The sequence below is a fragment of the Lithobates pipiens genome, unplaced genomic scaffold (genome assembly GCF_037356315.1).
Source record: "Lithobates pipiens isolate NorthernLeopardFrog02 unplaced genomic scaffold, aLitPip1_a1.2 Scaffold_10, whole genome shotgun sequence".
Classification (NCBI taxonomy): Eukaryota; Metazoa; Chordata; class Amphibia; order Anura; family Ranidae; genus Lithobates; species Lithobates pipiens.
In genome coordinates, this window is record NW_027507686.1 from 69267210 (window position 1) to 69411388 (window position 144179).

The 144179-nt window shown below is 44.0% G+C and overlaps 3 protein-coding genes across 4 annotated transcripts; 1 reads left to right on the plus strand and 2 right to left on the minus strand.

The window, feature by feature from the left end:
* Positions 1 to 13019: 13019 nt before the first annotated feature.
* On the minus strand, positions 13020 to 35568 carry HNRNPUL2 (heterogeneous nuclear ribonucleoprotein U like 2). Its single transcript, XM_077455815.1, has 14 exons — positions 34892 to 35568; positions 27393 to 27531; positions 23269 to 23339; positions 20364 to 20503; positions 19742 to 19832; positions 19530 to 19642; positions 17924 to 18187; positions 17459 to 17581; positions 16680 to 16808; positions 16319 to 16487; positions 16049 to 16237; positions 15636 to 15745; positions 15173 to 15253; positions 13020 to 13517 (listed from the first exon to the last, which is right to left on the minus strand). Exons 1-14 carry the CDS (start codon positions 35322 to 35324, stop codon positions 13458 to 13460), a joined length of 2112 nt encoding a protein of 703 aa, XP_077311941.1. The 5' UTR covers positions 35325 to 35568; the 3' UTR covers positions 13020 to 13457.
* Positions 35569 to 36035: 467 nt separating this feature from the next.
* Positions 36036 to 66477, plus strand: TTC9C (tetratricopeptide repeat domain 9C). 2 transcript variants are annotated; one of them, XM_077455817.1, is made up of 4 exons: positions 36036 to 36192; positions 61740 to 61986; positions 62069 to 62251; positions 65668 to 66477. In XM_077455817.1, exons 1-4 carry the CDS (start codon positions 36181 to 36183, stop codon positions 65763 to 65765), a joined length of 540 nt encoding a protein of 179 aa, XP_077311943.1. In that variant the 5' UTR covers positions 36036 to 36180; the 3' UTR covers positions 65766 to 66477. The 2 variants fall into 2 exon arrangements, with proteins under 2 accessions (XP_077311943.1, XP_077311942.1); XM_077455816.1 differs by having other exon boundaries at positions 36055 to 36228.
* A 54483-nt stretch (positions 66478 to 120960) lies between these two features.
* LOC143932280 (uncharacterized) lies at positions 120961 to 131001 on the minus strand. Its single transcript, XM_077455818.1, has 4 exons — positions 130194 to 131001; positions 124816 to 124954; positions 121798 to 121998; positions 120961 to 121667 (listed from the first exon to the last, which is right to left on the minus strand). The coding sequence occupies exons 1-4, from the start codon at positions 130782 to 130784 to the stop codon at positions 121114 to 121116; spliced, it is 1485 nt and encodes a 494-aa protein (XP_077311944.1). The 5' UTR covers positions 130785 to 131001; the 3' UTR covers positions 120961 to 121113.
* Positions 131002 to 144179: the final 13178 nt, after the last annotated feature.

Here is a 144179-nt window from a genome sequence, read left to right on the forward strand (position 1 = left end):
GCCTAAATAGGTGGTTGATATCCACCAACCTCTAAAAAGGGGAAATCCTTTCTGACAGTATCCTGGTGGTAGGAGTCCCTTGGACTCTGCCATTATGGCCAGACCTTCTTGCACAAGGTCTGGTATTCCATCCTACCTTACGGGCGCTAAATTTAACAGTTTGGCTATTGAAACCCACATTCTAAAGGACTGTGGGTTATTCCCCTTCAGTAGTGTCTTCTTTGGTTAATGCCAGGAAGCCAGCTTCCAAAATCATTTACTACAGAGTCTGGAAGGCATATGTTTCTTGGTGTGTATCCAGGGGTTGGCACCCCAGGAAGTATGTCATAGGTAGGATCCTTGATTTCCTGCAAATGGGTTTAGAAATGAAACTGGCCTTGAGTACGATTAAGGGCCAGATCTCGGCCTTGTCAGTGTTTTTTCAATGGCCTCTTGCTTCTCACTCACTGGTACATAGTTTTATTCAGGGGGTAACAGGGATTAATCCCCCTATCAAGGCACGTTTAAATCCTTGGAATTTAAATTTGGTCTTATTGGCTTTACAGAATCAGCCTTTTGAGCCTCTATGAGAAATTCCCATTTTTTGACAAGAAAAATAATCTTTTTGGTTGCCATTTCTTCTGCTAGAAGAGTATCGGAACTAGCGGCTCTATCTTGTAAAGAGCCATATTTGATCATGCATAAAGATAAGGTGGTCTTGCGTCCTCATCCTGAATTCCTACCAAAAGTGGTGACAGGTTTTCATTTGAACCAGGATATTATTCTACCTTCTTCCCAGAGCCTCAATCTAGGGAAGAGAGGGCACTACATTCCCTTGATGTAGTAAGACCGCTCAGGTTCGCAAAACAGAGGTTTTGTTGTACTGCCAGAAGGTCCACAAAGGGGACAGGCAGCATCAAAATCTACTATTTCCAAATGGATTAGTCAAGTAATTGTTCAAGCTTATGGTTTAAGGAAGAAAATGCCTCCTTTTCATGGTAAAGCACACTCAACCAGGGCAGTTAGTGCCTCTTGGGCGGTGTATCATTAGGCCTCTATGGCTCAGATCTGTAAGGCTGCAACTTTGTCTTCAGTTCATACATTTACCAGATTTTATTAAAATCGATGTTAAAGGTCATGAGGATATTGCCTTTGGGCGTAGTGTACTGCAGGCTGCAGTATGAGTCCTCTAGCCTCTTTTGCCCTACTTCTTTTGTTGTGTCTCCCTCCCTTCAGTTGCCATTGCTATGTGACATCCCACATAGTAACTACTATGGCTCAGTGTCCCTTAATGTATGAAAAGAAAACAGGATTTTTAAAACAGCTTACCTGTAAAAATCTTTTTTTTTTTTATGTACATCAGGGGACAGAGAGGTCCCTCCCTTCTTGGTATACACTTGTATTGCTTGGCTACAAAACTGAGGTACTCCCATTAGTGGGAGGGGTTATATAGGGAGTGCACTTCTGGTCTTAGGGCATGCCAGTGTCCATCACCTAAAGGTGGCATATTAACCCACATAGTAACTACTATGGCTCTGTGTCCCCTTATGTACATCAAAGAAAAGGATTTTACAGGTAAGCCATTTTAAAAATTCTGATATATATATATATATATATATATATATATTTTTTTTTTTTTAAATACACTGCAGCTAACTGAAGCACCTGCCTGAATTATATTAGAAACAGTACTACAGGAATGGACTGCAGTCAGATCTAGCTAAACTGGATACAGTAGAGATTATATATTAGAGGCCGGACGATATTTGGCGTTTTTTAATTAATCGGCATAGGCCGATTGTGCTGTTAAAAAAAGCCGATGATATATTCAGCTTGACTTGCAAATGACTTCAGTAATAGAAGTCAGTGCAAGTTGCCTGGAGACTTGAGTGAAGCGACTTGTCTCCTCTCTGGGCAGTCTGCCAAGAAAAGATACAATGTTTACACTTGAATGAATCAACTCAGTGTGTAGAGTTCTCAGTTTAACCATTTAAAGACTAAATCTTTTTTGACACTTGATGCTTACAAATAAAAATCCTGTATTTTCTGCTAGAAATTCACTTAGAACCCCCAAAACTTATATATATTTTTTAGCAGAGATCCTAGGGAATAAAATAGCGGTTGTTGCAATATTTTATGTCACACGGTATTTGCGCAGCGGTCTTTCAAACTCAATTTTTTTGGGAAAAAATACACAGATTAAAAAAAAAAAAAAAAAAAAACACAGTAAAGTTAGCCCATTTTTTTTTCATCCAAAAGTTTTGATTACCTGTTTTTGTGTATATATGTATATGTGTGTGTATATATATATATATATATATATATATATATATATATATATATATATATTATATTATATTATATTTTTCATTCTAAATTATACATACAAGTGAACTGTTTGGATGTTTGTTTTGTTTAATAAATGTAAGAAATTTTCTGTATCACTTAAAGTGGAAATAAACTCCCCTATAATTTTCAGCCAAGGAAGCTGCCATCTTTGCCTCTGTTTAATCTTCAACTGCTATGGTGCTGCACATGTGATTCGTTATGACACCAGCCATTGGATGGTTTGATAGTTTGGCTGAGAGCACAGCCAATGTGCAGTTGGCATTCCCGGGATGCCTTTTTTTTTAACTGTTTAAATCGATTGGGTTTACTTCCACTTTAAGGCTGCTTTCACACTGGAGCGAGCAGGCGTTGACGGTAAAACGCTGCCAGTTTTAGCGGTGCTTTACCGTCATTTTAGCAGGGCACTTATAATCCAGCTAGCGGCCCAGGAAGGGGTTAAATGTGCCTGTGAAGCGCCGTTGCCAAATCGCATTGCAGGTGCTTCAGCAGCGGTGCCCATTCATTTCAATGGGCAGGAGTGGTGGAGGAGCGGTATACACCACTCGAAAGATGCTGCTTGCAGGACTCTTTTTTTTAACGTCCTGCCAGCGCATCGCCTCAGTGTGACAGCACTCGGGGGTTCCACACAGACTGCAGGGGAGCCGTTTTGCAGGCACTTTACAGGCGCTATTTTAAAGCGCCTGAAAAACGCCCCAGTGGGAAAGGTGTCTAACTTAGATTTTATGAGATGAAGGGGAAAAAATAAATAATCGGCCTAACATATCGGCCCAAAAAAAAAAAAAATCGGCATCATATATCGGCCGTGGCAATTTCTAAATATCGGTATCGACATCAGCCAGAGAAAAACCCATATCGGTCGACCTCTATTATATATATATATACACACACACACAAACACACACACACACACACACACAGTGCCTTGCGAAAGTATTCGGGCCCCCTTGAACTTTTCAACCTTTTGCCACATTTCAGGCTTCAAACATAAAGATATAAAATTTAAATTTTTTGTGAAGAATCACCAAGTGGGACACAATTGTGAAGTGGAACGAAATCTATTGGATTTTTGAAACTTTTTTAACTAATAAAAAAATTAAAAGTGGGGCGTGCAAAATTATTCGGCCCCCTTGCGTTAATACTTTGTAGAGCCACCTTTTGCTGTGTTTACAGCTGCAAGTCGCTTAGGGTATGTCTCTATCAGTTTTGCACATTGAGAGACTGAAATTCTTGCCCATTCTTCCTTGCAAAACAGCTCGAGCTCAGTGAGGTTGGATGGAGAGCGTTTGTGAACAGCAGTTTTCAGCTCTTTCCACAGATTCTTGATTGGATTCAGGTCTGGACTTTGACTTGGCCATTCTAACACCTGGATACGTTTATTTGTGAACCAGTCCTTTGTAGATTTTGCTGTATGTTTGGGATCATTGTCTTGTGTTGGAAGATAAATCTCTGTCCCAGTTTCAGGTCTTTTGCAGACTCCAACAGGTTTTCATCCAGAATGGTCCTGTATTTGGCTGCATCCATCTTCCCCTCAATTTTAACCATCTTCCCTGTCCCTGCTGAAGAAAAGCAGGCCCAAACCATGATGCTGCCACCACCATGTTTGACAGTGGGGATGGTGTGTTGAGGGTGATGAGCTGTGTTGCTTTTACTCCAAACATATCGTTTTGCATTGTGGGCAAAAAGTTCGATTTTGGTTTCATCTGACCAGAGCCCCTTCTTCCACATGTTTGGTGTGTCTCTCAGGTGGCTTGTGGCAAACTTTAGACGAGACTTTTTATGGATATCTTTGAGAAATGGCTTTCTTCTTGCCACTCTTCCATAAAGGCCAGATTTGTGCAGTGTACGACTGATTGTTATCCTATGGACAGAGTCTCCCACCTCAGCTGTAGTTCTCTGCAGTTCATCCAGAGTGATCATGGGCCTCTTGGCTGCATCTCTGATCAGTCTTCTCCTTGTCTGAGCTGAAAGTTTAGAGGGATGGCCAGGTCTTGGTAGATTTGCAGTGGTCTGATACTCCTTCCATCAGAAAATGATCGCTTGCACAGTGCTCCTTGGGATGTTTAAAGCTTGGGAAATTTTTGTATCCAAATCCAGCTTTAAATTTCTCCACAACAGTATTACGGACCTGCCTGGTGTGTTCCTTGGTCTTCATGATGCTATCTGCGCTTTCAACAGAACCCTGAGACTATCACAGAGCAGGTGCATTTATACAGAGACTTGATTACACACAGGTGGATTCTATTTATCACCATCAGTCATTTAGGACAACATTGGATCATTCAGAGATCCTCGCTGAACTTCTGGAGTGAGTTTGCTGCACTGAAAGTAAAGGGGCCGAATAATTTTGCATGCACCACTTTTCAGTTTTTTATTTGCTAAAAAGTTTAAAATATCCAATAGATTTCGTTCCACTTCACAATTGTGTCCCACTTGTTGGTGATTCTTCACAAAAAATAAAAAATGTATATCTTTATGTTTGAAGCCTGAAATGTGGCAAAAGGTTGAAAAGTTCAAGGGGGCCAAATACTTTCCCAAGGCACTGTATATATATATACACGAGTGTGAGTGTGTGTGTGTGTATGCAGCTAACTGAATCACCCGCCTGAAGTATATTAGAAAGAGTACACTAGGAACAGACTGCAGTGAGCTCTAACTAAACTGGATACAGTATATATGCACACACACAAGCCTGGAGAGATAGATATATAAAATAAATACACTGCTGCTAACTGAATCGCCTGCCTGCTCAATCTAAATGAAACTACACCCTCTCTGTCAATGCCAGCAACACTACACAGGACCCGACACGCAGGCGGCCTTATATAGTGTGGGGCGTAGACTTAACCTCCTGAGCAATTATGGCTCTCTTTGCTGACAGCACTGTGATTGGCAAAAGCAAGCGGGTCATAGTGCATGCTTGACCAATCGTCAGACAGCAATGCACTGCGATGTCACAGTGCATTATGCGCTGCTCGAATTTGGTGCTACCGCCCCATAATGCTCGTCCTTCAACAAACGATTGAATAGCCAATGTTCGGGTCAGGCATGAGTTTAGACTAACATAAAGCTCATCCCTATTGTTAACCATAGTTTGTGTTGCAGATACTGCATACTATCTGTTTATCCCGACATTTGCTTTCGAGTACCTGTCACCATCATAGGGGTGATTTACATTCCCTGTGATAATAAAAATAAAAGCACCCCTGTCCCCCCCCCCCCCCCGTGCTGACGCCCAAAGGTGGCCGCATGCATCGGTCTCATGTAAACAATTGCCCCATGCATGTGAGCCATCAGCGTGAACATCAGATCAAGGGCAGTAATTCTACCAGTAGATCTCCTCTGTAAATCTCAAGTGGTAACCTGTAAAGGCTTTTAAATATGTACGTAGTTTGTCCCTGCTGCACAGGCAGGCGGAATGTCAAAGCATATCATGTTTAGTATCTATGTACTCGGCTTAAGATCATCTTTTATTACCAAACAATTGGGCAATACATTGTGTTCGTATGCATTAAACTAAAAAGTGTGTGCTGTAAATTGCCTCCAGCATTGCTCCAGTTTCTGCTTACTGGAGGCTGCCATTCTGCTGAAGACCAGAGTCCCTGAACAGCAGTAAACCATAAAAAGGAAATAAACCCATCAATGTAACAGTTTAAAAAATAAGTTACCTTCCTGCAATTGCCGCTACATTTGCTTTTGCCCTCAACCAAACCGTCAAACGGCTGGTGTCATAACTGATCACATATGCAGAAGCATGACAGATGAAGATCAAACAGAAGCAGCATCCTTGTCTGTAAAAGACGGAGGGTTTCATTTTGCTTTTAGGCTGTCAGCAGATCGACCTCTACAAACTCAGCAGAGCCTAAAACTGGGCGCAACTAAGCATGTGTAGAGCAAGGAGAGACAATGTAGTACTGGATTTTACACAGTATAGGCACTTTAATGTTTTACAAAGCTATACCTGCTAAAGGGACCAGCCTGAAGTGATCTAGCAAGACTTAAATTTTCTTACTACTGTTCCACTTTAACTACCACGCTATAGCCAAATGACAGCTACAGCACAGCTTGATAACTCTGGGAGGGCATACATTGACATCCTCATAGAATCTTGCTCCTGCGTGCCCCCAGAAACATCCGTGACTGCCAGTAAATGGTTGCTGACAGCGGCCGTTCACCACATGATCATCAAATGCCAGAGCAATCACTTGTAAACAAACCAGTGAAACATTCGGTTCCTCTGCCCTCTCTGTACCAATCAGATGTTGCTGTGGGCTGAATGTGTAGTGTCCACTCCAGCCATTCATCCATCCTCAGCCACCCCCATTCATGCCACTACAGCGCCTCACAAAAGTGTAATAGGTAGTCAAATTAGATTTGACATTAATGCCCCTAGAACATCTGATGGCGCTCTCTGCATGTTGGGCCTCTCTGTGGCCAGGCTATCTAAAAAGTCTCACATGTGGGATCATACTTGGGGGGAGTAGGAGAATCTATTATGGGGTGTAATTTTTGGTATTTACATGTTAGAAATAGTGTGTTAACAAAAAGCTTTTAATTCTATTTACATATTTTACAGAAATGTAATAAAAAATAAAAAAAAGGGACATGTTTAAAAGACTCACTATGCCTCAGATTATATGTTGGGTTGTTTTCTTTCCAAAATGGGGTAATTTTTTGGCCATTTCCATTGACCTGGTGCTCCAGGGCCTTCAAAAGTGTAAAAGGTAGTCAAGAAATTATATGTGTAATTTATGCTCCAAGAACCCCTGATGGTGCTCCCTTCATGTTGGGTCTCTGTATGTGGCCACGCTGTGTAAAAGTCTCACATGTGGCATCACCACACGCAGGAGTAGTAGAATGTGTTTTGGGGTGTAATTTGTGCTGTGTGTGAGAAATAACCGGCCAATAGAAATGAAAAAAAAAATCTTGGGTTTGCAAAGAATTGTGGGGGGAAAAAAAAATACTTTTCTTTCACTCGTTTCCCTCACTATCTTCACACCCACGTCCATCCCCTCCATCCCCCTTTTTTTGTTGCCTATCCTTTTCCTTTCTTCCCCCTTTCCCTAGGGGTTAACTCCAGTTCTGCCTTACAGCGCGTTGCTTGTTTCACTTCATTGGCACATCCATTTTTCCAATCACATCGTTCTACCCCTGGTGATGGAGATAAATCTCACACCCGGTGTCTCCCAAGAAAAGTTTTATGACAAATTTAAACTATGATTTAATATAAATATCTCCATATAGATCTCGGCTTGTGTCAGGTTCAATGCCTCTCCCAGGCGCCGGGGGAGACTCCCCCTGGTTACCTGAGCTGTCTCGGGGGCACGGGTGTTCGGGTAAGTCCTTGTGAAGTGTTTTTTGCATTTTGTAACTTCATACTCTTCCCCATTGTATCTTTTTGATCATATATTACCTTTTATTATATACCCAACTGTGATTTCTATATATATATTCCTAGACATATGCATTTCCTGAGGAAGCTGAAAATGTTCACCATTTGTACTGTCAAATGTTTTTATACTAAAATAAAATTGATATAATTTTTTACGTCCGTTTTTTTTCAATGTTTTATACCCTGTAAATCGTACCGTAATAGTCCCCTCGCTCTTTTTTCTTGGTTGACATTTCTGGCTGGGGACCAGATCTTTTCAACAATTTATTTCATACTTATTTGGGATGAAGGTGCATGTTGTAACGTTTCAATTGTAATCTAATATTATGTTGTGAGGCCACCCATAATTTCTATAGAATCAATAGGTGGATAACACACCTGGTACTTAGTGTGGGTATCTATTCACAAACAGTGATGAGGCTTCGGCCCGTCCTCTTCGTGCCTTGATCTCCACACACCATTAAGTCCTGAGCATGTCCTGTCTTCCCTATTCTGGCATAAATAAGGAAGGGCCTCCCCTCTCCCTCTCGCATTTATTCTCTTCTCCTTTATGGCAATACTTGTGACACTATTGTGTCTTGATATTCCCCTATAGTTTGTAATTGTTGTACGCCATTGTTTATTTATGCCTCTATACTATTATTGTACTGTTACAGGTTCTTGCCCCTCCACCTGGCCCCCCTGTGGACTTGGGTCGTGGATTTCTCTTCCGGCGATTGGTGGGGTTCCTGGGGGTTGGGTGGGGCACCATGGTTTCTGGTGCTCCGCTCCCCCTTTCCCCTTGCATGTGTCCTGGCTGACATGGATTAGCTGTGGGATGCAAGCACAGACGTGCGCACGACTTTCCTGCGCAACCCGGACCTGGTGCTGCACAGGCCTGCATGAGACGGTATCGCTCATGGCGGGTGCTGGGCGCATAGTGTGGGGGGGCGCATGCGCGCTGGCTGTCGGGCACGTGCTGTAGAACCCGTGACGCTGTGCGCCGGCGACGCGGTGCTGGGGTCAATCAGCGGGGTTGAGAGGCATTTATGGCAGTGTTCCACCGCCATCCTGGCACGCCGAGCTGATCCGGAGAACCCCAGGGGTCACACTGCGAGCGGTGAGTGAACATGCTCCAGATAGGGAGTTACACTGATATATTACAAATGTTTGTACATTGATGCATTACCATGCTCATGTCTACACAGATGATTATTTATACCCCAAGTGCCCTAAATGTTCTGGATGTTCCTCCACCTCGCATACTGATCCCATTCGGGAGGATGCGTTCTTTATCCATCCTTGGATGGACAGCCTCATATCCTTCTCCGGGTCTTAAAGAAAGCAAACTATCTAACCCATTGGTAACTTCATTAAATTATCTTTATTCTTTGTCCTTGGCACCCAGGCTTCACAAAAATCTTACCAATCACTAATTGCCTTCACTATCATCCTTGGGTATCTCTTTTGGAAACTTGACTTTTTCCATTTAACCCTGTGCACTGTCACATCATAGCGAGCAATACACTTTTTGTATAGTTAAATTAACTTCACATATATTTCTTGACATATATAATTCATATATGTGTTTGGGTCTTATTTTCCAATTTGTTTTCATTTCCCACTATTAGCATTGAATCCTCACATTTCTTACTTGTGGGATACTTTTTTCACTCGTTTGCCTCACTATCTTCACTACCACGTCCGTCCCCTCCATCCCCCTTTTTTTTGCCTATCCTTTTCCTTTCTTCCCCCTTTCCCTAGGGGTTCACTTCAGTTCTGCCTTACAGTGCATTGCTTGTTTCACTTCATTGGCACACCCATTTTTCCAATCACATCGTTCTACCCCTGGTGATGGAGATAAATCTCACGCCCGGGTGTCACCCAAGAAAAGTTTTATGACAAATTTAACCTATGATTTAATATAATTATCTCCATATAGATCTCGGCTTGTGTCAGGTTCTATGCCTCTCCCAGTCGCCGGGGGAGACTCCCCTGGTTACCTGAGCCGTCTCGGGGGCACGGGTGTTCGGGTAAGTCCTTGTGAAGTGTTTTTTTTCCCCATTTTGTAACTTCATACTCTTCCCCATTGTATCTTTTTGATCATATATTACCTTTTATTATATACCCAACTGTGATATATATATATATATATATATATTCCTAGACATATGTATTTCCTGAGGAGCTGAAAAGCGAAACTAGTCGAAATACGTCATTCTTTACACCAATTGTGGATCATTTGTACTGTCAAATGTTTTTATACTAAAATAAATTGATATAATTTTTTACGTCCGTTTTTTTCAATGTTTTATACCCTGTAAATCGTACCGTAATAGTCCCCCTGCTCTTTCCTTGGTTGACATTTCTGGCTGGGGACCAGATCTTTTCAACAATTTATTTCATACTTGGGGGAGTAGGAGAGACTATTATGGGGTGTAATTTTTGGTATTTACATGTTAGAAATAGTGTGTTAACAAAAAGCTTTTAATTCTATTTACATTTTTTTTTTTTTTTTTTTTTATTAAATTTCTGTAAAATAAGGGACATGTTTAAAAGACTCACTATGCCTCAGATTATATGTTGGGTTGTTTTCGTTCCAAAATGGGGTAATTTTTTGGCAATCTCCATTGACCTGGTGCTCCAGGGCCTTCAAAAGTGTAAAAGGTAGTCAAGAAATGATGTGTAATTTATGCTCCAAGAACCCCTGATGGTGCTCCCTTCATGTTGGGTCTCTGTATGTGGCCACGCTGTGTAAAAGTCTCACATGTGGCATCACCACACGCAGGAGTAGTAGAATGTGTTTTGGGGTGTAATTTGTGCTGTGTGTGAGAAATAACCGGCCAATAGAAATGAAAAAAAAAAAATCTTGAGTTTGCAAAGAATTGTGGGGGGAAAAAAAAAAAATTACAACTTCAAAATACTCACGACTCTAAATACCTTGGAATGTCTAGTTTCCAAAAGGGGCATTTGTACTTTCCTGGCTTGTTAGTGTCTCAAGAAACTAGATAGGCTGTCAGTACATCAGGTGTGATCAATTTTCAGAGTTTGGAACAATAGCTTGTGGACTCCAACTTTCACAAAGACCAAATAAAAATAACCCAAAGTGGTGTAGATTACCAAAAATATTTAGCCGTATAAATTTTGGCCAAAGTTTAAGAAAAATTACCAATTAGCAAAATGTTACAGAAACTAAGAAAAATGCATTTGTTTTTACAGAATTTTTGGTCTTATACCGCAAAAGAATAAAAAACCCAGAGGTGAATACCAAAAGAAAGCTCTATTTGTATGAAAAAAATAAAATTCATATTAGGTACAGTGTTGCATGACTAATTGTCATTCAAAATATAAGCACCAAAAGCTGAAAATTGGTCTGTTAGGAAGGGAGTTTAAAGAGGAAGTAAACCCTAATGGGTCTACTTCCTTTGTCTCCCTGCAAAGGTAAAGCATTACATAGTAGCCCATTATGTCACTTACCTGACACATGAGCCAGTGATGTCACCGCTGTCCCCTGTAGCACGGAGCGTCCACCTTCTTCCAGGTTTCGCTGCTCCGGCCACTCAGCACCGGAGCAGCGATGACGTCACTCCCGCGCATGGGAGCTGCCACTAATGGCATATCGCTCATGCTCAGTTTTTTTTATATAAAGAAGCTATGGAATCTGCAAAATGCACCTTTTATTCACCTTGCAGAATTGTTTAGGCAGTGTAAATTTCTGGATACAGTATAGTAAATTGGGTATTTGTACATTGCAGTGCGTTATGCACCCCAAGACAGCCATAGCCACACCTGGCCTTTCAGGAACTAAGCATATATTAAAAATGAATGGCACCCCTATGCACCAGCAAATTCATAGCATGAACCAAGTAATCCATAAAGCAGCCCAAAGTATAAACCCAAGCTGAGCATCAAATTTTCATTCCTGTATGCCCTCTATTACAGTCTCATTCCAACAATTTATCACCAGTGTGAAGGGGATTTTCCAAACAAACATCTCCTAGATTGTAAGCTCCGACGAATAGGGCCCTCCGATTCCTCCTGTATTGAATTATGTCTGCCCCAACATTGTAGTGCTGCGCAAACTGTTGGCGCTATATAAATCCTGTATTAAAATATTTAATGCCAACATTAAGCCTGGGAAAAAATAAAATAAAAACCACCAATACTTTATTGAAGGCATTTATTAAAGGTTTACTGGTAAAGTGGTCCATGTTTTGGTCACACAAATGCATTACACATTAATGTTGGACTTGATCATATTTGTTAAAAAGGAAAACTACAATAGCTGCCAGTTCCAACCCATCATTTTAAACACTAGTTTCCAACCAGTGATGTGGCTCATCGGGAATGAATACCAACTGGGAAAAGTTTACAAATGAATGCCGGATCTGCATAATTGCTGTAGTTTAGAAACTCAAGTATTCATTCCAGATGACCTACATGACTGGCTTTAAAATGGCCTTTTCAAATGAACTGAAATGGCAGCCTGTGAAGGTCATGCACTACATCCTTTAACACCTTCCCGTACTAGTTTAATGCCATTCTAAGCCACTGCCACAAAATATCAAAAGCAAAGTCCTTCAAAATCACCCATCTAAGTTGTTGGTCCGTGCAAAGTTTGTAAGCAGAAAGAAAAAAAAAAAAAAAAAAAAAAAAAAAAAAAAAAAGGGAAAGACCATGGCAACGGCACAAACAGCTTGGCTGATATAACCCCTAATATTTGGATAACGAACACAACCTAATTTTTCTTGCATGTTTTATTGGTGACCAACTCATTTGTGGCTAGGGCAATAAGAATTAGAAGAAGAAGTTTCTCCCCAATTGTTTATCAGATTTATACGATTAGCATCAACATGGCAGCAGCAAAATGGAAACAGGTGTAAACTTTACTGCTCATTCATTTATTTTGTTTTGATCCAGTCTGCATTATATACTAATTTTTGACATGGGAGAATCCCTCCAAATAAAAAACAAAAAACAAACACACATTTGGAACACTTACTCTTCCAGTCATTTACATACAATCAAGATTAAATAGCCAAACAAAATAAGCAAATAAAAAAACATCCCCATGTTTAGGTTTACTTTCTGCTTTTCAGAACCACCCACTAATTGTTTTCTGAATTTTAGTTCCTCCTCAAAAATGTACCTATGGTTCCTACATAGTGGAGGCAACCATAATGTGGACTAATTCAATAACAGTATATCACAGTAATGTCTCCAAGTCCTAGTCCAATAACAGACTGCATTTACTAATGTACTGGTTATGCCCATAGAACAGCCACCTCCAATATGTGTCAATTAAACACAAAAACACTGGAGAGAAATTACATCACACAAGTTTTATTTCTTAAAAATGTTTTCTTCTCTTGGCATAAAAATTAAACAGGTTACAGGCTTATGATGAGACTGAAGTAAAAATCACTGCGTAATACTCCTAGCTAGGCAGGAGAATGCAGGGCAGGACGGAGCCCCCATTCATACAGGTGTCTGTCCCATAACGCTCTTGAAGAAAAAAAAAATGGACAGTCCACCTCAGCCAGAGGGAGGACAAGACTGGACAGAGTTGTGAACCTGTGCAGGCTCCAAGATCAACAAACACAAAAAAGTTGAAAGGAGATCAAGTCTCTGACCTTTTACATGCTCTGCAGTTTCTCCTCCACAAAATTGTTTTTTTTTCTTTTTTTGGATGTAGAAAAGAAATATACAAACCAAGCCCCCCCCCCACCCCGAGCTGCCTTCCCCTGTGTGATGACTTCATTCACCGGTATCCACGGTACCCATAGTAATCCCAGTATGGTGCTCTGTCATAGTTCTGCCACTGTGGAAATGGGGGGGGGAATATAAGAGAAAGTTGGTTATTTGAGGACAAGACAGCAATACATTTACCAAAACTTTTTTTTTTTTTTTACTATGCAACACTGCACGTCAAATCAATTCATAAATCCAAAAGTCAAGACAGCCAAGGCTACATGCATTTCAGATTTTACATGCAAAAAAAGTCAAGACTGCTCTGTCCCCTCCTATCCCTATACGTTTTGTCATAGTGATGTTATCAGGGAGTCCACAAGTGAGCTTTACGATTTGAAATTTGAGGGAAGGTGGTGGCATGATACTGGCATGATACTGTTGTGCCGTTACTCTGGCACCTAACGCAGGTACAATTTAGGTTAATAAAAGTTTATGGGTTACACTGAGGGCTTTTTTGAATGGCCTTGGTTTGAAGTGGGATTGTGTGTCACCTGCATCAGATTATACACTTGTAGCAGCCACCTCAGACCCCAGATTGTTTTGCTCCTTTATTGGCCCTTGTATTAAGGGAAGCCTATACCCATCAGGGACTGCTGGTGGCAGTCCTGTGGGCCTCTGGATTAATATTTCTCCTTGGAACTTTAAACTCAACACTGGTCAGAGATGGTGTGCGAGGATCACGCGTGAACGCGAATTGGACTTGTTTATTGATTGCATTTTTTTTTTTTTTTAAATCCATCACAGATAGGTGTACATGGATCACAAGCGAGTATGAATTTATGTCCTTTAGGTTTATTATCTGGTTGTGCATATTGATCACACTGCTTTACATCACTTTCTATCAATTGAGCTTAGAAGTGTGATTTTGAATTCCAGTAAAATCCTTTACTGTACTAATTACACATTGCCCCTTTGGTTATAATTCTAAAATGAATTTGTGGTTTGTATGTATAATTTTCAGAGTGATCAATTAAGGCGGCAGATGGTCCTGAAACGCTCCTACTTATTACCCAGCAATGCTACAAAAGCTAGAGGAAACCTCCCAGTTGATCTAAACATCTTGGAGCCAGCCTATAAAACCTTAAAGTGGCTGTAAACCCCTGACATATACCCAGTGATGTTTTATTTGTGTACCACCTGAGGCCAATCACAAATCCTCCTACACAAGTTGTACCCGTTTATTAGCAGCAGTCTTTCCCTGCCTTTAAAAGGGGAACAATTTATACATAATCTCTCAAAAGTAGGGGGGTGGAGGGCCAAAGTTATAGTATAGAGAAGAGATCTGATTGGAGGGAAGAGATACACCCTCCTTTACACAGTAACAGAGCTGAGGCTGTCAGTCAAAGGCTGTGCCATAATTTCTCTTGGTATCAGGAAAACTCCTCAGAAGTGACATGTTGATAGAGGAACAAAGCAGTGGACAGAAATGAACGCTTTTAAGTACACACTATAGAGGGATATACTTTGTTCATATTCATGCCTGAGGTTTAAAACCACTTTAAAGCCAAGCTTGGCTGGCTTGGGAGGCAGTTTTTCCAACCAACCACTAGAACCAAAATTACAAGATGGGTACTAAATATTGGAGTAATCTACAGTGTCTAACCAAAAAATAAATTATTGCTGCTCATTTAAAACCTACCATAGTGCAAATTTATGACATGCAATTGTGAACAACATTTTTCATTGGGATTTTAACAGTCGCAGAAAATCTGTTCCAAAACTTACCCCTCTATTTTGCTGCCTGAAGTTTGCTTGTCCATAGTATCTTTGTGGCTCAGCATAACGATCATAGAAATCCTGGTAACCCTATATTGTAAAATCAGATAATTTAGCAAGAGATGCATGGTGTTGAAGCAACTGCCCCTTTGTCAACAAGCCCTTCCATAAAGTCCATTTTTATAAAAAAAAAAAAAAAAAAAAAAAAAAAAAAAAAAAAAAAGAAGATGCAGGGGGTGCATTTATTGTCTGTAAAGCATTGCACCTGTGATTAGTAGATCACAGCTGCAATGTCAGGCTCCTGCAGACCGAGTAACTGCATGCCTGTACCTCAGAGGCTGCTCATTTAGTAACCGGTTACATCCTGGATACACATTTAACATGTTACGAAGGATGAGCTTATCCTTTAAATCTATTCTATGTGTAACTGACCCAACATGTAGAAATAAAAATTATAAATTTAGTTCCTCACCCCTCTTTGGGTTCCACCCCAGTACTGACGTGGCTGCTGATGATAGGGCTGTGGCCTTGAGTGCTGCATGTACATACGGCTACTGAAGTTCCTCTGTTGTTGGAAGTTACCTAAGAGGGGAAAGAGCATTAAGACATACAAAGACGGCTTTCAGATTGACATTTGGGAAAGTGGTTTGTTACAATACAGCCCAACAGAAGGCTGTCTAAGCATGCTGGCATAGTACAAGTGATCTATGTAGCATTTTGGCAACCAATTTCTTAGGACAAAATGCCAAGATATATTCTGTGTTCATTAAATGAACCCCCCCCCCCCCCCCCCCCCAATTGTCAGGGGTAGGTCTGAAAGTATTGGTCAGTAGGTACTGACCAATAGCAGCATAAGTGTGAAAGAATAAAGCTGGTTTTGCTTACGGTTACCGCCGCGTCCCCTATCTGAACGTGTGCGCTTTGGCATACGGTTTCGTCTCTTTTCATTGGTGGGAAGCTGCTTCCGTGCCTCCTTTTTCTCCTTCTGTACCAGAGCGTCTGCCTCTTCCTGGCCCAGCTCAGCATACAGAACATCATCTAGAAAATCACCCTTTGCAGGGAGAACGAAGTTGGCTGAATAAGACAAGACATGCCAATTAGAGTGGAAATTGGTAGTGGACCAATATTAGTGTTTCAACAAGCAAGATTAACAACCTCTCATTTCCAGGAGTACATATTCAGGGACAATCTCCCCTTCCTTCTCTTTGCGCGTTTCCAACCTTTTCTTCCAATCTTCATCACTGAGGACGAGTACCACAGCTTTACGTTGAAACCCTTTAAAACAGTGCATTTTCCTGCGCTGTGCAGAGCTGTACACAGTGCACTGTGAAGAGGGCAGAGAAAATTTATTTTTTTGTCAATATACAATAAAAAAAAAAATATTATATATATATATATATATATATATATATATATATATATATATATATATATATATATATATATATACATATATATATATACTCAATTGAGTCAAGTAGATCATTTGTATCACCAAACACTTCACTCTTCTCACCTGATCAATAATGTAATTTCTCTTCCTGCGGGCAGCCAGTGGCACCAGCCTGATCAAACACTGAGTTGCTACCTGGACAAGATGGTCCTTAGCTTTCTCATCTTCCTCAGGGGCATCTGGTCCTGCTGTCTGCATAGAGAAAAGGACAAAGGGAAAAAAAAAGTTAAGATCCAGTCACATAAGAACCTGGAACTACAAAGAATACAGTTGCCCAATACAGAAAGCATATTACTAGACGCCAGCATATGCAAAAGCACAATTATTCCGCCATTTGGCCTTGTACACTGCCGCAACACACCAAGCCCACATACATAAAGAACAAGTTCAATAGTATGTTTATGCTGCAGTGTCACCAACACCACGGGTCAGAATATACCCCAGTATCCTGTTGGAATTATAACAGAAAGGAGACAGTGCCTAGCTGTAAAGTTGTTTCCATGCTTACTGGAAATCTATTTGATAAAAAAAAGCACAAGTTCAGAGCAGCAATCTGTATAGGCATGTTTTCTAGCAATATGCACCTTGGTTTTACCAGTAGCAATAATATTCCTAGGAAATTCCCCCAAAAAACTTCACATTTGAATGTCTAAATATTCATGGTTAATGTCAAGAGTGAAAAAAATAAATAAAAAACAAACACCACACACACACACACCACCCTAGTTGTGAAAAACACAGGGGATATTAAACCACATCAGCTGCTTGCATTTCTGCTGAAAGAAAAAAAATAAATGATAATGCTAGAATTAAACCAGATTTTCTTCTTTCATGGTGCTCACCTTCAGTTGTGGCAACAGAGCATCTGTACAAAGATGCTGGAATTGTTTGTCTGGGTTCTCCTTAATGTGTTTTTGAGCCCATGTACTTTTTCCAGTTCCTGGGAGGCCAACCATAAGAAACACCTTAAATGAATAAAAAAAAAAAAAAAAAAAAAAAAAAAAAGTATTTAATAGGATTATAGCAATCAGATTAGTTTGTAGCATTTTTATTGCATTCTTACTTATTGGCGCTTCCCTCTGAAAGTAAACTAGGCGTCTACAAGACTAGGACTTTGCAAGCCTACACCAAGGTCTTGTCAAAACTCTAGGTCGCCAATAACCTCCTGTTGATCACACCGAGGAGAGGTTCGACGATTCATGGATACCATACAAAGTATATTTCTTCAAATGAACCCATCCAAAGCAACCTCAGCTGATTAATTTTATCTACAAACAGAAGCCTAGTCCTACAAACATCCTGCTTACCTCACACTCCTCATTGGTTTTTGGTGGTGATGGTGCCCTTGTACGATCCTCATCTGCAAACTCTTTCAGGAATGTAAAGTTCTCAGGTGGAGCATGCCAGGGCTCCTCTCTCTGTCCAAAGTTCACCTGGAAAGCACAGCCTTTGCACAAAATATGGGGCAGCAGTGCCTGCTCTCCCAGTGTACTTTGCTCTATAACAAATGCCTGCCCAAATTCAGAGCCATTTTTAGAGAAAGATATTTCCACTGAGTCACCATCAAGGTTCTGTAGAAAGAAAACCACTTATGACAATGAAAAACAAAAAAAAAAAAAACACTTCAAATATGCTTTGCAGTAAAAACATACAAGACAAACACTTCAGTCTTCCTTTTTTTGTCATTTCTGATACAAACTACTGCAAACAGGCTAGAGTTGCACTGTTCCAGAACCAAGGTCCATTCTGTAGCTTAGAAGCTGGTAGTGGGTTAAATGTGCCACAGGCAGCGTACGCAGACACAAATTTGTTAGGAAAAAGGCTATCCATAGATAAAATGGTTTTACACGCATTAGTCCAAATTTAGCCATGCAAGATAAAGGGAAAACCTTTAGTTTGAATAAAGTATCCCGAGAGAAAAAAAGTTTTGGATAAAGTGAGGCAATATTTAATCCTCTGGTTTTTCTTGAGGCATTCCTCAAACCCACAGGCAGATGTTTAAACCTTCCTACTCTAGCCAAAAATTAAGTTTGGGTTATACACACGTAACGTTTTTGCTGTCAAAGTCTTGAGTCATGGCTCTAAAAGTTAAAAGCTCTCTGCAAAGAACCATCCTGGGCTGTAGAGCTTTGCCGATCACTTTTACAGGACCTCCCAACATTGCTCTGGTAGCAAGAGTTAAATATGTAGTTTCCAATCTGGCCAACAGATAAAAGCTGTAATCTCCTGCTCAGATTCAGCTACTTCAGCCAGCACCTGTGTTGAAAAGGTGTCCACCGCTGAAGAATGTAGGCTACACAATAACCCACCTTTTAAAAAATGGTGCCTCTTCATTGCTCTGAAATTCCAGGTATATTTTTTTTTTACCCATTTCACTGCAGTCACATGACTGCAATGCCCAATCTTTTCTCTGCAGCCAGTTGTGAAGAGTCTCCTGGCCAACACCACCTTTAGAGCTATGGATGCCAGGATGAGGCCGCTGCTCTTTGTGATTAGGAGAGGTGGCTCGGAGGGCAAACAGTTTAGCAGCATCGTCAGCCTTCCAACATGACACAGACCAACAAAAAGCTTTGCCGTCATGCGACAGTAGAGAAATACAAGCATTTAGTAGCACACGCATAGGAGTAACAGGGAATTGGGGAGTTAAAGATTTAACAAGCGAGTGTTTGTGTAGGCTTTCCTTCTACTTTAAGAAAACTTGAATTAGTCAATTCACAGCAGTGCGTCACCCCTTACGTTGTCTAAAAACAAAGATTTTTATTTGCAAAGCAAGCTGCACTGCAAAGTTGTTTTTTAGCTCACCCATGGTGCTTTGGCAATCATTCATCTTGTACCATTTGTAGGACAGATTAAGATGGCCAATAGCATACAACTGAACACCACAAAGCAAAATATAAAGAAGCTAGAACTTACAGCAAGGCAGCCAACCACATCATTTTCACCAAAGGATTCCCCGTAAGATTCAAAGTGTGCACTGGTAACCTTCAAACCTCGGCTGTCATAAGCAAAGGACAAGTCATCTTCACCTGATAAACAAAACAGTGAGAAGAGTTAAACAAAAAAATATTGCAGGTATGCAAGAAATGTGTAATTTAAATAAAAATGCATATGGAAGATGTTATTACCCAGCTGTGGAGCGGACTGATATACAGACCAACCGACACGGAGCAGAGGAACCTCTGTACAGCCTTCTTTCACAGGCAGATTTTCCGTTACCTATACATTAGGTGGAATAAAGAAAAAACAAATGAGTGCAATGACAAGACATGCAGCGAGTGCTGCCAAGAGCATAGACAGAATGAAGACACAAACATACAAAAAAACAAACACACCACACACACTGGCTGGCACAGGGGTCAACATGACAAGTAATGCTCTGCATTATGCCCCCAGAAACTACAAGTGGCAATTATACAGGGGGACGCCATAAATCATTTCAATTTATAACTGACTTGAGCTCCGCTTTATTACAGCCTATAATAGGCAAAATAAACCAGGTATTCTTTTGCCAATGCCTTGCTCCATATTACTGTCCAATATCAGACTTTATGCTGAACAAGTTTATAGTAAAATAAATGGCATATCTTACTATGCAGTCCCTTATCACTCCTGTCCAATTTAAGAATTCAAAAAGCGCTATTCAAAGCACCACTGTATTGCAACAGTTACACCAAAATACCTTCATATTCTCATCTGCTATAGGAAGAAGAAAAACATAGTACTTAGAAATTTGACTGAAAAACGCACCTTGACTTCATAGTAAACTTTGCCCTCAGTTATCCCATGAGTGGCTCGAGAGCCTGACCACAAAGATGGGAACTTCTCAGAAAAGAGAGGTCTTCCTCCAAAGCGGTCCTTATCCATCTTAAACTGCAGATCACAGCTGGCTGTAAGAATACATGGGCATCAGAAAATTAAACTTACATGAACAAGCAACAAAGAATAGAGTGCATAAGCAAGAATCTAGGCAAAACTCACATTTAAACATGAATGCTTTTTAACCTAACATGCCACCTTGGATTTAATCTAAACACCCTCAAAAGATTGCACATACTGCACCTGACCAGTCCTTAGACGAGGCATTTGTTTCATCTTTCAAGCTCCTCCCCATCTGTCACCTGGCAATCCTAAAAATAACTCCTTTCCTGTTCCTGGGTGGCTACATTCACTCCTCCCCTGTATCTATGAAGAGTGTCATGGTTGCCACCCAGGCTAAACTTCACATATACCAGCCTTTGTACATCTCCATTACAGGGGAGCAGGGAGATTAGTAGTTCAGTTTGTCAGAAGAGATAGTTTCTGCATTTCTGGCAGACCAGGTATGTACGTAAATTCAATTTTTTTTTTCTAAGAAAATAAGGGAAAGGAACCACCCCCCCCCCCCCCCCCAAAAAAAACCCCACACACCCGAGGACAGGTAATCTCCACTATATATATATCTATCAGGGGTGCCCAACCTTTTGAAGAGCGAGGGCCACAATAAGTGGAGCGGGTGGAAGACCGATCTGTGTCCGCTCTGTATATGCAGAGTGGACATGGACAACCCACTCTAATCTGTGGACCCCCCTATCTGATCCAATCAGATGGAAGGGGATCCCCTTTTGTTTTGTTTTTTTGTAGATCAGATTGGAGGTAGGTGGCAAATGGACACAAGTCCGTCCATAGAGGTGAATGGAGGGTCCACGTGGGCTGAACCGATCATGTGAAAGGAGCCCAAGGCTGCTTTCACACTGATGTGCGGCAGTTTTCCTGCACTGCGGGTGCAGTACAATGCACCTGTGGCTTTCCTGCAGGTTAGCTGAACTTTCCTATCAATGTCTTATATCCTGCACGTGTGATGCACTTTCTGAAGGCGCACCAAACCCGCAGATAACATATGTCTATGACTCACTGCAGGTAACCTGAAGGTGCAATGCACTGCACCTGTGGATCAGTTTGAAAGCAGCCCAGTAACCACTGCAGAACAGATATGCTCATATATACACAGCTTTTAGTAATAAAAATAACTTTAACAGTCTTCCATTCAGGTATCGCTGACTGTTGCTGTCCCAGGCAGAATGCATTTGGTATCACTCTGCTTTGGACAGGAGCCGGCGCTATACAAGCCGCATCAGCAAATGCGGCTCTGCTCCCTCTGCAGCCGCTTGCTTCCTCTACCGCTGGCTTAATTTAAAACACTGATGATCTGGGATGGTGGGTCCGTAACCCATTATCAGAGCTTGAGAACCTGCTATCCCAAAGCAGGTCACGGGCCACATCAGAAGGCTCCACGGGCCACTGGTTGGGCACCCCTGGTGTATATTGAATATAACAAAAATGATATGCATAACCTGCAATATATTAAAATGTTTGTTCCTGGGTTATTTATTCATGAAATTAAAAACAAATAAAGGCCATTTGGATATGCCATTATGCCAACAATTTGTTAACATAAAAATGAACATAAGAGCTCTCATTGGTAAATGCCCATTTTATATGAAAATCTAAAATAAAATCATGTACACGTCTAAAAATGTGAACAGATTTCCTCTTAAAGAAAAAAAAAAAAAATAAATAAAAAAAAAAAAAAAAAGTATATAATCTTAAGCAATTGGGCATATTGTGTCCCTCAAACTTGTCTCTCTACGGGATAACATTGTCACTTGGGCTATTAGTAAGAGAAAATCTCAAAATTAAGACATTTAAAGTGGTTGTAAACCCTTACAAATCACTTGGACCTACAGGTAAGCCTTAATCTAGACTTGCCTGTAAGTCAAAGAAATATCTCCTAAACCTACATGGGTTTAGGAGATATTTACTAAAAGTCACCACTGTCTACAGCACATGTGCTGTAGACAGCGGCGTGCAGGCGCACTATCGCCGTTAGCAGCATGCCGCTGCTAAACAGCAATATGCCGTTAGTGACGGCTCCCGTGCGCATGCGTGGGAGTAACATCATCGTTGCTCCGGCGCTGTGAGTAGCCGGAGCAGCGATAACCGGAAGACGACGGACACTCCGTACTACAGGGGACAGCGGTGACATCGCTGGCTCCTGTGTCAGGTAAGTGACACATAACGGGCTAATATGCGATGCATAGTAGCCCATTATGGTTTACCTTTGCAGGGAGACAAAGTAAACCCATCAGGGTTTACTTCCTCTTTAAACGATTGTAAACCCAGTGGGGAAAAAAATAAATAAAAACAAGACTATCCTCAGGTGATGCACATTGATGAGACAAAACCGCCTACACAAATATCATTACAAAGTGCTGAATTTATATGCTTGTCTGATCGTTCAGAAAAAAAATAAAGGCTCAGAAAGCTGAAGTTACACAATGCACAGATCAGCGAGGAGAGGTCTGAGAGCTGACTGGCGAGAGTGAAGGAACCCCCTCCACACAGCCCACAAGAACAGAGCTCAGGCTGTTAATCAACTGGAGGTCCTCCCTGTCACCTTTTTTCTTCTTGGTGTCAGGAAAACTTGTCAGAAGTGATTAATGCTGATAGCAATGGAACAAAGCAGCAGACATAAAATGACACTTGCCATTTTTAATTGACACAAGTACACAGTTGGAGGTATACGCTTTGTTCAGATGTCATGTAAGGTTTAAAACCACTTTAAAAATAAAAGGAAATTAAGTTAGAGTGGGACAATATAGATACAATGACTTACATGCATCAAGACACAGCACGCTGTCTTCAACTTCATCAAATGCCTCTACAGTAGGCGCAGGAGACTTGGAACTAGCAAAGTAAATGAATGATAAGTTAACCCCCTTTCACCAATCCAGGCACATTTTTATCAGAATACATAATAGAACTTCAGCTATAAGTCTTATGACCTATCAATGACATGGAACAGAAGGGTTTAGAAATAAATTTCCATATGAAGACTGAGTAGGCAGTATTCATATGGACATAACCGGTAATATTGCATTTGTACCATTTTAAAATGCAGGTTTCCCATACGTTGCAAAAATAAATTAAATTGTTGAGACACCAAGTGCCAAACCAAAAGAACAAAATACACATTGGCAGGGAAATAGATTCCACTCTACTACAACTTGAAACAAAATGGATATATAATTTAGACGCCATGCAATATCCTGGATTAAGTGAATATTACTTTTAAACACTTTCTGTAGTTTGTCCTGCACATATCCAGGCTTAACCCAGCTTAAGTATCCGCCATGCCTGCCGTAAGCCTACTGGGTATCCTGAGTGGGGGGATAGGGATGGGTGACACTTTTTTTCTTTTTTCTTGGGACCAACTGTCTTGTATGTTCATTAATAAGTTTGTATTGTACTTGTTTAATATTGTTTATCATTACCCATTTACTTTCTTCTATTTGGTATTTACATATTTTGGATTTTGTGGAATTTAATTCTGGTTTTGGTCATTATTCCTTATTTTTCTTTTCTGTGTTTTTTTTATAACTTTATACATTATATACCTTTTAATTGAGTACTGCCTGACTTTTCCTTTGGCAATTTGTTACAGTGAGTAATTATCTGGTAACACCTCTATGAACCGTTATATTGTTCTTGGTGTTTTTGCTGCCCCTGACTTCTCTCCCCGTGTCCCGTTCGGTGATCGGCTCCCTTCGGGTGGACCAGCTCGGTGCTTTGCCTTCTGGTGTCTGTATGGACGCCCCAAGCGCTGTATTGTGGAAACAGTGCCCATTACAGCATCTTTTGTGCATTATGCCCGTCTCGTGTTGACTTCACCCCTCCCCCGCCATCTCTATTCCGGAGTAATCCATCTCATTTACCTAGCACTGTCATCGCTAACACTTTGTAGGAGATTGTAGGCATAGGAGTCTGAGCAGGCTGCCGTACAGAGTGTTTAGTCCGCTCTGACGGCATTTGCGTTCTGCGCCTGCGCATGGCGACACTGATGTCGCCTACGGCTGACGTCCACGTCTTAACGCCGATATGAGTGGGGGGTATATAAGACCCTCCAGCCAACGGCTGGTTGCTGGCTCTCTGGGGACGCCGCCTTCCATGGAACACGAGCATAAGGTTAGTTACTAGGTATAGGCTGATATTGATCCACAACTTCTCATCCTTCCCTGTCTTTGGCTTATTATACATTAGGATTATATACATTTTTCCTCTTCGTATCAACAGGGGCCTTACTATTAAGCATCTTACTTACTATATAGCCTATGTTCAGGCTGGGCTCTTATGTTGGATACAAACCTTTGCCTCTGGCTGGTGGACACCTATAGAACTCCATATTAGGGTTCAAGTGAGCTTATCTATGGATTTTTTATTTTTGCTATCCTTATTTGGCCCCCTGTCTTATGGGTCTGTCTTTTGGGTCTCCCTGCATCATTGTGTGCATTTAGGTTGCCTGACAGTGTGTTACCTTTCATCCTAAATCCTTCGAAATATTCTTGGCGGTTTTTGATATGTAGTCCCTCTACATTAATTCTGCATTTGGCATGCATAAGGTATACATTTTTCCTGCATACGTATATTTAATTTCTTTGCTATTAATTGTGTTGATCGGTCTCCCCTCTACCCCCTACAGTCACCATTGGTGATGCAAAGGGCTGGATGTCCCCTTTTCCTCCCCTTGAGAGCACTTCATCAGTTGTGGGGTTGTGGATGAGCCAGGGGTATGTATGGAACCATGAACAATTATTTTTTTCTATCAAACTTAAATTTCATTCTTCTGTTTAGTTTCTAATAGTGATTACTAATACATTTAATTGCCTTGGCTAAGGTAACAGGTGGTGTTCACTTAATCATATTGTAAAGAATAATTGTTTGTTCATTTGTTATCTATAGCTATTGCTAGTCTCTGTGGGTCAAAAGAATGGTACCCTGAAGAAGCCATGATAATGGTGAAACATGTTGGGACTCTTGACCAGCGAAATAAATCGACTATATCACATTGAGCAGGGGATTATTTTATCTATTGTACCGTGTTGTGTAATGTATTACTTTTGAGAATACATAATTCTATGAATAATTTTTTCAAATAAAGAATTATGTTTATTTTTTATGTCTTGTACTGCATCTAACTGCCTTCAATCTTGGTATGTCATATTCTATTAATACTAGGCACTGCAATAATCCCCTCCTCCACACATTGCACAATGTGTTTGATAGCCTTGCTTATAGATATAATTTGTAGCTATATACAGTTATGTAAATGGGTGCAGCAACAATTGTGTATATATATCCATCTTCTATTTAGGAATTCTACACAAAAAGTTACGCATTAAAATTGCTGCTCCTGATTCCAGGCTCTCAAATCCTCTTATTGGAGGTGACAATTAAAGCTGAGCAGTCAAACCACATCAGAATCGCACTGGAGGGGGTCTGAAAGGAAGGCTTTGCCTGCTCTAAGGAGGTATTTTTTAGATAAAAAAAAAGTGTGTATATATGTATGTGAGAGAGATACACACTCAAGTAGAGGTCGACCGATATATCGGCCGGCCGATATATCGGCCGATATTTGCCGTTTTTTAAATAATCGGCATCGGCCGATTGTTCTGATAAAAAGCCGATTCTACAGCGGGACTTTGGAAATGACTTCTGTAAGAAGTCAGTGTGAGTTGCCTGAGTCGTCATAGCAACACTTTCCTCCTCTCTGGGCAGACTGCCAAGAAAAGAACTAAATGATACAATGTTTACACTTGAATGAATGAAGTCATCTCTGTGTAGAAGTTCTCAGTTTAACCATTTAAAGACTAAATCTTTTCTGACACTTGTTGCTTACAAGTAAAAATCCTGTATTTTCTGCCAGAAAATCACTTAGACCCCCCAAAAATTATATATATTTTTTTAGCAGAGATCCTAGGGAATAAAATAACGGTTGTTGCAATATTTTATGTCACACGGCATTTGCACAGAGGTCTTTCAAATGCATTTTTTTGGGAAAAAAAATACACCATTTAAAATATAAAAATAAAATAAAAACAGTAAAGTTAGCCCATTTTTTTTTTTTTGTCCAAAAGTTTTGACTACCCGTTTTTATTTAATATATATATATATATATATATATATATATATATATATATATATATATATATATATATATATATATATATATATATATATTTATTTTTTTTTAATCTAGATCATACATACAACTAAACTGATTGGAGGTTTGTTTTGTTTAATAAATGTTTAAGTGTAAGAAATTTTCTGTATCACTTATGAAGACTGCTTTCACACTGGAGCGGGCAGGCGTTGATGGTAAAACGCAAGTTTTAGCGGCTCTTTACCATCATTTTAGCGGTGCCATTTGGCTGCTAGTGGGGCACATATAACCCAGCTAGTGGCCAAGGAAGAGGTTAAATGCGCCCATGAAGCACCGCTGCCAAATCGCATTGCATGCGCTTCGGCAGTGGTGCCCATTCATATCAATGGGCAGGAGTGGTGGAGGAGCGGTATACACCACTCCAAACGTGCTGCTTGCAGGACTTTTTTTTTTAAGATCCTGCCAGCGCATCGCCTCCGTGTGAAAGCACTCTGTCTTTCACACAGACTGCAGGGGAGCCATTTTGCAGGCACTTTACAGGCGCTATTTTTAGCCCAAAAGCGCCTTAAAAAATGCCCCAGTGGGAAAGGTGTGTTAGATCAAGGGGGATTAAAAATAAATAAGTAAAATAAAATCGGCCTAACATATCGGCCCAAAAAAAATCGGCATCATATATCGGCTATCGGCCGCCATGATTTCTAAATATCGGCATCGGCCAGAGAAAAACCCACATCGGTCGACCTCTACACTCAAGTGGTCCAAGATAAACTGTACCAATAAATCATAAGGTAAAACCTTACCGGCTATAATAACCCTCCTCCTTGTATTCATGAAATGTGCGTCCACGTTGTTCTTCCTCGCGTACTCTTTTAACACCCTTGCGTCCAGCTCCTGAATTTTTTGTATCCGATTTCTTGTCCTTCTTATCACCTTCGGCAGCTGCAAAATACAGAAGAGTAAATATTTATAACAAGAACATGCTTTGCAAAAAATAAAAAATAAATAAAAAAAGCACGATGGGAGTTTATGAATTTGTCAGAAAAATTTGGTAGCAAAAATCTACAAGCGAGCATTAACAAATGAATGTCCCAGTTATGGGCCAGCACAAAAAAAAAAAAAACAAGCATATCAGATGAGAATTGCATATAAAGACCAAAATGACAATGTTTTCATGAAGATTTACACACTTTCCGAATAAGATTCAACTAAAAGGTGTGGCTTTTGGGTGAAAGTTGTGTGAATCATGGTTAAAACATTAATAGTCCCACAAATCCGCTGTACAAGATTATAATCTGCTGAACTGTTTTAAGAACTATAAGGCCGAGACAACTAATAGATTATGAAAATGGTTGAAAACTATTTTCAGAAATCGATTAAGCGACCAGCCGATTAGTTGGCCTGCATACAGACTGCATTAATGGTTTACTTATCAGGAAATACAGTGCAGCACACATCCAGCTCAGTATATCTTCCACACATCAGTAAGTGCCTGAGAACTTGTGAATGTGTGAGGAGCAATGCCACATGGGACATGTAGTCCTGGCCAGGAAAGGGGTCGTTCTAAAGGCAGAAGTTCTCTTTACCTTGCTATAGGGACACTATATACGGTACTATACTTTGCAGCTTGCCATTGGGGCACTCTGAAGGCAGGAGGAGCCAGAAGCATTGGGGGGACCCAAGAAGAGGAGACTCAGGGCTGCTCTGTACAAAACCATTACACAGCAGGTATGACTTTTTTTAATTAAAACAATCACTTTAAAGACTGCAGGGAAGATCAGCATCTGAACCCAGAGAAGGTGGAGGCTGATAGACTGGAGGTAATATAAAAGGCATTACAATTACATTTAAAGTAACTTACCAGTACTGTGCCTTATATTTCACAAAGCATGCTGCTGCTACTAATTGTCTTAGACCTGGTTCACACCTATGCATTTGGTGCTTTTTGCAGAAAAGTACTACAGTCCATTTAAAGCGGGAGTGCGCTGGGAGTTCCGCCGTTTTTTTTTTAAAGCCAGCAGCTACAAATACTGCAGCTGCTGACTTTTAAAATAGTGACACTTACCCGCCCAGCGCGCCCGCGATGTCGGCACCCGAAGCCGATCTCTCAATCGTCTCTCGGGTGCTGCCTCCGCCATCTTGGTTATGGGAATCAGGAAGTGGAGCCTTTCGGCTTCATTTCCCGGTTCCCTACTGCACATGCGAGAGTCGCGCTGCGCAATAAGGATGGTCTCCGCTGTCTCTGGGATCCATGTGTTTCCCAGCAGGCAGCGGGGGACTTTCGTAAAGGGGCGTAGATTCCGCGGAAAGGGACGTACCTTCTGCAGAATCTACGCCGGAAGTGGGTGCAGATACCTGTACTGTACAGGTACCTGCATCCCCCTCCCCCCTGAAAGGTGCCAATTGTGGCGCCGGAGGGGGGGGGGTTGATTCCAATGAGCGGAAGGTCCACTTTAACATGGTTTCCAATGGGACACATTCTCACTTTTTACAGATGCTGTGTATTTGGAAAGGGCCTAGGACTTTTGTGAACGCAAAACCATGCTTTTTTGCATCAATAGACTTCAATTGAGAAATTGCAAAAAAGCATGTAGTGCGTTTACAGCAATTTGTTTTTTAATCTACCCAACAACAAATTGGCCCAAAAATAAAAAGCAAAAAATGCATCAATTAATACCATAAATCAGCCAAGTAAAAGATTATGGAAATAATGGTTAGTTGCAGCCCTAAAAACTACACAGGCAATGAAATGAATCAAGGAATATAATATATACACACACACACAGTTTGGGGGCTCTAAGCAATTTTCTAGCAAAAAATAAAAATAAATGATTTTAACTTGAAAACAACAAATGTCAGAAAAAAGTTTAGTGTTTAAGTGGTTAAACTTTTTCACTTACACACAATGTCTATTCCATTGACATATCGTTATAATGTTTATACTTAAAGTGGTTCTGCACCTTTAAAAAGAATATATTAAAAGCCAGCAGCTACAAATATTGCAGCTGCTGACTTAATAAATTGACACTTACCTGTCCTAGGGTCCAGCGATGTCGGCGGCAGATGACGAGCAATCGCTCGTCTCTCTGCTGCCCCCGCCGCCATCCTGTCAGGGAATCGGGAAGTGAAGCATTGCGGCTTCACTGCCCGGTTCCCTACTGCGCATGCGCAAGTCGCGCTGCGTGTCTATGGTGGTCCCCGCTGTGTCCTGGGAACTGTGCGTTTCCCAGAACACAACCGGGGGGGGGGGGGGGGGGGCCAATCTGCAGCGGTCTTGTCCCGGAAGTGGGTGCGGATACCTGGACTATCCAGGTAACTGCACCCCCCCTCCCCCATGAAAGGTGCCGATTGTGGGGGGGGGGGGGGGGGGGGGGGTCAGATCTTCAACTTCAGGGTGGAGTATATAAAGAATCTTATTTTATGATAAAGAATGTTTTGATTTTCTGCCCAGTTTTCCCCTTCCTCTCTTTTGATGGCAGTGGCTTCAGAAGAGCAATTCTTTGCAAGATCACGATAACGATTCTTGATGATTAATTGTGCAGCTCTAATAATATATATATATATATAAAATTTGAAGAAGGGTACATACCCTGAAAGCTTGTACTGAAATATTGTATGTTAGTGCAAATGAAAACACAGACGGCGCTCAATTGGTCTCTTTAGAAGCATCAAAAGATCCCTCTACAGGCTAATGGTTTGCATTCCTTTTTAAACTGCAGGGCTCCTTTACGATACAGTTCCACACATTCAGGAGAAGCCATCTACTGACCACTTTAGGTCTGGCGGTTTGCATCGTAGCATCTGGCAGACAAAAGGTAACCTCTCAACCTTTACCTCCCATGGCCTAATCTACAGACAGATTAACTGACATCCAATAGGGTGGCACATATACATTTTCAAAGGTAAGCCTGTCCATTTACAATAAACTTGGATATTCTGAATCTTTAATAAGCTTAAATCACAGGCTGTCATTGCTGTGCTCACCGTCTGCAAAGTACTAGTTGCTCAACTCCTGTCCATCAAAAGGTTTCCAAACATTCAAAATCACTGACCTGGTACAAGTATTGCACCCTCACTGGCTACAAGCTTTTTTGGTCTGTGCATATTAAACCTGGAGACAGTCAGGCAACCAATATTTTTAAAGTCAGCAATGGGAATCAAAGTATGTAGTGTACTACATGAAGTGCATGTCGAGCGGGGGGGGGGGGGGGGGGGGCGTTTAGTGTTATTTATTTTTGGATACTGTATAGATGGGAGATATGTAAAAGGCCCGGACAGCAGCAGAAATATGACCAAAGTTTCAATATTTTCCTACTCTTTACAAAACGAAAAAAGCTTTTGTCCTGACATTTTAGGAAACATTGGGGCTAGTTTACCAAGTCTTGCCATACACAGTTCGAATGTACCAAGCCAATTGAGGCAACTTAGTACAACCAGCCTGCCATATTCTCTTGTGATCAATAGCAGCTGCTAACTATAACCACTGTCTTCTCCCAGTGGGGATGGCTTCCTCCGCCAGGAGAGATCCCCACATTACAGTCTGTTTGTGGGAGAATCAAGCAAATCTTTCCTGCAACCCATAGAAATGTGCTCTGTGTATGGTTAGACTAACATTGCAGAGTGCAAAATCTGCTGCAGCTCTGGAGAGAAACCAATCAGCTTCTGGGTTCTATTGTCAAAAACGTATTTGAACAAACTGAAGTTAGAAGCGGTTTGGCTACCATGCACAGCTGCACCAGATTTTGCACTCAAGTTTTAGTAAATCAATCCCATTGTATTGCACACAATACAAAAAGGACAACAAGAGCCCTTTCACACCGAGCAATGGGCAGCATTAGCAGTAAAGTGCCTCTAGTGTTAAGGTTTTATCCATTCAGCCGCTAGTGGGTCGCTTTTAACCCCCACTAGCGGCCAAAGGGTTAAATGTGTGACGAATCTTTGGCAGTGGTGGCCATTCATTCTAAAGGTGGTGTACACACTGCTCCTCCGCTGTCCCAAAGATGCTGCTTTCAGGACTTTTTTCACCCCAGTGTAAAAGCGCTTGGGCTTTCGCATTGGGGTGGCAGGGGCGTTTTTCAGGTGCTATTTTTAGCCGATTTCGTGTAAATCTAGAGATGGATAGATATATATATATCTATCTCTATCTACACACACAGTGGCAGGGTGGCCACTCTGCCAGATCACATACCTAGTATGTGATCTGACACTTCCCAGTCTGGGGTGCGTGTGCCCCCAGCGACCTGATCACACAGTGGGAGCCCAGCAGTGGGTACTGCGGACTTGGTGTCTGCCGCAACCTGCAGATTAGACAGTACACAGGCAGAATGGAAATCTGCATATTTAAACCAGGCAGACTTGCCAGAAGGGAAGGCATTGATCCTGTGTTCCTTGCAAAGCATGAACATGGATCCATGCCTTCCCCTGGTCAAAGCACCTCCTCCGCTGTGAGAAAGCGCAGGCTAGGCGCAGTTAACACCTTGATCACCCCTGATGTTGGTCCCTTCTCTGCCAGTACACTTTTTTTTAGCACTGATCCCCAAAATGTATCAGACACTTTTCACACTATGGCGCGGGTCATCGGTAAAGCGGCACTATTGTTTAGTGTCGCTTTAGCGGTGCTATTCAGCCACTAGTGGCCGAGAAGGGTTAAAAAATAAAAATAAAAGCAAATCGCTGTTACAGCAGGGCTATGCCGGCGTAGCTACCCCATTGATTTCAGTGGGCAGGAGCGATGTATACACAGCTCCAAAGATGCTGCTAGCAGGACTTTGAGCATCCTGCCAGTGAGAGTTCTCAGGGCTTTCACATTGGAGAGACAGCAGCGGCTGTTTCAGGGCGCTTTGCGGGTGCCATTTTTAGTGCCTGCAAAGCGCCCCAGTGTGAAAGGGGTCTTAGGTGTCCGATTTGACTGGTACAATAGCGAAGTCCCGCTTTAAGTCGCTGATCACCGCTACTAAAAAACAAGACGCTATAACTTTTGTGCAAAACAATCAATATACGCTTTACCAAAAATATGTTGCAGAATACACATTGCCCTAAATTGATGAAGAAATTTGTTTTATAGCAGAAAGAAAAAAAAAAAAATAGTCAGTCTTTGTTTATAGCGCAAAAAACATAGAAACCTTGTAAAGAAAAGCTATTTTGGAGGGGGGGGGCCATTTCTGTTGGTATTTGATCACCTCTGCGGTTAAAAAAAAAAAAAAAAACACAGTTTGCTATAAAATTGTAAAGTAGTAAGTTTTTTCAGTCATTGATGGGTACTTATGGGTGGCACTGATGGATGGCATTGATGGGCATTGGGGATGGGCACTGATTGGTGGTCCAGATTGGTGACAATCCCTGGGGATTCTGGGTAGGCATCCAGGGGGGGCTGCACTGATATTAAGCCCCCCCTCCCGTCAGGAGAGCAGATCGGCTCTCCTCTACTTGCGTCTGTCAGACACAAGTGACGAAAAGCCGACCAAAAGCTCTTCCCGTTTACATTGTGATCAGCTGTGATTGGACACAGACGATCATGTGGTAAAGAGCCTCCGTCAGACTTTAACAAGATCGGTGGAACGGTGTGTCACACCACCAATCGCCATGATGCACGTGAGAGCGGACGTTCTGTAGGGGCATCATATGACGTCCACCCAGAACAAGAGCTGCACAGCCTGTCCTTTGATGGCCGGAAAGCCATTAAACGGTACTGTATGGCAAAAAAATAGCCGGGTCATGAAAGGGGATAAATCTTCCGGAGGTGAAGTGGTTAAGGGCCGGTTCACATGCTTGCACATGAAATCGCATAGGAACACACTGTGTTCCTGTTTGATTCACATGTGGCTCTGCAGTGCAAAAATCGCACTGCACCAAAAGTAGTGCATGCACTACTTTTTAAAACACACTGCAACCAGATCACATGGTACAAAAGTACCATTGCATTCGGGGGTGTTAACTTTGTTCCGACACTGGCTGCAGAACGCAAATGAAGTGCACTTTGCATGAGGTGTGAATTGCACAGGAACGCACAGCATGTTCCAGTGTGTATCACGTGCATGCATAGTGTGAACTGGCCCTAAGCGAATTTTAGCCCATTCAAAATCTATGCCCACCAATTAAATTCCCAGAACACCAAGAACCCATCAATCTGAAGAGCCAAGCGTGCGGAGTATAGAAGTCCAACACTGTACTTCTGCTCATCAGTGGAATATGGCCGTAAGATAATAAATATCAGGTCCAAGTACTAAGGATTTTCACACCTCAATATAACTAAAGGCTACATTACCACATCACTAGCAGTCATCATCAAGAATGAAAGCGAAAGGAAATCTTGTACTACTGGTTTCTGACAACTGTCTAGAGGGGGATTTCCATCATATTGGAAAGAAGTTTACTGCCGTGTGTGTGTGTGGCAGACTGTGGCCAATGGGGGGGGGGGAAGAAAAATATCCAGAATCAGTGCCCCATCATAGGATTTAATAACACCCCTTTGTTGATATGAATAATATTGCCAGCATTATGCAGTAAGCAACCAATGACCTGAGAAAACCCTGCACCACTGACAGATCAGACTACAGGTTCCACTTCATCCTTTCAAACCCAAACATATGAATTACACGGGTTCTGAGGCTAATTTAATGCAGATAAGTCACCAGGTTTAATGATCACCTCAATCAACCTCAGACTCTGTGTAATGTGTGTTTGGGTTTGAATGGATGAGGCGGCATCCCTAGACCACACCGGTGAAGCCCACCCCAAACAAATGCTGGGGGGGGGGGGAAGAATCACTGGAGATCGATGATCACAACAATGTGATTGAGCTCCTCTGATCAGGTGGGGGAGGGGGAAGATGGTACACAGGTTTCCATGACTACAGCCTATGTGACCCATCAGAATGCTGATTGGAAGGGCTGTGCCTACACCTCCTACTCATAGATCCATGATGAGAAAAGAGAAGTTTAAGATTCTGCGAGCATTAAGATGCCCCCTCCCCCTTCACACAACCAGACCCCAATTTTTATCGTACATGAAGGAATGGTGGCCGATCAGACAAAGACAAATCAGAGCCGGAGAATCGGAGGCAGTGCTGATTGGATCATCGCCAACTCCCCGCATAAACAATGGCGGTGGTCCTTCCCCATCCATCTGCGCCATGTATAAGAGGCCTTGTCGGCCCCGGTGGCCGGTGCCATGTCGGCTCCCCGGTGATGCCCCCATCCATCCTATAGGCGGACTGTTTGTATGGCGACAAAATGGCGGCCTCCATTGTGTACAGACCACAATGCTCTCCCCCGGCCCCTCCCCCATCCTCCGGTACACTCACCGCCAGCTGCCGCCTTCTCTCCGTCCTTGTTCTCTGCCGATGCAGCCCCATTCACCGACTCCCCGGCTTCAGCCGCCTCCTCCATCTCTTCCTCCTCGTCCTCCTCGGTGGCAACACAGCCCGATTCCCCGGGGGGCTCCTGATCGGCGGCCTCCTCGTCTTCTTCCTCCTCTACAGCCTCCGCGGCCTGGTCGTCTTCGTCCTCCCCCTCGCCTAGCTCCAAGGCCCGCTCCTCCTCCTCTTCCTCCGTTAATCCCGGGTTGATGGTGGTCGCCGCCTTCTCCTCGTCACCCCCGCCGAGCAGCTCGGAGTCGAGCGCCTCTTGCAGCCTGTCGCTGAGCTCTGCTTTCAGGCCTCGGCAGTCTAGTCCCCGGCGCTGTAGCTCAGCTCGCAGCTCGGTCACTTTCATCTTCCGCGGGTCTAGGCCGCTCATGTTGCCGCTGATTACAGATAAAGACACAGGGCGGATGTTCGTCTGAGCGCACCGGAAGTGGACGAGGGAAACGCCCCGGAAGTTCAGCTGGCAATGGGAGTAGTAGGGGCGGAAGCTGACCTCAAACCGCTGGAAATGGCGCTAGGCCTCTTGTGGCTCAGCTCCCCTGTAGCGCCCCCTTCGCTCAGAGCCCAACTGGATAAGGGCCCCACTGTGTGTTGGTAACGTTCTGCAATGGGGGCAATAATTCATACCCACAGCAACAATAGACACCCGCCGAGCGCAAGACACGCCCGCCGACGTCATTTTTCCTGATTGGTCGGGGAGAAGACTGTCTGTTCAAATATCAAACTCGGATTGGCCAGGAGGCAACTGGGCGTTCATTGGTAGCTCTATGTCAGCTGACGGGCTCCCGCCTTTTTTCTCATTGCTTGCTTGTCGGAGAATAGGCGATGATGCCGTGCTCTGTGATTGGCCGCTGGCCTTGTGTGGTATCTTCCAACTAAGCTGATGTGCTCGGCTCTCCCTTATAATATTTACCGGTTCTAATGTTATTTAGTGTACAATGTACTGGAGGTTGTATGTTAAAAACAAAAACGTTGTTTCGTAATGCCCCTTCATATACGTTTTAGCAGGCTTGGCTCTTCTGTATACAAAAGAGGCCGCTGTGCAGTCGTTTGTGACTGACAGAGGAAAGGACGGCATTAGGCCGGAAGTGTGCAGTCCCGTTCGTGAAGAGGCGACATCGCCATATGTAATCTGGAGCTTTCATCTCTTTGCCCGGTGTAAATAAAGTTATTGAAAGTTTGGGTCACGTGACGTGCTGGTGGAGGCAGCATGGATCACTGACACCGAGATGGCTGAGCAGGTTTGTGGCTGGAAGAGGACTGAGGGTTCCTGTGTGGTGAGCACCTCCCATATTATCATCACTGGCCTCTCTGTGTGCCTGTATACAGCAGGCCAGTTCTGTGTGCTGCATACACATACAATGCTACGTTTCCATTCTATAGCAACCTGCCAGGGCTGTCATTGTGAGAATCCAGGCTCCCTGTGATAGGCAGTCATGTGATCAGTGCCAAGGCACTCCAATCATAAAAAGGTGACACGTTCCTCCTAGGAGCCAATCAGACTTTCAGTTTCTGGAGACCTTAAAGTTGAACTTTACACAGAAATTTAAAGAGGAGCTCCAGGCTGCTTCGGCGAATATTAAAAGCTAGTAACTAGAAATCCTGTAGCTGCTGACTTTTAATATTAGGGCACTTACCTGTCCAGGGATCCCACAATGTCCTCACCCAAGCTGTTTATTCAATTGGCTATTAGGTGCTGGCGCCACCATCTTCACTATGGAAAACCGATTTCCTACTCGCATGCGCAAAGTGTGCTGTGGTTTCTGAATGGGCCACAGTCTTCTGGTACCTGTGATGTTAAATACCGTTATGGAAGCAGATAGCTGCCTTAAAGAGGAAGTAAACCCTGATGAGTTTACTTCCTCTCTCATTCCCTGTAAAGGCAAAGCATAATGGACTACTATGCATCGCATAGTAGTCCATTATGTGTCACTTACCTGACACAGGAGCCAGCGAAGTCACTGCTGTCCCCTGTAGTTCCGAGCGTCCATCTTCTTGGTGGGTCTCGCTGCTCCGGCGCTGTGATTCGCCGGAGCAGCGGTGACGTCACTCCCGCGCATGCGCACAGGAGCTGAGACTCGCGGCATTGCCGTCATCGTCGATGCCCCGCTCAGTGCACCTGCGCGCCGCTGTCTACGGCGCATGCGCTGTAGATAGCAGTGCCCGTCTTCGGCCAAATATCTCCTAAACCGTATAAGTTTGGGAGATATTTCTTGGACCTACAGGTAAGCCTTAATCTAGGCTTACCTGTAGGTCAAAGTGGTTTGTAAGGGTTTACAACCACTTTAACACCAGTATTTTTATTCTCAGCGGGCGGACCGGAGTAACTTCATACGTCACTTCCAATAACAACCTTAAAGGGACCTTTTTTTTTTTTTTTTGCTTTTAAGTGTAAATGTGAGATCTTTTTGACCAAAGATCTCACATTAAAGAGGTCCTGTCATGCTTTTACATTCCTTGTAATAGGAATAAAAGTGATCCAATTTTTTTTTTTTTTTTTTAAAGGGACAGTGTAAAAATAAAAAGTTAAATAAGGAAAAACATTTTTTTCTTTTAAAGCTCCCCGTCCCTCCGAGCTCGCGCACAGAAGCGAACGCATACTTAAGTCACGCCCACATGTAAGCTGTGTTCAAACCACACATGCAAGGTATTATTATACAGGATTTATATAGCACCAACAGTTTGCGCAGCGCTTTACAACATGAGGGCAGACGAGCAGGGCCCTCTAGAGCACAACGAGCAGGGCCCTCTAGTGTATTGATTTGTATTGTAAGTGTACTCACTTACAATACAAATCAATACACTAGAGGGCCCTGCTCGTTAGAGCTTACAATTTAGAAGATATCACCGTGATCGTTCGAGCGAGAGCAATAATTCTAGCCCAAGACTTCCGTAATGCACAATTGGTAACCTGTAAACATATACGCCGCCCTATGGAGATTTTTTTTAGGTGCCAAAGTTTGTCTCCATTCCACAAGCAGTCACAATTTTGAAGCGTGATATGTTGGGTATCAATTTACTCGGCGTAAAATTATCTTTCAGAATATAGAAAAAATTGGGCTAACTACTGTTTTCTTATTTTTTATTTACAAAAATTGTGTTTGTAAGATTGCTGCACGAGTACGGTGTGATATAAAGTACTGCAACAATCTCCATTTTATTCTCTAGGGTGTCTGGGGGAAAAAAAAATGTTTGGGGTTCTAAGTAATTTTCTAGCAAAAAAAAATGATTTTAACTTGCAAACAAGAAGTGTGAAAAATAGGCTCGGTCCTTAAGAGGTTAAAGGAGAATTATACAAAAAAATTTGTTAAAACCCATACTTTTTTTTTTTTTTTTTTTTTTTTTTTTTACCACCACTATTCCTTTATACTGGCTCTTGAATACACTGGGAAACTGTTTTTGAAACCGTTAACTTGATGGCTTTAGTTCCACATTATGATTTACTGTTGTTCAGGGGCTCTGGGTTTCAGCAAAATGACAGCCTCCAGCAAGAAGAAACAGGAACAATGCTGGAGGCAATTTATAGCACATACTAATTTTGGTAGCATAATTATTAATTTGAAGTAAACCCTCCTGTCATTTTCAGCCAAGGAAGCTGCCATCTTGGCCTCTGTTCTAATCTTCAACTGCCATGAGACTGCAAATGTGATCAGCTATGGTACCAACCATTGGATGGTTTGACAGTTTGAGAGCACAGCCAATGTGACAGTTACATTCCTGTACCTGCCTGAATGTAACTGTTTTTCCAAACTGTTAAATCTATGTGTTTACTTGTGGAATGTATGTTCCTCACTAAAGAACATTCTTTTTTTATATCAAGTTGTCATGGCAAAAGTTCTGCTTTAAATTGGATCTTCACCCTGGGAACAAAAAACTACCTGCAAATGCTGTAGACACATACCTGTGACGTGACCCAGTATTTAGTGTTTTGGATAGCGCAGAGATTGAATAATACATCTTCCCTATTTTTTTTTTTTTTGCTGTCCGTGCCCCTGTTAGGGAGATTCACCCTCTGTTTGTTCTGTTTACCATTATCACTCCTGAAATTTTTGTCACCTGAACAGGAACAAAGGGAAAATATTCCAAATGTCGACACTAGTTCTGGTGATGGATTTCCTCTCACTTCCTGATTTATCTATGTGACAGGAAGTGAAGAGAAATCTCTGCAATGGGACACAAATGGGGAAAAAAAAAGGTTATAACCCTCCATTTATGCAAGGTATACACAATAGGTTTTTTTCGTGTAACTCAGCAGGCTGAATGGAAAAAAAACTTACAGATCACCGTTCTAACATAAGCAATATGATTGTGGAAATTGGGACTTTAAACTAAGCCATGACCTGGTAAGGTCATATGCCTCCATCCCTGTCAATATAAGGAGGAAAAAGTAAGAGGGTGGGACTTTAAATGAAGTACATGGTAGCACTTGAATACAGTGGTGGGTATAGAATTATTTAATATTCCATAAACACATATTTACATATGTTAACCTTAACCGCTTCCCAACCGGCACACGGCGATGTACGTCGACAGAATGGTACGGACAGGCAAATTGGCGTACAGGTACGTCCATTTGAAATTGCCGCATGCCGGTTGGGACCCCCGTGAGTCCGGTCGCGGGTCCTGCAGACTCGATCGCCACATGGATACCCGCAATCGTCGAACGGGGAGATGCGGAAGTAAACAGCATCTCCCTGTTCTGCCTAGCATCAAGTGACACTGATCTCTGTACCCTGTGATGGGAGCAGAGATCAGTGTTCACTAACACACAGCCACGCCCCCCACAGTTAGTAACACGCCCCTAGGACACACTTAACCCCTACACTGCCACCCCCTGGTTAACCCCTTCACTGCCAGTGTCAATTACACAGGAATCAGTGCATTTGTATAGCAGTGATTACTGTATAAATGACAATGGTCCCAAAAATGTGTCAGAAATGTCTGATGTGTCCACCATAATGTCGCCATTACTAGTAAAAAATTTTTTTTTTATAAAAATGCCATAAAACTATCCTCTATTTTGTAAACACTATAAATTTTGTGCAAACCAATCAACCGCTTATTGCGATTTATTTATTTATTTTACCAAAAATATGTAGAAGAATACGTATCGGCCTAAACTGAGGAAAGAAATATTTTTTATATAATTTTTGGGGGATATTTATTATCTTTTTTTGTTTATAGCGCAAAAAATAAAAACCACAGGGGTGATCAAATACCACCAACAGAAAGCTCTATTTGTGGGAAAAAAAGGACGTCAATTTTGTTTGGGAGCCATGTTGCACAACCGCGCAATTTTCAGTTAAAGTGTCAAATTGCCGAATCGCAAAAAGTGCTCTGTTCTTAAGCCAGCAAAATGGTCCGGTCTGAAAGTGGATATACATAGGAATGCACACTTGCGTATTATCGATTTCTAAAACAGTGGAAACTGATAAAATTATAAAAATTAATTAATCGCATGATATGGTTTACGGATTCCACCAAAATTCATGATTGGATATACGTATATTGTACAATAGCCCCTGCATGGTCTATGATCTTTCTAATCCCTATCACAATATATAAAAGTACAAGTGTATTTGCACAGTAGTCTGATAAATAATCATATGGTACATGGCATCTGGTAGCTTGACGCATTTCGTGCCTTTAAGCCGCTCTTCAGGAGCAAGCATGTGTATCTAAAATGGAAAATATGTTGTCTAGGTAAGCAAACTTGTATCAATAAAGGGGAGGATAGATCAAAAACTCCCCCCCCCCCCCCCCCCAAAGATCACTTACAAGTATATGTGCATTTGATGGCTCAATGTCAGGGACCATGGGCCACTTGAGGGCATCAGTATCTGGCGCTGAGGAAGCATGGTTAGCGCCGGCAACCATCATAGGCAACAACCTGGGAGGATCTGGGCACACAGAGCATGCCTGGTGTGAACGTGAGAGGTATTGGTAATCAGTAAATGAACCAAGTAACCTGGTGTGAGAACTATGTGAGTAGTTAAGTGATTGTTAGTCAAAACTAAATGATGGAGGTAATGTGTGCAGAAATAAAAACTAGTGATAATGTGACTAGACGGGTGGAGGAGGAAAAGCATGGTGAGAGGTTTCCACCAGGACACTTGAAATCAGAAGAGAATGGGGGAGAGGGGTGACTAGAAAGTTCAAATAGTTACCTGGTGCTTAAAGAGGGGGAGAGACAGATGTTACCAAAATGAGACATGGAATCAGCTGTACAAGAGAGCCCTGAGTGATCCATTCCAGCCACAGCGTTAGCCCATATATGTGCACTGCCACAGACCAACCCCCAACGTCACGCACAAAAGCAGAATGAGGGGAAGGTGCCATCACAACCTCAGTCTATTACTCGTGGAGATGGGAAACCCCGCCAGCGAAGCAGCGCCACAAGGACACTGTACGTCCGGCGCGTAGGACGTGACGTCGATGTGCAGTGATGGTGCGTCCTTCCCCCTGAGTGTAATGGAGGTGAAGGAGGGAAGAATACCCACAGTGCACATCGCAACTCCCGAACTGAATGAGATCTGGATGACACCACAAACCAATATGCAAGAGTAAATCACCAGAATTGGATTGAATGCTAGATATCAGTTAGTGGGAACTAATAAAGGTAAGCTGGGGAAAGCTATCATAAGATCGCTATTTCTAGGTGCAGGTTTGGTTATGGAGAATAGGATCAATTAAAAGCGAAACGCGTCGAGCTACCAGATGCCGCGTCCCATATGATTACATGTTTATCAGACTACTGTGCCAATACACATACCGTTTATATATTGTGGCAGGGATTAGAAAGATCATAGAACATGCAGGGGCTATCGTAAAATATATGTATAGCCAATCGTGAAATTTGGTGGAATCCTTAAACCTTATCATGTGATTAATTATTTTAGTCATGTTATTATCATTTACCACTGTTTTAGAAATCGACAATATATGCAAGTGTGCATTTCTAAGTATACGGTTATTAACGTATGTAAATATGTGTTTATGGAATATTAAATAATTCTATACCCCCCACTGTACTCGATTGCTACCACAAGCTTCATTTAAAGTCCCAGCTTCTTGCTTTTTCCTCCTAACACAAGCAATATTATTGCGGTGATCTCCCCCCACTGTGTTGTTGTTCTGACAGAGGAACTGCCCCCACTCCGCCAGAACACTGATCAGTGCTGGTTGTACACATGGGTTGACATTTGGCCGGGTTCTTCTGAACCAACCGTTTCTGGCCAATTTTTGACCTGTGTGTACTAGAGCTGCGCGATTCTTGCTAAAATGAGAATCACAATTTTTTTTGCTTAGAAGATAGGTCATTATTCTCTCACGATTCTCGCGGCGTAACATCATCTTTCACATTAAAACAAAAAAAAATGGGCTAACTTTTACTGTTTTTTTATTCATTGAAGTGAATTTTTGACATAAAATATTGCAGCAATTGCCATTTTATCCCCCAGGATCTCTGCTAATATATATATAATGTTTGGGGGTTCCAAGTAATTTTCTAGCAAAAAATATTGATTTTAACTTAAGAAAGAAGCATCAGAAAAAGATCTAGACTTTAAGAGTCCATTCACACAGGGGCAACATGACTTCCAATGAGACTTTGGGAGGCAACTTGGACACGACTTGAGTATGAATCACAGCACAACTTGAGGCAACTTCCAGGACAGGGGACTTTGCCAGTGGCCAATCACATAATAATCAGCTCTGTGGGAGGGAGGGGTTTGCCTAGAAAACTATTTTTGCTTCAGTTAAGACGGGGGATCCGACTTGGAGGCAACTTCCATTGAAATCAATGAGTACACGTTGTCTAGAAGTCGGATTGAAGTAGTACAGGAACCTTTTCTGAAGTCAGAGCGGCTTCAGTAGTGTAACATTAAGACGTCTCTCATTCACTTACCGTATTTATCGGCGTATAACACGCATCCCAAGTTTAGGAGGGAATTTTGTGGAAAAAACTTTTAGGAGGGAAATTTAAGGAAAAAAAACTTACATTTAAATGCCCATCAATGCAGTCTTATTAGTGTCCATCTGAAGCCTCGTCAGCGTCATTTGCAGCCTTGTCATGCAGCCTGTCCTCATTGCAGCCTTGTCATGCAGCCTGCCCTCATTGCAGCCTTGTCATGCAGCCTGCCCTCATTGCAGCCTTGTCATGCAGCCTGCCCTCATTGCAGCCTGTCCTCATTGCAGCCTTGTCATGCAGCTTGTCCGTCTTAGTGCATTGTCTGCTTATGTTTTTAAAAATGGCGCCGCCGAGATGTCCCGTGTATCTCGGCGGCACCCGGAAGTTCTTGGCGGCTTTCGGCCGCTCTCTGACCTTCTCGGCGGCTTTCGGCCGCTCTCGGACCTTCTCGGCGGCTTTCGGCCGCTCTCGGACCTTCTCGGCGGCTTTCGGCCGCTCTCTGACCTTCTCGGCGGCTTTCGGCCGCTCTCGGACCTTCTCGGCGGCTTTCGGCCGCTCTCGGAACTTCTCGGCGGCTTTCGGCCGCTCTCGGAACTTCTTGGCGGCTTTTGGGTGCTCTCGGAAGTTCCGAGAGCGGCCGAAAGCCGCCAAGAAGTTCCGAGAGCGGCCGAAAGCCGCCAAGAAGTTCCGAGAGCGGCCGAAAGCCGCCGAGAAGGTCCGAGAGCGGCCAAAAGCCGCCCAGAGCCCAAAAAAATGTGCGGAAATCGCGGAGTATCGGTGTATAACACGCACCCGCGTTTTTTCCCTGATTTTAAGGGGAAAAAAGTGCGTGTTATACACCGATAAATACGGTACATTGATTTTATCATGTTGCTCGACTTGAGGCAACTTGGGATGACTTAAAGTCGCATCCAAAGTTGCCCCTGTGTGAATGGACTTAGTGGTTAAACTTCCTGCATTTGCATTGAAAATTTGGCAATCTGCCTGGATTTATTTACACAGAAGTTCTATCCCTTTTGATCTAAGCCCCCGTTCACACAGGGGCGACGTGACTTGCAGCGCGTCTCACAGACGCGACCTGCACACGATTTCAGCGGCGACTTGCAAAATGACTTCTGTATAGAAGTCAATGCAAGTCGCCTGAAGTCGCCCCGAAAATACTACAGGAACCTTTTTCTAAGTCGGAGCGACTTGAGTCGCTCCTATTAGAACGGTTCCGTAGTACAGAACGGAGCGCGACTTGTCAGGCGGCTAAGTCGCCTGACAAGTCGCGGTAGTGTGAACCGGCACTAAGAAGGAAGCTTAGTTACAATGTTGCAAGTTCAAAAAACTTGGCAGACTGCCCTGATGTTTTCTTTTGACAGCTGAGTGAGCAGATAGTTTCTCCACTTGTTTATATGAAAGAATCAGCAACCTGTGCAGGAGAGATCGTCGGAGGGGGTGAATCAAGAACACAATTTTTTTAACAATTAATTGTGCAGCTCTAGTGTGTACCCAGCTTTACTCTATTGAAAATTGAAAAAAAGTTATTCAGATAATAGATGACAGCCACCTTGGATCATGTTGATCCATTGTTTATGGGATGCACACAACATTCCTAAAAGATCACTCTTGCAAACTTAAGTTCTTGGGAGGTTAGAAAATGTTGCCTTATTTTCTGCAACCCATGCAAAGTGTGTTGGTTGCCCATGCCCTCCCTTACATTACACTAAATAGTTCTTAAGTGACTAGGCTGGTCCTGTTTATTTTGTGACTGTTGTCTGCACATCTCAGACTGTTTTCCAGTGTCTATGGGTAGCTTTAGTTAATGGGTATTAAACCCAAAAACAAAAATGTAGTATATTGAAACTTGCCAATCCATAATGCTAAGTCCAGGACGTTCACAAAACACATTGCTCTTTAGCACCCCCACACACTGGCACCATGTGTGTTTGTCATTTAAAAAAAAGGAAAGGAAATACTTTCTCTGCATTTTTGCACGTAAGGCAGGCCATTGAAGTTCTGCCTAACCCGCAGAACGCAGGTCACACAAGTGTGAACCTAGCCTGAATGTGGTTCAGACAGTTACCCCACTTGCAATTCTGTCCAGGGGGTGCTAAACCCACGCAGTTGAGATATTTTACTGCCCACCTGAACAGACAGCAGCCACTTAAGGCTGTACACACATCACAGAAAAATTTAAACCGCTTGTCAAATACAACCCATGCAGGTCTATGGGGACAACTGTGTGCAATGTGATTCTGGTGCAGCATTTACAGGGGAAAAATTAGGCAGGTGAGGAGGTGACATATCCCCTCCTCACCACCTGTCATACGCCTCTGAAAAGCAAATCTATCTCCGATCACTTTTAAGAGGGGTGGAAAAGGCTGACGCACATGTGAACAAGCCTTTAGGATGTCTCAATTCTGGATGCAGGAGTAACTGAGACACCTTTGGACAGCAGAACTGTCGATCTGGGGAGAGGGTAGTATTGGAGGTATTGGCAGATTTAGAAGGACTTGGCTAACAAATTAAAGCTGAACTCCAGGTGAAAATTACCTATTCAAGCAACACTCCACCCAAAGGCCCCTTTCACACATGCGGACCCGTTGTTTCATCAGTTCAGTTACGTTTTTTTCAAAGAAAAAACACTTTCTTTTGTTTTTTTTTTTGTTTTTTATTTATTACTATATGATGGGGGAAAAAAAGGCCCCAAAATTAAAGAAAAAAAAATCTATTTGTCTTATTTCGCTTTTAAAACTTAGCAGATAAATATGCTAGGACAAAACAAAACCTCAGAAATGACTCCTTTTTCGAAAAGTAGTCCCCCCTTCCAAGGTGATCTGATTTTCTCTTTTTCTTTTTGCCACACTTTTTTGGTAGTTAAGAAACCTGTTGGTATTGAGGGGGTTAAAATATATACCTTGTTAATATTGCACTAGTTCAATACAGGGCACAATAACCCCCTTCCTTCCCAGGCCAGCTTTTAGTGCTGTTGCACTTTGAATGACAATTGTGTGGTCATGCAATGCTGTACCTAAATTACATTTATATATTTTTTTTGAGACCGTACTTTCGGATTTAGTTTAAATGAATAAAAAATGACTGAAAATTTTAAACATTATTTGTTAAATTTTGTAAAGAAGTATTTTTTCTCCTTCACTGATGTGCACTGATGAGGCTGCATTGATGGACACTGATATGTTGCAATGATATGTAACTGATATGCATTGATATGTCCCCTATAACTGGAAAGCCATTTATCAGCTTTCTTTTCCTGAGACATTGAGAGTGCTGAGGAAAGGAAGCTGATAACCGGCATTTGTTACATGGGATCAATCGCATGCTAAAGAGCTTACGTCATTGGCTCTTTACACTGATCTGTGATGCTCTGTGTCTGGGGGACACAGATCACCACGCTTTGTGGCATGCACGAGTGGCCCATTCTGAAGGACTTTGTTAAAGTGTCATTCAATCCACAGCCACCCTTTCCCATGTATGTTAAATTTACACAGCAGTATAAGCAAATGTAATAACAACGGATTAAAAAAAAAAGTTTTCAAATACCTTAATGCTGGTCAGTGGTCACATGACTTTTATTTACTTGCTACACACCACATGGCACGAACCGTGGGAGGAGCCAGCAGTATTCATCTCACCTATCCTGCAGACACGACTGCAGGACGTTTTTTCTTTATACTCCCGTGGCTATGCAGCACAGATTGACAATGTTGCAGTCATATGGTCTAATTGGGGGAGGGGAATCCCAAATTTTGAGCTGTTCTCAGAAAAGTAATAGAGGGGAAATCTTCCAATGGAGACACTAGTTCTGGTGATTTAGGGGGTCCCAAGGGTTTCCGTTTATTTAAAGGGATTTCCTCCCACTTTGTTTGGCTATGGGACTGGAAGTAAAGGTAAATCTCTCCAATCGGAAACAGATGGCACCAAAAAAAAAAATCTGACGGGTTATAAGCTTCCCTTACTGTATCCAAAATGAAAAAAAAGTTATGCCTATATTTCTTCATTAATAATGGATAACTGTTTAAGCCATTATTTTTATCTAAAATACCAACTGTATTAAAATAAGTTAACTGATATTATGAATGGTTGAGTAGAAGTGGGAAGGGAGGGGGAGTTAATGCTACTCATGCAGCTGGAGCCACCCACAATTGACGAAAAGAGTCACGTGAGGCGGCCTCAAGAGGATGAATAAGGAAATCAATGGCTTACCAAAAGATAAATGGCAAAGCATGTGCATTGAGAGTGGCAACGCAGTGGCCAGAGGTTCAGCTGCAATGGTGTTACCACTGACAATGGGGCAGTGTATGGAAACAGCAGGATCTACCAGGTATTTATTAAAAAAAAAAAAAAAAACACAGATGAATGATGGAGGCATATGCACAAAAGTAAAGAACCTCTTTTTAATGCCATATAAACTAAGAATTTTGGGGGGTTTAGTGACACTTTAAATGTACAGATTAACCAATGTTATGGGTGGAACATGTAACATGTTACAGAAGGTGAACTTATCCCTTAACCCTTTCATAGCCAGAGACGTTTTTTTCACACACGTTTAAAAAAATCATTTTGAGCCTGAAGATGACATAAAACCCCCAAACATATATTTTCTGAACGCAGACACCCTAGAGAATAAAATAGTTGTAGATCCGATTTTTTTATTTTTTTTATTTTACATGATATTACCACAAAGGTTGTAAACAAAAGATCATTAAAAGTTAATTTTAGGGGGCAAAAAACACAATAAATTAACCAATTTTTTGGTAAAATATACAAGCCGAGGTTGCACCAAGTAAATGGATATCCAACATGTCAAACCTTAAAGGGATTGTAAAGTTAAAACATTTTTTTTTTTTTTTTTAAATAACAAACATGTTATACTTACCTCCACTGTGCAGCTCGTTTTGCACAGAGTGGCCCCGAACCTGCTCTTCTGGGGTCCCTTGGCGGCTGTCTCGGCTTCCTCCCGCAGGTGCTTCTCACGTTCATGCAAGCTCCCTCGCATGGTGAGAAGCATCTGCGGGCGCGCTCCCGTGATACAGCCGGCGGCTATAGCCGCTCGCTGTATCACACGGCCCCGCCCCCAGACGCTCCGCGTCAGTGGATGTGATTGACAGCAGCGCGAGCCAATGGCGGCGCTGCATTCCATCCATCCACTCCAGCCAATCAGCGGCCAGGCTGAACGGTGGAAAGGACGTCGGGGGACTAGCGCGGGACTTTCGAGGGGTGAGGCAAGTAAAACGGGGGGACTGGGGGCGCAGGCACTGTCAGAGGTTTTTTTGTCATAGAATGCATTAAGGTGAAAAAACATTTACCTTTACAACCCCTTTAAAGAGGGAGTCCCGCAAATGTATTATTTTTTTTTTAAAAAAGTCAGCAGCTACAAATGCTGCAGCTGCTGACTTTTAAAATAAGGACACTCACCTGTCTCAGGGTCCATCAATGTCGGCACCCGAGGCCGAACCGTCCTTCGGTCCTCGAATGCTGCTGTAGCCATTTTCGGTATGGGAATCAGGAAATGCAGCTTCACTTCCCCGTTCCCTACTGCGCATGCGCGAGTCGGGCAGCGCAATGAGAATGGTCCATGCTGTCTCTGGGACCCGTGTGTGTCCCAGCAGACAGCACGCCGGGACAGGAAGAGGCGTAGACTCCCGTGGGAGTCTATCCCAGGAAGTGGGTGCAAATACCTGTCTTAGACGGTTATCTGCACCCCCCTCCCCCCTGAAAGGTGCCAAATGTGACTCCGGAGGGGGGGCGGGTTCCAAAAGCGGAGGTTACATTTTTGTGTGAACCTCCGCTTTAACCTGTTGTACGTGATTCTGCAACCCCAGGACTGGGGCACGCATGTGTGCGGTCCCCCTGTGACCCGCCGATTGTTTGGGAGACAGGCAGAACGGCGATCTGGGACAAGGGAAGGCAGCGATCTTGTGTTTCTGCTAAGTAGAATGATGGATCTCTGCCTTCCCACATTACAAGCACCCCCCACACAATTGCCAAGCACTCCCTAGGAACACATTTAACCCTTTGATCTCCCCTGTTGTTAACCCCTTCCCTGCCAGTGTCATTAGTACAGTGACGGTGCATTTTTTTTTTTTTTAGCATTGATCACTGTATAATTGTCACTGGTCCCCAAAAAAGTGTCAGGTGTCCTATTTGTCCACCACAATATCGCAGTTCAGCTATAAGTCACTGATCGCCGCCATTACAACTAAAAATATATAGATAAAAATTCCAAAAATATATCCCATAGTTGTAGATGCTATAACTTTTGCACAAACCAATCAATATACACTTATTGGGATTTTTTTTAACAAAAATATGGAGCAGAATACATATTGGGCTAAATTGATGAAGATTTTTTTTTTTTTTTTTTAATTGGGTATATTTTATAGTAGAAAGTAAAAAATATTTGTTTTTTCCCTGAAAATGTCTGGGTTTTTTTGTTTTGTGGGAAAAAATGGCGTAAATTATTTGGGAACATATCGTATGATCCACAATAGTCAGTTAAAACTAACACAGTGCCAGATTGCAAAAAATGGCCTGGCTATGAAGGGGGGGGGGGGTAAACCTTCCAGAGATGAAGTGGTTAAACATGTATCCTATATTTTCCATAGGCGACACTTTAAAAGCCCCCTATGGGTCATCAATTTAGCATTAAGAAGGAGGTCTGGTGCTAGAATTATTGTTCTTATTCCAGCATCCGCAGCTAAATGTAACATGTATTGCAATAGATGTTTTCAGGCGTAGGCACCCTGCCACAAGCGTTTACATTTGTACGTGCATATAGGTGGGGGCTCCTACATTTTATTTTTTTTTATTTTTTTGGGGTTTCTGTTCTTGGGTGTAACTTACATTTGACACATGATGACACTTAACCTCTTGCCGGCCAGCCGCCGCAGTTATACTGCGGTAGGGTGGCTCGGCTGCGACGGGCTTGTACACTGTGATTTGTGGGCATGAGGGCACTCCCATTGGCCAATAGGGGGCGATGAGAGGGTCCAGTGGACTCAATGTCTGCCGGCTAACCGCGATCGTTCCCACAGTGACTGAACGGGGATCTGCCTGTGTAAACAAGGCAAATCCTCAGTTCTGACAGGGGAGATCACACAGATCCTGTCTTTCTGCTATGCAGGAAGACAGATCTGTGTGTTGTCCCAGTGATCCCTTCCCCCTTACAGTTAGAACACACAGTGAGGGAACACAGTTAACCCCTTCCCTGCCAATGTCATTAGTACAATAACTGCATATTTATTTTCTTGCATCAGGGGACACAGAGCCTTAGGTCAGATTGGGATCCTTTCAGTTTCTCCCTCTCTCTTCCCCTGTTGGTGAAGGTGGATAACCCTTGGAACTTTGTACCTCAATGGATTTTTCCTTTTTTTTTTTTATTAATTTTATTATCTCAATGGACTTTTTTTAATTATTTATTTTATTTAATTTTTTTATATATCCATTTACTTTGATTCCTATCACTTATTATCAAGTTTTTTATATGTACACATGTATTTTGTGTTTATGAATTTTTGAACGTTCACTATTTATTTGCACCATATGTTACTTGATTTGTGATCTCTTCATATTTAGCGCAACTTATTTTTCATTATTTTACACTATAAAGATATTTGATGGTTTTGTTTGCAAATTTTTATTTTGTACTTGTTTTAGCGCTGTACTTGTTTTAGCGCTGTATTAACTTGTTTTTTAACCATATGTTGTATCATTAAAAACACCACACTACAGTCTGCACAACACACTCCCCTTCTGGGTTTACACTCACCAGAGGGTTGTATGTATCAGGCAGGGATTGATAAACCACAAATCTCCTCAGCAACAAGGACGGTATCCCAGCATATCCACTGGTTCAACAGCAATCAACATGTGGCCTGGAAGATGACCAAAAAAAGAACTCCTAGAATTCCTATATATACATAAAATAGTAAAATTCATCATAATAATAGCAGTTCCAATTTATAAAGTTTGTGCTATCAAATGCAATATGCAAAAACAATATATTGCAAAATCCATAAAGTGCATGCAAGTGCCTAAAAATCATATCTTAAAAACTTGTATATATACATGTAAAAAACAAATTCATCATGATAATAACAATTCCAATTCATAAAATCAGTGCTGTCATGCAAAATCAATATGTTGAACAATTTCATTTTAGGGGGCACAAAAATGCAATAAATTACCCAATTGTTTGGTAAAATATAAAAGCCAAAGTTGGACCAAGTAAATAGATATCCAACATATCAAACATTAAAGGGGTTGTAAAGGTAAATGTTTTTTCACCTTAATGCATTCTATGCATTAAGGTGAAAAAACATCTGACACCGCCTGCGCCCCCAGCCCCCCCGTCCCCCTGTTTTACTTGCCTCACCCCCCGAAAGTCCCGCGCTCATCCCCCGACGTCCTTTCCACCGTTCAGCCTGGCCCCTGATTGGCTGGAGTGGATGGATGGAATGCAGCGCAGCCGCTGTCAATCACATCCACTGACGCGGGGCCGTGTGATACAGCGAGCGGCTGTATCACGGGAGCGCGCCCGCAGATGCTTCTCACCATGCGAGGGAGCTCGCATGAAGGTGAGAAGTACCTGCGGGAGATACCCGCCGAGGGACCCCAGAAGAGCAGGTTCGGGCCACTCTGTGCAAAACGAGCTGCACAGTGGAGGTAAGTATAACATGTTTGTTTTGTTTTATTTTGTTTTTTTTATTCACTTTACAATCCCTTTAAACATGTCTGTACCCTATGTTTTCCATAAGCGACGCTTTAAAATAAAAACCCTATAAGTCATCAGTTTAGTGTTACGAAGGGAGTCTGGTGCTAGAATTTATTGTTTTCATTCCATCTGCCTTTTTGCCAATAATGGTGCCAAAAATGCACGCAATTTTGCCACGATTTTACTGCGCTTATGGTTTATTTCTCATAGGTCACGTAACACAAAAACTGCATAAAAAAAAAAACGGGTACGTTATTGATGTGTTCTTGTTACGTTTTCAATGCTTTTTTAACGGGGAGGTTTTTTTTTATTTATTTATTTAGTTTTTTTTTCTGACCAAAAATGCAGCAAGCAAGATTTTTACAAACCACAATAGAAGCGCAACAGACTAGTGTCAAGATATGCATAGAATTTTAAGAGATGCATTTTGCTAGAGTTTTTCTTGCACTAAAGGTGCAGATAATGGCCGAAAAATACATTCATATTAATTTAAAGTCATGATATTAATTAATACATTTCAGCCAAGTACATCCAGAATTTTCATTTTCATCACCAAAATTTCCATTTGGTGCACCTCTAAAAGGATGGTTATATTAGATACTGGTGCTCCACATGGGCACTTCCTATTTTGCTTGTGCGCCAGATGACCACCCAACTGTGCCCCACTCATAGGCATAAAGATCAGCCTCTTACCAGATGCTAAGACCTTATTACAGGGTCAAACCTTGCCTCAGTGAGAACACTCCTCACTTTGAGTATTGAACACGGCTCCCATCAGAAAGATTCATGTCTCCTTTGCCCCAGTGATGACGTTGAAACGTACATCGGGAAGAGGTTGTAGTGGTAACATCAGCATGCTCGCCGGGGCCGCTGGACGATTTTACACACTAAGTACCTGTTTATTTACTGTGCTTTGTGAGTATATGTCCTTTTAATAAAAAGTGTTGTTTTTGGACTTTGCGCAATGAGTATTCCTCTTTTCATACATATCCTGCTCTATGTGGTTCTAATATGTTTGCAGAGGGGGTCCAGAGATCCATACTAAGGGGTCAAACTGCCATATAAGTTTTTCTGATAGGGGCCGTGTTCTATACTCAAAGTGAGGGATAGAACATCTGAGAACCACTGAGGCAAGGCTAGACCCTGTAATAACCCTTTCATGACTAAGCCTATTTTTGGCATTTGGTGTTTACAAGTTAAAATCCATATTTTTTGCTAGAAAATTACTTGGAACCCCCGAATATTATATATATTTTTTTAGCAGAGACTCTAGAGAATAAAACGGCGATTGTTGCAATATTTTATGTCACATGGCATTTGCGCAGTGGTGTTTTAAACGCAACTTTTTGGGAAAAGGGATACTTTCATGAATTTAAAAAAAACAAAACCGTAAAATTAGCCCAATTATTTTTGCATAATGTGAAAGATAATGGTACGCCGAGTAAATGGATACCAAACATGTCACACTTTTATAATTGCACGCACTCGTGGAATGACGACAAAGTATGGTACCTAAAAATCTCAATAGGCGACGCTTTAATTTTTTTTTTTTTACGGTTGCCATGTTATAGAGGAGGTCTAGCGCTAGAATTGTTGCTCTCGCTCTGACGATCGCGGCGATACCTCACTTGTGATTTGAACACCGTTTACATATGCGGGCGCGACTTCCGTATGCATTTTCTTTACTTTGCGAGCTTGCGGGGATGGCGGGCGCTTTAAAAACAAAATATTTTTTTATTTATTTTAAAACGAATAAATTGTTTTAAAAAAAATTTTTTATCACTTTTATTGCTGTTACAAGGAATGTAAACATCCCTTGTGACAGTAATAAGTGGTGACGGGTAAAAGACCCCCGATCCCTCCTTTTACACTTCAAAGTATTCAGATCGACGAAAACGGCGATTCTGAATACTGTATATTTTTTTAAACCGGCGCCATTGGCAGCCGAGTAAATGGGAAGTGAGGTCATGACGTCGCTTCCGTGTTTACTATTAGGAGACTGGAACGAAGCCGATTACGGCTTCGTTCCAGTTCCTCCCCAGCAGCTGGAGGCATCGGATCGTGAATCGGGAGCACCGGTAACAGCGGCGGGAGGGGGGACGTCCCCTCCCGCTCCTCCGGCATAACAGCCGAGCGGCTTTTAGCCGCTTCGGTTGTTATGGCTGGATAGCCAATCGCCCGCTGTAAAAAATGGTACCAGGATGATGCCTGCAGGTGTGGGCACCATCCCGGTATACCCCCGGAAGCCGAGTACGCACATCTGCGTACGTTCAGCGGGAAGGGGTTAAGGTCTTGCCATCTGATAAGAGACTGATCTTTATGCTTATTAGTGGAGCACAGTTGGGTGGTCATCTGGAGCAGAAGAAAAATAGGAATTGCACATGTGGAGAAGCATTACCTAATATCACCATCCTATTTGGGACTTTTTTTTTTTACATTACTTATGGATTTTGTATTTGTTCAGCCCATTGGTTTTGCATGACTGCACGGATTTTATGAATTGGAATCGTTCTTTATTATTATGATAAATTTGCATTTTTGGCACCTAATTGTGAAGTGTAAGGAAAATGATAAATGGTTTTCAATTTTTTTTACAAATAAATATCTGAAAAGTGTGGCATGTATTTGTATTCAGCCCCCTTTACTCTGATACCCCTAACTAAAATCTAGTGGAACAAATTTCCTTCAGAAGTCACCTAATTAGTAAATAGAGTCAACCTGTGTGTAATTTAATTGCAGTATAAATACAGCTGTTCTGTGAAGCCCTCAGAGGTTTGTTACAGAACCTTAAGGAACAAACAGCGTCATAAAGCCAAGGAACACACCAGACAGGTCAGGCATAACGTTTTGGAGAAGTTTAAAGCACGGTTATGTTATAGAAAAAAAAATATCCCAAGCTTTGAATATTTCACAGAGCACTGTTCAATCTATCATATGAAATTGGAAAGTATAGCACAACTGCAAACCTACCAAGACGTGACCATCCACCTAAACTGACAGGCCAGGCATGGAGAGCATTAATCAGGGAAGCAACCAAGAGGCCCATGGTAACTCTGGAGGAGCTGCAGAGATCCACAGGTCAGGGGGGAGAATCTGTCCACAGGACAACTATTAGTCGTACACTCCACAAATCTGGCCTTTATGGAAGAGTGGCAAGAAGAAAGCCATTGTTGAAAGAAAGCCATAAGAAGTCTCATTTGCAGTTCGCGAGAAGCCATGTGGGGGACACAGGAAACTTGGAAGAAGGTGCTCTGGTCAGATGAGACCAAAATTTAACTTTTTGGGCGAAAAGGAAACGCTATGTGTAGCCGAAAACTAACACTGCATATCATCATACAGGGCAATCTTAGAAGAAAACCTGTTAGTCTGCAAAAAACTTGAGACTGGGGCGGAGGTTCACCTTCCAGTAGGACAACAACCCTAAACATACAGCTAGAGCTACAATGGAATGGTTTAGATCAAAGCATATTCATGTGTTAGAATGGCCCAGGCAAAGTCCAGACCTAAAACCAATTGAGATTCTGTGGCAAGACTTAAAAATTGCTGTTCACAGACGCTCTCCATCCAATCTGACAGAGCTGAGCTATTTTGCAAAGAAGAATGGACAAAAATGTCACTCTCTAGATGTGCAAAGCTGGTAGAGATATCCCCAAGAAGACTTGCAGCTGTGATTGCAGTGAAAGCTGATTCTACAAAGTATTGACTCGGGGGCTGAATACAAATGCATGCCACACTTTTCACATATTTATTTGTGAAAAATTTTGAAAACCATTTATAATTTTCCTACCACTTCACAATTATGTGCCACTTTGTGTTGGTCCATCACATAAAATCCCAATAAAATGCATTTACGTTTCTCATTGTAACAAAAAAAAAATGGGAAAATTTTCAAGGGGTATCAATATTTTATCAAGGCACTGTATATGAGTTGTTAATATATGGTTTTTAGGCACTTGCATGCACTTTATGGATTTTTTATTTTTCCAATATATTTTTTTTGCATGATAGCACGGACTTTGTATAAATATGTATTAGAGCTGTACGATTCTGGCTAAAATGAGAATATATATCATTTTTTTTTTTTCACAGTTCTCGCAGTGTAACATCATCATTCACAAAAAATTTGTACTAACTTTACCATTTCGTTCTATTTATTTATTTTTTATTCATTAAAGTGTATTTTTTCCAAAAAACTTGAGTTTGAAAGACCGCTGCACAGATATAGTGTGACATAAAATATTGCAACAACCACCATTTTATGCTCTAGGGCCTCTGCTAAAATATATATATATATATATATATATATATATATATATATATATATTCTATATAATATAATATAATGTTTGGGGCCTCTAAGTAATTTTCTAGCAAAAAATACAGATTTTTAACTTGTAAGCAACAAGTGTCCAGAAAAAGGTTTAGTCTTTAAGTGGTTAAACTGCCCTCATTTACAGACAGAAGTTTCTAAAAACTAGATGTTTCAATGTTTCTGTTTATCTCCACCCTATCCGATGTTGGCAGGCTGTCTGTGTCTCTGCTTGGTTTGAGAAAAGCGCACTCTGCATTGAATCTGGGAAATGCTTTTTTAAGATCGGAAGGGGGGTAGAATCGTGATCTTGATTTTTTTAATGATCGTGCAGCTCTAGAGTGTGTGGGTGTGTGTTTTTATTTATATATATATATATATATATATATATATATATATATATATATATATATATATATATATATATATATATATGTGTTGTTAATATATAGTTTTTAGGCACTTATATGTATATATTGAACACTGTCACATTTTTTAGGTCATTTATTTATTATTATTATTATTATTAAAAAAAATGTTTACCTAAATTTTTGTTTTTGTTTTTTCCATCATATAGGGGACAAAAAGTCCCCTATGTGGTGTGTTTTTTTTTTTTTTTTTTTTTTTTTTTGTGACAGGTTCTCTTTATTAACCACTTAAGCCCCGAACCAATTGTCAGCCTAAGGACCAGAGTTCTTTTTACAATTTCGCACTGCACTGCTTTAACTGGTAATTGCGCGGTCATGCAATGTTGTACCCAAACAAAATTTGTGTCCTTTTCTTCCCACAAATAGAGCTTTCTTTTGATGGTATTTGATTGCCTCTGCGATTTAAATTTTTTACGATATAAAAGGAAAAAGACTGAAAATTTTGAAAAAGAAAGATATTTTCTACTTTTTGTTATAAGAAAAATCGAATAAACTCAATTTTAGTCATACATTTAGGCCAAAATGTATTCAGCCACATGTCTTAAGTAAAAAAAATGTCAATAAGGGTATATTGGTTTGCGCAAAAGTTATAGCGTCTACAAACTAAATTTTCTGGAATTTACACAGCTTTTAATTTATGACTGCCTATCTCATTTCTTGAGGTGCTAAAATGGCAGGGCAGTACAAACCCCCCCCAAATGACCCCATTTTGGAAAGTAGACACCCCAAGGAAATTGCTGAGGGGCATGTTGAACCCATTGAATATTTTTTTTTTTTGTCCCAAGAGATTGAATAATGACAAAAAAAAAAAAAAAGTTTACAATAAGTTGTCACTAAATGATATATTGCTCACACATGCCATAGTATGTGGAATTGCACCCCCAAAATATATTCTGCTGCTTCTCCTGAGTACGGGGATATCACATGTGGGGGACTTTTTGGGAGTCTAGCCGTGTACGGCACCCCGAAAAACAATCACTGCCTTCAGGATTTCTAAGGGTGCAAATTTTTGATTTCACTCCTCACTACCTATCACAGTTTCGAAGGCCATAAAATGCGAAAATAGCACAAAACCCCCCCAAATGACCCCATTTTGGAAAGTAGACACCCCAAGTTATTTACTGAGAGGCATGTTGAGTCCATGGAATATTTTATATTTTGTCACATGTTGCGGGAATATTACAAATCTTTTTTTTTTTTTTTTCCACAAAGTTGTCACTAAATGATATATTGCTCACACATGCTATGGGCATAAGTGAAATTACACCCCAAAATAAATTCTGCTGCTTCTCCTGAGTATGGGGATACTACATGTGGGGGACTTTTTGGGAGCCTAGCCGCGTACGGGACCCAGAAAACCAAGCACTGCCTTCAGGATTTAAATATAAAAGGCTACCAAAAAAACTGTTAGCGATCGCAGGGATCAGGCCTGACTCTGCGAACGCTGCAGTTATGTGTTTAGTGTTTTGTAAGTGACAGTGATCGATCGATACTGCACTTGGGTGGGCTGGGCAGAGAGGGGCAAAACGCAGGTGCTAGCAGGTATCTGGGCTGATCCCGCTAACAATGCATTTTTTTGGAACCCTAAACTGCTGGGGACACTAGTATAGATCTGATCAGATCAGATATTGATCTGTTCAGATACTATACCACTACGGGAGGTGTATGCTTTGCGCATGGGTGTTAGCGGTACTGGCACTAACCTAGCGCTGCCTGGGGCAATGCAGACCCTATCTGACCCTAAAACCTAATTGATATCACCCGCCGGGTGATCAGGGGGTTAAACCTTTATTGGGTAATAAATGGTGGGTGCCCTGATGCTATAAAAAGCAAACTAACTAACCAGAGTCACCCGTAACACTTATACGGTGATCACTGGTGAAAGGGTTAACTAGGGGCAATCAGGGGGTTAAAACCTTTATTAGGTAGTATATGGGGGTCCCTAAAGCTATATAAAAACCTGACGGGGAACCTAAATAACTAACTGGCTAACCAGCATCACCAGTGACACTTATACGGTGATCGCTGGTGAAAGGGTTAACTCTAGGGGCAATCGGGGGGTTAAAACCTTTATTGGGTAGTATATGGAGGTACCTAATGCTATAAAAACCTGGCGGTGAACCTAAAAAATAACTAGCTACCTAGCGGCACCAGTGGCACTAATGCAGCGATCAGAAAAACGATTGCTTAGTGACACTGGCAAAAGGGGGTGAAAGGGTTAACTCTAGGGGCAATCAGGGGGTTAAACCTTTATTGGGGGGGATAGGGGGCTACCCTGGACCTAACACTAACTGCCCTGACACTTTTTACAGTCACAACTGACACTAAATGCAGTGATCAGTAAATAAATGATCACTGCAATCAGTGATACTGTGACTGGGCGGGGGGGGGATCGGGGGGTGATAGTGTACCTATGTGTACCTACATGTCAGTGTAGTGTTGGTGCACACTTACTATGTCTTCTCTCCTCGCAGTCCAGTCAAAAATACCGCCCAGAAGAGAGTGACATCACTTCCTCCTGCCTATGTTTACACTACACAGGCAGGGGAAGCTTCTCATTCGCCAGGAGCGATCGAGAGGGGATGGCCAGAAACCAACGGCCATCCCCTCATCCCGGATCGCTCCTGCAGCGAAACGGACTGCCGCAGCCAGCGGGAGGGGGTCCGATCGGACCCCCCACCCGCTGGAAGGCAGGCACGTACGGGTACGTGATTGTGCCTGTTCGTGCCATTCTGCCGACGTATAATTACATGTGGCGGTCCTTAAGTGGTTAATGAGACATCTGGGGTCTAAAAGCATGATGGACAGGGAAATTGTCAATGGGAAGTGATGTCGTGTGTGTAATGTATAGATGTGCGGGACGAGGGAAGTGAGGGGTTAATATACAGGTCAGATCAGAGATGAAATGGGGCTGACCTATACTGTAGAGGGGTGAATGACATTAGAGGGGTGGGTTTTATTACCCTTTGTCACAGTTAATTCATTGCGCTGCTGCTGAGGAGACGAGGGGGTTTCCTTTTCTCCTGTACATAGATCGGCTTTCTGATCTCCAGCCAGTAAGTGAGGCATGGCTATACCAACCTTTGTTTACATTTGGTCACAGCGATCATGGGGTACACAGTCACTCTCACTGGCTCTGTACCTTAGGACTATGCATGCAAAAGAAAAAAAATACATCCTAACAAGTTTTTAAAGGTCATCCGCCTCCACATACCAATGTACTCATCAGGTACATATAAATTTGACAATTGCGCTAAATATATTAGATGTGGCTACGCACACTGAAGTGAGAGCAATAATTCTAGAGCCATCATTTGTTTGCTCTAAAAATTGATGAGATGTAAATGCTTTTAAAGTGTTGCCTATGGACCGTTTTTAGTACCATAGTTTTTGCTGTTTCATGGATACATACAATTTTGAAGCTTGGTATAACTCCTATCTATTTACTCGATACAACCTTATTTTATAACCTGTTTTAGATTTCATGAACAGTAGCGCAATTATTTTGTGAGATGCAAAAAATTGCCAATTCCTCATTTTATTCTATAGAGTCTTTGCTTTCAGGCCTAAAATGTGCAATAATGTGTGCAAATAAGAGGGAAAATATTTTCAGCAGTGAAAGGGTTAAAGGTTTCAAGAAAGCTTGCCGAAAGCTCTGCAAATGCATTTCTAAAAGCTTGCTGTACACCAGGGATATGCAATTAGCGTAACTCCAGCTGTTGCAAAACTACAAGTCCCATCATGTCTCTGCATCTGGGTATCATGCTTGTGGCTCAGTCTTGCTATGCCTCATGGGAGTTGTAGTTCTGAAACAGCTGGAGGTCCACTAATTGCATATCCCCTGCTGTACACACTGCTCTTATACAAGACTAAGGCCCTGTACACACGGTCGGAGATTCTGCCAACCAAATCCGTCGGATTTTGTCCGTCAGATTTAGTCTGACGGATTGTGTCCGAAACTGTTGCATACACACGGTCGGACTAAGTTGTCGAAAAATCCGATCTTTCAGAACGTGATGACGTAATTTCGTTACGATGGGACTAGATTCAGGCTAGTAGTCAATAGCTTTGATGTAGGAATTTGATCTGAGCATGCGTGGCACTTGGTCCGATCAAAATCCTCTACTCATGATCGGATTACGTCCGACCAGCCCAGTTGGTCGGGAAATATTTCCAACATGTTGGAAAATTGGGTCGGACGGAGATTCGGACGGAATCAGTCCGATGCATACCACGCACAGTCGGATTATCTGACGACACGGTCCGATAAGACGCATTCCGACGGATTCTCCGACCGTGTGTACGCAGCTTAAGCCTGAGTGAACAAGGCTTTTTAGAGATCTAGTTATACTGGCCAATGTGCAGGAATGGAGGCGCTTTAAAGAGGGAATGAACGAAAATATTGGGTCTGAGGGAGCTGCACACCCCGATTTATAAGGTTTAAAGAAAAAATGTTTTTTTTTAGCTTTAATTTGACAGACACAGAAATTCCATAAAAATTTTGATTTTATTAACAAAGAATGATGAGATAGTTTCATAGTTAGTAAGGTTGAATAAAGACACCAGTCCATCCAGTTCAATCTGAGTGAGTGTCTACAATTGTCCCTATCCCTGTACACTCACATTGGTCGCTACCCTCAAGGAGTCCATGATCCAAGGTCCCCATTCATATACTAGGGCCAATTTTGGACAGAAGCCAATTAACCTACCTGCATGTCATTGGAGTGTGGGAGGAAACCGGAGTACCCACGCAGGCACAGGGAGAACAGTGAGAGTGCTAACCACTACACCACTGTGCCGCCCAGATTATTGTACATCATAGAAATATGAAAATTGGTCAAAATATGAGCTCTGGTACTCTCAAGCAAGACAAATATTGATGTAGGAATACAATATTCATTAACATGATTGATCTATACTTATATTGAATTTTATACAATCCGTTCCCATATTCATAATTTTTGGAAAACCATTTGGTGTATGGAAATACCCCAATGCATTTCAACCCAGGAACAATATATGGTCTTCTTCAGGGGTTTCTTTTATTTCTGTTGATACAGCAAATGGATAATTTTAACATTTAAACATTCAATAAAGTATCTACCAAAAAACAACAACTATTTGGCCGATATTTACCCTTTCCATCAAATCAATGCATTGGAACCAGAGACTTTCTTTAAAAACCATCAATCCGTCTCAAAGGTGATCCCAGAATCCGCTGCGTAGTCATCCACATCCAAACAATGGCCAGAAGCCCACAAGGCCTACAAGTGGAATGGAGGAGCTTTGCCACATTGGCAGGCATATCTGGAATCACAAGGGTCATTAGCAGTGTTTTTCTCAATTTATCTTGTTTATTGCAATTAACTTAGTATTAAATATATACTGAAGATTAACCCTTTTTTTCCCACTCCTTTGTGTAGGATGGAGACATTGAGCAGCGGCTTCAGTTGGCAGTCTCTTTTAAGACTCAGGGCAATATTTGCTATTCTGAGCATCGTTGGCGAGAAGCTATGAGTCTGTATCATCGTGCTCTTTTGCAGCTCCGCAGCATAGACCCTAATTTGATTAGCCCCCTGGCTGGACTGGGCCCTGCTTCTGTCAGCCTCACACCACAGCAGCTGGAAACTCTACAATCCCTTCAGGCAGACTGTTATAATAATTTAGCAGGTACAATGTTAAATGTATGTCTACAGCTGTGTGAAATCTAAAGTTTCTTTCATCATTAAAGCACCTCTTTTTTGTGTTTTAGCATGTCTCCTTCAGACTCCGCACCCGCGCTATGAGCGTATATATGAGTGCAGTTTGCAGGTTCTTAAACTGCAGCCTCATAATGTTAAGGCAATGTACCGTGCTGGAGTGTCCTGCTATCATCTTTGTGACTATTCTAAAGCTCACAGCTATCTGACACAAGCTGCCTGTAAGCAGCCTAAAGGTGAGTATTACATAGAAGTGTAATTTTACTGTATCATTTCTGAGTGCTAGTTAAAGTGAAACTCCAGCCAAAATGTTTTGTTTTTTTGTTTTTTCTTTCTCGGTTAAGTTAAAGTGCAGAACCTTTTTCAGGTGTTTACTGCTATCTGAATCTCAATTATAAAAATTCCCCTCACTTTGTCATTGTAACAATGGTTTCACCAGACAATAAGGGGTTTATTTACTAAAGCTAGGAAGGGCAAAATTAGTCACAATTTTGCATATAAACCAATCGGCTTCCAGGTTTTATTACCAAAGCTGCAGCTGCTGGCTTTTATTAATGGGACACTTAGCTGTCCTGGAGTCCAGCGATGACGGCCCCGCAGCTGATGTTTCCATCAGCTATCGGGTGCTGCCGCCGCCATTACGGGTAGGGGTACCGAGCAGTGTAGCTTTGTGACTTCATGCTGGGACTGCACATGCGTGAGGTCCCGCTCCTCTCTCCTACTGGCCCGGCGACAGGGGGAGGAGGAGGGAGCCCCGCGTTGATGTCACGGGGCCGTGGCCCAAACTCCCGGAAGTGGGAACAGGATACCAGTCAAAGACAGGTATCCTGCTGAGTGGCTGTTGAGCTGCATTCTGAACACAGAAGGTCGGCCCCTCAGCACTGGCACCATTGATTAACCACTTGACCTCCAGGAGATTTACCCGCCTTCCTCGCCAGGCCATTTTTTGAGATATGTCCTTTTTTTCCCACAAATAGAGCTTTCTTTTGATGGTATTTGATCACCTCTGTCTGTTTATTTTTTGCGCTATAAACAAAAAAAAGACTAAAAATTTTGAAAAATAAAAAAACTATAATTTTTTACTTTCTGTTATAAAACATATTCAATAAAACAATTGCAAAAATGTACATGTCTTCATCAATTTAGACCAATATATTTTCTTCTACATAATTTTGGTTAAAAAAAATCCCAATAAGTGTATATTGATTGGTTTGTGCACATTTTTTTTATAGTGTCTACAAACTATGGGATATTTTTATTTATTACTATTAATGGCGGCTCTCAGGGACTTTTAGCGGGACTGCGATATTGTGGTTGACGGTCAGAGACTAAGTGACACTTTTGACACCTTTTGGAGACCAGTGACACTAATACAGTGATCAGTGCTAAAAATATGCACTCTCAATGTACTGAGACTGGCTGAGAAGAGGTTAACATCAGGGGCGATCAAAGGGTTAACTGTGTGCCTAGCCAGTGTGAGAGGTGCTTTTACTAGGGGAAGGCATAGATCCATGGTTCTGATTTGCAGGAACACAGGATCCATGCCTTCTATACTGACAGGGAATCTGCCTAGTTTACATAGGCAGAGCCCCGTTCTGCTTCTGTGCTGCATGATTTGCAGGTCCTGACTGGACATCCAGTACTCATAGATCAGCTCCTGCTGTGTATAATCATAGCACGAGAGGACACCAGCGGCACGCGTGCATGCCCCAACCCGGAGGTGTTGGATCACGTATTAGGTACATGATCCGGCGGAGAAGTGCTGCCTATTTAAGTTATACAGTCAGCAAGTGGTTAAGAGAATGTTTTGCATTTTATCAATGAATGCAAAACATTCTCTGATTAGACAAGGTAGAGAGTGTGATGTCACTGCACGGCCTCATCCAGTCAGAGAAAGCTTTGCATTCATTGGTAAAATGCAAAGCAGTCTCTGAAAGGCTCCTGTGCTTATAGCCCAACTTCCTGTTCATAATGCAGCAGGGAAGCCAGCCGATACAAGATCTAGAAATAAGTGAAGATCACAGGAGTAGCGGTGTATACTACAGTGATTTCCAGGTTCTATAGGGTATGGCAAATGCATAGTTACATTGGTCCACACTGTATGAAAATCCACACTCTTTAGAAAAAAAAGAATATGCTTCTAGCCCCTGCAGCTTTGGTCTCACATGATCACTTGTCCAGCCTCATCTGCTTTTCAGAAAGAAACCCTTTTTTTGCAGAGCTTAATAGCCCAAGCAGTAGAGACTCAACCTCTTCACTTCCACTCCTTCTATTTCAAGTCACTAGTGTCGGACATTTTAAAAAGAATGTTTGTTTTATTATTGGCTATGACCCACTTAGACAATTTTGCTAATTTTCTCTTATGGTAACCACATAGGTAGTGAAAGAAAAGCTAACCAATGGCTACAGAAACAGCAATTAAAATACCAACAAAAGATTCCAACCCTTATTCACCCTGTCCAAAATTTAAGTAGCAGTAAACCCATAAGATCTTGTGAAATTAAAATGATATGTCATTTTTAATTGTAATTAAATTAGCATTTTTTTTTTTTTTAAATAATGGATAATCCTGCAATAAAGGATCTTGTTCTGGCAATTTCTTTTATGGGATAAAAACACTCTGTACTTGTCCCCCAATATCACTTCTGCATCATCATCATCATCGTCATCACCCTGTCACATACTGTATGCTTCTACCGTAGTGTAAACCGTAAGCGTCTGTGGCAACACTCCTTGCACAGGCATGTTAATGTAGTTGCAGCCATTAAGAGTTCCGTTCTGAGCCATGACATGTAGCTGATTCTAAAACAGGGTAGATATTAAAGCGGAGGTCCACCCTAAAGTGGACCTTCCGCTCATTGGGATCCTCCCCCCCTCCGGCACCACAATTGGCACCTTTCAGGGGGGAGGGGGGTGCAGATACCTGTACAGTACAGGTATCTGCACCCACTTCCGGCGTAGATTCTGCAGAAGGTACGCCCCTTTCCGAAAGTCCCCCGCTGCCTGCTGGGAAACACACGGATCCCAGAGACAGCGGGGACCATCCTTATTGCGCAGCGCGACTCGCGCATGCACAGTAGGGAACCGGGAAATGAAGCCGAAAGGCTCCACTTCCTGATTCCCATACCCAAGATGGAGGCGGCAGCACCCGAGAGACGATCGAGAGATCGGCTTCGGGTGCCGACATCGCGGGCGTGCTGGACGGGTAAGTGTCACTATTTTAAAAGTCAGCAGCTGCAGTATTTGTAGCTGCTGGCTTTTAAAAAAAAAAAACGGCGGAACTCCCGTCGGACTCCCGCTTTAAGTGGCTGGTGAAGACTACTAAACTAAGAGGTCCATTTTAAAACACTGTAGCATGGTCTTACTGCAGCTATACTGCTGTGTGTGTGTGTGTATGTATGTATATTGTATGTGTGTGTGTATATATGTGTGTGTATATATATTAATGTGTGTGTGTCTATATATAAGAGAGATATATTATGGTGTGTATGTATGTATATATATTATATAATATATATATATATATATATATATGAATTTGCTTTTCATATGATTTGGATAATTGATCTGAATTTACTAAATTTATTGTGTAAGTTAAATATTCTTAAACTGGTGTCTTTTTTTTTTTTTTTTTTCTTATTTATATATCCAGATGCAAACATCAGACAATATATACAACTGACAGATGCTGCCCTTAGTGCTTCCAGAGAAAAAGAAAAGCAAAAATACCAAGGAATGTTTGACAAATAATCTTTACTACAGGGCTAATGGATTATTTCTCCTAAAACAAAATGCATATATTTCATGTCAGCAGTCTCTATGTACAAAATGTATATTCTCCTTCTGCAGCTTACTTGTTTGCACAGTTTTGTAGTATATTCAAATGATCTGCAGTTCACGGTTCTACTCTTTGATCCTATTTTGCTTCAAAGTAACTTGTGACGGGGGTCAGTCATTCTATGACATGTTATGTTATGACATGAGAATGTATTGTGGAGTAATAGCCGTTGTTTAGCTAACTTGGTAAAACCTTAACATTCAGAACAGGAAGAACATTACATCCCCAGTAAGCGAGACCATTTTATTGTATTGTGGAACCTGCTGCCTATATGTAATATGAGGGGAGGGTAAACGTACAGGAGATATGTGCTAAGTAAAATATAGCAAATTGGTGCTTTACTACATCAAAATGAATGGATTATAGCCTTTGGATCAAACGCCTAACACATAAGGAAAAGTTCCAATTAATTTTTCTGAAATATTTCAGAGGCCTGTATGTTTGAGAGTCATGAATTTTCAAAATCTCAGCTAGCATTTATGAACCACATTATTTTTTTTCTCTGTATCTAAAAAAAATGTTCAGCCATGTTTGCTAATTGAATTATTCTCTGTTGCCTGTGTCGTGTAAATGAAAAGATGGAATAGAAAAGGACTTCTAAAAAGTAAAAGTTTTTGTAATCGATTTTTCTTCTGCAGAGGGCTTTATGATTATTTTGCTGACATGAATGAAAATGTTTGTCCTCAACACATATGTTTGGGAATACGTTCTCTTTTCCCTATGCATCTATCTACATTCTTTTGATCTTTTTTTACATTTTTTTTTCCCACTTTCTTGTCATTACACAAGGAAAAAGGATCCTATGTTGCATATACAAGATTTTATTATGGGAAATTTTTGTATTGACTTTTTCAAATAAACAATATCAAAATAATTCCACACTTTTTCATTCAAATCTTTCACTATTAGATGAAGCTCCTATACTGCGGATCTCTCCGCTGATTCCCGCTGAGCAGTTGGATGACAGGTCCATGTCTGCTCTGCTATGCATAGTGGACGTGGACACAGCCTGCTCTCCTCTATGAGGAGGTTGGATGGAAACAGACTGCATGTCCGTTTCCATTCGATTGTCATCTGATCCTCCAAACAGATGGCAAACGTATCCCCATCTGTCTGTTTTTAGCACATCGGATCAGACACATGTCTGCTGCTCCCATAGAGAACAATGGGTGGTCTGTGTTTCAGGCCGACCCGATTGGTCCACTTGTGTATAAGGGGCCACTGTGATCTATTTAGGGGACTGCACTGTAAAGGGGCACTCTAATGTTTACAGCTCAGTCCCCTTTATATTACAGAGCCCCTAGCATTCACAGCCCTCTCCATCACACTGCTCCACAGTCACCCCCCCCCCCCCCATTTCCTCTCTAATATCACAGTTTTCTATTCTAATTTCTGCCTCCCCTGCACAAAACTCCTACCAACGCTGTGATCAGTCTGTGTGTCCTCTCCCAACTCCCCACCCGCCCGACAATGTCATCCTCAGGGCAGGGGGTGGGAAGAGCTCTCCATTCCAAGTTGCAGCTCCTCCTGCCCCCTGCCCTACTGATTGGATGACCTTGTGTGCAAGGTGGGCGGAGGAGTCGGGAGGGGACACACGAGCATGGTCGCACAACAGGAGGTGAACCACGGTCTGTGATAGCATTGGGCGGACTGAGGTCGCCGCTCATCTGCTGTGTGGCTTGGTCAGCAAAGGCCACGGACCAGGTTGGGGACCCCTGATATGGAAAGAATAATGTGAGTTTTTTTTATTTTTTTTTTATTTTAACTTAACGCATTCTCTGCATTAAAGTGATTGTAAAGGTTCGTTGTTTTTTTTTTTTTTTTATTAACAAACATGTCATACTTACCTACTCTTTGCAAGGATTTTGCACAGAGCAGCCCCAATCCTCCTCTTCTGGGGTGCCCCGGTGGAGCTCCTGGCTTCTCCTCTTCATTGGGTGACCCCCACCGAGAGAGCCGCTTTCCCTGGTTGCACCCATGTGGGCGCGCTTATGAGTCCCGCTGCTGCATTCATTTACACAGACAGCAGGACTCAGCCCTGACCCCTGCTCCCGTGTCACTGGATTCGATTGATAGCAGCGGGAGCCAATGGCTCTCGCTTGTATCAATCGATCCTATGAGGAAGGAGACGGAGGCTGGAGTTGCTGGGCTTGTGCTCATCGCTGGAACGGATGGGTTCAGGTAAGAAAAAGGGGGGCTCTGGGGGGGTAGCTGCAGCACAGAAGTTTTTTTTTACCTTAATGCATTAAGGTGAAAAACCTTGAGGCTTTACAACCCCTTTTAAGGTAAAAAAAAATAAAAAAAAAATTGATCTGCGGCTGCAACTAGGATTTCTGTAGCTATCCATCTTTTTAACTTTTCATGCCATAAATGGTGGAAACACATTGATGACATATTGGTTATTTGGAATACCAGTGATGATTAATTCACAGATTTATGACTTCCATTTTTTATATAAAATTGAATTCTTATTAATTACCAAGTGAGGTTGTTGCTTACAGGCACAAATGCGAGTAGTATCTACAGCAGTGATTCTCAAACAGGGTTCCGTTAGAACCCTAGGGTTCCTACCGGAGGTTGCTAGGGGTTCCTTCAGCATTGGACAATTTCTGCCTCTCAGATAAGTTCCCACTCACACCATTGATCTTTTTAGCTATCTGTAAGGGGGTAATTCTTCCCAATGACCAAAAGTGTAAGGACCATTCTTCCCACTGACCATCACACTAATGTATCATGAGTTGTAGATTTCTAATTTTTAGCAGGGGTTCTCCCGAAACCAGATAACTATTTCAAGGGTTCCTCTGAGTTGAAAAAGTTGAGAAAGGCTGATCTACAGTGTTTGTGTAATGATAAAGTTCCCTAATGGGTATTTAAAAGTATAACTCCAAATCCATTCTCGGTCCTAAAATACAAAATAAACAAAACCATTAATTGAAGAGGCAACACATGGGGAATTCAATAAATCCCACTGACACTTTTCTGGCACTATGGCCCCTTAAAATGGCCTGTGCAAGATTCAGAAGTCCCTGACGCCTGTTTTGGTACCTTTTTTAGTTCTTAGATAATGAAACTGAAGGTACAGTGCCTTACGAAAGTATTCGGCCCCCTTGAACTTTTCAACCTTTTGCCACATTTCAGGCTTCAAACATAAAGATATACAATTTAAATTTTTTGTGAAGAATCACCAACAAGTGGGACACAATTGTGAAGTGGAACGAAATCTATTGGATATTTTAAACTTTATTAGCAAATAAAAAGCGTGCGAAATTATTTGGCCCCTTTACTTTCAGTGCAGCAAACTCACTCCAGAAGTTCAGCGAGGATCTCTGAATGATCCAATGTTGTCCTAAATGACTGATGGTGATAAATAGAATCCACCTGTGTGTAATCAAGTCTCTGTATAAATGCACCTGCTCTGTGATAGTCTCAGGGTTCTGTTGAAAGCGCAGAGAGCATCATGAAGACCAAGGAACACACCAGGCAGGTCCGTAATACTGTTGTGGAGAAGTTTAAAGCTGGATTTGGATACAAAAAGATTTCCCAAGCTTTAAACATCCCAAGGAGCACTGTGCAAGCGATCATTTTGAAATGGAAGGAGTATCAGACCACTGCAAATCTACCAAGACCTGGCCGTCCCTCTAAACTTTCAGCTCAGACAAGGAGAAGACTGATCAGAGATGCAGCCAAGAGGCCCATGATCACTCTGGATGAACTGCAGAGAACTACAGCTGAGGTGGGAAAGTCTGTCCATAGGACAACAATCAGTCGTACACTGCACAAATCTGGCCTTTATGGAAGAGTGGCAAGAAGAAAGCCATTTCTCAAAGATATCCATAAAAAGTCTCGTCTAAAGTTTGCAACAAGCCACCTGGGAGACACACCAAACATGTGGAAGAAGGTGCTCTGGTCAGATGAAACCAAAATCAAACTTTTTGCCCACAATGCAAAACTATATGTTTGGCATAAAAGCAACACAGCTCATCACTCTCAACACACCATCCCCACTGTCAAACATGGTGGTGGCAGCATCATGGTTTGAGCCTGCTTTTCTTCAGCAGGGACAGGGAAGATGGTTAAAATTGAGGGGAAGATGGATGCAGCCAAATACAGGACCATTCTGGATGAAAACCTGTTGGAGTCTGCAAAAGAACTGAAACTGGGACGGAGATTTATCTTCCAACAAGACAATGATCCCAAACATACAGCAAAATCTACAAAGGAATGGTTCACAAATAAACGTATCCAGGTGTTAGAATGGCCATGTCAAAGTCCAGACCTGAATCCAATCGAGAATCTGTGGAAAGAGCTGAGAACTGCTGTTCACAAACGCTCTCCATCCAACCTCACTGAGCTCGAGCTGTTTTGCAAGGAAGAATGGGCAAGAATTTCAGTCTCTCGATGTGCAAAACTGATAGAGACATACCCCAAGGGACTTGCAGCTGTAATCGCAGCAAAAGGTGGCTCTACAAAGTATTAACGCAAGGGGGCCGAATAATTTTGCACGCCCCACTTTTCATTTTTTTATTAGTTAAAAAAGTTTCAAAAATCCAATAGATTTCGTTCCACTTCACAATTGTGTCCCACTTGTTGGTGATTCTTCACAAAAAATAAAATTTTTACATCTTTATGTTTGAAGCCTGAAATGTGGCAAAAGGTTGAAAAGTTCAAGGGGGCCGAATACTTTCGCAAGGCACTGTAATAAAGAAAGTAATAAGGGTGTACTTCCACGCTACCATTTAGACCCCTTTCACACTGAGGCAGTTTTCAGGCTTTATAGTGCTAGATAAAGCCTCTAAAAAGCACTTGAAAACTGCCTCCCATTCTTTGCAATGAGTGCTTTCACACACGGGCGGTGCGCTATAAATAACGCTCTCAATATGCCCCTGCTCATTGAAATGAATGGGCAGCGCTTCCAAAGCACCACAAAACTGGACTTTTTTTCCTTTTTTTTTTTAAGGTCACGGTGTATTGTGACCGTAAAAAATCCGCCACGCTGGTGTCCAAAAAGCACTGCTGAAACGCCGCTAAAGCATCGGTCATTAAAGGGGTCTTGAGCTGGATACAGTTCTACGAATTGGTGGTTAAACAAGGAGCCACAAGTAATCAATATTTTCAGCATTCTTAACTACTGTCCTTACTGTATTGTGAAAAAAAGGACTAAACACAAAACTCCAGCTCAATAACATTGTTTTAATTTGCATAAGTACAGAACACAAACAAAAATACTGACTGCACAATACAATGATGTACAGTGCGTCGTTTGGGTGGGGAGAGCTGGTCGTAAGTTTGAGCAGGTGGTTAAACAGGTAAGTCGTTCAACGAGGAATATCTGATTTCCTAAAACATGTGGTGCAAGTGCCTGCCTGATTGCATACAAATGGAAAGTGATTAGGTGTGACCTCATATTATATGGTTTTGAAAAATCTAAAGAAAATTGTATGTGTGTGTGTGTGTATATATGTATATGTATGTATGTGTGTATATATATATATATATATATATATATATATATATATATATATAATATTATCCTCCTGCATCCTCTGTTCATTAGGGACTCTCTAAGTGTTCCTCCCATTATTCCGCTTTGTATGGGGGATAGGTTAGTTTAAGGTACATACAAATTAAGCGGAATACTGGGAGAAACACTTAGAGGGTCCCTAGTGAACAGAGGAGACAGGAGGATCTACATTTGTGGAGGATAATTTATGCTGAGATATAAGTACATTGAAGGTGAGAGTTCTGTGAGCACAGCGGTGGCAGTAATTTGCACAAGGCACACATGTTATTTTGCACAAAGGTGACGGGAAGAAGAAAAGAGACACACAAGACTTTTTATTTTAACTGCAATTATTAGTTACACTATAGTGAATATATGGAATTGTATTGTACATTATATTACCAAAAGTATTGGGACACCTGCCTTAATTAACTTTAATGGCACCCCAGTCTTATTCCGTAGGGTTCAATCTTGAGTTGGCCCACCCTTTGCAGCTACAACAGCTTCAACTCTTCTGGGAAGGCTGTCCATAAGGTTTAGGAATGTGTCTATGGGAACGTTTGACAATTCTTCCAGAAGCGCATTGGTGAGGTCAGGCACTGATGTGGACAAGAAGGCCTGGCTTGTAGTCTCCGTTTTGAATTCACCCCAAAGGTGTTCTATTTGGTTAAGGTTAGGACTCTGTGCAGGCCAGTCAAGTTCCTCCACCCCTAACTCACTCAATCATGTCTTTATGGACCTTGCTTTTTGCACTGGTCCAAATCATTATGGTGCAGGATTGTGTCTCTTATATTCACCAACTGACACAGCTCCTCCCTTAGCCATTGGGTTGTTAAGCCACATTTAGGAGAAGACTAGGCATAGCATGTTATGAAAAACACAGAACTTTTAGTTCCACCCAAGGGGCAGTCCCTTAGGTAACAACCCCCCAGCCTGCCATGCAGCACTCAGTTTTATTTTGCCTAGTGAAGGAGAAGGACCTAGGAACCCTGCAGGCCCATCGGTCCACGTTTTTTCAGCAAAAGCTTTGCTTTTTGCACAAAATTAAAGATCCTGTGATCTGCTATCAACAGCCGGCTGGGAGACAGGCTGGATACCCTTATCCTTGTAGTCTCCCCAGCCTGGCCAGCGAGCGTGTGCAGACCAGAGCTACGTGCTGGGTCAGCCACGACACACCTCAGCTCCAGAGGTGGTCGTGAGCTTTAATGCTCCGGGGCACACATATGACCGGGCTACTGATGTCTGCGTCACAGTGTGCCGTGGCCAGCAGCCACCCCGTACTAATCGCAGAGTGGGTCTGTGATGGAATGTGTCCCAGTTCTGTAGGACGGGAAAGTACAGCTCTCCCTGCCTTGGTGGGGCTGAGCGGCTGGGCATTCTCTGGGAGGTCGATTTGGGGGTCCCTCACCTCCCTCTCTTCTCTCCCTGTCCCTATCTTCCTTCCCCCCCCTCCTTGTGGGGGATGCTTCATGTGGCTGCTGAGCGGTGTGTGTGTCATGTGCAGGGGCTCTCCAGGGGGGGGCTCTCACCTGGGGGGGCTGCTCTGGCTGGCTGTGCCCTGATGTGTGTTTTTCTCTCCCTGGGGTTGTCTGTTGAGGCTGTGTCTGTGTTCCCTGCAGCACTGTTCACCGCCATTATCTGTCACTGTCCCTCACGGGTTTCAGTGTTCAGCGGCCATCTTAGGTAAGGGCAAGGAGCAGCATGCAGCTATTTTCCCTGTGCTTTTGTCCTTTATAGTGGACGCCTGGCGGCCATTTTCTTGAAGCCTGAGCACATTTTTGGTCAGTCTCTAGGAGCTGCATGCTTTCCTGTAGTCTGGACACTCGCCGGCCATATTCTTTGAGCCTGAGCACATTGTAGATCAGTTTCAGCGCCATAAGCAACAGCTCTGGATGACACAGTGTGATTTCCTAGGCACCTGGGAGCTGACAAGGAACACATGCACTACTTGCTGGACAGCGCAGAACCATTCAGGGTGGTGAGCCCCTCAGCCAGCAGCAGTTAGGAGGGTGGGACCATCACTGTCCTAAGTCCCCAGCAGGTGGCAGACAGGGTAGGGTCAGCATGGCTTCAGAAACTGGTGTTTCTTCCCCCAAAATCCAGGCAATTGCAACCGGTTCGCCTGCAAAATGTGCAGTGCCCCTGGACGCTTTGTCGGTGGTCCTCAGTTCGTTCGTTGCCAAGATGGAGGTGGTGCGTGGGCACATAGGTGCTAAAAAGCGGCCTCTGCCTCCCCCCTGTCCTCTGGGGAGAGCTCTGATGCAGACTCTGCTCTGTCGTTTCAGATGACGCTGACCAGGACCGTTTGAAAAGTGAGGATGAGTCCCCGTCCGAGTCCGTGCGCGACAAAGCGCTTGTTGGAGCACTTACAACAGCTGTGTGTGATACCCTGAAGATTCAGGAGCCAGCAGATCCCTCTGCTGATGTAGCGGTCCCTTTTGGGTCCCGTAAGCCAGCCCATTCATCTAAGGTGTTCCCGTATCTGACCTATTATGACAAGTTCATTTACAAGGAATGGGGTCGACCACAGCGGACCTTTTTGGTCCCCAAATACATGGCGGTGTGTAACCCTTTTGAGGAGAGCCTTCTCAAAAAGTTGTCGGCCCCTCCGGTTGTGGACCCCCCAGTATCCAGGTTAAACAAAGTAACCATGATCCCGATAGAGGGGACTCCTGCATTTAAGGATCCCATGGAAAGGAAGGCCAAGGCAGTGGCTTGTTCCTTGTTTACTGTTGTGGGGTCAGCCATGCGACCAGTACTGGCATCCGCACTTGTGTCTCATACACTAACTGAGTGGGCAAAACTGTTGCACCGTGAATTGCGAGGTGCAACAGGCTTCTCCTGTCTGCGTGGAACTAGCAGACCAACTAGTGCAAGGCCTTAAGTACATTTGTGACGTGGCCCTGGATACCCTCCCTCTGTTATCCAGGTCCCTTCAGTGTCAGCAGTGGTGCTGAGGTGCCTGATTTGGTTAAAATGCTGGTCTGCTGACCAGGCATCCAAAAAAGCCCTGACGGATCTTCCCTTCCTTGGCGACCGGCTCTTTGGAGCCTCTTTGGATGACATTATTAAAAATGCCACAGGTGGTAAGAGTACTCTACTCCCACAGGCCAGGAAGGCTAAGGTGCCACGCCGTAGGCAAGGGCCCTCATTTTCCTCTCACAAACGGCTTTTTTGTCCACCCAGGGCTTTGACCAAACGTCCCCAGGCCGACAGGACGGCCACTGAAGGACAAAAGCGTCCCTGGAACCGCAAGCCTGCGAACAAAAGTGCTACCGCATGAAGCTTTGCCCCCACAACATGGGTGGGGGGTCGCCTTCCGGAGGAGGGCCTCTCGGCTGTCTGACCAGTGGGTCTGCGATCTGATTTCCTCCGGCTACAAGATTCCTCTCTTGGGTGCAAAACATATTCCCCCCCCCCAGCATACTCGTACTTCCGGCTCACGGGAGGCCCTCTTGGGGGCTTTAAGGGACCTGCTGAATCGTGGGGTGATAATACCTGTTCCAGAATTGGAACGTTTCCAGGGGTTCTACTCAAACCTATTTGTAGTCCCCAAGAAGGAAGGGGTACGTCCAATCTTGGATCTAAAAGGCCTCAATTACTTTGTAAAAGTACAGAGGTTCAGAATGGAATCAGTTCGCTCAGTAGTCGCTGCACTCCATCAAGGGGACTCCCTGGCATCCTTAGACATCCAGGATGCGTGCCTGCACATACCCATATGCCTCTGGCATCATAAGATTCTGTGATTTGCAGTCGGGGGCATCAGCCCCCCGAGTCTTTACCAAGGTGATGGCTCCTGTTTTGGCGTTGCTACTGCAACATGGGATCGAGATCGTGGGATACCTAGACGATCTCCTCCTGAGAGCATCTTCTGCCACAGAGTTAGAGGAGGATGTGGCGATCACTATGCAGACCCTGCAGGAATTTGGGTGGCTGTTGAACCTAAAAAAGTTGGTGATCATACCGTCTCAGCGTTTAGAGTACCCAGGCTTGCTGCTGGACTCCATGGAAGCGAGAGCGTTTCTCCCTACAGACAAACTGCAGACTCTCAGAGCCGTGGTAAAACTGCTGATGAACCGCAAGTGGTCGTCGCTACGCTTCTGCATGTGAGTCCTGGGACTCATGGTGGCCTCCGAGGCAGTACCGTATGCCCAGTTCCACACCAGAGTCCTGCAGAAGGAGATTTTGACAAAATGGGACAAATCTCCGTTGTCCCTGGATCGGCAGATTCAGGTGAGCCAGTTAGTCAGGGATTCCCTGCTCTGGTGGCTGAGGTCCCCGGCACTTCGGTCAGGGAAGTCGTTCCTACCTCTGAAATGGACAGTGATCACAACGGACGCCAGCCTAACCGGGATGAATGGGAGTTCAGTCGACCCAGGACCTCTGGTCGGCGGGGGAGTCCAAATTGCCGATCAGTCTGCTCAAACTGAGAGCAATCAGGCTATGCCCCTCCACTTGGTCGATAAGACTTTGAGGGCGTTCGATCAGGATCCAGTCAGACAACACCACGGCTGTGGCATAAGTCAATGACCAAGTAGGAACAAGAAGCTCGGCCGCTCACCTAGTTCGGTGGGCAGAGCGACATGTACCGGCCCTGTCGGCCATTTACATCCTGGGAGTGGAGAACTGGCAGGTGGACTATCTAAGTTGCCAGATGCTGGACCCAGGAGAATGGGCGTTGCATCCGAAGGTGTTCAGGCTACTGTGCCTGCGGTGGGGCACACCAGATGTGGATCTTCTGGCCTCCCGTCTCAATCGGAAGGTGCCAAGATTCGTGTCCAGGACAAGAGATCCATGGGCAGACGTGTCAGACGCGCTGGTGGATCCGTGGGATCAGTACCAGCTGATCTCTGCCTTTCCTCCGCTGAAGCTGTTACCACGTCTACTCCGCAGAGTGGAGGCCGAGGGAATTCCAGTAATTCTGATTGCCCCAGATTGGCCCCAGCGACCTTGGTACGCAGACCAGGTGCGCCTGGTGGCAGACGCCCCCCTGGCGACTGTCGTTAGGAGAAGACCTTCTGTCTCAAGGTCCGATTCTCCACCCTGCTTTACCATTGCTGGTTTTAACGGCATGGCTATTGAGAGCCAGGTGTTGAGGAACCGGGGTCTTTCGGACTCAGTGATCCCAACTATGCTGATAGTATGGAAATCTTCTTCTCGGAAGATATATCATCGTATCTGGAAGGTCTACATCTCCATGTGTGAGGAGAAAGCATAACATCCGCGCTCCTTTTCTATATCCAGGATTCTGCTGTTTCTACAGCAAGGAGTAGAACACAAATTGGCTTTGAGCACCATTAAAGGACAAATTTCAGCTTTGGCTCTCTTTTTTCCGCAACCCCTGGCATCTCACTCTCTAGTGAGCACTTTTGTTCAAGGGGTCCGACATGTAGTTCCTCTGGTGTGTCCACCGTTACCCCTGTGGGATCTTAATCTGGTGTTGTTGGTGCTGCAAAAACCGCCATTTGAAAATATCAGAGAGATCCCTCTGTTGACTCTTTCCCAGAAAGTGGTCTTTCTAGTGGCCATCACATTGGCCAGGAGGGTTTCGGACCTGGCGGCCTTGTCCTGCAAGTCACCCTATCTGGACGTGGTTCGGGCTCTGAGTGTGTATTTGTCTGTCACGGCTCCCTTCCGGCAGTCAGACTCTGTTTGTTTCGGTGGCTGGTCCAAAGAAAGGCATGGCGGTCTCTTCGGCCACCATTTCCAGGTGGATCAGACAGTTTGTAGTACAAGCCTATGCCTTGAAGGGGCAGGTGCCCCCCTTTCCGGTCACGGCCCACTCCACGAGGGCAATCGGAACATCTTGGGCCTTCCGACATCAAGTGTCTGTCGCTCAAGTGTGTAAAGCGGCGACCTGGTCATCTGTTCACACCTTCACAGTATTCTACAAGGTAGATGTCAGTGCTGTTGTTACCTAAGGGACCGCCCCTTGGGCGGAACTAAAAGTTATGTGTTTTTCATAACATGTTATGTCTAAAGGTGGCCTAACAACCCAATGGCTAAGAGAGCTGTGTCAGTCTGTGAATTACAGAGAAAAGGAGGCTGGCAAGGAGCCCCTGGAAGGAGCAGAGCAGTGAGAGCATTTCCGGATCAAGAGGGAGACACGGTGCTGCCGCTGCTGGCCATCAGGTACCCGGCATCCTGCACATACATGCCCGCACACTGAGACGGGGGAACAGAGGAGGAATTGCAGATAGGGACAGTGCTATGTGGCAACCCTCCCCTCTTTCTCTCACACCTGCCTCTGTCTCAGCCTCCCCTGTTTCTCAGCGCCCCTCCCTGTCTCTCCAGCCTACTCTCGTCTTTCAGACCCCACCTCTGTCTCTTAGCTCCCCCCTGTCTCTCCGCCCCCCATCTCTCGGTCCCCCTCTCTGTCTCTCAGCCCCCCCCCTCTTTCTCTCTGCCCCCTTCTCCTCTCATTTACACCCTGACTCTTAGGCTGCTTTCACACTGGGACGGGCGGGCGTTGATGGTAAAACGTTGCAAGTTTTAGCGGCACTTTACTGTTTTTTTTGCTGCGCGAGAGCGGGGAGCTTTTAACCCCCACTAGCGACCGAATAAAGGGTTAAATGTGCCTGTGTAGCACCGCTGCCGAAGCGTTTTGCAGGTGTTTCGGCAGCGGTGCCCATTCATTTCAATAGTATACACCGCTCCTTCACCACCCCAAAGATATTGCTTGCAGGACTTTTTTTTAATGTCCTGCTAGCGCAGCGCCCAAGTGTGAAAACCCTCAGGCTTTCACACTGGGACTGCAGAGGAGGCGTTTTTCAGGCGCTTTACAGATGCTATTTTTAGATGCTATTTTTAGCTCAAAAGCGCCTGAAAAATGCCTTTGTGAAAAGGGTCTTACATTCACCCCCTCTCCCTTACACTCACCCCCCTCTCTCTCACCCACCCCCTTTGCCTCAACCCCCCCTCTCGCTCACTCCCCCCTCTCACTCTTTCTCTCCACCCTCTCATTATATACAATAATGGATGTAGGGGCCTTTTGATGGGTGAGTTTTTTTTTTTTAAGGGGGGTGGGGGGGGGCAGCATTTTATTGAATTAAAGTGGGCCAATCTGGGTGAAATCCAGGGCCAAATTTTTGTCCCCGTCCAGCCCTGTTTGGAACCACCGGGTCTCTTCTTAGAGCGGGCCGCCTGGCCAAACTGAGCAATCGTGGGAGAAGGGCATTAGGGAGGTGACCAAGAACCTGATGGTCACTCTGACAGAGCTCCAGCATTTCTCTGTGGAGAAATGAACCTTCCAGAAGAACAACCATTGCAGCACTACACCAATCAGGCCTGTATGGTAGAGTGGCCAGACAGAAGCTACTCCTCAGTAAAAGGCATAAGACAGCCCACCTGGAGTTTGCCCAAAGGCACCTGAAGGACTCTCAGGCAATGAGAAACAAAACTCTTTGGTCTGATAAAACAAAGATTGAACTCTTTGGCCTGAATGGATCATGTCTGGAGGAAACTAGGCACTGCTCATCACCTGGCCAATACCATCCCTACAGGGAAGCATGGTGGTGGCAGCATAATTTTGTGGCAATGTTTTTCAGTGGCAGGAACTGGAAGACTAGTAAGAATCGAGGGAAAGATGAATGCAGCAATGAACATCAGACTGGGGCAAAGGTTCATCCTCCAACAGAACGATGACCCTAAGCAAACAGCCAATATAACAAAGGAGTGGCAACGGAAAATTCTGTGATTGTCCTTGGGTGGCCCAGCCAGAGTCCAGACTTGAACCCAATGGAACATCTCTAGAGAGATCCGAATATGGCTGTGCATCAATGCTCCCCCATCCAACCTGAGGGAGCTTGAGAGGTCCTGCAAAGAAGAATTGGAGAAACCACGAAAAAATAGGTGTGCTAAGCATGTAGCATCATACTCATAAAGACTTAAAGGCTGTAATTGGTACCAAAGATGCTTCAACAAAGTATTAAGCAAAGGCTGTGAATACTTACTGTATGTACATGTGATTTTTTAGGTTTTTTTTTCAATAAATTTGCAAAAATTTCAAACTTCTTTAACATTGTCATTATGGGGTATTGTTTGTAGAATTTTGAAGAAAATAATGAATTTATTCCATTTTGGAATAATGTTGTAACAACATGTGGAAAAAATTGAAGCGCCTGTGAATACTTTCCGGATGCACAGCTATGTGTGGGAAAAAAAATGTCAGTGATTCTAGTCATTAAAAAAGGAAGGGGCTGGTAAATTACACATTTACCCGCCCCTTCCCCACTCTCCATCCTGACAAAACCCCCAGCGGGAGGGAGAAACCCAGAAGCGCTGTGGGGGTCAGCAGGACAGGGATAAGGAGGAGGAAGGAGCAGCATATGGAGCAACCATTTGCCTCCTGCATCCACTGAATGTCTGCTGGAGGAAGAAGAGGAGAAGTGGGCATTCAGCAGCTGCATAGAGGGATCAATTCCTCCTACATGCTGCTGCCCCCACCGCCCTCCTATCCAGAGGTACAGGCAGTGCTGTTTCTTGGCCTAGGCCGACAATTTTTTACAGGAGTCTAGAGACATCAGGGTCGCCACCATCGGGGGTGCAGTACAGGTGTAGGGACCAAAAGGACCACAGGAGGCCCCACGATACTCTCCTGCCCCCCCCCCCACTGTGTCCGCACCCCCACACAGTGTCCTTCCTCCTGGCGTCCCCCTGTGTCCCCTGTCCGCACTGCGTCCCTCTCTGTCCTCATCGTACTGCATCCCTCTCTGTCTGTCCCCAGCGTCACTCTCTCTCCTCCTCTCACTGCTTCCCTCTCTATCCCTGGTGTTCCTCTCTGTCCCCACTGCATCCCTAATGTACAGAGAGGAAGAGGTGGAGCTCTAAGAGGAAAAGGTGAGATGAGAGGGTGGGTCTTAAACAGGAAGGGGCTTGGCCTTGACTGGAAGGGGTGGGTCATATTTAAATTAGGGGGTGCATGAGTTTAGTCAGGCCTAGGGCAGCACATAACCTAAATACACCATTGGGTACAGGGGGGCTGCACAGGCCCCCTGGAGCATGGGGCTGTGTCATAACGGTGACCCCTGTATGTATGCCCCTACCTCGAGTTCATGTACCTACCTCTCTATAACAGGAACAATGAATCTGTCACCTAAAATAGACATTTGTTGTGCGGAGCCATGTCAGAATTCTATGAAGCTCTTAGACACTCTTTCTGAATTGCCCTGATAGCATTGTATACATATATCAATCTCAATTAAATACAGTAAATGAAAAAAATCTTTTTATTTCAGAAAGTTTACTTAAACACTAAATTTAAATCCTGGCAGAGCACTGAACTTAATCTTATTATAGAACACCAGTGTTAAAAAAAGGTCTGTACAAAATGTAACAATCAATAATATTAACAATAATTTCAAAATCTAAAATCATTAGGAAGTTCTCCTCGTCAACATATAGCTATGTATTCCCGAATCGAAGATTACAACAGCAGCCTCTAGTCTTATATCCAGTATCAGTTCATATTGACCTGTATGGGGCTATAACCAGGCATCTGAAAAATCTAGAGAACAAAGAGATTCTAACTGTCCCCTAAAAAAAACAACAAAAAACTTTATTGCCCTCCAAGCATGGGGACCTGCCTAGGAAGACGTTAATTTACAGTAGGGCCACTGGGAAGGGGTTAAATGGCAAATGAAATTCTATCTTGAAAAATGTGAGATCGTGAACTTAGACAGTGGGAACAACACTGAGTTAATTGGAATGCAGTAGGGCAAAGTGAGGTGAAGGAGGACTAATTAACAATAGTCTCCGCAGCATCACTAAATTCCAAGTAGCAGCTGCAAAAACAAACATAATCTGGGGATGTTTTCAACAGTAAGGACTGCCAACAAATCCAACAGCAACCTGGGTGCCTTATTCATACATATACTCATTGTGATATGACAATCTGAGGAACTCAACAGAGCATTTACATCAATTTTCTAGAAGTAGTTTCCTTTAAAACTACCTACCTTCAGGCAAGCATTTTCAACAGCTTCAGTAAAAATATTGACAAGTGTAACATGTTCAGATAGTTATTGTTACCGCCACTTTTTTTTATTTTTTATTAATACTCTTTATTGCATATCAAAAACATACATTTCATACATAACTTTTTCATATGCTTTGATATGATTAACTACTTTCATCCATACTCTGATAGGAGTTATAACTTGCATCCATCTATTTTGAGCCGGAAAAAGTGTTTTTTTTGCAAAAAGATCATCATTCCACACCACCAACAAACATACTTCAGGAGTACAAGGCACCGGTCTTTTAATAATTTCAGATAATTTTCTCATTACTTGAATCCAATATTCTATTACCTCTCTACATGACCAAATCAAATGACTGATATCCGCTTCATCTTGACATCCCAAACATTCTGATGTTGACCTTCTACCCATTTTATATAATCTATTAGGGCTAAGATATATCTGGTGCATTATATAAAATTGTGTCATCTTGTTATTATCTATTGGCGATACCATCAAATACGTGGAACATATCTCCTCCCATTTCTGGGATCAAATCCTGCCAATTTATCTCTTACTTTCAAAGGTTTTCTGACTATTTTAGCTTGTAATAGAAATTAGTACAATATGAATACTAAAAAGGAAAAAAAAGATTTGCGCTAGGCGTGTGTTAAAAATACTAAAAAAAGAGGAAACAAAAACCGTGAAGGTTATCCTGCAGCTGAACACTATAACCCCGTTATAGGGCACAACAAATATAAACAGAAAAAGTAATGCAGCGCTGGATAAAAAATCTAATAAACAATATATGTATCAAATATATAAACGATAGATCTACAATAAAACATTAATGTAAACAATCAAATGTGAAAGAACCCTGCATTGAAAATAGTTCATGTGTATTTAAGTGAAAAAAAACAACAGAAATGTCCAAAATAATATATTGCCAAAATATATGCATACACTCATAAAATTGTGATCATAAAGTGTTCATAAGTAAAAGTGTCCATATAAAGAATATATTTTCCACCACTCGTGTTGCCCGTCACCTTACAATAAGCAATGGAGGCTTACTGGAAAGCCTGCGACCACCCATATTCAGGGGGGTCAAAACAGGCTTAGAAGAAGGAAAACCAGGAACACTGTATGGAATTACAAGGATTTCACTTCCAGATGGCCAGTTGACAGCACTGAGAGACGCCTTCCAGAACGCACTTGCAGGTAAGCAAATCCTGTGTACCACCAAGTTAGATGCCTCCACAGTGCTTGATAAGTTCACCATAAATGATATGGAGAGGAAAAATAAATCCTGCGCTCAACTTCCCATCATACTGCTAAGACCAACTCCATATCCTTTATGGTGAACTTATCGAGCGCTGTGGAGGCATCTACTTTGGTGGTACACAGGATTTGCTTACCTGCCAGTGCGTTCTGGAAAGCGTCTCTCAGTGCTGTTGACTGGTCATCTGGAAGTGAAATCCTTGTAATTCCATACAGCGTTCCTGGTTTTCCTTCTTCTAAGCTTGTTTTGACCCCCCCTGAATAAGGGTGGATGCAGGCTTTCAGGTAAGCCTCCATTGCTTATTGTAAGGCGACGGGCAACACGAGTGGTGGAAATTATAGATCTACGGTTTTGCACCAGAAACATATTTCTAATAGTCTTTATTTGGACACTTTTAGTTATGAACACTTTATGATCACAATTTTATGTGTGTATGCATGTCAATGCATGGTTCTTTCACATTTGATTGTGTACATTAATGTTTTATTGTAAATCTATTGTTTATATATTTGATACATATATTGTTTATTCGATTTTTTTTATCCAGCGCTGCACTACTTTTTCTATTTAGTACAATATGAATATCATTCCCTTCAGCCCCTGTGACTTCAGGATTTCTATAAGGGGGTATTTTGAAATCTTAAGATTCTGCTTGCCAAATTGCACCTACAAGGCATGTCTTAATTTTAATTATTTATAAAAGTATTTATGTGCTATATCATGTTGTTTATTTAGGTATTCAAATGTTTGCATAGTTCCATGCTCATACAACTGCTCTAATACAATCACATCTTTCTGTTTCCAGAAGTTTCCACCTGGATTTCCTCTCAGCTGTTCAAATGTTGGATTATTCCAGATGGGAATCTCCTGAGGAATATCCCTAAACCCTACTACCCTTCTTTCCACACCACTCATGCCATTGTAAACTACCGCCACTTTAAGAACCTGTTGCTGTGGCTGAGACACATTTAACAAAATGGCGGTAAAAAAGACCAGCTCTGAAGTGGCATACAGAGAGATGCCGGTGCTCAGAGTGGGGCATGTCTGTGGTGGGTAGCTGTCACAAATGTTGCATAGGGCTCTTTCCCCAGCACCTTTTAACTGTCCGCCAGGGAATATAAAAAGAGGAGTTGGGGATACTGGTGATGTCGCAGGGGAGGCCGACCTAAAAGAGAACTACTCTCCACAGTCACAGCACCTGTTGAATGAGAGACTAGTTCCCCATCATACCCATCTTGGTATTGACTGATGGCAGTAAGTGGATTCCATAGCTTTGGATCAAAAGCAAAATGGACCTGATGGAGAACTAGTCTTCCAGCTCCCTATCAGGCTCTGCCAATCACACTACGAAACTTGCCCTTGTGCCTGTCTGTGCAAAGCCACAGTGGTCAGGGAGGGAGCACACTTATGGAGGAAGGTCCAGCATGAACACAGATAATCTCCACTGGCCTTTAACAAAATTAGTGCAGAGGCCTGATGAAATTCTAAAGGGTGTGCATGACATACTTTATGATCGCATGTGAATGTGTTTTAAAACCAGCTTACATACAGTACATCATTGACTTATTCCAAGAAATCATGAAGGGTGTTAAACGATTGAGTTCTGCATTAAAACTGTTTTTCCCAGATACTCAGGGACCAAGGATGAAAAAAAAAATTACCTCAAATTGTACCACACCACACACCATACATCTAATATAATCCAATATCATATTTAAATCCATGCGTATTTTGGCCGTTAATGGGTATATCCTATAAGCTTTTCTAGCTATTTTGATGTTAGATTTTCCCCAATGTGTTTAACCACTTGTCGACCGGGCCATAGCCGAATGATGGCTACAGCGCGGTCAGATAACTCTGGGAGGGAACACTGTGATGTCCTCCCAGAATTGCGCTCCCGATTTCCCCCTGGGGCATGCACCTGGGAATGTCTGTGACTGTCAGGTCCTCTGGACCGCTGCGTCATGGAATGTGGTAAAGGGCCAATGACAGCAGCCCTTTACCACATGATCCCCCCGTCCAATCATGGAGCGATCATTTGTAAACAGACCAGACCATGTTGATACAGTTGTGAGGAGAGGAAGGAGCTGGGTGCAGCAGCGCTGTGGGTTGGATCTGAAGTGCCCACTGCGCTGATCTCTGCCCATCCATGCTCAGCCATGCTCATCCATCCCCATCCATGCCCAGCCATGTTCTTCCGTGTCCACCCATGGCTAATCCGTGCCACATCCATGCCACATTAGTACTCATCCATGCCACATCAGTACTCCTCCATGAAACATCAGTGCTCAAAAAAATCTTAATTTTGTAAAGAATTGTGGGAAAAATTGCAACTTAAAAAAACTCACCATGCCTCATACGAAATACCTTGGAATGTCTAATTCAAAAAGCGGTAATTTGGGGGGTATTTATACCCATGTAGTGTGTTCACCGCACGGGCAGAGAGGCATGTGATCTGTCTGCCAAATTAGTGGCAGACAGTTTACATCCTGTACATTAGGTCCATTCTGGCAGGCATTTGTTGCAGTTCTTCATATTGAAAACTGCTGCGATACCTTTGTTAATTCGATGCAGAACTCATACCATTTTCAATTTCACTTTAAATTAGATACTGGCATGGGTGGCACAGAATGACCTCTAACAGGTCTATCTGCTTTATCAATGTGGTGCATGCCAATTTTGCTAGTTTCCTGTACCATTATAATAGAGTAGGAAACTTTGTTCAGTTCCCCTATTGTGTGTATTGCAATTGATCATCAGAATAAAATTTACTATTCACCAAGATGAGGGAATTCCCCTTTGAAGCTATACAATTTTTACAATGAGACTAGCAGGTAGTGCAGGGATATAAATAGGGATATGGGCTCTGTCACTTCAAACAAGCCTTGTGACACCACATGGCCCAACATATGTCCCCTTTTAAAAACTTCTCACCTGTTACTCTGACAACTCTAAAATTTAGGATTTCTGTTCTCCGTGACAATGGTCACCAGGTGATAACTCTTCACAGACTGCAATAAAAGCATGGCAGATTTCCTAACCCTTCCATGCTCTATCCAATACTAAACAAAAGTTTTGCCTTTAAGGTGGAACAACACTGCATCTGAGCACCACAAGCCAAAAACACTATTTAATTCATGTTAATATTCAAAGCAAACTCAGCCATTTATCTACGTCTCTATGCTTTATTTTGGTGAGAAGTCACTTTGAAATGCAGCCTCGTCAGTCATTTGCAGCCTTCCATTACAGCCTTGTCGATCATTTGCTGCCTTGTCAGTGTCTTTGCCATTTAAAAATGGCGCCGCCTAGATACAGAGCGGATGTCCTGTGTATCTTGGCGGCGCTCGGTATCTCTCGGCCGTTCTCGGCGGCTTTCGGCCGCACTCTGCCTCTCTCAGCTATTTTCGGCCATTCTCGGTGGCTTTCGGTTTTCCGAGTGTGGCGAAAAATAGCCCAGAGTGGCCGAGTTTGGCCGAAAATACCCGAGAATGGCCGAGTGCGGCCGAAAATAGCCAAAAGCCGTCGAGAACGGCAGAGGAGCTTAGAAACGGCGGGGGATCGGCGTATAACACGCACCCACGATTTTCACCTGATTTTAAGGGGAAAAAAGTGTGTGTTATACGCCGATAAATATGGTGCATATACAGTAGTATACTTTCCTCACGCCAACATGGCAGCATACTAGTGCTAGGCCCCATCCCATTATTCTTTTTTTCCTCATACCTCATATACCTCAATGGATGCTCTGGTCTCTCCTTGGGGCTGCAATCTAGCCTATATATTTTTTCCCCAACATTTCTCGAGATTCCTCTTGAGGCTGTCAAGGGAGAACATGGTTGTCATAGCCAATCGTCTATATTGACCAGGAAGCCCTTGGTTTTCGCTGGCCATTCATTTCAGGATACAGAAGACATATCTCATCCACAACATACGCAGACTGGAGATGCAAGCAGGGGCTCTAAAGGGGGAGGCTGGATAACTCCGGTTGCTCCAGATTTGCTCCAGAGTGATCTCCACTTTGTTGTGTGCAAGAAGGCACTCTACTTACAACATCTGGAACAAGTATGCGTTTTCTTGGTGGGCGAGACATTGATCCTACTGCCTCTCCAGTGACAGCTGTTCTATACTTCCTCTAGGCTGTATTGGACATGAGCCTTAGCCTATCCTCATTGAGCTCACAAGTGTTGGCTATATCGGCAATAACAAATTTAAATGGGCCAAGAATCCTTCAGTTTGCATATCTTTTAAAGACAGTCGTGAGGATTCGGTCACCAAGGAAAAGAAATCTATTGGCGTTGCTGGATCTCATGTCAGTTCAATTGTTTGTTCTAACAGAGCAGTGTTCGGTTCAGGCAATTACCTACAAGGCAGTTTCTAGTACAAGAACTTTAATCAGAAGGTTATCTGAGATTCAAGCTATATATATATAGTTTTATTTCCAGAAAGAGTAGATCTAATAAACCTTTTGTCATTCCAGCTGGAAATCATCAAAGCAAAGAGGTTACTGCCTAGACTCTAGCAGGCTTGGTTCTGCATATAGGACAAGGGGTCGCGAGCCTCCGTCAGCAGCAGCGGCTCACTCTACCAGAGCAGTTGCAGCCTCATAAGCAGCGCATTAGAGAGAATCTATGGTGACCATCTGTAGAAAGGTATCATGGTCGTCCCAGCATTCCTACTCAAACTTTACAGAATAGACCCGGGTGCCTTGTCATTACGGGAGTTTGTAGGAAGGACTATTTAGTTCTCTGTCCCATCCTAATTAGAAGATTGGTTTGGTAAGCTTGGGTGGACCTGGGCAGCATGCTGTGTCTCTCTCCTTAGAGCGGCAGATCACTTAGGGGTGAGCCACATTCATTCTCTGCCCTTTCTGTGTTCCCTGGGCAAGAGATGCAAGCCAGCATGGAATGCGCGCTCAGGGCATGTGCAGAGCCACCCGGCCAATCAGAAGAGGGGGCGGAGCAAGTTTTAAAAATTGCTTCTACCTAAAGAAGCATCTGCTGTTACAGCTGACTGTGCTCTGTGTGCTCCAAGCCTGCCTCGCAAACATGAAAAGGGAAACAGTGAATTCTTCCTCCATGGAAGAGATCCGAGAAGTGATCTATGATGAGTGGAAGCAATTAGATAAGAGGATGATATGCAAGAATAGGTTCGCTTGTATCCTTTTAAAACAGAGAAGGTGAAGGTACTGGAGGAGCCTCCGGTAGTGGACGCAGCACTCATGCGCCTCACCAGACACATAAACCTGGTGGTGGTGAAGTCACTTGTTTGGTGAACATAAGAAGCACTTTATTGTAAAAAGAAGCACCTTAAATAGGAGGAATTGATCGGCACTGGAGTTATCGCTCACTTAGGACATATATTGTGCACTGGAATTAATTGTTTGACACTGGAGTGATCACTCACCTAGGGCATTCATTTTGCACTGAAATTAATTGTATTATTTTATATATATTTTTAAGGCATTGTTTACATTAATGTATTGCACGCCCATAATGCGGGTTAAGTAGGTAGTTCTATAGTGGTGCCAATAAAATCACGTCATTTTGTGGGTTTTGATACACACTGTGGAAGTTTCATATAGTAATTTTTGTGACATCCAGTAACTTTGAGGAGGGAGTAAGTAGTTTTGTAGGAAGCATTGATATATGCATGGCACTTTGTGGGCTTTGTATAACATTGTGGAATTTAAATAGTTAGTGCAACCCACCATGGGCGTCCGCAGAATTTTTTTCAGGGGGGGGTATCATTTTAGGGTCACCCATGCACCGCCCCTTTTCGACAATGTCATTATCATATTATCATGGTCAGAGACTACAGACGTAGTACAGTCCTTAGGATAAGTAATGGATAATTGCCAACAGGCCCTCTTACCAGACCCAGCGAAACTACAGCAGTGATCCCTCTGGCTGGGTTCCTTAGGGCCGACTATGGCCAGTAGTGTAGCAAGTCTGTACCCTGGTAGTGGCTCAGTGTTTCTCTCTCTGGTAGTGCTGGGCAGTGTGACTCTCTCTCTGGTGGCGCTGGGCAGTGTGGCTCTCTCTCTGGTGGCGCTGGGCAGTGTGGCTCTCTCTCTGGTGGTGCTGGGTAGCGTGTCTCTCTCTGGCTTCCACCCAGCACACTCATTCTTTGTCCTGTAGCACTCTCTCCCTCAGCTTTTTCCAGGCTGCAGTCTCTCAATCTCTCTATTGATTGAGCTGTAGCCTCCTCCCTGTGGAAAATGGGGCCACCAATCTTTGGGACTACATGTCCCATGATGCTCTCCTCTCCTAGTCTCCCCACTGGTGGGTGGCAACCGGGTGTGGGCTGCCCGCACCCTGATAGTGGCGCAACTGTGCTGAATTTAAGATCCGATCCCTGATTCCAGGGGGGGGCACTTGACCCCCCTTGCCCCTACCTGCGGACGCCCATGCAACCCACGTTATATACACATTTTGAAATTAAATTTGCTCACATAGTGACACTTTTATATTAGGTTGCAGCAAACTAAAATATAGATTGGTAGTTCCTTTTTGCGCCGGTAGTCTATTGTTTTTCTAAACGCAGTAATTGCCTTGTGGCTGAGGCCCTGGGTGGCTGACCCAGCATCCAAGCAGGGATGGTTCAGGATTCAAGTGTACCATTCAAGTGTCACTCCCTGCTAGGGAATAAATTAGACATGGCCATCGCAAAGGCGGGAAATCGGGATTTATCCCGCAAGATCACAGGTTGCTTCATAAGAAAAACACAACGTTCAGAAACACGGCAAGACCTAGAGGCAGAGATGCCAGGTCCTACATGCCAGGAACTGAGTTTTGCCGGCAATGGCCAAATTCTGTGAAATCTAGAAGACCAACCTCTTTTTTGGGGCAAGAGCATAATAAGTCTTTTTGACTAACCACCGGCTCACACTTGCCATGTAGGTACCAGGATATTCAGGTTCCATCAAGTGTGGGCAAAAAGGATAAGGGAGCCATGGGTGATATCGACCATCAGGTGTGGGCACAGCTGGAAATTCCTCAAGTAGCCCCGTTGAGCCTTTGTCTCAACAAAGATGCCTCCAGAAAAGAGAAAACAGGATGTCTATCACGTACCTGGTAGAAGAGCCTGATTGGTCGAGCAAGGCCTCCCTTACACCTCTGATAGTGTGAACAGAAGGTCCCGGAGTGCAGAGTAGCATGAGTGCCAAGAAGTCTTTGCCAGCAACAGGGCGGATGTCCTGGTAGGCCTGTTGAAGTCACTGGAAGGCTTCAGCAGGAATACCAACAGGCAGGCAGCTGGTGCAGATGGCAGCAACAGAGTGGCAAGGTCAGGCAGGCTGGGTCATACACGACTAGGAAAATTGGATGCAGGGTACAGGCAGGATCGTAGTCAGGAGGCAAGCCAGGTCAAACAGCTGGATCAGCAGAACAGGAGCCAAGGAAAAGACGGGAGATTGGTTACAGGACAAGCCGAGGTCGGTGTAGGTGGAGTTCAAGGGATGGTCAAGACAAGCCGGGTGGTTAACAGGAATCAAGATACAGGTTCTCTGGAAACAGGATGCACAGAGCTGAAGACGAAGCAGCACTGCAGCCAGGCACTGGTTGAGCCTAAATAGTCTCACTTGGCACCAGCATCAATCACGGGTGCGCGCAAGCATAGACGCGCATGGGTATGCGCAGTGGATTCTGTTTACTCGCCGGTTCGCACATGCACACTTCTATGCACCAAAGCCCGATTCCTATGAGCAACGGGAAAGCATGCTTTTCTGTTCCTCAGAGTTCTTCTAGGGAGATGAATCTGTCTGCTGGTAAGTGCATTCTGACATTGCCCCCCTCCAATGGGCAGCCTCCGGATGTCCAACTGGGCTAGTTTTTCTGGATGGCTTTGACAGAAGTCTTGGCAAGTCTCTTGGCATGAATGTTGCCCTCCGGCTCCCAAGAATTTTCCTCCGGTCCGTACCCCTTCTGTTTGACCAAGTACTGGACTCGATTCCATTTCTTCCTACAGTCCATGGTCGCCTCTACTTCATACCCCTCCTCGCCATTTACCATTACAGGTTCAGGGGGACCACTATTCCATTCAGGAAATGGGTCCGGACACACAGGTTTCAAAAGAGCTCTGTGGAAGACTGGGTTAATTCTAAAAGAATCTGGAAGTGCCATAGGCCACGTTGTTGATACTCTTCTTCACCCTGAACTGTCCCACAAATTTAGGACCCAATTGTTTAGACGGGCAGGCAAACTTTAGATTAGTTGTAGCTAACCATACCTGATCACCAGGTTCTAGGATCAGATCTTCCCGTTTCTTTTTGTCAAAAGACTTCTTATGGTGTTCCTGGGCTTTGGCCAGGCTCTCCAAAATCTAGACGTGAACTGAACCCAGCGGTCTGACACAATGTTAACAGGAAGTCCATGCAATCTCACGATTTATTTAATAAAGATCTGTGCTGTCTCTGAAGCTGATGGTGTACCCCTCATGGGTAGGAAGTGTGCCATTTTTGACAAACGGTCTGCGACCACAAAGATGGTAGAGTGATCTTCGGAAGGGGGAAGTTCAACGATAAAATCCATTGAAATCATTTGCCAAGGTCTATCCGGGATTGGCAAGAGTCTCAGCAGACCCCAGGGCTTAGTTCTGCTAGTCTTGTTTCTGACACAGGTAGGGCAAGTTTCTATGTACCTTTTACAATCTTCTCTTAAGCAGGGCCACTAAAAAGTACATTGTAAAAGTTCAGCTGTTTTATGGAATCCAAAGTGTCCTGCAAGGGCATGATCGTGACAGAGACCCAAAGCGGTAACTCACAAATTTTCGGGTACAAAGATCTTATCCAGGGGTCAAGTCCTGGGGAAAAAAGTGTGGGAACTCTCACCCAAGATCCACTCCCCCACCAAAAAAAATAAAAATAAATAAAGGTACGCTCATATGTAGGGATGAGCCGAACACCCCCCGGTTCGGTTCGCACCAGAACTTGCGAACGACCCCCGCGTTCGGTACGAACGTTAGAACCCCATTGAAGTCTATGGGACTCGAACGTTCGAATTGGAAAGTGCTAATTTTAACGGCTAATATGCAAGATAGTGTGCTAAAAAGGGTTTGGCGACCTGCCTCCTGCCTCAGGGGACATGGGTCACTGCAAAAAAAAGTTTTAAAAACTACCGTTTTGGCGGGAGCAGTGATTTTAATGACGATTAAAGTGAAAAAAAAAAAGTGAAATATTCCTTTAAATATGGTGCCTGGGGGGTGTCTATAGTATGCCTGTGAAGTGCCACGTGTTTCCCGTGTTTAGAACAGTCCCTGCACAAAATGACATTAAACGGAAATAACACCATTTAAAACTGCTTGCGGTTTTAATGTTATATCTGGTTCCTGCAATATGGTTGAAAATCATTCAGAAAAATGGCATGGGTAGCCCTCCCTGCCCATTACCAGCCTATTTGGGTCTTGTACACATATTAAGGGGAACCCCATAACCATATTAAAAAAAGGAAATGCGTGTGGCCCCCAGGCCCTATATACTCAGAACAGCAGTATACAGGCGGTGCAAACAAGACAGGGACTGTGTAGGTTTGTTGTGTTAAGTTGAATCTGTTTGTCATTTTCAACCGGTACATTTTTAAAGTGTAGCTCCAGTCAAAAAAAATATCTTTAAGCTTTTTGGAAAACATAGGGAAGGGTTATCACCCCTGTATAATTTTGTTTTGTCGTCCATCTTTTTTCATCTCACTTGCTGCTGTCTCCTTGCGTTTGCAAGTAGGAGATGTTTGTAAGTTGGATGTTTGAAAGTAGGGGCCTGCCCTATATTATAGCGGTATGTACTGGGTACAGAGCACGCAGACTAGCTCTATTATTAACCACTTGTTAGCCCAATGTTTGCATAAAGTGAAAGATGAAGTTATGCTGAGTAAATAGATATCAAACATGTCACTCTTCAAAATTGCACATGCCCGTGGAATGGCGCCAAACGTCGCTACTTAAAAAATCCCCATAGGCGACGCTTTAAATATTTTTTTACTGGTTACATGTTTTGAGTTGCAGAGGAGGTCTAGGACTAGAATTATTGCTCTCGCTCTAACATTCTCGGCGATACCTCACATGTGTGGCACATGCGAGCACATGGGGACATGGGCGCTTTAATTTTTATTTTATTTTTTTATTGTTCATTTTACTTTATTTTAGTTTGACATTTTTTTTCCCAAAAATATATTTTTGATCACTTTTATTCCTATTACAAGAAATGTAAACATCCCTTGTAATAGGAATATGGGATGACAGGTCCTCTTTACAGTGAAATCTGGGGGGTCAATATGACCCCACATCTCACCTCTAGGCTGGGAAGCCTGAAATAAAAAATTAAAAAAAAGATTCTGGCTTTGATCGTACTGGCGAGTTGGTAGAAGCACCAGAGGGCGGTGAGGGGTGGGGGGCGTCTATGGCTGGGTACTTCAGGGTATCACCGAGTATGGCTGGGTATCTCTGAGTATGGCTGGGTATGGCAATTTATGGCAGGGTATTACAGAGTATTGGCGGGGTATTGGCGGGGTACTACAGAGTAATAGCAGGGTACTGCAGAGTATTGGGGGTACTGCAGAGTAATGGCGGGTACTGCAGAGTATTGGGGGGTACTGCAGAGTAATGGCGGGGTACTGCAGAGTAATGGCAGGGTACTGCAGAGTATTGGGGGGTACTGCAGAGTAATGGGGGGTACTGCAGAGTATTGGGGGGTACTGCAGAGTAATGGGGGTTACTGCAGAGTAATGGGGGGTACTGCAGAGTAATGGCGGGGTACTGCAGAGTAATGGCAGGGTACTGCAGAGTATTGGGGGGTACTGCAGAGTAATGGGGGTTACTGCAGAGTAATGGCAGGGTACTGCAGAGTAATGGCAGGGTACTGCACTGCAGAGTAATGGCAGGGTACTGCACTGCAGAGTAATGGCGGGGTACTGCACTGCAGAGTAATGGCGGGGTACTGCACTGCAGAGTAATGGCGGGGTACTGCACTGCAGAGTAATGGCGGGGTACTGCACTGCAGAGTAATGGCGGGGTACTGCACTGCAGAGTAATGGCGGGGTACTGCACTGCAGAGTAATGGCGGGGTACTGCAGAGTAATGGCGGGGTACTGCACTGCAGAGTAATGGCGGGGTACTGCAGAGTAATGGCAGGGTACTGCACTGCAGAGTAATGGCGGGGTACTGCACTGCAGAGTAATGCCGGGGTACTGCAGAGTAATGGCGGGGTACTGCAGAGTAATGGCAGGGTACTGCAGAGTATGCACTGGTATTGCAGAGTATTGGCAGGGAATTGAGGGGTTCAATTCGGTGAGGAGCGATGTGGGCACTGCAGATGCAGCCCACATCGCTGCTGACACCGATCTCTTTCCCCTCCGCTGTACCGATCGGTACAGAAAGGGGAGGGAGGAACAGGCGTCATAACATGACGCCGGTTTGTTTCCAAGTGATCACTCCGCTATGAGCGGCCGTTTACCGTGATGCGCCGGGTCCTATGGACCCGGCGGTCACGGATGCTCTCGAGTGCGCACACCTCGGGGCACGCGAGAGCAGAATTCTGGGAGGCCGTTAATTAACGGCCTCTCTGAGTTAAACAACCGCCCTGAAGCCGTTAATCGGCAATGGGCAGTTGTTAAGTGGTTAAAGCTAGATCACTAGCTATATAGGTGAGGTGAATATAGTGGTGTATACTGCAGTCAGGGCACAGACAACAACCACTACACAGCAGCAAGATAGGAAATCAGCCAAAAATGATTGGTGTGTACTGTGTTGAAGGTACACAGAACACCCACTGCTTCAGATGCAAAGTAACACACTACAGGAGGCTGCCTTAAAGGCGGCCTTATATAGTGTGGGGCGTGCACTACACAGTCTGAGCTATGATTGGCCACAGGCAGGATGCCTGTGGCCAATCATGGCTCTCCTCGCTGCCGGCGCTGCGATTGGCCAAGCATGCGGGGTCACAGTGCATGCTTGGCCAATCATCGGACAGCAATGCACTGCGCCAACGCAGTGCATTGTGGTCCGCGCGCGCGTCACTCGAATTTTGACGCGAACGGCCAAAACGTTCGGAATTCGCCGAACGCACGAACGGCCAATGTTCGAGTCGAACGTACGTTCGACTCGAACACGAAGCTCATCCCTACTCATATGCATATATATTTCACAGAAAATACAGTACATTTATTGTAAAGTGCCAGTTTACAAATACAAAATAAGTTAACTTGTCAAACAGAATAATCAACACAATGGGTGATGATCTTTCCCTCGCAGGGAATTTCTAACACAAATACACCCTGTTCCAAATTCAAATACAGCAAATTAGAAAATATCACACAAACTGGAATAACGTTGCCCTTGCCGTGCAAGATTATCAGCAACGGATCGAAAAACTCACAGATCATTCCTTGGATCTGAGTCACAGATCGGATCTTTTTTCGGATCAGCAAATAATAATTGAATTTGCAAAAACCTGTGAAAAATTTCACCACCATATAGTCCCCACTGCAATATACATCTCCCCTACTGTAATATCCACATCATCTCCCCCAATAATATTTTGGCTGAGCATGGATGGGTATGGCTGGGTATTAGCAGAATATGTATTGGCAGGGTAAGTATTGGCAGGGTATTGCAGAATATTGTCAGGATAAGTATTGGCAGGGTATTGCAGAGTATTGGCAGGGTATGGAAGATTATTGCTGGGTATTGCAGATTATTGGCAGGGCATTGATGGGTATTGCAGGGTAAGTATTGCAGAGTCTTGGCAGGGTAAGTATTGCAGAGTAAGTATCGGCAGGGTATGTATTGCAGAGTATTGGCAGGGTATTGCAGAGTATCGGCGGGGTATGTATTGCAGAGTATTGGCAGGGTATTGCAGAGTATTGGCAGGGTAAGTATTGCAGAGTAAGTATCGGCAGGGTATGTAATGCAGAGTATTGGCAGGGTATTGCAGAGTATTGGCAGGGTAAGTATTGCAGAGTAAGTATCGGCAGGGTATGTAATGCAGAGTATTGGCAGGGTATTGCAGAGTATTGGCAGGGTAAGTATTGCAGAGTAAGTATCGGCAGGGTAAGTATTGCAGAGTAAGTATCGGCAGGGTATGTATTGCAGAGTATTGGCAGGGTATGTATTGCAGAGTATTGGCAGGGTATGTATTGCAGAGTATTGGCAGGGTATTGCAGAGTATTGGCAGGGTATGTATTGCAGAGTATTGGCAGGGTATGTATTGCAGAGTATTGGCAGGGTATTGCAGAGTAATGGCAGGGTATGTATTGCAGAGTATTGGCATGGTATTGCAGAGTGCTGGCAGGGTATTTCAGCGTATTGGGTAATGCAGAGTATTGGGTATTGCGGAGTATTGGCAGGGTGTTGCAGAGTATTGGGTAATGCAGAGTATTGGGTAATGCAGAGTATTGGCAGGGTATTGCAGAGTATTGGCAGGGTATTGCAGAGTATTGGCTGGGTATTGCAGAGTATTGGCAGGGTATTGCAGAGTATTGGGTAATGCAGAGTATTGGCAGGGTATTGCAGAGTATTGGCAGGGTATTGCAGAGTATTGGGTATTGCAGAGTATTGGTGGGGTATTGCAGAGTATTGGGTAATGCAGAGTATTGGGTAATGCGGAGTATTGGCAGGGTATTGCAGAGTATTGGCAGGGTATTGCAGAGTATTGGCAGGGTAATGCAGACTATTGGGTAATGCAGAGTATTGGCGGGGTATTGCAGAGTATTGGGTAATGCAGAGTATTGGCGGGGTATTGCAGAGTATTGGCGGAGTATTGGTGGAGTATTGGCGGAGTATTGGTGGAGTAATGCAGAGTATTGGTGGAGTAATGCAGAGTATTGGTGGAGTAATGCAGAGTATTGGGTAATGCAGAGTATTGGCAGGGTATTGCAGAGTATTGGGTAATGCAGAGTATTGGTGGAGTAATGCAGAGTATTGGCGGAGTATTGGTGGAGTAATGCAGAGTATTGGCGGGGTATTGCAGAGTATTGGGTAATGCAGAGTATTGGTGGAGTAATGCAGAGTATTGGCGGAGTATTGGTGGAGTAATGCAGAGTATTGGCGGAGTATTGGTGGAGTAATGCAGAGTATTGGCGGAGTAATGCAGAGTATTGGCGGAGTAATGCAGAGTATTGGCGGAGTAATGCAGAGTATTGGTGGGGTAATGCAGAGTATTAATGGAGTAATGCAGAGTATTGGCTGGGTATTGCAGAGTATTGAGTAATGCAGAGTATTGGTGGAGTAATGCAGAGTATTGGCGGGGTATTGCAGAGTATTGAGTAATGCAGAGTATTGGTGCAGTAATGCAGAGTATTGGTGGGGTAATGCAGAGTGCTAGTGACTAACCTGGTTTACTTCTCGGGAGAGCACTGGGTAGAGGGGAGGGAGGAGACAGTCCGTATCCCAGCGATGTGTGTCTGTCGCTGGCTGCACTGGAGGCCGTATGCGCACTGCCCACTGACTCCAGTGCGTGCCCACGTGTATGGCTGACGTCATGTGACCGGTTGCTAGACGCGGAGCGGCCCTAGCCTAGCAACCAGTCACTCGGGCGGCAGAGGAGCGGCGGGCTACGCACGAGCGGCGGGCTACGCTCTGGCGGCGGGCTACTCAGGCAGCTAATGGGAACGGCGTTCCCGTTGTGGAAATAGTACGGGAACGCCGTTCCCATGCGTTCCCGCAGGACTCGAGCCCTGATCTTATCATTGCGCCATAAAAGTCCATCCTTTGCTTGTAGTATTATCCCAGAAGAAGATGAGATACCAATAGAGGCTTGCTTAACCGCATGCCGACCAGCCGCTGCAGTTACACTGCGGCAACATGGCTCGGCTGCGAGAATCGCCGTCATGGCATGTTGGTATCATAGACAGCCACTAGGGGGCGTGTGTGTGCCCCCCCCACTTGCCCCCCGAGCCAATGCGAGTGCCCGGCGGTCTCGATCACAGCCGGGCTCCCACGATCGCTCGGAGCACACAGAGAACCCGGTACTGTGTGTGTAAACACAGTTTCCGGCTCTCTGAGGGGAGAACTGACAGATCGTCTCTTCATATAGAGTATGAAGAGACGATCTGTAATCTTCCCTGCACGGGAAACAGGCATACTATAGACACCCCCCAGGTACGAAATTTAACCACTTGCTTACTGGGCACTTAAACCCCCCTCCTGCCCAGACCAATTTTCAGCTTTCAGCGCTGATGCACTTTGAATGACAATTGCGCGGCCATACAACACTGTACCCAAATGAAATTTTTATAATTTTTTTTCCCACAAATAGACCTTTTTATTTGGTGGTATTTAATTACAGCTGGGAGTTTTATTTTTTGCTAAACAAACAACAAAAGATGCAAAATAAAAAAAAATTAAAAATCATGTTTCATAGTTTGTTATAAAATTTTGCAAACAGGTCATTTTTCTCCTTCATTGATATGCGCTGATGAGGCGGCACTGGTGGCACGGATGAGTGGCACTAAGGGGCACTGATAGGTACCACTGATAGATGGGACTGATGGGCACTGATAGGTGGCACTGATAGGTGGCTCTGATAGGTAGCACTGCTGGGCACTGATGGGCGGCACTGATGGGCACTGGTAGATGACACTGATGGGCACGGATATGTAGCACTGGGGTGCAGCATTGTTGTTGAGGCAGATTGTGGGCACTGATAGGTGGCACTGTGGGTACTGATGGGTGGCACTGTGGGTACTGATGGGTGGCACTATGGGCACTGATGGGTGGCACTGATGGGGGGCACTTTTTTATAATTTGGGTGGCACTGGCAGGGGGCAGGTGGGCACTGATGTCCCGATCACGGCCGCCGGTGATCGGCTTCTTTTTTTTCTCCTCGCGCTCTCAGCGCGAGGAGGAAAAATAGCCAATTACCGGCTCTGTTGTGTCACATGATCAGCTGTCATTGGCTGACAGCTGATCACGTGGTAAGGGGTCAGGATCGACCCCTTGCTTCGATCCGTGATCAGGCGAGTCTCATAGGCTCGTGCATGGGACGACGTCAATAGGCAAAGCAGGTCCGTGCTGTAGCCGTCATTCGGCTATAGCGCGGATCCCTAGTGGTTAAAGGAATATTACACTTTTATTGTTTCACTTTAAGCATTATTAAAATCACTGCTCCCAAAAAAACTGCAGTTTTTAAAACTTTTTTTTTGCATTGACCCAGGTTCCCAAACACTTTTTATGACAATACCATGCACATAAGCCTTTAAAATTAGCACTTTTGATTTCTTCCATAAACTTTTAAAGGGTGTTCCGTGGCTTTCGAATTTGCCACGAACACCCAAAATTGTTTGCTGTTCGGCGAACTGGTGAACAGCCAATGTTCGAGTCGAACACGAGTTTGATTCGAACATAAAGCTCATCCCTGCTGCACAGTCCCTATCCCCCTTCAGTTGGAACACAAACTAGGACACACTTAACCCCTTCACTGCCAGTGACATTTACAGTAATCAGTGCATTTTTAACTGATCGCTGTATTAATGCCAATGGTCCCAAAAATGTGTCAAAATTGTCCAACATCTCAAATTTCAGTGGTGCTCCGACCAATGTTGGGATCTCATCCCAAAGGTAGCCTCTAGTTTCCATATGACACAAGAAATCACGCTCCCAATGTTTCACACAGAGAACTTTCAGAATCCAGATCCAATCGATGTGGGGTCTTCACTGAAAGCCTATGTAGATGCAATGGCCAAACAAAGAAAGTCGGACCGTCTCTTCCTTATCCCGAATGGTTCTAGGAAGGGCCTGAGGGCTTCTGGTAGGGTGATCGCCTCATGGCTAGTCAAGACTATATCGTTGGCCTTACAGAACAAATAGTTTGGGAGTTGTGAGAGTTGAACTGGTTAATAACATTCAATTCAATCATAATGGCCTGTGTGGCACTTTTATATGAGATATATATGTGTGTATATACAGTATCACACAAAAGTGAGTACACCCCTCACATTTCTGTAAATATTTTATTGATATGGCACTTTGCTACAATGTCAAGTAGTAAGTGTATAGCTTGTATAACAGTGTCGATTTGTTATCCCCTCAAAATAACTCAACACACAGCCATTAATATCTAAACTGCTGGCAACAAAGGTGCGTACACCCCTAAATGGAGATGTCCAAGTTGGGCCCAAAGTGTTTAACCCTTTTGGGCATGGAGTTCACCAGAGCTTCACAGGTTGCCACTGGAGTCCTCTTCCACTCCTCCATGACGACATAACATGGCTAAAGAAGGGCATGCAGGCACTGTGTACATGCCGCAGGAAAAAAATAAAAATAAATGCCATGTTGCTTTGGGCTGACAATTCTGCCACCAACTGTGGCCTATTCAAGTCGTGGCACAGTATTTTCAGGGTTAGACAGGCACTTTTCAGAGCAGTTAGCCAAACGTGTGAACGAGCTCTAATGCCGTGTACACACGAGCAGACTTCTCGTCGGACTGAATTCCAAAGGACTTTTCAACGGAGTTCCGCCGAAATGGACTTGCCTAAACATGATCACACCAAACGTTTAGAACGCAATGATGTACGACTGGACTAGAAAAAGGAAGTTCAGTAGCCCATAGCTGCCCTTGCGCCATATTTGGTCCATCGGAACAGCATACAGACAAGTGGTTTTCTCAATAGGAACTGGTTCCGGTGGAAAGATTTGAAACATGTTCTATTTCTAGGTCCGTCACAATTTTATAAACAAAAAGTCAGATGAAGCCCACACAAGATCGGAATGTCCGACAGAATGATTCTGCTGGACCTTTCTGCCGGGAAAGTCGGGGTCGTGTGTACAGGGCATTAGACAACTAGGACGCTGCAGTTGATGTGTTTGGAACACCTATTCAGCATTACAAACAAATAAAGCAAAAGGAGTTGCCAGATTACCAAAAGAGTTGGATTGGACTGGTGCATTAGCGCCATGTCTCTATAAAAATCTGAAGCAGTTTTTAGGAAGGCTGTGATTTTGTTTTACGCATCAAGGTTCAATTTAAAGCGGTAGTAAACCCGCAAATTTATTTTATTTTTTTTAACCTGCAAAGCAAAAGGCATAATGAGCTAGTTTGCACCGCATACTAGCTCATTATGAAATACTTACCTTAGAACGAGGCCCCGACATCTGGCCCGATCCACGCCGAGGGAGCTGACATGCTCACTCAGCGTTTCTTCCGGGTATCGCGGCTCCGGCGCTGTGAGTGGCCGGAGCCGCGATATCGTCACTACCGCTGCAGTCAGCGGCGCATACCGAGGGGAATATCTCCTAAACCGTATAGGTTTAGGAGATTTTTTTTTACCTACAGGTAAGCCTTATTATAGGCTTTCCTGTGGGTGAAAGTTCAAAATTCGAGTATACAACCACTTTAAATACAGACTTTAATATACCTTAACATTTATACCCTACCATAATCACTGTTCACTTAAAATGGCAGGAAAAATTTGGGTGGAGGTTCTCTTTATAAGTAACTATTGGAAAAAACAAATAAAAATTGTCAGTTTCATTGGACTTTAGCTTAGCTAAATGTATCTAGTTTGTTTGAATACCCATGGAATGAACATATGCTTCTTTTGGAGTAACAGGAAAACATTTAAAAAGTTATATATATATATATATATATATATATATATTTATGGTCAAAGCCCTATGGCCGATACGGATATGATCAAGTAGCCTCTACCACAAGATTAACCACATGAAATGGACCTGAAGTGTGCCCTGGTCTGATGGTCGGTATACCAAAATAAGGGGGCATACCCTAGATTGGAAATTAATGTATGTGAAGAGAAATGAATTTGAGAAATGCCCTGAAAAGGGGAAGGGAGGGTGGGTGCCGCGCACCGGAAACCGACAAAGACCACAGGCGAGCGGGCTGGTTAAATACCCTCCGGGCTCCTCCCATAAATTCAGGCCACCACACTGGCCTTCTTACTTATGGTCAAAGCCCTATGGCCGATACGGATATGATCAAGTAGCCTCTACCACAAGATTAACCACATGAAATGGACCTGAAGTGTGCCCTGGTCTGATGGTCGGTATACCAAAATAAGGGGGCAAAACATTCAGGTAGGGGTGCAGTTTTATTAGTTTTAGCTTAATTAGTTGAGCGAGTTTGGTGAACGCTTGTGCCATTTCCACCCGAGGATTGGGAATGTACCGGGCGAGGTAGGCAGGGTCCCAACTGCTTAGTCTTTCAATGACGTGACTTGGGACCCACGCCAACATGCTGCCAAGGGTGCTCAAATACTAAAGAGTGTCCACGGTATGGACCGGGGACGAGGTGTAGGCTGTGTAGAAGAACCCCATGTGTTTGGGAAACTGGCAGGTACACAAGTGTTGGCACGAAAGCAATAGGGAACTAGAGTCTACGCGTTCCGGTAGGAGTGACAGTAGGTAGTCAAGTACGGTTACTTGATACCAAGCCCTGCTTCTCTATAGAAATGGACGTCCATCCTGGAGTCAGATTTCTGGGTTTTAGACACTGCAAGGAGGAGGATGAAATGAAGTTGGTAGTGAGCCAAGTAACGACTATGCAGAACTTGGCCTGCGGGATTGCTGAAGGCCTGGAATGAACATACAATGGACATTAAACTGGTGCCACCGGGCTAACTGCAGCGGTCTGCGCAGGAAGGACACAACCGAGAGCGGTCCAGACCTGGCTTCAATAACAAGATGAGCCTCGGCCCAGTTGTCGGTGGTGAAAGCCACAGCCTGTCCTGTCCTGACATGACCCCAGATACGAGAGGCTGTCATGACCGGGTATAGCCTGAAGAGGGAGGAAGTCCAGGTAAACCGGGGTTTAGGAGTATCCCTGATGCCATGGTCCTGTAAACCAGTGGTGGCCAAAAATTTCCGCGAAGCCTGTGTAGGCTGTGGCATCTGTCACTACCAGGGGCGACAGGGGCATCGTAGACGGTCTAAACACCGATACATCAATCCATGCAGTAAGGAACCTTCCGACATTGACAGGTCTGCTATTGCCACGGCATCCAAATTAAGGATCTAAGAAGGGTCCTGTGTCCGTGAGAGGAGGACTAGGAGGCGTGACATAAAGATCGATCCTGGGGAATGGCCCGTATTGCAGATTTGAACATTCGTCAAGTAGTGTCTGTGTAGAACCTGGCTGCCAGTGCTACCAACAATAAATTGGCTAGGCCATGGAAAACCACAAAGGGCCAGGTAGATGGCCGCTTGGATGACTAGACTGGAGAATATGCGAGGATTTCATGTCCCTAAAGATGGCAGTTGTGATGGGCGAGCGTTTTCCGTTGGCTATGGGTGATGCCTCTGGATGCCTCGAAGTGGGGATCTTGCTGTATAAGCCATAAAGACAGGTGGCTCTCCGGGCCCTGTAAGGATGAGAAATGCTGAGCGCTGGCTAGGTATAGCCTGAGCGTGTTACGGGAAGAAGCCAGTTGTGTGTGTCAACACGATCCAGGTGCTGGATGGAAGTTGAACTCAACTATCCTAAGGGAGAGACCGACAGACAGGAAACGGTGAGTGGCTTGTAAGAAAAGCCACAGGAGACAAGTGGCCAACTAAGTGCTGCTGAAAACGACGTGTAGCCAGTTTGTGTGCCGCTGAGAATGTGTGCTTGCAAAAGAATGATTGCAAGACGTTATGCTAAGTCGCGAGCCTTGACACGATTGCAAAAGTAGTGTTTAAACGTGTGCTTGCGACAATTGCGTGGGAGTTTGTCACTGGAAATGTGTTCATAGTGACTGTGAGAAATTCGTGTTATCGCATGTGCTTTGCGAAGACTGCAGGAGTTGTGCTTGAACATGTGTTTGGGTGCGTGCTTGCAACGATTGCAAGATGTTATGCCAAGATGCATGCTTGCAACGATTGCAAGATGTCATGCTAGGATGCGTGCCTGCAACGATTGCAAGGAGTTACACCAGGATGCGTGCTTGCCATGATTGCAAGATGTTATGCTAGGATGCGTGTGTGCAATGATTGCAAGAAGTTATGCCAGGATGCGTGCCTGCGACGATTTCAAGGAGTTATGCCAGGATGCGTGCCTGCAACGATTGCAAGAAGTTATGGTAAGATACATGGGTAGCCAGGTCGGAAAAGACAGAAGTCCATCCAGTCCTAACCACAAATCAAACAAATAAATATCGCACAACCCGACACACCCAATTCTACACCCACAGCTGATCCAGAGGAAGGCAAAAAACCCCAGCAGAGCATGGCCCAATTTGCTACAGCAGGGAAAAAATTCCTTCCTGATCCCCCGAGAGGCAATCGGATTTTCCCTGGATCAACTTCACCTATAAAATAAGTACCCCGTTACAATGTACATTTAGGAAGGTATCCAGGTTTTTCCCAACGCAATCTATTGAGCCAGCCGGAACTGCCTGCTAGCAATGATTGCAACAAGTTTGTGCCTGGACATCTGCTCGCAATGATTGCAAGAGGTCTTATGCTCGAATGCGTGCTAGCAATGATTTGCCAGAGGTCTATGCCTGAATGTGTGCTTGCAATGATTGCAAGAAGTCTATGTTTGGATGCGTGCCTGCAACGATTGCAAGAAATCTACGCTTGGATGCATGCTTGCAAAGACTGCAAGAAGTCTACGCATGGATGCGTGTTTGCAATGATTGCAAGAAGTCTATTCTTGTATGCGTGCTTGCAACGACTGCCAGATTTCCATGCTTGAATGCGTGCTCGCAACGATTGCACGAAGATTTATGCTTGATGCATGCTTGCAATGATTTGCAAGAAGTCTATGCTTGGATTCGTGCTTGCAACGATTGCAAAAAGTCTACGCTTGAATGCGAACTTGCAACGACTGTACGACGTCCATGCTTGAATGCGTGCTCGCAACGGTTGCAAGAAGTCTACACTTGAATGCGAGCTTGCAACGCTTGCGAGAAGTCCAGGCTTGTATGCGTACTCGCACCAACCGCAAGACGTCCATGCTTGACTGCGTACTAGCAACGATTGCAAGAGGTCTATGCTAGGATGCGTGCTTGCAACGATTGCTAGAAGTCTACGCTTGGATGCGTGTTTGCAACGATCGCAAGAAGTCTACGCTTGTGTGCGTCCATGCTTGGATGCGTGTATGCAAAGATTGCAAGAAGTCTATGCTTGAATGCGTGCTTGCAACGATTGCCAGAAGTCTGTGCCTGGGGATGTGTTTGCATGTCAGATGCGACCGACTCGAAACGGGGCACTGTATACTACGGTCCATTTAATGAAAACCTGTTATGACAGAGGCATAAGCCGGTCATGCCGTGATTGTGACTGATGATGAACCGGACTCTGGAGCATGCACTGAAATGAGGCTAAAGCACTGGGGCACACCGTAACGAATCGGTGCATGTATGCAACTGGATTCGAAACGGAGCGCGGTACGTGGCGGTGAAATTTATTTGATTGCCATGACAGAGGCATGAGTTGGTCGTGCCGCTGTTGCGACTATCCGTTAATCGTGCATGCTGTAAAGCAAGTACTGGAATGTGGCTGAAATACCTGGGGCGCCGGGACGAATCGGTGCGTCGTAGATGCGACTGGATTCGTATCGGACGTCCTACGTGACAGTGAAATCGATTTCCCATGACAGAGTCATGAATCAGAGAACCGAAACCTGCAACCAACAATGAATCCTGACTCTGGAGCATGTACTGAAATGAGGCCGTAACCAACTGGGGCACACCGAAACGAATCGGTGCATCACAGATGCGACTAGATTCGAATCGGAGCGCGGTAAGTGACAGTGAAATGAGTGACAAAAGTATGCCATGACAGAGGCCCGAATCGGTCGTGCCGCGATTGCGACTGACAACGAACGGGACTCCGGAGCATGTACAGAAATGAGGCCGAAAATACCTGGGGCACGCCGGGACGAATTGGTGCATCGTAGACGCGACTGGATTCGTATCGGAACGTGATATGTGACAGTGAAATGATCCCATGATAGAGACCCGATCGCTTAGCAACGAGCGGGCTCTGGAGCATGTACCGAAATGAGGCCAACACAACTGGGACACGTCGATCGAACCTGTGCGTTTTCCTGAGAAATGCGACTGGTTTTCGACTCGAACGTACTAGGTGACAGTGAAATGATTCCCATGACAGAGACCCGATTGATTAGCCACGAGCGAGCTCTGGAGCATGTACCGAAATGAGGCCAACGTAACTGGGACACGTCGATCGAACCTGTGCGTTTTCTTGAGAAATGTGACTGGTTTCGATTCGAACGTACTAGGTGACAGTGAAATGATTCCCATGACAGAGACCCGATCGATTAGCCACGAACGAGCTCTGGAGCATGTACCGAAATGAGGCCAACGTAACTGGGACACGTCGATCGAACCTGTGCGTTCAAGAACTGCGACTGGTTTCGATTCGAACGTACTAGGTGACAGTGAAATGAATTCCCATGACAGAGACCCGATCGATTAGCCACGAACGAGCTCTGGAGCATGTACTGAAATGTGGCCAAGCAGTTAGGGGCACACCGGAATGAATCTGCGCATTTAGCGGATGCGACTGGATTCGAATCGGAGCGCCGTGCGTAACAAAATGAGTGAAATGATGAAATGACCTACGTGAGCCAGCCATGGCAGAGGTAGGAGTCGTTGTGCCGTGAGACGCGACTGGCAACGATTTTGACTGTGGAACACGGTAACGAGACTATAACAAGTACTAAAACAGTGCAATTTTTCCTACCAGCAATATCTACCGAAATGACGCCCGTGAAATGTAGGGCGCTGCGAAATTGGAGCGTATTGAGTGATAACAACCGGTATCACAACAAACGATTCGATATTTCAGGTTTTAACGACACTAAAAATAGTACAGGAAGGTCAATCGAGACCCTTACCTGCGGCAGTCGAGCTGGCGACATTGTACAGAGCCGGCGACGTTGTACAAACGAACGGGAAAGAAAACCACGAGAGAGACGTTTTGTCCGAATGGAAACGAAACACGAGCCGTCGGCCTAGTGACGTAGTGCCGCGCACCGGAAACCGACAAAGACCACAGGCGAGCGGGCTGGTTAAATACCCTCCGGGCTCCTCCCATAAATTCAGGCCACCACACTGGCCTTCTTACATATATATATATATATATATATATATATATATATATATATATATATATGTGTGTGTGTGTATATATATACATATATATATATATTTAGTGTGTGTGTGTGTGTGTAGTGTACAGTGTGTATATATATATATATATATATATATATATATATATGAGAACACCCCTCACATTTTTGTAAATATTTTATTATATCTTTTCATTTGACAACACTGAAGAAATTACACTTTGCTACAATGTAAATTAGTGAGTGTACAACTTGTGTAAATTTGCTGTCCCTTCAAAATAACTCAACACACAGCCATTAATGTCTAAACCACTGGCAACAAAAGTGAGTACGCCCCTAAGTGACAATGTCCAAATTGGGCCCAAAGTGTCAATATTTTGCGTGGCCATCATTATTTTACAGCTCTGCCTTAACCCTCTTGGACATGGAGATCACCAGAGCTTCATAGGTTGCCACTGGAGTCCTCTTGCACTCCTCCATGATGACATCACGGAGCTGGTGGATGTTAGAGACCTTGCGCTCCTCCACCTTCCATTTGAGGATGCCCCACAGATGCTCAATAGGGTTTAGGTCTGGAGACATGCTTGGCCAGTCCATCAACTTTCAGTTTCATTAGCAAGGCAGTAATCATCTTGGAGGTGTGTTTAGGGGTCATCATCATGGTGAACCAAATAAGTTTATCTTGGTCTCATCAGACCACAGGACATGGTTCCAGTAATCCATGTCCTTAGTCTGCTTGTCTTCAGCAAAATGAGAGCGGGTTTTCTTGTGTATCATCTTTAGAAGAGGCTTCCTTCTGGGATGGCAGCCATGCAGAACAATTTGATGGAGTGTGCGGCAACAGTGAGCTTATTGTGGGGCTAAGTCCGAATGGCGTATTTTACCTGATGGTTCATGTACATACAGTGTGTAGATACAAGGATCTTGGAATTTATCTGTTAGATCAGGGGTCTCCAAAATTTCTAAATGAAGGCCCAATTTACTGTCCTTTAGAATTTAGGGGGCAGAACTAGAGCTAGTGGGAGTAGAAAATGTCCTGGCACCCAGTAACAATGTCCCATTGTTAGTGGCTAATCGTTGGTGTCAGTGAGAGGAATAGGGGCCCATCGTTGGGGTCAGTGGGAGGAATTGTGCCCCATCGTTGGTATCAATAGAAGGAATAGTGCCCCATCGTTGGTGTCAGTGGGAGAAATAGTGCCTTTTCGATGGTGTCAATGGACAGTGCCCCATTGTCAGTGACAGGAATTATACCCCATTGTTGGTGTTAGTGGATAAACTAGTGCCCCAATGGACATATAAAGGCAAGCAAAGGGCCACAGTTTGGAGACTGTTATGTTAGACCTATTGTTAGGCTCCACGCACACTGGCCTAAAAAACGCTGCTTCTACAGGAGTTTTGCGTTTTTCCTGTAGAAGCAGTGCAATGTTATCCTATGTGTCCATGCACATTAGGACGTTTAGAGGCATATTTTAAGCTCAGTGTTTAGATGCAGGAAAAAAAACTTCTGATTTGCATTTTTGAGAGGAGTTTTCTGGCAGAAAAAAACACTAAGCGCTCCTAAGCGCCTGTACAAAAAGGTACTATATGAGTGTTTTTTTCTGCCAAGAGAACTGGCGTTTTTTTAAGACCAGTGTGCATGGACCCTTACTGATTCGATCCTCTTGTAGGTCCAATAGCGTATACCTTTCTATTGGTTGTTGGATATGTATAAAGTACGATGTGAAGCAGTAATGACGTGAATTGTTACCGCTACATAAAATGTTCATACACCATCATATATAACGCTTTCTGCACTCTGTATGTGACAGACCAACACAAAGGGGGACAAATGGAAGGAAAATTATAAATGGTTTTCAATTTTTTTTTACCAATAAATATCTGAAAAGTGTGTCGTGCATATGTATTCAGCCCCCTTTACTCTGATACCCCTAACTAAAATCTAGTGGAACCAATTGCCTTCAGAAGTCACCTAATTTGTAAATAGAGTCCACCTGTGTGTAATTTCATCTCAGTATAAATACAGTTGCTCTGTGAAGCCCTCAGAGTTTTTTTTAGAGAACCTTAGTGAACAAATAGCATCATAAGGGCCAAGGGACATGCCAGACAGGTCAAGAATAAAGCTGTGGAGAAGTTTAAGGCAGGGTTAGGTTATAAAAAAAATATTCCAAGCTTTGAACATCTTACGGAGCACTGTTCAATTCATCATCCGAAAATGGAAAGAGTATGTCACAATTGCAAACCTACCAAGACATGGCCGTCCACTTAAACTGAAAGGCCGGGCAAGGAGAGCTTTAATCAGAGAAGCAGCCAATAAGTCCATGACAACTCTGGGGGAGCTGCAGAGATCCACAGCTCAGGTGGGAGAATCTGTCCACAGGACAACTTTTAGTCATGTATCCACAAATCTGGCCTTTATGGAAGAGTGGCAAGAAGAAAGTCATTGTTGAAAGAAAGCCATAAGAAATCTGCAGTTTGTAAGAAGCCATGTGGGGGATGCAGCAAACATGTGGAAGATGAAACCAAAATGGAACTCCGGTCAGATGAAACCAAAATGGAACTTTTTGGCCTAAAAGCAAAACGCTATGTGTGGCAGAAAACTAACACTGCACATCACCGTGAAACGTGGTGGTGACAGCATCATGTTGCGGGGATGCTTTTCTTCAGCAGGGACAGGGAAGCTGGTCAGAGTTGATGGAAAGATGGATGGAGCCAAATACAGGGCAATATTAGAAGAAAACCTGTTAGTCTGCAAAAGACTTGAGACTGGGGCAGAGGTTCACCTTCCAGCAGGATAACGACCCTAAACATATAGCCGGAGCTACAATGTAATGGTTTAGATCAGAGCATATTCATGTGTTAGAATGGCCCAGTCAAAGTCCAGGCCTAAATCCAAGACTTGAAAATTGCTGTTCACAGAGTTGACAGATCTGACAGCGCTTGAGCTATTTTACAAAGAACAATGGGCAAAAATGTCGCTCTCTAGACGTGTAATGCTGGTAGAGACATACCCAAAAAGACTTGCAGCTGTAATTGCAGCAAAAGGTGGTTCTACAAAGTATTGACTCAGGGGAGCTGAATACAAATGCATGCCACACTTTTCACATATTTATTTGTAAAAAAAAAAATATTGAAAACCATTTATCATTTTCCTTCCACTTCACAATTATGAAAATCAGAATTGTGTGAGGTATAAATTAAGATCCGCTTAATAGTAGCCAACATCCCAACATGAAATACTATAGAAGTTTTCCCCTTAAAAAAGGCGGGACTTTTTAGGCATAGACTGTGACACCAATTGATTTGGTAAAAATATATAAAAAAATAATTTTATTTCAACATAGAAAGAAAAAACAAAGAATAATATATTAACATACATTTCCGAACAGGAGAAAGGGACACATTACTTCCTCCATGTGCATATATTTATAGAATCAGAAAACATTTGCTTCCTACATCTTATTCAAAAGGAACAGACTTCTATGAAATTGTATATAGGCATATTCAAAGCATTCTACAAACAAGGGCAAATTGCGTTAATATTGTGCATCCAATGTAACCTACGCGTTACAGAGTTATCTTACTCCTTCTTCAGGGATGATCCATTTTAGCACACTTAGATTTACAAAATAGTAGAATCTATAAAAAACATAAGAAATAATTATATATACGTACAATTAAAAAAAAAAAAAAAAAAAAAAAAAAAAAACAACGCACCACTAAAACGCACCACCTATATATACGATCTTCACTCCAAGATGCAGGTCTAGGCTCATAATGAGGGGGGGGTGTTTGACCACCTTCTTGGATGGGAACCGGGACCGCAGTGATAGGCGGACTGTAAGGGAGGAGGTGTACAAGTAAAGTAAATGCATGTCAAATTTTCACATGCCTAGATTTTAAATAAGTATTGCATGCATTTTACTGCAGCGCCAATAATGGCAGATAAAGGTTCTATATGTTAACCCTCTTGTATGACTTCCGTCATTACATTTGTACTAAGAGGGAAACACCCCTAAAGAAAGGGGGGAACTTTATCTAAAAAAAAGCTATCTTATAGTAATCATTCCTAAAGATAATAATATTGCAAAATCTTTTAAAAATCTTACCCAAAAACGTTTCATAGAGTAGTTTGCTGTGTCCCGAAGGGAAAACACCTGAGATTCCTATGTTAGAATTGTTAAAATGAGATGCCCAAATGTACTCTTTTAAATGTTTAAGGCAATCTATTTGGCATAAAGTCGCCGCAATCTCTCTGTAATCCAAGGATTTTGGTGCTATGGGAGAAAAAGATTCTCCCCAGAGATAGACGTGTCAGGTCCAGCCTAAAATGGGAAGGGGAAGGACAGTTATATCTGTTAATTCCCCTTCATTTTTCCATAAGGCTGCATACAGACCGACATAAAAAAGTATATATATTTCCTTACCTTAAATTGTATCTCTCAGCAAGTCACCTCCTCCATGGCCATTGCAGACTGATAACAGACTGCTCCTGGCCCATTAAAGTATCTCACCGCCCCACCTCCTTCCCTCCCCTTCCAGGTGAAGTAAATATTACTCACCTGTGAGTCCTATCACCTAAGCGCGGTCCCCCGGGTGTGCGGCGCACGACGTCGCCCCATACCCACATCCAAAATGGCGCTGTGGGAGGAGTGACGTCATGCGTCACGCTCCCACCGATACGCATGCGCAGATCGTACCTTAGCCCTGGAGTTGGCCAGACAGTGTTGTTCACTAAACTACATCCCCCAGGAAGCACAGCACCCACAAAAGTGTCAGCAACTGCACATTCATGTAGGATGTGTAAACGCATTTAACCTCACGTTCGTCCGAGATGTCTATAGGGCGAGCGTGGGTGGAAAACCTAGGGAGACAGAGAAACGGGAAGCTGGGGTGATCAGACCCACATCCCATTTCTGTTACAGGTATACCGATGAGCGAGAAAAAAGGCCACCAGGGGGGAAAAACAAAAGGTACCTGCCAATCAAGGGCAGGCTTCTCCCCTCCATAGTGGCCTTAGCGTGCCGGGATCCCATCCAGAAGAGCCCCATGGTGTTCAAAGAGCCAAAATTCACCTAATCGAGGGGGGAAGAAAAGTACATAAAAAAAAAAAAGGCTACTGCATTAGGATTAGAACTAGGTGAGGGATATTGGTCTGATTTTTTCTTTCATAGGGATTTAGGTTTTTTCACCCTTTCTTCTAAATTGCCCTCTTATATGGATAAAAGTTTTTCAATATCAAGGCTGTCAATTAAGTCAGCCTGATCATCGTTTTCATCGAGGAGAGAGACCAGTAAGTTGATCACATTTTCCTCCTCCTTACTCAATTGTTTATCTGAATCAGATGTTTCGTTATACATATTTTTTAAAAGAAGTTTTCTTATAAAGAGGTTGAGGTCCCTTGCTACCTCAAATTTATTCAAATTTTCATTTGGGCAGAATCCCAGACCCTTCAGAAGTACTTCTGTTTCTAGATTGGTTAAAGTGTAAGAAGATAAATTAATTATATTCATCTGTGTATTCAAAGGAATTATCATAGAGTGATTTATGTAGTTGTCGGCACATACGCCATTTTGTTCCCTTTGATTATATTTAAGCTCGGGCGGCTTGGAAAAGAAGAAGAGGAAAAGATAGGTGCCATAGGGGTGGAGTTCGTGTCTCTGCGATCAGTGTATTGTCGTAAGTTAGTGCAATCTTGTGCCTCTTCACAGGGGGAAATAGAAGAAAGTTCAACAGAGATCTCTCTCTGTGAATTACCTGTCACCCAAAGATTAGATGTGCCCGAAGTCTGTGAGATCGGTGTTGGATGTGTGTTGTGTCCTCGTAGTGATTTTTTTACTGATTGATCTTGTGGGTCTTCATGGTGTCTTTGTCTCTTGTTGCGCCCCATACCTTTCTGTCTAAAGGAAGATTGTTGCTGAAAGGAAGAGGTATTAGAAGGAGAGTCTCCCATGTTATTCCCAAAATTTTTAGCTGTTTTAAAGTTCGTTTGTTTCTGAGGTTGATAAGCCTGCCATTTATATGCTTTCCCTCTCTAAACGCATTTTTATCTCTTGACATTTTTTTCTCTTTTTTAATCAGAATCCCTTTGTTAAATTTTTCCAGTCGTTCTATCATATTTCTTTCCCGTTCATTGTATGAAGCCTGGCCTTGTAGGGGCTGTAAAAGACCAGTGACCTGGTCCAATTCCCCATCAAGGTCAAGCCTCTCTTTTCTATATGCCTCTATTAACATCTGCATCATTTCTTTTGAACATTTATTAAGTATTTTCTCCCATTGGGCCTTGAAATTAATATCTTTTACTTCAAAGGAGGGGAATATCTGGACTCGAAGTCCGAACGGATTTATATCCTCTCTAATGTAGTTTTCAAAAGAGTCTATATGCCATCTTGGAGTGAAGATCGTATATATAGGTGGTGCGTTTTAGTGGTGCGTTGTTTTTTTTTTTTTTTTTTTTTTAATTGTACGTATATATAATTATTTCTTATGTTTTTTAAAGATTCTACTATTTTGTAAATCTAAGGCCGCGTACACACGCGCGGACTGTTCGCCCAACTTTGTCCGTCAAACAGTTTCGGCAAACAGTCCGCTCAAAATTAGCATGGACGGACATGGCCACACACGACGGACGAACAGTTTGCTGAAACCGTGCGCGATGACGTGAACGGCACGTACGACGGGACGAAAAATACGACGTCCTATACACTGCATTATAACTTTCGGCGTGAAAATCCTTTCTGAGCATGCGCGCAACTTTGTTTGACGAACAAGCCTACACACGAGCGGACTGTTCGCTGAAACAAGGTTTCAGCGGACAGTTTTTCGGAAATTCCGAAAAACCTTGTCCGTCAAACTGTCCGCTGAAACTGTCCGCTGAAAGCCCACACACGAGCGGACTGTCCGCCCAAACACTGTTCAGCGGACAAAGTTGGGCGAACAGTCCGCGCGTGTGTACGCGGCCTTAGTGTGCTAAAATGGATCATCCCTGAAGAAGGAGTAAGATAACTCCGTAACGCGTAGGTTACATTGGATGCACATTATTAACGCAATTTGACCTTGTTTGTAGAATGCTTTGAATATGCCTATATACAATGTCACAGAAGTCTGTTCCTTTTGAATAAGATGTAGGAAGCAAATGTTTTCTGATTCTATAAATATATGCACATGGAGGAAGTAATGTGTCCCTTTCTCCTGTTCGGCAATGTATGTTAATATATTATTCTTTGTTTTTTCTTTCTATGTTGAAATAAAATGATTTTTTTATATATTTTTACCAAATCAATTGGTGTCACAGTCTATGCCCAAAAAGTCCCGCCTTTTTTAAGGGGAAAACTTCTATAGTACTTCACAATTATGTGTCACTTGGTGTTGGTCTATCACATAAAGTCCCAATAAAATATCTTTACGTTTTTGGTTGTAACATGAGAAAATGTGGAAAATTTCAAGGGGTATGAATACCTTTTCAAGGCACTGTACATTACAATTTGGTACAAGAGGAATCAGAGGGGCCTGCTAATTAGAGCTTACAATCTAAAAGGCAGCGTCAATTGATACAAAAGGTAATAGCTGTGGGGGATGAGCTGATGGAGAAAGTAAAACAATGTATTAGTTAGAAGCAGGATAGGCTTCTTTAAAAAGAAGGGTTTTCAGGGATCGTCTAAAGATGGATAGATTAGGGGATAGTCAGACATATTGGGGTAGGGAGTTCCAAAGGTGAGAGAAGCTCTGGAGGATTCCTGAAGGCGGGCATGGGAGGAGGTGACAAGGGAGCTAGAGAGCAGGAGGTCTTGGAAGGACCGAAGAGAGCGACTTGGTTAGTGTTTGAGACTAGGTTAGAGATGTAGCTGGGGGCAGAGTTATGGATGGCTTTGTAAATTATTGTTAGTACTTTGAATTGTATTCATTGGGTGAGTGGAAGCCAGTGGAGGGATTGGCAGAGAGAGGTGGAGGACACTGAATGGTTGGTAAGGTGGATGAGCCTTGCTACGGCATTCATTATGGACTGAAGGGGGGTAGTCTATGTAAAGGTAATCCAATGAGGAGGGAGTTGCAGTAGTCGAGGCGAGAGATAACCAGGGAGTGAATTAGAAGCTTGGTGGTGTCATTAGTTAAAAAGGAGTGTATTCTAGAAATGTTGCGGAGGCTAAGGCTGTTTGATTTTGACAGGAATTGGATGTGGGCTGAAAGGACAGCTCGGAGTCTAAGGTTACCCCTAGCACTCTGGAATGTGGGGACGGACTGATATATATGCCATTGATATTGACAGAGAAGTCAGGGGAAGGGGCAAGTGGGGGAGGAAATATTAAGAGCTTGGTTTTAGATAGATTCAGTTTGAGGAAGTGGTGTGAAATCCAGGCTGACATGTCTGTTAGTAAACCAGTGATGCGTGAGGAGACTGATGGGGTAATCTCAGGGGCAGCGAGATAGATTTGGGTGTCATCGGCATATAAATGGTAGCGGAAGCCATGGATGGATCAAGGGAGAACGTGTAGATTGAGAATAGTAGAGGTCCAAGGACTGAACCGTGGGGGACCCCAACGGTAAGAGGAGGAAATGGAGTTGTAAGTGACACTGAAGGTGCGATGAGATAGGTAAGATTCGAACCAACGGAGAGTGCAGCCATGGAGACCAAGCAAATTGAGTTTTTTGAGGAGGAGGGGGTGATCAACTGTATCAGAGTACAGAATAATGACTGTTCGTTTTGGCTGTTAGTAAGTCGGTTGTGAGTTTTAGTAGGGTAGTTTCTGTGGAGTGCTGTGGGTGAAATCCAGACTAAAGGGGATCAAGAAGGTTATTTTCAATGAAGTGGTCGCTCAGTCAGTTGTAGACTAAACATTCAAGGAATTTGGAGTCAAAAGGGAGTAATGAGATGGGTCTTAGGTTAAGACTGGTGGGGTCCAGTGAGGCCTTTTTTGGTATGGGAGTGACTAGCGCATGTTTTAGAGGGTTGGGGAAGATACCAGTAGAGAGGGAGAGGATGAAGATATAGGAGGAGGTTAGGTGGGCGTTAGAAAAAAGTTTAGTGACTTCATCTATAGTAGTTGGGTTAAAAGAGGGAAGTATTGATTGTGAAGGAGAACAAGGAGTGTAAAGTGGGGGAGATATCTGTAGAGTGGAGATCTCAAGACAAATTGTCTCAATCTTATTTTTAAAGTGATTAGCAATCTCCTGGGTAGTGAGTAAGTTAGTGGGTGGAGGTAATGGAGGTCAAAGTAGGGCAGTAGAGGTAGAAAAAAGTTGATGGGGACTGTGTGAGAGGGTGTAAATGAGAGTGATAAAGTAGGTCTGTTTGGCAGTGTGGAGGCAGGAATGGTATTTTAGGAGGGCAGATTTATATTGGCTGAAATCTTGCTGTGACTAAAGCCTCATACACAGTCGGACTTTGTACAAACTTTTCCGTGGACTTTTGTACAAAGCGCGTGGTCCACAAGTTTGTATTGCATACACACGGTCGGACTTTTTGACAACAAACACGAACGTAGTGACGTCACAACGTACTGACGCCACTTCAAAAGAGGACGTTCAATGACTCCAGCGCCACCTTTGGTCAACTTCTGTATTGTAGTCTGATCTTTTGCATTGGTTCTGAGCATGCGTGTTTGTACCTTGTACAAAAGTCTGATGCTTTTGCGTACACACGGTCGGACTTTGCTCCATCAGACTTTTGTTGCCAGAAAGTTTGTCCATTCGCACAGCCAACAAAAGTCAGATGAAAACAGAAAAAGTTTGTCCGATGGAGCGTACACACAGTCGGATGTTGCTCCAAAACAGCTAATTTGCATGTTTGTTGTCAAAAAGTCCGACCGTGTGTACAGGCCTTTAGTCTTACGCCACGGACGCTCAAGAGCACGGTTACGTTTTTTGAGGCTTCTGGTATTGCTTGTCTGCCAGAGTTGTAGCGGTCAGGGCCTGATTCTGTGTGTAGTGAGGAGGGCCAAGGTATCCAGGATGGATGACAGTGAACTGTTGTAGACAGAAGTAGCCAGGTTGGGGCAGGACAAGGATGAGATTTTGTTGTAGAGACAATCTGTAGCAGAACAAAGAAGAGAAGGGTTGAAATGGCAAAGGTTTCTACAGGTAATAGTTTAGTAGTTGGAAGGCAAGGAGGAGGAAGATAAGGAGATAAACTAATAAGGTGGTGATCAGAGAGAAGAAAAGGAATGTTGGAGAGGTTGTGCGGAGTGCATAGGTAGGAGAATATGAGGTCAAGGCAGTTGCCATCAGAGTGACTAGAAGCATGTGTCCATTGTTTTAGGTCAAAAGAGGAGGTTAAGCTCAGCAGTTTAGAAGTAGCGGGAGTGTTAAGATTAACAGGGATGTTGAAGTCACCAAAAATGATTGTTGGAATTTCAGAAGAAAGTAATGTAGCCAGGCAGAGAAGTCATCAAGGAATCTTGATACCAGTCCAGGCGGCCGATAGATTACAGCAATTCTCAATGGAACTGGAGAAAATAGACAAATACAGTGAGCTTCAAATGAGGAAAGGGACAAAAAGGGGGATAGATGAAGAACCTGAACAGTGCTTTGAGGGAATAGGAGGATTCCAACACCACCTCCTTTGCATCCACTAGGCCTGGGAGAGTGAGTCCACAGAAGGCCACCATAGGAGAGGGCAGCGGGAGAAGGAAAGTCAGATTCTTGAAGCCGGTGTCTTGTCATATAACGTCCTCCATCCGATAGTGTCCGCTGCGTACTGCACATGCGCAGTACACAGCAACACAGATTCCGAAAATTGCAGAGGATGAACGGTGCCTGCGCTGTGAGTCCAGGTTCTAGCCCCACCGTCCAAGTGGACATAGAGCAGGAATAAAAAAGAGCCGAGCGCAGCGAGGCCGAGCCCGAAGCGTGGCGAGCGAAGCTCGCCCGCGAGGGGCCCTCTAATATTCACAACCCTATGTCCGCTTGGATGGTGGGGCTACCACCTTCACTCACGGCGCAGGCGCCGTTCAGCTTCAGAGATTTTCCGAAGCTTCGTCTGCTCCGTACTGCGGATGCGCAGTACGGGGCGGACACTATTTGATGGCCGGACACTATACGGCAGAACAGTTTGTGATAAATAGGTCATGGACGGTGGTGAGTTTGTTACAACCAGAGTGGGCATTCCAAAGGGCACAGAAGAAGGGGAGGTTGGTTCTATGCAGAAGAGGAATAGAAATGAGATTGTGTGGATTGCGGCTGCTATCAGAGGATAGGGGGTGCCGGGTATGTTGGCCGAAGGTAAATGATGGAGGTCCAGGATTTGGGGAAATATCTCCAGAAGTTAGGAGAAGCAGAAGGGTAAGAGAGGTGATATTGGAGTGTGACTTATGTGGGGTGACACATCCCAGTATCCTGGAGGTTTTATTTGTATATGGGTTCAGAATGTAGAACTATATTCACAATTGCTGATAATAAAAAGAACAAGATTCAAAAAAGGAATATATAGTTTTAAAGATCATTATAAGTGAAGTAGGGTCACAATAATTATTTCTTACATTGTTCATGTCTTCCCTCCAATTTCATGTACAATCATTGTAAGAACGTCCCGTGGATATGTACGTGATCCCATTGAGACTAAACATCAGTATTTATTGTGATGACAATAAACAGCAGAATGTGTCAGGGTACACATTCAAAGGTGACAACACTGACAACACTCCAGCTGAATTAATTAATGCCCCGCACACACGATCGGAAATTCTGCCAGCAAAAGTCCGATGTGAGCTTTTGGTTGCAAATTCCGACCGTGTGTATGCTCCATCGGACTTTTGCTGGCGGAATTCCGGCCAGCAAAAGATTGAGAGCAGGTTCTCAATTTTTCGGTCGTAAAAAAGTCCGATGGGAAATTCGGATTGTCTGTACCAATTCCGACGCGCAAAATTCCTATGCATGCTCGGAAATAATTTGACGTATGCTCTGAAGCATTGAACTTCATTTTCTCGGCTCATCATAGTGTTGTACATAACTGCGTTCTTGGCGGCCGAAAGTTCCGAGAACTTTTGTGTGACCGTGTGTATGCAAGCCAAGCTTTAGGTGGAATTTCATAAAAAAAAAAAAACATCCAAGATTTTTCTGACGGAAATTCCGTGTATGTGTGTACGGGGCATAAGTGTTGTCGCTTGTAGAGGCATCTTGCTCTCCTAGGATGATTTGATTAAAGATGTACGTATAGAATTGAGGTAAAAATACACTGTAAATCCCCTTGAAATTTTAAAAATCATTTTTTATTGTTTATTTTTTTTGCAAATACAATGAAAGAATACAAAGAAATATATATATATATATATATATATATATATATATATATATATATATATATAATATATATATATAATATATATATATATATATATATCTCCAAAGAGAACAGGCATTAACTAAAAAAATAAAAGTTGTGGTCCATTTTAAGAATAATATTCCTATAAGATATTTTGATCAGCTTTTTATTTTTGGCAAATATTTAAACTTCGCATTTATCATAAACTTTGTTTTATTGGTTCTATTTTGTACCCCATACATTTTTTGTAAACAATATACATTAAAGGGAATCTGTCATGATGGGTACCTAGTCTTGACAGGTACCCAGCTCCCACTTCCGCTCAGGCCGCCTAGGCAGTCCTCCCTTCTTCTGGGACACGTCACCGATCCCAGAAGATTGCCCGGCCATTCAGGACACGCAGTGCATCTCACGCAGGCGCAGTGCGTAACCGGCTGTGAAGCTGTCACAGCCATTTGCCCACAGTAGTGTCTGTAGGACATGCCTGACAGGTCCAGTATGTACTAGCTCAAGGAATTGTGAGAAAAAAATCGAAATAGCTGCTGGCTGCTGTGGTCACTAACGATGGTCCTCTCAGTCACGAGACCAATATGAGGAAGTGTATGATAAGGCTTCAGTCCCTTACGTCTCCGTGAGTGTAAAAGAACCAGAAAAATTACATATTTTAGCATGGTGGGCCGCATCATCCACTAGTTTAATATATCTTCGATACTCCAACATGGAAATCTCCCTGCTCCTATTACTGACCCTGTTGTTGGGTCCACCTGGGAATGTTGGATTTATCTGCATACCTCTGCACATTCCAGCACCTCCTCTTGCATTCTCAGTAATATAAAAACATTAAACTCTCCATAATATAGATAAAAATATAAAATCCCAATAGAAAGCTTACTCATTGTGGCCACAACAGGTGGGCAGACCCAGAAATGCATGCCACCAAGAGACTCCCTGAATTTTACAAGCCAATTTCAGGAGATTTTACTCCAACATCTATAAAAAAAGCTGACATCAATTTAGGGTGGACTGACCCTTTAAGACAGCTTCTGCCTTAACAGCCTGGATGTCTTTCACTTTTCTGCTGCATAAGGTAATTGAACACGAAGTGCAACATTCAGATATAAAAAGTGCCAAAGATAGAATGAAAGGGAGCAGAATATTCCTGAGATCAGAAATGTTCTGCCATAGAAAAAAATAAACATAAAAACCGAATTTGAAGAAACACAACATAATTTGAAAAAGATGGCAGCACCTGGCAGACACTAGGAAAATGTCTCTGCTAACCTAAAGGAAAACTGCAGCAGTTATAATCAACACCAGTTACCATCCCATATCATTATCCAATAAAAATGCTGAATTTCTTTTAATTTTACTTGTGAATTTCAGTATAGTGGTTGTTGGATGGAAACACATTTTGTGTAATGGCTAGTTTGTTGTGCACAGGGAAGGCTTACGTTTCTATTAACGGCCCAAAAGATTTTTCAGCACTTTTGTTGGGTGACACAATGGTGTAGTGGTTAGCACTCTCGCCTAGCAGTAACAAGGGTCACTGGTTCATAATCCCAACCACGACACTACCTGCCTGGAGTTTGCATGTTCTCCCTGTGGCTGTGTGGGTTTCCCACACTCCAAAGACATGCTGATAGGTTAATTGGCTTCTGTGCAAAATTGGCCCTAGTATATGAATGGGGACCTTGGATTGTGGGCTCCTTGAGGGTAGAGACCGATGTGAGTGTGCAATGTACAGGGATAGGGACAATTGTAGACACTCACTCAGGTTGAACAGAATGGACTGGTGTCTTTATTCAACCTTACTAACTATGTAACCCTTTGTTCTCAACTGTACGTGCAAATCACAGGTAAATGGCTACTGCATTTTAAAATTATACTTGGACTGGAGTCCACCTTGGATATTTTTGTAAAGTTAAACTGCCACGAAAGAGATTATATATATCTATATATATATACACACATATTATATATATATATATATATATATATATATATATATATAATTTAGATATATATTTTTTTCTTTCCAAAAGGATGTCAGCACTGGCATCCTATATATATATATATATATATATATATATATATATATATATATATATATATATATATATATATGTAATCATTTCCTTTAATCAGAATATACAAGCCTTTTTCATAATATACATTTGCACAGGGTTCACACTTGTCATATTTACTGATGCTGTGTAGTGGATTTTTAGTCTTTGTTTTACTGAAATGTAACTACCACATTTTGTTCAGTCCCCTCTGGCTTCTCTTAAATGGGTTAACAGATAACAAATCCCGGAAGGATTTTGCCCTCACAAGTTGACCGTCTGCTTGGGATGGACTCCGTGGGCTGCTTTGTGGATTGTTAATACAGTGTTGAAGGTTTAACTCTGAGGCTGCAATCCTTGAGTCCTTCTTAAGCATGACACGACTAAAGAAACGTCCCCATGAGCCTTTGGGGGTTTTACGAACATCACCTAAGCTGGACGAGAGGGAGTTGATTTGAGGTGAAGGGGGGCAGCTGTTATAGTGTTCAGAATAAAGGGAAGCAGATACTGGAGTTCTAGGAGTTGGTGGTCCCAGGTCAGGGAGAGGATTAGTCACTCCTGGCTTACAGCGGTATTTGAGGGCCAGCTTGCAAATATAGCGCTGGGCTTTGCGGCGCTGCTGAATAGCACAGAGCGGTGGAGTTGAAGAATATGTATAATCACAAGTAGTCCTCTCATTATATTGATTGATGTCATACCGGGAAGAGGAAATGGAAGAGAGAGAAAAGCCTTCCAGGGCCCCTGCAGGAAGTAAATAACAAACTGTTACTTTACAGCTAGATCCCATGCAATGACCTTGTATCCTATTGTGACTTAGTTTTTGATTTTACATGAAGACAGAACATATATGGATCTTTGTAGTCTTTGTTACCTGCTGATATGGGTCTTCTTGGTTGGGCCCTTCCATTTTTCAGTTCTTTCCTGCGTTCATTTGTATAGTCTATGGATCTTGGTCTCATCTCTGAGCTTCGGTGTGGTGACATCATAGAGGAGGATGTGTGACAGGATGAATCACTGCATATGGAGGAGCAGGAAGACGAGATGGAGTCCAAATCACTATTCTCATAAAATCCTGCAAGGGAGAAAATAAATACTTTTTAATATTCTGTGAACTAAAATAGTTGGTTACACTTAATACAAAAAAAAATATAGCCTTAAAGTGGAGTTCCACCCAAAAGTGGAACTTCCGCTCATTTATTTCTTTCCCCCATCCGGTGCCACAATTGGCACCTATCGGGGGGAGGGGGGACAGGATACCGTCTTTGACAGGTATCCTGTTCCCACTTCTGGGAGCCACAGCCACGGATATTAACGTCACGGCTCGGCTCTCTCCTCTTCCCCCTGTCGCCGGGTCAGTAGGAGAGAGGAGCGGAGCCTCGCGCATGTGCAGTAGGGTTCCCGGCATGAAGCCATAAGGCTACACTGCTAGGTTCTCTTACCCGCAATGACGGCGACAGGACCCGACAGCTGAAGGAAACATCAGCTGCGGTGCCGACATCGGTGGACTGCAGGACAGGCAAGTGTCCTGTTATTAAAGGCCAGCAGCTGCAGTATGTGTAGCTGCTGATTTTTAATTTTTGCAGCGGTGGGTGGACCTCTGCTTTAAAAGGATAAGGTCACCTTTGTAAAAAAAAAAAAAAAAAAGCACCTTGCATCTTTTTGCAGGTAAAAAAAATGTGCACTTACAATTTTTTTTACTAGGAGCCTGCAAAGAATTGCACCCGCGGTCAGCAGATTAATGATGCAAGCAGGGCTATTGCAGACTGTCTGTGTAAGCTGCCTGCTCATACCTTGTACATGCAGGCAGTTACACTCTAATAGGAAGCATCAATGAACTACCTAGAGCACTCTCAACAGCACCCTGATAGTTCATTGAGAACCACAAGTCGACAGCTGCAAAGGCTATCGGTACTTGTAGTTGTTGCATTTACAGAACTCTGTGTTTTTTTAAATTGTGACAGCAAGTGTGTGTGTGTGCGGGGGGGGGGGGGGGGGGGGTAGATCCCCGCTTGCAGTCACAATGAGGGATGGGGGGGGTAGATCCCCCGCTTGCAGTCACGATGAGGGAATGAGGGATGGGGGGGGGGGGGGTGGTTACAAGGGCCGCTGCCACAGTCACATGTTAAACCCTAAATATGGATGTAGAGTGTTATGAAGGTTGAACTTATCCTTTAAAGAAAAAAAATACTGAATTGCATCAGTCAGATATATACTCATTATTCCATTACAAGGCAGATGTAGTGCAACAAATCAGATCAGCCTTCGAGCACACTGTATTGGAATAAAACACTTTGCATATGCATCTAATATATATATATATATATATATATATATATATATATAGTATTCATACCCCTTGAAATTTTCCACATTTTGTCATGTTCCAAACAAAAACGTAAATGTGATTTATTGGGATTTTACATGACAAACCAACACAAAGTGACTCATAATTGTGAAGTGGAAGGAAAATGATAAATGGGTTTCAAATTTTTTTACAAATAAATATGTGAAAAGTGTGGTGTGCATTTGTATTCAGCCCCCTTTACTCTGATACCCCTAACTAAAATCTAGTGGAAGAGAACCTTAGTGAACAAACAGCATCATGAAGGAGAAGGAACACACCAGACAGGCCAGACAGGTCAGGGATAAAGTTGTGTAGAAGATTAAAGCACGGTTCGGTTATAAAAAAAATATCCTAAGCTGTGAACATCTCACAGAGCACTGTTCAATCCATCATCCCAAAATGGAAAGAGTATGTCGCAACTGCAAACCCCAAGACATGGCCATCCATCTAAGCTGATAGACCGGGCAAGGAGAGTATAAATCAGAGAAGCAGCCAAGAAGCCCATGGTAACTCTGGAGGAGCTGCAGAGATCCACAGCTCGGTTGGGAGAATCTGTCCACGGGACACCTATTAGTTGTGCACTGCACTAATCTGGCCTTTTTTGGAAGAGTGGCAAGAAGAAAGCCATTGTTGAAAGAAACCATAAGAAGTCCCATTTGCAGTTTGTGAGAAGCCATGTGGAAGAAGGTGCTCTGGCCAAATGTGACCAAAATTTAACATTTTGGCCTAAAAGCAAAACGCTGTGTGTGGCAGAAATCTAACACTGCACATCCCCCTGAACACACCATCCCCACAGTGAAACATGGTGGTGGCAGCATCATGTTGTGGGGATGCTTTTCTTCAGCAGGGACAGGGAAGCTGGTCAGATTTGATTGGAAGATGGATGGAGCCAAATACAGGGCAATCTTAGAAGAAAACCTGTTAGAGTCTGCAAAAGACTTGAGACTGGGGAGGAGGTTCACCTTCCAGCAGGACAACGACCCTAAACATACAGCCGGAGCTACAATGGAATGGATTAGATCAAAGCATATTCATGTGTTAGAATGGCCCAGTCACAGTCCAGACCTAAATCCAATTGAGAATTTGTGACAAGACTTGAAAACTGCTGTTCACAGAAGCTCTCCATCCAATCTGACAAAGTTTGACCTATTTTGCAAAGAATTTTGGGCAAAAACGTCACTCTCTATATGTGCAAAGCTGGTAGAGACAGCCCCAAAAAGACTTGCAGCTGTAAGTGCAGTGAAAGGTGCTTCTACAAAGTATTGACTCGGGGGGGCTAAATACAAATTTCTGCCACACTTCAGATATTTATTTGTAAAAAAAAAAAACATTTATTATTTTCCTTCCACTTCACGAGTATACGCCACTTTGTGTTGGTCTATTACATAAAATCCCAATAAAATACATTCACGTTTTTGGTTGTAACATGACAAAATGTGCAGAATTTCAAGAGGTATGAATACTTTTTGAAGGCACTGTATATGAGCAGGTACCGTGCAGAATCATTTTCAGCAGTTTCTATTCACATGCAAATGTTTACTGTACCTGAGCTGTGAGTCGATAGACAGTTCCCACTGAACCTTCTAGTAAACAAAAGATCACTGGTCACTCCAGAACTCCCAAGTCTGAGACGAGGTGCGAAGGATCCAGACCCGATTCTACGCAGAAAGTAAGGTTCTGTTGACTGAAAAAAAAAATAAACTGTTAAAAAGACCACCAAACCCCATGTAGACAGTTGCCAAATTAGAGAGGGTAAATCTCCCACATGGGTACAGACAGCAAAAAAAAAACAAAAAAACACATCACTGTTTTCCCACCACTCTATGAAATCTAAATTTAAAAAAGCTTTGCCCTTTATTATACTTTGATTTTACATATTCAAGTGGTTACATGCATACAGAGAATGATGAACAGCCTTGGATGCAAACTGTTTGCCTCAAGGGTTACGCATCCATCCCAGTCCTCATATAACCATTGGGATGTGCGGTTTTATGGGTATAGCCATGCTGTCTGCCAGCCTTTGCACAGGGTGCTGGCTGTGGCTGTACACAAATACCTATACTTGATGGGACCAGAAATACTTTCTTCATGGTGTATGGCCCTCTGCAGCCATGTGAACGAAGCTTTACAGCTATTTTTTAATTTTGTGTTTTCTTCTACTTTGGTGGGTCTCAATACTGCTACTTATTAGCTGACATTTTACTTATAGCTCCAGGAGTTTGGTGACCACTCACATATAGTTAAAGGTAGTTGGCCAGACTATCCACTTGATGGCGCTCTCCCAGCAAAATAGATTCTTCTAACAAATACTTTTTTTTCCTTCTGCTCAAAATCAGTAGCTTTGGAAAAGCAGCTCGTGAGTTTAAGAACAATTCAAACTTCACTATTCACCAAATTATTCACATCCTGATGTGAATGGCTCGATAAATAAGAGTCAAATTTTGCCATTTTATGAAATATGGAATAGTTACACAAACAGAATTGTCATGCACGCATCCTACAAACCTATAAAAAAAATCTACATTGAAAGGACATTTTTTAAAAGCAGCCATGATTTATACCACGTTAATATTAACACTTAGTATTTCCATTGCTAACTTAGAGGTCCAGTTCACACCTGAGCGTTGGTTCCAAAGAGTACAGGCATACCCCACTTTTAAGTACACAATGGGGTTTATTTACTAAAGCTGGAAAGTGCAAAATCAGGCTCACTTCTGCATAGAAACCAAGGAGCTTCCAGGTTTTATTACCAAAGCTTGATGGAACAAGCCGAGGTTAGAAGCTCACTGGTCTTTATGCAGACGTGAGCCTGATTTTGCACTTTCCAGCTTTAGTAAATAAACCCCATTGTGTACTTAAAAGTGGGGTATGCCTGTATATCAGCTTCATTGAGGCAGAGTCATGCATTTGGGGTCCCTATAAACTTTAATAGGAACAACTAAAAAAACACCTGAAAACAGGTGTAACGTGCGTTTTCAATTACCTTAAACAAAAATGCTAAAAACACAAAAAACATGCATGACAAAAAAAAGACTCCAAATGCTTGTAGAAGCTTCAGCTCAAGTATGAAGCTAGCCTGAAAATCTAACATGTAAAACTCTGACTTATGAGAGACTAAATCTAGGTTCACATTTGTGCATTTTCTGGGTCTTTATTGTGCGTTATTAAAGTCTATGGGGCCAAAAGTGCACTATGTTGCACCACAAGCGACTTCTTCTAAGTTGCACTCAAGCATGTCTCATAGACGTGAATGGGCCCCTTATGCCGCGTACACACGACTGGACTTTCCGGCAGACTAGGTCCGACGGACTTTCGGCGGCGTTCCGATGGACTTTCCGAAAGGACTTGGCCACACGCGAATGGACTGAGTCCGTTCATTTTGAATGTGATGATGTAAACCGGACTAAACAAGGAAGTTCAATAGCCAGTAGCCAATAGCTTCCCTTGCGTCGTATTTGGTCCGTCGGACTAGCACACAGACTAATGGTTTTACCGATTTCAGTCTGTCGGAATTGAGTCTGTTGGATAGATTTGAAACATGTTCTATTTCTAGGTCCGTCTGATTTTTTTTTTTCGAAAAACGTTTGGACTAGCCCACACGCGGTCGGATTGTCTGACGGACTGATCCCTTTGGACCTAGTCTGCCAGAAAGTCCGGTCGTGTGTACGCGGCATTAGACAATACTAGGATTTGACTTTTCGGGAATTTATGCACGACAGCCAAAGAGCAACAAATCATACAGGGTACTGACAGGTTGTTGTGTTTTTTTGAAGAAAGGGCACTGAAGTTTTATATCTGATATGACACACTGACAAATGACTTTAATTCCTCTTTCATTTGTATTTCCTCTCTTTGCTCTGACAATGGATCTCATCCACCTAAACATAAAACTTCCAGCTAGTAACAGAATACAGCAACAGAGATAAGACTTATATGGTTGTCCCTGAGAGTATCCTTATATAACCCTGCCATTACTAAATATTCTGTAAGTTGTAATTTATAACTTTAACAGCACTTAAATATTGCTGACGACCTATTTCCCCAGTGTAGTGTGGCAGAAGACTTTGCCCTGCAATCAGGCACACAGATACACTAAACACACCTTACACAAACACACACACAGGTACAGCTGGATATCTATTATCTTATTGTGACCTTCCTAGAACTGCGTTTAGGGATCAAGACATTTCCTGTGTGTCACTGCTACTGTGTGCCCCACACAGAATACAGCAGTGTTTATCAACCTTTTTTCAGTTGAGACACTCTTTAAAAGTTATGGACAATCTCAAGGCACCCCATTCGAAAATGTAAAAATGATTCTAATAGTTGTACACAATGCAACATTCACACATGTAGGACACCCAACATTAGAGGTGATTCCAAAGCAAATATACTTTTGCAAACTGGTACTGACTAGTATTCCAATGTTTCTCTTCTTCCTCAATTTCTCTCCATCACTCAGCTAATGTCACCCCAAGGCTGATGGAAAGGAGCCAGAAGAGGGTCAAACAAGGACAATATGCAGGCAAGTGACATCCTCCTTATCAACTGATGATGTCATTGGTTGTTACGACATCAGCAGCTTAAAGGTCGTAATGGTGCACAATGGAAACCTGTGGCTTTGTGCAACTAAAAAGGCAGGCTTCACCCACCCACCCACGCCTTTGTGGGCAATTTTTAGGTATTTTGCCAAGGCACCCCTGAAGAAACCTCAAGGCATCCTGGTTGAAAAAGGCAGCAATAGAGTGTAAGCTCATATCACAGAATGGCCAGACTCACAGTAACAATTGCCCTTCCTTGCCTGCCAGCACATGGCAGCGAACACTTTGCCCATTGGTGCACTGAGGTGCCACCCCAACGCACCTGCCTACCATGTGTTATGGTGCATTGCTAGAAATAGCACATGCAGTGCATCCTCTGTCAGCTTTTATTGCAGTCCGGGGTCTATTTACCAAAACTGGTAAACTAAAAATGCTGAATTTTGTCATCAGGACAGGAATAGAGGGGAAGTCTTCCAATGGGGACACTTGTTCTAGTGACAACCATTTAGGAGGGGATTTACCAATTTTTTCTTACTTTCTATTGTTCCTACGGGACTGTATCTCTCTAACAGGACACAGATGACAAAAATAAAAACCCAAAAGGGAGGAGAAATTTCCTCCTTTACCATATTTGGAATATTTGTTTTTGTTTGGGGGGGGGGGGGGGGGGGCAGGTACCCATTTTTATAATTTCTTCATTTAACCAACAGTTATGGTATACAAATCAAATTATGGGTAAAGCCGGGTACCTGGTTTTAACACGTACCCTCTCCCACGGGACCAGTCACACGCCGCAGTTTGACTTGCGTATGCACAGTGGAAAGCTGGCTGTGAAGCGGCAAGGAATCACAGTTGGCTTCCCACAGTTAACATTCTGGTGCTGGGAACCCAAAAGCTGGCAAAGAACTGGCCCGGGTGAGGACAGCGCTGGATTCCTGGACTGGTAAATGTCTGTTTACTAAAAATCAGAAGCTACAGGAATTGTAGCTGCAGACTTTCCATTTTTTGGAACCTGGCTGAAGTCCCTCTTTATGAGGGAAATTCCCCTTACTTTGGGGGATTTCCTCTAACGTCCTGTTCTGTCTCTTGGATAGCAAATAAAGGGAAATTTCCACAGACAGCAAAAACTAAGGGATTTAACTCTTCCCTACCTGATCCAAAACTAAAAAGTCTTGTCTTTAGTTACTGTATATATTATAGGCTTGTTCAAACCAGCAATGTGCACGACCACACGTGTGCGATGTGAATCTGGCGCTGAACGCTGTAAACTGTTCTTCGCACTTTAACTTTTTATTATTATTGAAATGTCACAAACGGGTTTAAACTTTCCTTGATTTTCTCAAATAAAAAAAAAGAAAGTTTTGGCTTTAGTTATAACTTAAGCCAAGGCTTGTTAATACCAGCAGCATGCACTACTACTACATTATGGGGTTGGTTTACTAAAGGCAAATAGACTGTGCACTTTACAAGTGCAGTTGCTTCAGAGCTTAGTAAATGAGGTGAAGCTTCACTTTGCAAAGAATAGCCAATCACGTGCAAGGAAAAAGAAAAAAAAAAAAAAAAAACACCCATGAATCTGATTCTAGTGTGGAGGAAGAAAGGTTACGGGCCGCTTCACACGCATCGCATACTTTTAGCAGGCAGTTCACACTGCCATATGCAAAATGCTGGAAGTGTCAATAGAAAGCTAATTACACCCCCAAATCAGTTTGCATATCGCAGAGCGAACTGCAAATTTTGACAGCAATCGGATCGCATGCAAACACCCATGCCATCCAATTCTACTGCTGGACCCAAAAAAAAAAGTCCTGTGTGAGTTTGGTCCACATGCGATGCGAATTCAGCATAATATCTGTATGGCTGAGTTTGCATCGCACAGACGCGGCATGCAATTTGCACCGCAGTGTGGATCGCATGTGATGTCGGACAGCACGGCAGTGTGAACCGGCCCCCCTGCACCTTTTTTTCGTGCGAATCCAATACGAGTTCAGCCATACAATAGTATGGCCGAACTCGCATTGCACAGACATCGCATGTGATCTGCATAAAATGCGGGTGCGAATCACGTGCAATGTCTGACATTGCATATGTGTGAACCCGGGCTGACACCTGCAGCAGATCGCATGGTGCGATTGCTATGCAGTGCGATGCAGGGAAAATCAGCAAATCTTGTGCGTTTCTCTCCGCATGGCATCAGTGTGAACCAGCGTTTTGTGATAGAACCGAAATGTCACACCATTCAGTCCTATTGGCTGCTGTGCAGTGCAATGTGGTGGGCATCGCTCTACCATCGCACATCACCAAATCGCCATGATTGGGGACAAGGTCGTCCAGCATGTGAATGAGCCCCTCGGATTCCCATGTCACAGTGGGTGGTCTCACCTGCGCTCCGTCCCCCAGGTTGTCGTGTCCGGGGCTCATGGGGGGGTTCCAGCCCTCTGGGGGTCCCCGCAGGCTCATCCTATGTAGGAGCTCCTGGGTCAGTGCGGGGCCCTGGTTGTGTTGGGGGTCACCAGTCCCCTTGTCTGGGGTGAAGGCTCTCCCTAGGGCGCCCCCTATCTCCTCTTCCTCTATATGGCCCAGTTCAGGGTTCTGGTTCCTCCTGGCTTTGGTTCTGGTCCGGCCCATGCTGTCCTCTGTATTCCTCCTCCATGTGGTCCAGTGTTCGTCCTCCAGAACCCCCCGCACCCTGTCCTCAGCCTCCTGCCTCATAAGATGGAGCTCCCGGAGCCTCTGTGTGCTGAGCTCCAGCCAGCGGGAGAGCCATGCCCGCTCCGCCCCGTGGTGCCCGGCGGGGTGATGAGGAGTCATTCTGGACGATGTATTCCGCTGCTCAGTCCTGGAGATACTGACCGGCCACTCAGCATCCTCAAAGCTCAGCGCTCTGTACGGTCCGGACAGCCAATCACAGCTCGGGGTAATCGGATCCTCCATGTCACAGTCCGGACAATCACATTCCGGATGCCAGAACATGGACAATGGCAGCGGATTGCTCAGTCTTGGCAACCAGACGTGCGGGGCTGACCGCACTGTTACTGGGCAACACAGGTCTCCCTCCACTACTGGGGGGTCACAGCACCCGGACTACTCCGCTCCCTTTGTCCACACTGGGGGGACTTTTTAAAGTCAGTGACGTCTGCGTTGGGCGGGGAATTCCTAACAGTACCTGTGCTGACTTCTCCCCCCACATATGTAATTGTAGCAAATCATTCCAGCGAGAACACGCCCCCCTATGAAGTTCTATCACTACTTTGTAGTTTTCAGGCCACGCCCCTCACTCTTCCTTCACCACACAACACAGCGAAAAAAGCATCCCCCGAGGCCACACTCACCTCACGCTCGGCCTGTGGGAGGCCTTTGTGATGTACAGAGCTGGGGCTCAATGAGAGACAGCAGGTGAAGAGTCAGTCAGTCAGCCCCAGCTTCACCTCCATCATTCTCAACATTTATCATGAATTTATAAACCAAAAATGTTCATCTGTGGGGAAGGAGAAGCCTCCAGAGATTGGTGAAAATAGTAAAATCACACAACTAGTGAGAGATATCCAAGTCCCTGAAAGTTTTCTCTCACAGACACTTGTATATGGCTGGGGGCTGTAGCAGGTGTGCAGATAACATCTCCCCCTCCTCCATTTCACCTCACACACCATAGAAGATAATGGAATAGCAGAGACACAATCAGCCCCATCTCCAGGGCCAGGAAAGCCCCAGGACACTCATTTCAGGGTTTGGAAATGCAAAGAGTGTAAACAGTGCTGGGGCAAGAGCCCAGGGTGAGCATGACATACTGCACCCCCCCCCAAAGATGGACTCCCCAACAAATAAATGAGCCCTACTCTGCATGCTTATCATCAAAATATAAATACTCCATACTACCAGGACAAATATGCCCCTGCTGAAGCCGCACCCTCCCCCCCAAAAAAAAATCCTCTACCCTTCAAATCCCTCAAATTTCATTTCCAAGTACATATCCCCCTCACCCATTTCAATTCATCCCTCCTAACACAACCCCCCCCCCCCCTCACCTCATTCATCCCTCCTACCACAAATCCCCCCCCCCATTCATCCCTCCTACCACAAATCCCCCCATATTCCTCCCTACTAGTACAAATCCCCCATGCAGCCATCCTAGCACAAATCCCCCCCCCCTCATTCATCCCTCCTAGAGCAAATTCCCCCCCCCCCCCATATTCCTCCCTACTAGTACAAATCCCCCATTCATCCATCCTAGCACAAATCCCCCCATTAATCCCTACTGCAAATCCTGTCCCCCCATTTTCATCCCTCCTATCACAAATCCCCTCCATTCATCATTACTTATGCAAATCCCACCCCCTCCATATTCCTCCCTACTAGTACAAATACCCCCTTCCTTCATCCTCCAACACACATTCATCCCGCCTAGCGCAACCCCCCCCCCCCCATATTCTTCCCTACTAGTACAAATCCCCCCATTCATTCATTGTAGCTCAAATCCCCCCCCCCCCATATTCTTCCCTACTAGTACAAATCCCCCCCATTTATTCATCCTAGCACAAATCCCCCCCCCCCATATTCTTCCCTGCTAGTACAAATTCCCCCCATTCATACATCCTAGCACAAATCCCCCCCCCATATTCTTCCCTACTAGTACAAATTCCCCCCATTCATACATCCTAGCACAAATCCCCCCCCCCCCCATATTCTTCCTGCTAGTACAAATCCCCCCTATTCTTCCCTACTAGAACAATCCCCCCATCCATCCATCCCAGCACAACCCCCATATTCATCCCTACTAGTACAACCCCCCCATTCATCCCTATTAGTATAAATCCCCCCACCCCCACAAATGTCCCCTCCTAGCACAATGTTCCTCCCCCTCTACCATATCACTTCTTCTATCACAAACCCCTAAATATCCTCTCCTAGCACAAATCCCCTTCCCTCATCTCCCACGTCCAACACATATCCCCTACCCCCAACCCCCTACTGGTGCCCCCCCACCTCACATGATACCACAGTGCCCAGGGCAGCCACCCCTCCTGCCCAGCCCTTGCCCCGGGCCCTGGGTGTAAATATTTTTTTCTGCTATATATGCTGAATTTATGGGGTAAATTTAGGTATCAAGAATACATTTTGGTGCAAGTGTGAAAGGCAGAGTTCGAATTTTTGAATCTTGTACTTCTTCATTAGGATGTTACCGGTGTATGAGGTGACAGAAGTCCAGCAGGGGCATATCTACAGCCATACAGTCTGTGTGGCCCCTAGGAGCTCTGCGTTCAGAGGGTTCTGGTCCATACATGAAAAAAGATGTGCTCCCTTACTAGGGGCATTCGTTTCCCCTCTCAGTGAAATGCCGCTTTGATCGCAGCCTTGGGGGTTGAAAATCACAGACTGCTTGCTGCTACACAACACGTGCTACTCAGCTCATTGATCCACATTTCAAAGCCAGCTTAGTTATGGCTGACTGGAAGCGAGGAGCTCCTCCATACAGCAGCAGCATGTGAGGACTAAGCAAAGTCCCTAAGGCCTTGGAGCCCGTGGCCCTTTGGTATATGAAGTGTGGCCCTCAGACCTCAGCAGTTACTAGTGGGAACATGGATTGGACCTATACTAGCCTCATGTAACCTGTTCCCAGTTTCATATTGTCTTCTGCAGCATATCCCCAACCAAAAATGTAGCCTGTCCACACTCTCTGACCCTCATCTCCTCTACAAAACCCGTTCACACCGGTGTGACTTGTCATACGATTTGAAAGTTCCAAATCGCATTACAAGTCGCAAACCATTGCCAGCAATGGAACCGTTCATACCGCCGCGACTCATATCACAGCAATTATAAAAAGCCTCCTGCACTTCTTTTTACCGATTTCATTGCAACTTGCATTGACTTCTGTCAAATGAAGTTGCAAGCCACAATGAAATCATCAGTGCAAATCGCACTCATGTGCGGCTTTGAATTCGTGCTGAAGTAGCGTGATTTCAAAGCCGCATTGGTGTGACCAGGGCTTAGGTTTGCAGTTTCTGAGAGTCTTATCAAGAATTACATATATTGAACATTTTGTGCATCCTTTGGTGATGTCAGGGGCCGCAGTTGAGACCCCTTTTACCTTCCAAGTTGACCATCACTGCTCTAAGATTACGGGTAGAGTTTTATGAGAACTTTCATACAGAGTGTGCAACAGCACCATCAATGACTTTGCAAATTTCATTGAACCCCTTCCTGCCCGCCAGGGTTGCCACCTGTCCAGGATTCACCTGGACAGTTCGAGTTTGGAATCCTGTGTCCACATTTCAGTCTGCCTGAAACCTGTACAGATTTAGACAGAATGGTGGCTCCCCAAGTAACTGAGATAGTCACACAAAAATCTGTTGCCACCTGGGAGCTGCAGTCCGCTGTCTGGGGGCAGGTTTGGCACCACTGGGGATGGGTGTGGGGCGAAAATATCAGCAAGAGCAGTTTGGCCACACCCACTGTGCAGCGCTCTGCATTACCACTCTCCTTGAGGCACCCAAAAGGTTTCCCAGGTCTTTTATAATCCTATAGTGTATACTAAGGGGGAAAAAGTGCCCTGTGAGGTCTTCGGGTTTGGCTTGAAGAAAAGGTGGCAACCCTCCTGCCCGTGCTATAGTTGAAAGACACATAGAGGCTCCATGGATATCCTCTCTCGGGCACATTCTGTTTCCACTGTGTCTTTGGATCACAGATCGTGGCAAAAGGCCAATCACAGCAGCCTTTTACCGTGTGATCACAGCTGGTCACATGTAAACAGACATGCCGGTTATCAGCATTCCTTTCCTCACATACTGTCTCTGTGTGGGGAAAGCAGAGCTGATAACTAGCAAGTCTGACAAGTCACAGAAAAACATTGTTTACATTGATAATCGGGGGAATGATGTTCAGTGCAGCTCTATCTGGCCAACCAGTGCCCATCAGTGTAACTTATCGGTGCCCATCAGTGCAGGTTGTCAGTGCCCATCACTGCAGCATCATAAGTGCCCATCAGTACCACCTTATCAGTGATGTCTTATAATCTCATAAATGCACATCAGTGCAGCCTCATTTGTGCCCATCAGTGAAGAAAAACAAAAAATATTTGCAAAATGTTATAACAGAGACTAAGAAAAAAAAAATTATTTTTTATTTTTCAAAAATTGTTGGTCTTTTTTTATTTGTTTAGCAAAAAATAAAAATAAAAACGGGTGATTAAGTACCACCAAAAGAAAGCTCTATCTGTCTCAAAAAAAGATAATTGTAATCAAAAGTGTGATACCACTGAGCCAAAAAATTGACCTGGGCAGGAAGGGGGTGAAGGTGCCCAATATTGAAGTGGTTAAAGCATGTATTCTATTTTTTGCTGTTGCGCTCCAGATTTCCGTTAGGCTGCTTTCACACTGAAAGTGCCGGTGGTTAGCGGTAAAGTGACGCTTATGTTAGCGGTGCTTTATCGCTGTTCAAGCAGCGCTTTTGTGTCGCTAGTGGGACACTTTTAATTTTAACCCCAAAAAAGGGGTTGTAAACTCTTGTGTTTTTTCACCTTAATGCATCCTATGCATTAAGGTGAAAAAACACCTTGCAGTGACAGCCCCCCCCCCCCCCCTTTTACTTACCCGAGCCCTGTAATTTCCTATGGAGATGTGCTCTTCCTCTACCCGGGGTTCTCGGCTCTTGATTTGATAGGTTGATAGCAGCACAGCCATTGGCTCCTGCTGCTGTCGATCAAATCGGGGCAGAGTCTGGCATTCTGCATCTATGGATGCGAATGCTGGACTCGGGAGTGTGCCTGCAAGGTAACTCCCCGGGAGAGCACTTATCCTAGGGGATTATACAATGCAGGGAGGAGCTACCAGCACCGCTGGCGGACCCCAGAAGAGGATAATCAGGGTCACTCTGTGCAAAACGAACTGCACAGTGGAGGTAAGTAAGTTTGTTATTTAAAAAAAAAACAACTCAAAGCTTTATAATTACTTTAAGAACTCCCGTGTTGCGGCGCTTCCGAAGTACTTTTCAGGCGCTTCGGAAGAGCGCTGCCCATTCTTCGCAATGGGTAGGTGTGTTTTGGGTAGCGCTGTATACATTGCTCCCAAACCACTCCAGAGATGCTGCTTCTAGGACTTTTTCGAATGTCCGCAAGCACACCGCCTGGTGTGAAAGCACTCATTGTAATGAATAGGAGAGATGGACTAAGGCCTATGGAATATGCAATTTGTTGAATGCTTGAAGCAGCACACATGAGGGAAACAAGCGTGCATAGCTCCCAATTCTCGAACGTGTATGGATTATTTTTGCAAAAATAAGAGTACTGTTTAGTGACACTTTCATAGCCTACAGAGGCTGTATTGCATATTTGGAACAAATATTTCCATAAGTGATGAAATAAGGATGATATCTGGAGTAGCGTCCAGCGTTGTATGCAGAGCTGGTATTCAGTCCCCTCCAGCGTTGTACGCAGAGTTGGTATTCAGTCCCTCCAGCGTTGTTTGTAGAGTTGGTATTCAGTCCCCTCCAGCGTTGTATGCAGAGCTGGTATTCAGTCCCCTCCAGCGTTGTATGCAGAGCTGGTATTCAGTCCCCTCCAGCGTTGTACGCAGAGTTGGTATTCAGTCCCCTCCAGCGTTGTACGCAGAGTTGGTATTCAGTCCCCTCCAGCGTTGTACGCAGAGCTGGTATTCAGTCCCCTCCAGCGTTGTATGCAGAGTTGGTATTCAGTCCCCTCCAGCATTGTACGCAGATCTGGTATTCAGTCCCCTCCAGCGTTGTATGCAGAGCTGGTATTCAGTCCCCTCCAGCGTTGTACGCAGAGTTGGTATCCAGTCCCCTCCAGCGTTGTACGCAGAGTTGGTATTCAGTCCCCTCCAGCGTTGTACACAGAGCTGGTATTCAGTCCCATCCAGCGTTGTACGCAGAGTTGGTATTCAGTCCCCTCCAGCGTTGTACGCAGAGTTGGTATTCAGTCCCCTCCAGCGTTGTACGCAGAGCTGGTATTCAGTCCCCTCCAGCGTTGTACGCAGAGTTGGTATTCAGTCCCCTCCAGCGTTGTACGCAGAGCTGGTATTCAGTCCCCTCCAGCGTTGTACGCAGAGTTGGTATTCAGTCCCCTCCAGCGTTGTACGCAGAGCTGGTATTCAGTCCCCTCCAGCGTTGTACGCAGAGCTGGTATTCAGTCCCCTCCAGCGTTGTACGCAGAGTTGGTATTCAGTCCCCTCCAGCATTGTACGCAGATCTGGTATTCAGTCCCCTCCAGCGTTGTATGCAGAGCTGGTATTCAGTCCCCTCCAGCGTTGTATGCAGAGTTGGTATTCAGTCCCCTCCAGCGTTGTACGCAGATCTGGTATTCCGTCCCTTCCAGCGTTGTATGCAGAGCTGGTATTTAGTCCCCTCCAGCGTTGTACGCAGATCTGGTATTCAGTCCCTTCCAGCGTTGTATGCAGAGCTGTTATTCAGTTCCCTCCAGCGTTGTATGCAGAGCTGGTATTCAGTCCCCTCCAGTGTTGTATGCAGAGCTGGTATTTAGTCCCCTCCAGCGTTGTACGCAGATTTGGTATTCAGTCCCCTCCAGCATTGTATGCAGAGCTGGTATTCAGTCCCCTCCAGCGTTGTATGCAGAGCTGGTATTTAGTCCCCTCCAGCGTTGTACACAGATCTGGTATTCAGTCCCCTCCAGCGTTGTACGCAGAGCTGGTATTCAGTCTAGGGTGCCCATATGTCCCAGATTGCCTGGGACTGTCCCGCAATTGCCATCTCTGTCCCTGGTCCTGGGCACCTTCATTCCAGGACAATACAGTGTCCCGGAATGAAATTGAGGTCACAGCCACTACCTACTAACTATTAATTACATTTCTCGACACTTTCGGAACTGATTGCTAGGGCCGGCCCGCCTGGCGTCCAGCAACCAGTGACATCACAGACTCACAATTTCTCAGACAGTGAGGCTGGGAAAAAGGCCCGCACTTAGTCTGCACTGCTGTCTCTACCCTCCTCTGCACCTCCTCCGACTCCGCTGCCCAGCAGCAAGGACTGGCATGATCTTCACTCTCCATGCAGTGTCTCCTCTTCACCCACCTCCTTCCTCGGCGCCCAGCAGCATGCAGAGGGAGTAACAGCAGCAGGGACTGGTCGTCTGGTGTCTGTTCTGTGTGCTGCTGAATCAGATTTATGGCTGCCCGAGTGCCCGACTTCTCCTTTCGCCCACAGCCTGACTCACTGTCTGAGGGACCAATCAGAGTCACCAGAGGGAATATTGGAACGTGAGGGAAAAAACGAATGAAGAAGAAGGCGAGTCACACAAGTGGACATTGGACAGTAATGAAGGTGGCATAGGGGAACATGGGTGGCAAGTGACACAGCTGTGGGAGGCAAGTGGCATAGTGCATCTGGTGGCAAGCCATGGGTGACAAATGGCACACTGCATCTGGTGGCAAGCTATGGGTGGCAAGTGGCACACTGCATCTGGTGGCAAGCTATGGGTGGCAAGTGGTACGCTACATCTGGTGGCAGGATACCCTAATTCAGTCCCCTCCAGCGTTGTACGCGGAGCTGGTATTCAGTCCCCACCAGCATTGTTTCTGGATTTACACTTATGGGTGCAGAGGTGGCCAGACAAGACAAAATAAAGAAAGTAAAAACCCCTCACTCTCTTTTAAGTCTTTCAGCCAGTTCCAACTACAAAAGCCTGCTGAGCTTTTAATGCCACCATTTACCAGCCATTATTTCTATTTACCTGCTGATTAAATGCTTTTTAAAAAGCTAGAATAAGTGCCTAGGGGAGGAGGGATGTCATAAAATGGAAATGTAAGCCTGAATACTGTCATATACCGGGGTGTGTCGACAATATGGACAACTCCAACAGCACTTTCAAATAGTAATGGTGCCTGCACTCAAACAATGAATAGAGTGCATATCCATTTTGTGTGGCCAAATAGTTCAGAAATTGGCTTACCCACGTATTACACTTCCCACAGTATACATTTCAAGGCCAAATGTTGTGAGCCTGTACCTTTCTTGGTACATAATTGTAATGTATATAGACATACCTCCCAACTTTTTGAGATGAGGAATGAGGGACACCTATCAGCAAAAGTATGCAGGTATAGGACACACACCCTGCCACACCCCCTTAAAAGGAGAATTGGACAAAAAAAACAAGATTGGTTAAACCCACGAGTGCTTTTTTACCACTACTATTCCTTTATATTGGCTTTTGGAATTCACAAATGCAGCAATTTAGAAATCAGATGAAAGGTTTAGTGCCGGAAAACACGTTTTGATAGATAAAAAGTGCATTTTATATACAGCTATATGCAGGGCCGTCTTTAATTTTGATTGGGCCCTGGGCAAACATTTTCTTAGGGCCCCCCCTCCATTCTGAGACATACAAAAAATAGCAGGTAGACTCAAAATCAGTTTACTGCAGCAGATCATGCAGTGATTGCAATTGTTTGCCAGAGGTTACAGCCTATCCTTACTGCTCGCTGGCTGGTTGCTAGAGGTTACAACACATAATTTCTGCTTGCCGATTGGTTGCTAGAGGTTAATGCACATCATTACCACTTACTGATTGGCTGCTAGAGATTAAAGCAGATCACTACGGTTCGCTGACTGGTTGCTACAGGTTAATGCACATCATTACCTCTCACTGAGCAGTGGAGCAATCCTAAATAATTGAGCAAGTAAAGGGGCACATTAATACACATACTACAGGAGAGTGTCAGAGAGTGCAGACATACTACAGGAGAGGTTCAGAGACTGCAGACATACTGCAGGAGACAATCAGAGACTGGGGACATACTGCAGGAGACAATCAGAGACTGGGGACATACTGCAGGAGACAATCAGAGACTGGGGACATACTGCAGGAGACAATCAGAGAATGGGGGCATACTGCAGGAGACAATCAGAGACTGGGGACATACTGCAGGAGACAATCAGAGACTGGGGACATACTGCAGGAGACAATCAGAGACTGCGGACATACTGCAGGAGACAATCAGAGACTGCGGACATACTGCAGGAGACAATCAGAGACTGCGGTCATACTGCAGGTGATGGTCAGAGAACTTTCAGCAACGCACAGCTTGACAGTTGAATAACACAGCTCAGGGTTTAAGCAGTCAGGCATTTTATGGGTGCAAGGACATACCTGGGCAGCCAAACTCACTACATACATTTAGAGGTATGTGGGCGGGCTTCCATTCTCTGATCTCACTATAACAGCTGGGAGCTCCACTGATGCTTTGTAGGGGGGCCACGTTATCCGTGAATTGGGGACCGATGAAGGTTTTGCAGAGTGCACAGAGGACACGGGAGGTTGTATTCCCGCACTAGCCAGCTGAGAGGGGGCGGGGCCGGGAGCTCCACTGACGCTCTGACTTCGCCCCCGTGCAGCCTGTATGCTTGGAACAGAGCGGCTGTAGTGAGAGCCAGTGATTGGAGTGGGAGTGTCAGTGGAGCTCCCGGCCCCGCCCCGGACCTCTATTCTCCAGCCAGTATAGAGGGGGCGGGGCCGGGAGCTCCACTGACACTCCCACTCCAATCACTGGCTCTCACTACAGCCGCTCTGTTCCAAGCATACAGGCTGCACGGGGCGGGGTCAGAGCGTCAGTGGAGCTCCCGGCCCCGCCCCCTCTCAGCTGGCTAGCACGGGAATACAACCTCCCGTGTCCTCTGTGCACTCTGCAAAACCTTAATTGGGGCCCCAATTCGCGGGTAGCAGTACGGGCCCCCCTACAAACATTGGGCCCAGGGCAGATGCCTAGTTTGCCCTGCGCTAAAGACGGCCCTCGCTATATGGATCAGACCAAAATGAGGGACAAATGAGGAGGAAAGAGGGACAGAGGGACATTCCTCCAAATCGGGGACAGTTCCTTGAAATCAGGAACAGTTGGGAGCTATGCATAGAGCACACGTTCCAGAAGCAGTGCACCATAGAGTACAGGCTGATTTATATTATACACACTGAGATATAAAAAATGTAGTTTTCTTTTAAACCTGCATTCACTATGTCTGCTCTCCCACAATAAACATGGAAATGCAATTATTTTAGTAAATATAAACTGCTAAATACTCTTTCTCATCAGCAGTATATAGCAGTTATGACTTCTATCAGTGTCTGGTTAAAGCGGAGCTCCAGTCGTTTTTGTGTTTATTAAAAGTCAGCAGCTACAAAAAGTGTAGCTGCTGACTTTTACGGAACACACACTCATCTGTCCCAGGATCCATCAATGTGGTCACTGAACTGTCGCTTGTCTCCGTCTCCTCTCCCCGGCACCGGCATTTCAACTTCTGGGCACCCGGCTGTGACAGCTTGCGGCTTCACAGCCAGGTGTGAACTGTGCATGCACGAGTCACGCTGCGCCTGCTGAATGGTCTGGCAGTCTTCTGGGACCTGCGACATGTCCCAGAGGACTGCAGGGAAGGGGAGAGGAGAACTTCCGCTCGGATCGCCTAGTGAGAGTGGGTACCTGTCAAAACTAGGTACCCACTCACCCCTAAAAATAATTACCGTATATACTCGAGTATAGGCCGACCCGAATATAAGCCGAGGCCCCCAATTTACCCCCAAAAAAACTGGCAAACTTATTGACTCGTGTATAAGCCGAGGGTGAGACATGCCTGTCCATCCCTGTGTGTGTGTCCGTCCATCCCTGTGTGTCCGTCCATCCCTGTGTGTCCGTCCATCCCTGTGTGTCCGTCCATCCATCCCTGTGTGTGTGTGTGTCCATCCATCCATCCATCCCTGTGTGTGTGTGTCTCCATCCATCCATCCCTGTGTGTGTGTGTCTCCATCCATCCATCCATCCATCCCTGTGTGTGTGTGTCTCCATCCATCCATCCATCCATCCCTGTGTGTGTGTGTGTCTCCATCCATCCATCCATCCCTGTGTGTGTGTGTGTCTCCATCCATCCATCCATCCGTGTGTGTGTGTCTCCATCCGTGTGTGTGTGTGTGTGTGTGTGTGTGTGTGTGTGTGTGTGTGTGTGTGTGTCCAGCCTACCTGTGTCCCGAGCCTTTGTCCCGAGCCTCCGTCCCGTGTCGTGCCTTGCCTTCGTCCCGTCCCGTCCCGTCCCGTCCCGTCCCGTGCCGTGCCTTGCCTTGCCTCCGTCCCGTGCCCTCTTCGTCGGCGGCCATTGTAAAATTCAAAAGCCGCGCCTCCTCCTTCGCCTGTGATAGGCGGAACACTGAATTTCCCAGCAGCCTGTGTTCCGCCTATCACGGACGTCGTATCATCCTCGTCCGTAGTACGAGGATGAGCGGATGCCCGTGATAGGCGGAACACAGGCTGCTGGGAAATTCAGTGTTCCGCCTATCACAGGCGAAGGCGGAGCCGGAGGCGCGGCTTTTGAATCAGAATGGCCGTTGTCTGTCTGCTCGACACGCTGATCGAGCGGGCAGACAGCGATGACTCGAGTATAAGCCGAGGGGGGCACTTTCAGCCTCAAAAAAGAGGCTGAAAATCTCGGCTTATACTCGAGTATATACGGTACATGCCAAATGTGGCAGGGGAGGGGGAGAGGAGTGATTAAAGCAGAACCTACCCTTTTGGGTAGAGCTCTGCTCAGGGGCGGACTGACCATTGGGCCACTCGGGCACTGCCTGATGGCCCCGTGCCACTAGGGGGCCCCATCAGGGTTGCCAGCCTCAGTAAAACCAGAGAAAGTATGTAAAAATCTGTGTTTTTTTTCCTTCTGTCTCTGAAATGTCCCTTACCGACATCCTTTTGGTCTAAAACTCCTGAGATTATATCTGCCCCACCTCTCCAGTACCTTCTCAGCCAATAGAAACATTCTGTGTATACTGTGTGATTGTATAGTGTGTGTGTGTGTGTGTTTGTGTATACTGTGTGGCCCCATAATGTCTGATTGCCCGGGGGCCCCATGAGTTGTCAGTTCGCCCCTGGCTCTGCTTTAAAGCTTGTAGGAGGGGTTTTCATTCTACTCTGACTGTCCTATGAGGCAGCAGGACCCTTTGTCTGGACAATGCTGATTGGCCCTGTGCTGATCACATTCACATGCACTCCCCCAAGAGAAAAAAAAAAAACTCTAGCAATACACACCAAACTGAGTATGTGCAGAATGCCTCCAAGGCTCTATTCTATCAGGAGATTGATTGGAGACAGTGGAAGATCAGAGAATACAGGATCAAACAGTCTTTATACACAATGTGGAGGATTAACCACTTTGATTCCACAGTAAGTATAACAAGCGTTCTTTAATGCATATACAGACTGATTTTACTGTTGTCGATTTGGTAACACTTTATGCTTTTTTCTTCCATTTTCACCTGTGATCTGGTCAGTAAAGTCTGTTGTTTTCTAACAGAACAAGCTGTCCTACAGTTTAGAAAGGTGTAGACAAACCATTTATCAATGACAGGGGTGCTTAAAATGATCATCTTTTATTTACTCACCTAAAACCTTTATCTCAAAAGAAGGAAAGCCTGTGCACTTATTAAAGACCAGCCGCTCCCCGCCTCTTACTGCACAATGCACATATTCACTGTCATGGATACCAGTTACACCAAAGAGCATCAATGCAATAGGAAAGAAAGTTTATATTAGACTCAATTATAGATTCCTCTAGTTTTTCTTTTGAGTCCATTAAACTTCTTATTCTATTTTTCTAAACCCAGATGAAGAGGAAACACTGTTGTCCCAAAACATGTTGTAGTCATGAAATCTAATTGTGAATGGTTAAAAGCATATGGGACACTTTCACCTTTTGATTTCAGACCCATACCTCTGTTTTCTTTAGAAAGCAGCTACCACTTTAGTAGAAAAGCCTGCCTCTGCCAGCATCCTCTAGAGAAGGACCCTTGCTGTGTGTGTGGAGGCAGTGGTCTCTCTGCACAGGGCCGGTGCTACCACTAGGCAAACTAGGCAGCCGCCTCGGGTGCACTGCTGCCTAGGGGCACCCAGATGCTGGTTTCCCTGTGTCCACATGCTCTGCAGGCTGCAGCATGTAACTAACTCAGTCCGACCAGTAGTGTAATTAGAGGTGCAGCACTGGAGCCAGCGCTAGAGGAAGCAGAGCCGATTCTTCCTGTATAGTGGCACCTTCTGTCAAATGGGCAGGGCAAAGGGGGTGGAGCCAATGGGGCAGCAAAATTAGCCTAGGGTGTCAAAAATCCTTGCACCAGCCCTGTCTCTGAAGAGTTCTTATACACCTCCTGCCAAGATCTCATCTACATAGGCATACCGATCTATACATTTGTGTGAAGGATGCACAGAGGTTTTGTGCAGCTGTGTGCAGGCAGCTTGTTGAAATCAATGACAGGCAGCCGGCTGCACGGATCTCAAATCACATCCCCAAAGAGTACATCCATGCAGGTGCGGTGCACGGATAAGAACACAGACAAACTGCAACAAATCCCAATTGAATAATAATAAAAAA

What these genes read in the sequence shown, in the direction of transcription:
- TTC9C (XM_077455816.1), top strand. Translation starts at nt 36,181, where the DNA reads ATGGCTGAGCAGGTTTGTGGCTGGAAGAGGACTGAGGGTTCCTGTGTG. An exon ending in GGACTGAGGGTTCCTGTGTG is followed by an intron (nt 36,229 to 61,739) that starts GTGAGCACCTCC and finishes TCCTTTGTGTAG; the next exon opens with GATGGAGACATTGAGCAGCG. An exon ending in TGCCTGTAAGCAGCCTAAAG is followed by an intron (nt 62,252 to 65,667) that starts GTGAGTATTACA and finishes TTATATATCCAG; the next exon opens with ATGCAAACATCAGACAATAT.
- HNRNPUL2 (XM_077455815.1), bottom strand. Translation starts at nt 35,324, where the DNA reads ATGAGCGGCCTAGACCCGCGGAAGATGAAAGTGACCGAGCTGCGAGCT. An exon ending in TCAGTCCGCTCCACAGCTGG is followed by an intron (nt 19,643 to 19,741) that starts GTAATAACATCT and finishes TTTGTTTATCAG; the next exon opens with GTGAAGATGACTTGTCCTTT. An exon ending in TAGGGGACGCGGCGGTAACC is followed by an intron (nt 15,746 to 16,048) that starts GTAAGCAAAACC and finishes TTCCCCTCTTAG; the next exon opens with GTAACTTCCAACAACAGAGG.
- LOC143932280 (XM_077455818.1), bottom strand. Translation starts at nt 130,784, where the DNA reads ATGTTCTGGCATCCGGAATGTGATTGTCCGGACTGTGACATGGAGGAT. An exon ending in TCTATCGACTCACAGCTCAG is followed by an intron (nt 121,999 to 124,815) that starts GTACAGTAAACA and finishes TCTCCCTTGCAG; the next exon opens with GATTTTATGAGAATAGTGAT. An exon ending in AAGAAGACCCATATCAGCAG is followed by an intron (nt 121,668 to 121,797) that starts GTAACAAAGACT and finishes TACTTCCTGCAG; the next exon opens with GGGCCCTGGAAGGCTTTTCT.